At 40.9% G+C, this 144,179-nt stretch overlaps 3 protein-coding genes across 9 annotated transcripts; 2 read left to right on the forward strand and 1 right to left on the reverse strand.

Moving 5' to 3' along the window:
- The first annotated feature begins 40,523 nt into the window (after window positions 1–40,523).
- On the forward strand, window positions 40,524–61,754 carry DEK (DEK proto-oncogene). Of its 3 annotated transcripts, XM_080339933.1 has the most exons (12): window positions 40,524–40,818; window positions 41,860–41,910; window positions 42,654–42,800; window positions 44,517–44,618; window positions 45,103–45,212; window positions 47,939–48,033; window positions 50,715–50,835; window positions 51,987–52,169; window positions 55,225–55,357; window positions 57,672–57,820; window positions 59,080–59,148; window positions 60,150–61,754. In XM_080339933.1, the coding sequence occupies exons 3-12, from the start codon at window positions 42,665–42,667 to the stop codon at window positions 60,159–60,161; spliced, it is 1,110 nt and encodes a 369-aa protein (XP_080196059.1). In that variant the 5' UTR covers window positions 40,524–40,818; window positions 41,860–41,910; window positions 42,654–42,664; the 3' UTR covers window positions 60,162–61,754. The 3 variants fall into 3 exon arrangements, with proteins under 3 accessions (XP_080196059.1, XP_080196058.1, XP_080196060.1); XM_080339932.1 differs by lacking the exon at window positions 41,860–41,910 and having other exon boundaries at window positions 40,525–40,818; XM_080339934.1 differs by lacking the exons at window positions 40,524–40,818; window positions 41,860–41,910 and adding an exon at window positions 41,161–41,250.
- Window positions 61,755–65,716: 3,962 nt separating this feature from the next.
- On the reverse strand, window positions 65,717–94,801 carry KDM1B (lysine demethylase 1B). 3 transcript variants are annotated; one of them, XM_080338780.1, is made up of 22 exons: window positions 94,744–94,801; window positions 94,519–94,585; window positions 91,513–91,615; window positions 90,560–90,684; window positions 88,632–88,721; window positions 87,726–87,837; window positions 86,885–87,001; window positions 85,874–85,912; window positions 84,579–84,783; window positions 83,282–83,466; window positions 82,521–82,697; window positions 81,756–81,830; window positions 80,013–80,150; window positions 78,231–78,402; window positions 77,311–77,438; window positions 75,954–76,085; window positions 75,285–75,359; window positions 74,271–74,387; window positions 73,279–73,404; window positions 71,670–71,792; window positions 69,545–69,697; window positions 65,717–68,865 (listed from the first exon to the last, which is right to left on the reverse strand). In XM_080338780.1, exons 3-22 carry the CDS (start codon window positions 91,600–91,602, stop codon window positions 68,782–68,784), a joined length of 2,463 nt encoding a protein of 820 aa, XP_080194906.1. In that variant the 5' UTR covers window positions 91,603–91,615; window positions 94,519–94,585; window positions 94,744–94,801; the 3' UTR covers window positions 65,717–68,781. The 3 variants fall into 3 exon arrangements, with proteins under 3 accessions (XP_080194906.1, XP_080194908.1, XP_080194907.1); XM_080338782.1 differs by lacking the exon at window positions 71,670–71,792; XM_080338781.1 differs by lacking the exons at window positions 94,519–94,585; window positions 94,744–94,801 and adding an exon at window positions 92,490–93,055.
- Window positions 94,802–94,843: 42 nt separating this feature from the next.
- TPMT (thiopurine S-methyltransferase) lies at window positions 94,844–106,868 on the forward strand. 3 transcript variants are annotated; one of them, XM_080338783.1, is made up of 9 exons: window positions 94,844–94,897; window positions 95,423–95,584; window positions 96,616–96,708; window positions 97,760–97,892; window positions 98,388–98,440; window positions 103,344–103,418; window positions 104,168–104,250; window positions 105,835–105,879; window positions 106,668–106,868. In XM_080338783.1, exons 2-9 carry the CDS (start codon window positions 95,547–95,549, stop codon window positions 106,736–106,738), a joined length of 591 nt encoding a protein of 196 aa, XP_080194909.1. In that variant the 5' UTR covers window positions 94,844–94,897; window positions 95,423–95,546; the 3' UTR covers window positions 106,739–106,868. The 3 variants fall into 3 exon arrangements, with proteins under 3 accessions (XP_080194909.1, XP_080194910.1, XP_080194911.1); XM_080338784.1 differs by lacking the exon at window positions 103,344–103,418; XM_080338785.1 differs by lacking the exon at window positions 96,616–96,708.
- Window positions 106,869–144,179: the final 37,311 nt, after the last annotated feature.

The raw sequence follows: 144,179 nt of genomic DNA on the forward strand, positions 1-144,179 counted from the left end.
ATTATCTGAAGTTGCAAGTATGATGTTCCTGATGTCATGGGCTAAGAATAGTTTTCTTCAATGGGAACTATTTTAAAGGGGGACTACACCATCAAGAGATATTTGTTAGTACGTTCATAAACCTCATGTTTTAAAGAAGCAATATCGATTCAATATATGTATTTATATCATCACACAATGTTAGAAACAAGATGTCAGTGCAAAAAATACAGAGCTATGTAATATTTTGCATGCAGACAAGATCTACTCAGAATAGCTACAAGAAAATGTGGATCACATTTTTTCCTGTTTAAATAACCCTATTGTTCTACAATTCTGACTTGGTATGCAAGTCACTCACTGACAACCAGGCATGAAATCTTCTTTATTCCTGTTAGCTAAAACATAGTAAAACTTTATTATAAGGTTTTTTGTATTGGAGTAAAATAAATCAAGGTTTTGTTTTGTTTTGTTTTGTTTTGTTTTTTTAAGAATAGTAGGTACAAATCTAAAGAGCTTTTTATTTTATAGTAAAAAAGTGAGTGGGATAGCACACTGTCTACTGAAAATTTATAATCATTATGATCTCAAAACATGGATTTTTCTCAGACACAAAGAAAAGTGGTAGGTGACTTACACTAATCCTGCCCCATGAACAAGGCAAAAGAGAGGTGATTCTGCCTCTCTGCTCTGCTCTGGTGAGACACCACCTGGAGTCCTGCATCCAGTTCTGGTGTCCTCAGGACAGGAAAGACCTGGACATGTTGGAGAGTGTCCAGAGGAGGGCCACCAAAATGATCAGAGGGGTAGAACCCCTCTGCTATGAGGACAGGCTGAGAGAGTTGGGGTTGTTTAGCCTGGGGAAGAGAAGACTCCGGGAAGACCTTATTGTAGCCTTTCAGCACTTAAAAGGGGCCTGTTGGAAAGATGGGGACAGACTTTTTAGCAGGTCCTGTTGTGATAGGACAAGGGGTAATGGTTTTAAATTAAAGGATGGGAGATTCAGCCTAGACATGAGGAAGAAATGTTCTACAATGAGGGTGGTGAAACAATGGCACAGGTGGCCCAGAGAGGTGGGAGATGCCCCATCCCTGAAGACATTCAAGGCCAGGCTGGATGAGGCTCTGAGCAACCTGATGTAATTGAAGATGTCCCTGCTCATGGAAAGGGGTTGGACTAGATGACCTTTGAAGGTCCCTTCCAACCCAAACTATTGTCTGACCCTATGATTCTAAGAGGCAGGTTACTGTTACCCTTCTGCTTGACCTTCTCCTCTGACATGAGATATGCCAGTCATCAGATCCCAAAGCAGTCGTGTCCCTCCCCACACACACAGGGACCATGGATACAAACCCTACAGATGACCAGAAGAGCTACCACATTCAATGATGTGATGGCACAACTTCTAGTTACACAGCAGGAGAGGATGCAGGACACCTCTTGGGCTTAGAGGCCACCCTGTACAAGCAGGTCCAGTCCCCCAGCTGGACAGCACACATGGCTTCCCTCAAACCAGCGCTACCTCATGAACTGCTAGGGGAAAGAAAAAAAAACAAAACCACAAAGACCCAAAACAGTAAAACAACAAAAAACTTGCTGTGCTCTTCCGTTCATATGTAACATATACAGATATGGAGCTGTGCAGGTAGCGAGTGAGAATTTCTAGCTGCGAAAAGGTTGATTCATTAAGTAGCATCAAGGGGATCATACTACATAAATACAAAAGAGGAAACACTGAAGTCGTTCTCTTGTCCTGCCCTCTCTTAAAGGAAGCAGCTATTTTAACAAGAGTATAGAAAGATTGCATGGGAGAAACTTAAGGCTTGGTTAAATTAATTTATCTTCTATTAACAATGCTCACAGCTAGCTTCAGAACACAGTACAGATTTTCAATTATGCTGTTGGTTTTTCCTCCTTTTGACCATGTGCCCAAAGTGACACAATCTGTTGACTTTTAACCAAGTGCTTTGGTAATATACCTAGAATTGCAATGATTCCAGATGTCAGAATCACCATCAGTTTAAAAACCAAGAGGGCAAAACCATCCTGGCAGCCAACACAGGAAGATTCCTCTGGAACAGAGGAGGTCACCAACCTGTCCTCATCATAAGAAAAAAATGTGCATGCTGTTTTCACTTCTCCATTTCTACAGCTTCTTCAGTCTTGCCTCAAGATCTTAACTGCCCTTTTTTGGAAATATTAAGAGGCAGCTTTAGTCCTTCCAACCCAAGCCAGTCTCCTAGGTGACAGCTTTGTTTTAGCCTGGTGAGGCTCTATCTATGAGCTAAAAAAGATTACTAGAATGGCAGAGGGGGCTTAAATAACACATTTCAGCCCAGATCTTATTGTTTTAAGTATATCTTCTGGAGGCAGGGATGAGCAGGTCAGAGATATGAAAGAGCTGAGGCACCTACTTCTGTGGCTATTAAAGCCAATGACAGGGCTTCCACAGACATTCAACAGGCAGGACCAAGGTGAGGAGCTAAAGCATACCTTTGTTGTATACCTTTTCTCTAGCATTTAGGTATGACACAGACTTACTTTTTGATAATTTGAGAAAGGGTTTCCAAGTTGAGAGGGGTTACTCCAATGGCCTGCTTATGCATGGAAATGCTGGAGCTGAAACACACCCATAGAGGAAAACCAATAACTTCTCCCTGTCTCCCAGCATCCCCCACCTTACTTGACTTCCAGGGAGGGCCCCTGATGCCGTTTCCCTCATCTTTTATACTCTCCTTTCTCTACCCTAGTTTACTTCTCACCCCTTTATGGTGAGACCACATGTGAAAAGGTTTGTTCAGATCCACTCTTCTCTCTATGGAATTTAATCATGTGGTTAGATAATCTCAACTAATCAAGTTTCTAAGTATTTCAGCCTCTCAGTACACCACAATAGGGCTTTTGGAGTAAGCCTGTCTCCTCTCTGTTGTGTGGGTCTAGCCACCTTTGCAACAGTAGCATCCAACAAGGACACGGTACCACTTCCCAGATGAGAAGCAAGAACTTGTTAAAAAGCATGCAATTGTTTCCTAGCAGTCATCTTATTGTATCACAACCGTAGTAACAAAATCCAGGATTGCTCCACACTGGGGTCCCTTGTTCAGGTAGAAATAAAACTTTTTTCTCCTTTACTGCTTAGAACAGAGAACGCGATTACAATAATCTCCTTGAAAAGACATCTTTAAGACGCACCACCTAGCAAATGGTTGTTAAATTCAACAGTCCCAAAATTAGCATATTGGGAACTCAAAATCCAGCAGATTGCTTGCTTGCTGCATGTGACATAAGGATCTATTTAGTTGCACTGAAATAATTTGGGGGATTTTAACTTCATGTTGTTTCTTTTTGTGTCTCTTACATTCAGGTGCCAGGTAAGCTTATTAAAAATATGTGCTTTTTACAGAGTAATTTTTAAAAAGTCTCTCATAAAACAACATGCATCCATTTGGGCAGAGAAAATCTGTAGGAAAAGAAATATGAGTTTTACAAGTCTGAGCAGGGGCAGAAGGGCAAGAGGCATACCACAATCTGTGCTTTTCCAAACACTGCTAAAATCCAAGTAAACAGTGTTTTCTGCTTCATTACTATCTGCGGTCATTGAAGAAATGACAAGCGAACTCATCTTTTTTTTAAGCATTACTTCCTCTGTGAAAATCCCCTGGCTCTGCTTGACTCCCCTATACTTCTCATGAAGAAATTTAAATAGATTTTTATACATACATATGTATGACAAAACAAACTAGTCAGGGGCAAAACTTACCAATAAATCCATTCTCACAGAGAATCACTTTGCATTGTATGATATAAACAAAACTTTGAAGTGTGAACTCTGAATCTGTATGGATTCTATGAGTTCTATCTGTGATCAAGTATACAAACTCCAGGTGAAGAAAATGTGTTCAGTGAACTCTGTATACTAGTAAATAACTAAATTATCCTTAGGACAACTGCCTACATGATCGCAATTTGCAAATCTGGGCAAAATAAAATTTCCCAATTCACAGGGAGTGGAGATGCTGCATTGTGGAAGAAGAGGCTTTAGACAGGAGTAGAAACAACTGCACTACTTGCACAGAAAAAGACCTGACACCTCTCTCACTTCCCATATGGCGAAGTTAGTGAGGTCAGCTCCCACCTGCAGGATGCAGACAGTAAGAAATTTCCAGGATCTTGAAGTCTATATGAGAGAACATGAAGAGGGCCCAAACGCAGGGAAACTGTTTGACTCTCTTGAATATGAAATGAGCAGCATGAAGAGACTGAGCATAACACCCTCCTTTCTCTCTACTTGCTTTTAGTTCATGCATAGGTATATTTGCTGAAAAAAATAGTGAAAGGGAGGAAAAATCATACACACTGAGAGAACATTACTAACATCACTTGAAAAACATACAAAAAAAAAACCCCACATCTATTTCAATTTAACGTACTTTGCTATTTTTTTCCCAAGACCAGCTCTTAAAATAACCTCTTGGCCTTGTATAACTTCATGGTGTTTTGAGCAACATAAGCAAAAAGCTGACAAACAGCACTTCCCAGCAGTCTTGCTGAGAGAAACTCAGTGACGTATTCCAGACATGCGGTATCTCCAGCACCCCTGTCGGGGATCATATATGTCTCAGAGTGTCTCAGGGAGCAAGCTGCCGCAGGCTTCAGCTGTGGAGGCAGCAGGAAACACCTTTCTGAGCAAACCTCAGAGAAATTATGCAGCACAACTTGATGAGAACCAAGAAGTTCCCAGTCTCCCACAGCATCCTCACAGCTAAATTGAGGGAGTGCGGTCTGGACGATCAGATAGTGAGGTGGACTGCGAACTGACTGAAGGGAAGAAGCCAGAGAGTTGTGGTCAATGGGGCAGAGACTAGTTGGAGGCCTGTATCTAGTGGAGTGCCTCAAGGGTCAGTACTGGGGCCTATATTATTTAATATATTCATCAATTATTTGGATGAGGGAATAGAGTGTATTATCAGCAAGTTTGCTGATGACACGAAGCTGGGAGGAGTGGCTGACACGCCATAAGGCTGTGCTGCCATCCAGCAAGATCTGGACAGGCTGGAGAGTTGGGCAGGGAAAAATTTAATGAAATATAACAAGGGAAAGTGTAGAGTCTTACATCTGGGTAGGAACAACCCCAGGTTCCAGTATAAGTTGGGGAATGACCTATTAGAGAGCAGTGTAGGAGAACAGGACCTGGGGGTCCTGGAACGGGACTTGGGGGTCCTGGTGGACAGGAGGATGATCATGAGCCAGCACTGTGCCCTTGTGGCCAGGAAAGCCGATGGCATCCTGGGGTGTATTAGAAGCGGGGTTGTTAGTAGGTCAAGAGAGGTTCTCCTTCCCCTCTATTCTGCCCTGGTGAGACCACATCTGGAATATTGTGTCCAGTTCTGGGCCCTTCAGTTCAAGAAGGACAGGGAACTGCTGGAGAGAGTCCAACGTAGGGCAACAAAGATGATTAAGGGAGTGGAGCATCTCCATTATGAGGAAAGGCTGAGGGAGCTTGGTCTCTTTAGCTTGGAGGAGACTGAGAGGTGACCTCATTAATGTTTACAGATATATAAAGAGTGAGTGTCACGAGGATGGAGCCAGGCTCTTGTCGGTGACAACCAATGATAGGACAAGGGGTAATGGGTACAAACTGGAACACAAAAGGTTCCAATTAAATTTGAGAAGAAACTTCTTCTCAGTGATGGTGACAGAGCACTGGAACAGGCTGCCCAGGGAGGTTGTGAAGTCTCCTACTCTGGAGACATTCAAAACCTGCCTGGACACCTTCCTGTGTAACCTCATCTAGGTGTTCCTGCTCTGGCAGGGGATTGGACTGGATGATCTTTCGAGGTCCCTTCCAATCCCTAACATTCTGTGATTCTGTGAAGTTCCAACCAAAATCCTTTCGAAATGTGGTGATCATCAGAATATGCCACAGAAACAGGGCTTACAGTAACAACTTCTTGTCCTTGGGTTAAAAATGTACTGGATATTGATGTGATATGTAGCACCCAAACTTTGTATATGAAAACAAAATATGGACAGCAGGAGAAGACAATTTATTTCCACTATGGTTATATTCCTGATCATCTTGGTTTAAGGATTTGAAAAATTTCTGGCAGTTCTGTTTAGATGTTTTTTTTTTTTTAGGAATAGTCATTTCTCTTCCCCTAAGCAAAATGTCAGGAAGTATGAATCAAGAGTGTTTAAAAAATAAAATAACTTCCTTTGTCCTTATTGATAATATTTTTGGTTTTGTGACCTGAGTGGATATTTGTGTGTTGATTGTGGGAAATCTTTTTCTGGTGACTCCCTATTTTGACGCAATATTTTACATAAAGCTAACAGTTGATCTTGTGTCATTTCCTCTGTTGTCAATGTGATTAGGAGGGAGAGAAGGGAACTGAAAAACAAGCAAGAAGAATAAATGAAATTAATGTTTTACAGGAAATGAGAAAGATGTTCTGCTGCAGTTCATTTCCACTAAACACAGCAGAATATGGCATGAATGGAGAAAGTGATGGTGACGGCAAAATTCCAAGAATCAACTTTACCTCTTTGATTTTCTGTCCAGGAAACAAAGAAGTTACTTCAGCTTCCTTGAACTGGCAACAAGTGCACAATAAATCTTTTGTCAGTTAGTGATAACACCATTGTGCAACACTCCACATACCATGACGATTTAAGTTTGGATACTACCTGGGCCAAGAGACCAATACATCACTCTTCTCCAGTTACTGGCATTGTATCGAGGTTTAAGATTCCCTCATGTCAGAGCATCCTCAAACTGATGACCAAGATCTTTGCTGTCTCTGTACCATCAATCGCCAAACAATTTTATTTTTTCAACTGAAAATTCTATGGGATGATCACAAAATGCTGACGAATTTAAAATAATTAGGGGTTTGATTTGTTACACAAGTGTTTTCAGAAATGTCACTGAAAAAAAAAAGTCAATGAGAAAGCTACTTTCCTCATTCAGAAGGTATTGTAAACTTTGGTTTTCCTCAGGAATAAAGATTAGGTAGACTATATGCTACAAACTTGCATGTGAAGCAATGGGTAAGCAGCAAAGCTCATGAAGCCCGGTTTCTAAGGATTTGTGTGCCTTAACACTACTAAAACAATAACCCCCAGCTCCCTGATATGGCTTACAATGTGACCCTGGACAAGGGGAAATGCAATTTATGACTTGTGTTGACCCACATGCATGCTGATTAGTAAGCCTCATTTACAGTGCTGGTTTTCTGACTGAATGCTACCAGAAAATGCACAACAGTGGAGTGTTGCATGTCTTTTCACATTGATGACTGAAAAAGTTGTCAAGCGTACCAGCAGACAAATAATGACAAGAGCTACATGAGCTCTATTGCCCAAAGAAATGAGGTTAAGCAGAAAACTTAGCTCAGACCTTTAAGGATTAGATTGATGATTTCAGAGAAAAGTACCAAGAGTCAGTGCACTCTAGAGGGTATTCTGCAGGCTTATGATTATGTACAATGTCTATGTTTTGTAGTTACTTTTCTGTTTCATTATGCACAGTAAGAAGCAAAGAGGAAAAGCTTTTATTTGACTATCTGGTTTTGGCCAAGGGAAACCAATTTCAGGACTTCTGTAACAGGTTTTCCACCTCCTTAACAAAAAAATACCTGCAGCACAGATACAAGATTTAGATTTTTATTCTAGTCTTTGCCAGAAATATCCTCTGACCTTGGAAAAGCCACCTAATCTCAACATGCACTCATTTTATCGTCTGTAATAACACACAAAAAAAACCCAAAAACTTATTTGTGCCCCAGGTGTCTCATGTACTTTGCTACAGACTGTAAAGTAGCCTGCATTTCCAGGCTAGATGTATTCAAGTGCAAAGCAAAGAAACATAAATGTTCAACAGAGAAATCTCAAATGAATTAATGAAATGAAAAGCCAGTCACAACAAAAGGAGTTTTTTTACTGAATGTCAGTGATTTGATGAACTGGATTATATTTGTTTGGAAGATGATACAAATGATGTTTCAAACAATAAAAAGTGTCTACATGTGGCATATTTCAATCAATCTTGCCTTATCTAAGATAGAAGAGATAAATGCCATACACACTCTAACTGCTTGAATACTAGATAGTAATACAAAATGAATACTAAATGCCAGCATGAGATCACAGGGGGCCACTGATACCTCTAATTTCTGAATCTCTCCCTGAGTTTGTCCTTCCAACTTCCCAGCATCTGCCCTTTGACTCTCAATGTATGTCGCGTATGTCTTGTGAATTCAGCCTCACAAAGAACTTGGCAGGCAATTCCTAAAACATCCCAACTAGTCACCCCTGCGCTACCTGTCTGAAATCTGCCTAAATCTACTCTAAAATTCTAAATTGTTTCACCTTTTCTTCAGAATAGTTATTTCATTCAGTCGGCAAAAGCCCAAATATCCCACAGTGAATATGGCAGTACATTATGATTTTTTGTATCTGTAGAAATACATGACATGCCCCAGTGTGTTTGATGTTGCTTTTGCCTTTAAGACTTTCTTTGTAAAATGTGTTGAACCAACACTTTTCCTGTTAGTATATCCACCTGAGTTCCTGATTTACTGGAAATGTAATATACATGACCATCATGCTTTTATACTTGTCATTAATGTGTCCATAGGATTACTAGAAGGTAACTCCTTTAAGTAACACCTATTTGACAATTTATAACAGCCAACATATCCATTATTAAAATGCAAGTAATGACAAGAGGCTGTACATTGTGATATTAAAAGCTAAATTAATTAAGTAGCCTGGTATCATTAAAATTTATCTTAAGGATTTTCTGAACTCTAATCTAAACTGTGGTTCCCCTGCAAGGCATCATCCAAACAGGCAAGAAGCTGCACTATCAGAAAGAACTCATAGCCTGAGTTGCAATCAGAGGCAACAAGGAAGAGTTGTGAAACAACAGGACAAGAAAAGTGAGGCAGGAAAAGTGTGACTGGAAGATGAAACAAGCTACCTTTGTATACAATGAAATGATTCAGAACATTTGACATTTCTTCTTCAGCCTCCTTTCCTCCTCATCAAGAAAATAAATAACTGCAATTCTTGACCAATATTAACTAGTCATCACTGTTGGCTAGCTACAGGTAGAAGTCATAGAGGAAGTGAGGAAGCTGAAAGAGGAGGTTTCCCTTATGAATAATAAAGCAAGGTGCTTTTTTTTACAGAAGAGGCCGCATAAAAGATCATAACAACATGAGCAAGGCTGACATTGTTCACAAAAGGGAGCAGCAATGAGTTGTGGACGACCTGAAAAGTTGAGAGGAGAAGCAACAATCCTCCCAGCTCGAGGGCTATGGCAGAGAGGGCACTGGATATGTGCTGTGGGTAAGGGCAGGAGCTGAACAGCCACAGCTGCCACCACAGGATGGTTGATGGCAACACATAATGCCTGACAAACACTAACAACCAAACCCACACATTTCCTTTCACACATTTCTGTTTCCAGAACAGCTCATTTTTTCACATAAACAAACAAACAAACAAACAAACAACCTTTTCAAGTACATTTTATGAATTGGGCAGTTATTTATGAATTTAGTTATTTTATGAATTGCAGTTATTTATTTTCTTGATGAGGAGGAAAGGAGGCTGAAGAAGAAATGTCAAATGTTCTGAATCATTTCATTGTGGCCCAAGAGCCACAGGAAACACTTCAACAGCAGTTGATCTCAAACATTTTTCAGTTACCTGATTTCACCACAAAGCTGATGTCTGATGGCACTAACTGAAATGTAGTTATTTGGAGATTTTTTTTTCCCCCTTTTCACCTTTTCTTAGTTCAGTTACCAACCCTTTCGCCACTTGCTCTCTCCCCTCAAAAATCCTCCCTGTTTTAGACAGGTCTGTGAAGAACCTGTTTTAGTAATCAGGAGGGTACTCTGACTGCTTAATCATGACACAGATATTGCCAACACCTCACCGCGGAGGTGTTCCTGGCAGGGTTCATATTTTGTCTTGTAGCCTTCATCCACAAGATGAGCCAACTTAATAAAATTAGCCATTTTACCGACACTTATAACTGAGAGGAACTTTCCCTGGCATCTGTAAGTAGAGTTTCAGTGACTGATTGTCCTGAAAAACTGCATGACAAAACTATTCTAGGAGGGATTAGATTGTGTTTAGGAGCTAGAAGCAAAGCACAGTGTTCAAATGCCATTAAATCAAGCAGTGCTTCACAGATCAGTCTGGAAAAACAGCTCTGTGTGGATCCACTTCCTGAAATACAGACACAGAAGGAAGCAGAGACCTGCCTCTAGAAAGTTTCTGTCTGTCACTGGGGCTGGCAGGGGCCAGAGAGATGGGTTACTGATCCCTTAACTCAGCCTCCTTGCAGAGTCACACAAAGATCCATCTTTCCTCAGATACAAAGCCCCAAACCCTGCTAACACAATCAGCAAAAGATCAACTACCCCAGTCTTTGGCTAGACAAGTTTCTCCTTTTCAAAGACCATTTGAGCCATTTAATTATCATGAACACTGCCTTTACCATGCCTGCCTTCAGTCAAGTGGCAGATTCTCAGTGCTACCTGGCAGAGGAACGTAAATCCAACGTGAGCAGAAGGGTACTCTGCTCCCCAGTAGCTCAGATCTCCTCTATAGCATTGCCTTGCCATGATTTTTGACTCTCAGGAAGCTTTTGGTTTTTGAGAAGTGTCATGTGCTCCAGAGTTCTTCCTCTATTTCCAACTCCTCTTTCCAAATGAGAACAATTTATCTTCTTCCCAGCCAGCCTCAACTGTACAAGCTCCTCTATTTTTTTTTTTTTTAATTTTTATTTTTTCAGTCCCTTCCCACTCTACTGACACTCTCTACAAGAACACTGGGTTTGTGCTTCCTGCAGCTCTTTGGCTTTTCTGGGCTGTGCTGCATTTGTAGCCTTCTCCACAGGAAAACTGCTCCACATTGGACAAAACTACAGTAAAACTAGCGATAGCTGACAGCAGGGTCTAGCCTGAAAGTCTAAAGGCTCACACAGCACTTTATCAGCATTTGGAGTGTTAGGCAACCTTCAGCCAAGTACATCTGCTATGTAATGTGATCATACAATTGCATTATTTGTCTTAATACCACGTGTAAAACAAATCTGGCAGTTGCTAATAATCTTTTCAACTTCTGTAAAGGTAAAATCACTAATGCAAACTACCACTGTCTGGGAAGTTCCAACAAGCTTTCCAAGGCGGGGCGGGGGGGGGGGGGGGGTGCGGAAATTATTAAGAGCCCTTCATAAAGCTGCGGAGCAAAGTGCTAAATTAACATGCTAAGGTCACTTGAAAACTCACTCTGACTATTTATTAAGTGGCTCTTCAGGAGTTAAATAATTATTGAATACTTTAAAACACTCTTTATATTTAATATTTACCATAACTTTAAAGAATAGTCAATAAAATAGGAGACTACATAGTAAAAATCATCACTATAAAGAAGCAGAAAACATTAGAGTGCAAATTAAGAGCTGTTGTGATAAGTGGATAGTGTCTGGCACCAGGAGAGTGAAGAAAAACACATTGCTGTGTGGAAGGAGTATAATGCCTCAAATGGTGTGCAATTAGGACCAGCTATCATAGGATTTAATACATTACCTCTTCAGACCCCACCAAACAGGTTAATGAGGATCTTTGTTAACTGAAATCAGATGGACAGTGCTGGAGGAGGAAGTTACTGGTGATCCCAATGGTGCACTTGTGGGATAAATGCCTTTGAGATCCAGAGCACTGCACACCAAACTATAGTTGACCTTTTTTTGTGTGCCAGACCGATTGTAGCTAGCTCGTTAAGCCTCATTCAGCCCTCCTTCTTTCTTTTCTTTTGCTCTTCTCTTCCTCTTTATTACAATGTGCAGCATAATTTTGTTACACAACTATATCTGTGAACATTAAAGTATCTGGAATTCATGTTGTGGGAACCAGCAGAGGAGTTGCATACAAGGATCAAAGGTGATTCTCTTCAACCCCTCTGAAACGGTGGCTCTTCACAGTTGATTTTGAAATTCCGTTTTGATGCAGCTACCTACTATTCTTGATTTTAAAGTTCCCTTTTACTAAAACTACTGCCTGTGCTTTCTTTTAAACTATTGTGAAGAAATATGAACACAAAAAGCTATAATTTTATATCAATATTGTAGAGGCACATAAAAAAGAATCTAGCTCTGCCTTCATGATTTATATTGTCAATAGAAAGCTTTAACCAAGTTACAGCAATATTATTCAGTTGAATTTAGTTTGTTGCATAGCAAACATATGTGAGCTATATCTCTCAAGAAACAAAAAAATCTCTTTAGCTGTAGGCACTTTTATATCACCAGTGGGCTTAGGTATGCTTTCAACATTTTGTGTATTCAATGCTAATGCCAATGGATTAGGCAGATTAGATATGCCTGTCAGCACAGCTCCCCAATATATTACAGGCTTTCTATCCACAGCAGGCCCTCAATAATTCAGTTTTCTGTGGAAATGAAAATGTATCTTTAGGAAAAAACAAAACACTCAGTCATGGAAGTTTCATTACTATCTTAGGAATACAACCATATGTAGAAGCATGCCTACCATTCTGTAAGTTTCCCTGGGAGCAGCAGGACTAGTGAAGCCTGGTTTCCCACAGACTTAAGTCCTACATTTAGCACCCATGGTGTAACACAGTCCTGGAATCCTCCAGTGCAACACAGCTACTATTCCAGTGTATCCCCCCAGGCTCTCTCATGGCAGTAATTACTAACACAATACCTGAACTTCTCCATCACACACAAAGTTCTCTCCTTCCAAGTGTCCTCCACCACCTCCTCTCCATGTCTTACCCCTTCCTAGAGTCACCACCCTCCTCCTCCCTCTTCCTGCCAGCCTAGTGCTACATCTGCACTGATGGGTGACCAGCAGCAGCTGAACAGAACGAATTAGACATGAGTTCTGCTTCCTCCAGTCTGGCAGGAACCACTCTAAGTTAGGCAGTGAGAGACAACAACATCAGAGGGAAGATGGATGGATAAAGGAATAGACAGAGTGGTTGCACACACTGTGTTTTCTTCGGAAGTTAAAAATCTAGTCTCTTCCAAAAGCTATTGAGATGCTGCTTGGTGTTCCTTTTCAAGAAACACATTAGCATGACAGAGTTCTCAGAAAATTAATCTTTCAAAAATGTCCCGGTATAATTATTTTTCATTGTGCAACTTCCACTTTTGGAAGCTTATTTATACAATCAACTCGAGACAGAGAAAACAGCCACTAAGTGTGTTGCTGAGTTTTATGCATTTTATGGAAGCCTTTAAGAGCCACTTAAAACCACTAGTGCTGCTGCCTCAGACTGAGGTTCTCAGCCCTCTAGTTTCCTCTTGCTGTGAGAGATCAGGGTGATATCAGTGAGAGATTTCATGTGGTTTTGGATGCTGTGTTTTGAGAGAGATCTCAATACCAGTCAAATACTTCTTGCATTTGTATTTTTAAACTGTGTGATGGAGCCTAAAGCAAAATTTGCTCTGTATGGACTTTCAGCAAAACCAATGTTGTTACTTGGGGGCAAGCCTACAGGATCCAGCCTGTCTTTGGGAATCTTTGGACAGGCTGTCCCTTGAAGATTAAATAAAAGGCAGGAGCAGAAAAATGGGGACACAGTCATGGACATACTGGGTTTAGAGACTATGCCTGTATGCTTTGCATTGGACTAAAGGTTATTCTTCTACCACTACCCACATAAAATTTCCCACTTTCAGCTGAAAACTGGGAGCCATCAACTTCAGATAATGAACAAAGAGAAATGTATCTATCTATCTATCTATCATAGAAGAGTATTTAGTTGTGATTATAGCAGCCAACACCCACCTTCCTAGATTATCAATAAACTGCATTTCTATTAAAAGGGATTAGCACTAATTACTGCTGTTCATATGGCTTAGTAGGTATCTGTGGATTTCACAAACTTAATCAAAACCACAAAGCCACAGATCTCTTCAGCATTTCCACCCCTATTGGTATACAAGTTAACGGGAACTGGTTTTGGACCATTACCACCAGTTTCTACTGGCAGAAGTTAGGGCCTAACAGAGCGTTTTCTTCCCTTCCTTTTCTTTCATCCCCTGTCTGCAACCTGGGAACACACTAGCTCTTCCCCTAGAAAAAGTCATGCCTTTGAAAAACAATATTAAAATAACTTGTTCTAAATGAAAAAAGGGATTAAAGCAAATAATAGAAATTAAAGAGGACTCCTCACATTTGTTAAGATCCCCAATTGAATTTCTTTGACAAAGCTCTGAATGTGCTTTTAATTTTTAGTTTGTTGCTGATTATTAAGTTGGGCATAATTCTTTTTTTTTTTATTTACAAAATGACAAAATGATACATTTAATTATTTTTTTCAAAATGTTTTAACAGAAATGTTTTTCAATGTTCCTTGTCTACAACCACTTTCTGTTTCAGAATTTGTGTAATTCAGAATCACAATACTCTCCTTCAAGAACTCCTGTATCAATCTTAATGATAACTAATGGCAACAGTTTATAATTTATTCTCAGACAAGTTAGCATTTTAGAATTACTTGACTCTTTTAAACACAAGCCTTTCTCTTCTAATAATGTGAAATATGTTAACCTTTTCTGACTTTATTTGGCATGATTTAGCTTCCTCCTGAAGTGTTGCAATCCTCAACAATTATCTGAATCTTGCTCTGAGACTTGGAATTGCAAAAGCTAAAAATATTGAAATACACTATTTCAAGTATGAAGTATATATATCAATTCACACTAGCAAGAAATGAGTAGACTTAACAAACAAGCTCAAGCTTTCCAAAAATCACAATATTTTGTATTCAAACAAAGTCTAGTCAAATAGAACTAACCATGACACAGAAGACTGAAATAATTTGTAAATATATTATGTTCTCACTGAGCATTCAGCTTAGTGCCAGCACAGGCTCTCCTTAAATCCTAGTCTACATTCCCAGGATAAACTGCTGATTATATCAAAGGAACCTTCTCCTTGCCAAAGTACTTGATACCTGGCTGGCATTTTCACTAGCCAAGTGTGTTTTGGAAGCTTTATGAACTGTGCTGCAGCCTTATGCTATTTTGGTTCTATGATAGCTAGAAGTAGCAGCTGAGACAGATCCAAGCCTGTCATTTTCTGAATTAAGTCACCACATGTATCGTGCTTCATCAGTGATGAAAAGGAGAAATATAGCAGCCGGACATGTCTTAGGCTGAAGAGTGTCTATGGCCATATAGTGACCAGAAGACATTATAAAGAAGTCTACTGTCCACAGCTCTAATTTGTTTTGTGTGCAGCAATCCGAACTACACATACACACTCAATGTAGACTGTGCATGCATTCTCGAAGAAACTTATATTACTTTGATTCTGGTAATTGTCAGGTAAAACATCAGCAGTGTTCAGGGAAAGAGATCCATGCTATCCTCCATGGAATCACTTCAAGGCTCCCCCGCTAGACAGGCAAAACTAAATGTTACTGCCCTCAGGATAAGAAGAAATTAAGTTATTTTGTCCTCATCCCTAGGCCAGTAATATCCAGTTGGGGAAGAGCAGCAGAGTGGGGGTATAGGCAGGGCAGAGGAGCTAGGATGGACATTATGGTAGGTGGTGAAGTTATTTGGACTGTAGGGGAGTAAGGGTGAGGACCTGAAAGAGGTCTGGAAGGACTCCCAAATATCCCAAGGGAGTGGGTACCAGCAAGGAGTTACAATGTTCTGAGTAGGGTAGACGGTTTAGGAGCCATGTAACAACAATTCAGGCCCATAGCAGGTTTTCTTCTCTTCCCCCACTTAATCTCCCAGCCTCCTCCTCCCAGTCTGACCTTAGTACAGCAGACAATTCTGCCTACTGCTTCTCAACACTTTATCCTCTTTCCCCATCTCCCTCCCTGGCACAGCACCCTAATTCCCCTCCCATTGCCTCTAGATAGCTTTCTCCATACATTCCTTTTCATTCATTTTGCCCGGGAGCTTCTGGAGTGTAAGAACAATAACGTGAGCTTGATGTGACTTCGAGGAGAAAGTAGTATAAAGTGGACCAAAAATGCTCTTTCCCTGCTCTCTTTGCAGGCTGGTCTGGTCTGTTAAAACTTCACTCACCATCAGTCAGAATTTTCCCTGATCAGTTTAATTCTTCCTTGTAAATTCATAGTCTTATTTTGGATAATAGATATTTTGAGACTACCAAGTCTCAGGAATCTGAAAGAAAAGCCAAATGGAAATATCTCTCTCCAATCTTGAAACAGCTCAAATAGATCTCTACTCTTGCACACACTACACCATTGCATTTCTCTACTTGAGAAAGAAATTTTGCCACCTACTGCACCACACTGAGCCACCAGTGTGTCATCTCCTGCAGCTTTTTCAGCCTCTGGGCTGATATGGCACTTTCTCCAGGAAAACATCCAAAAGGGAAGCTCAGATATTGCCAGCTGTGGTTCTTTGCTTCCCAAGGAGGCAGGCAGCCATTTTGAAAGGCACCGGAGGGACACCACCAGCCTCATGTGCAAAGCCCATTCACACAGTCTGTCCATAGCTCAGCCGGCCAGTGGAGAGCTGGATCTATGGGTTGTGACTGTGTGGAGCTGGGCTCCAGCAGGCTACCTATGTGTGAAAGCCTCATTAACACACCTCTCAGGCTCCATCATTCCTGCTTTGATGCCATCCAATGGAGGAAACCATGAAGTTCATGGTCAGCTCTCTTGAATTTAGACTGCAGGAAAACATTGTTCAAGAGAAGCAGGCTTCCTGCCTTCTCCAAAAGATGCACTCATTGTCCACAGCATCTTCCGGAGGTCATGGCATCCGTGAAACAGAAAAAGCTGTATCCCATGGCACGTTTCCACGGCCCCCATACTCCACTCCAGCCAAATCTCTGAATTAAGAGATAGCCCGGCATCAATCAACCATGTGTGAAGAACTGCAGGTAACACAACGCCAGGCTGAGCGTTTTGAGTTTCTCTGCAGTTTGGAAACATCAGAGTAGCTCAATGTTCCTGAAGGCATGAGCAGATCCCAGGGTGACTATGAGCCATAGGTCTGACACAGGCAGTTGCCTTCCTGTGTGTCATGTAGGATAGCTCTGTTGGAAAGACAAGCATTGTGCAAAGCCCTGCTGAGAACTCAGCTGTACTGCCAGAGACCTCTCTCATTCCTCAGGTTCAAGACAGACCAGTCCTGTCTGTGATGAAGGCACACAGAGCCTAAGCAGTTGATTAGGGCCATGGAGGGCATATAGAAGAGGATGACTAGCAGGAGCAAGCCAAAGGCTGAGAGGGCTGCCATTGCTTTCAAGAAAGATATCCAGGATGAAGGCCAAAGAAGGAAAAGAGCTCCTGAAGTGCAAGGAAAAAGATGGTCAAGAACACAAAGCAATTCAGGACTTCTTTCTGACAGAACAACCTCCCCATAAGCAGGCTAGTACCAGATGTCCCTTGGTGCGCTGGTGAGGAATGAGGAGGAAATCCTACGTGCTCTCCACGACTCTGCAAAGCTTATACAGAGGGCACCAAAGCCTCTTCTTTCACCTCTGGCAAGCCCACAGCCAAAGGAATGGCTGGGGTAGAAATGCGCTTCTTTACACAGTTAAAATGCACAGATCAATTTACAGGGAGGCCCAGCAACTGTACCCAGAGCCTGGCCACCCAGGGTCCCAGCCAGAGCAGCCACTGGTTTCCTGGCAGGTATGGGGAGGATTCTTGCACCCCAGGCTGATCAGGCTGTGGGCATTTGGCCCCTCTCAGAAGCGCCTGAGGTGGCTTCAGGTTGAGGGAGAGTAGGGCTTGGACATCTCCTGGGAGGCGTGACCAGCCTGTGCATGGGATGAGGAGGCAGGTGTGGCTCATGTGCTTAGGGAATAGCCGATCGCCAGCACTGGGGTCAGGAAGGAATTTTCCCCTGGGGAAATGGGCACTGGTCCCCAGGGGGTTTTTTGCCTTCCTCTGCAGCACTGAGCATGACCCCTTGTCAGGGCTCCTCTGCTCCCTTTGCACTCAGTTGCTGCCTGCTGCTCATGCACCACGAAGATGACCTCTCGTGCCCTGCAGCTGGGGCGGGGAAGGCTTTTTTCCCCCATGGTGACCTAGAAGTGTTCCCAGGAGGTTTTTGCCTTCCTCTGCACCACGGAGCAGGGCCCCTTGCCATGGCTCCTTAGGGTCATTGTGGCCAGGGGCCTGCTGCTCCTACTCCATGAAGGTGGGCTTTGTGCTCCACATCTTGGGGGAGGAAGCTTTCTAGGCTCCCCAGGAACACCTCTGCTCTGAAGACTGGCTGAGACACTGGGGCTTGTCAGCCTGGAGAAGAGATAAGTTTCCAGGGAGACCTTGGGGCCTTTCAGTATTTCCAAGGGGCCTATCAAAAAGATGGGGACAGACGTTTTAGCAGGGCCTGCTGCAAGAGGACAGGGGTAATGGTTTTAAACTAAAGGAGGGGAGATGCTGGACAGACCTGAGGAAGAAATGTTTTACAATAAGGGTGGTGAAATACTGGAACAGGTTGCCCAGAGAGCTGATAGATGCCCCAATCCTGGAAACATTCCAGGCCAGGCTGGACAGGGCTCTGAGCAACCTGATCTGGTTGAAAATGTCCCTGCTCATGGCAGGGGGGGCTGGACTAGATGACCTTAAAAGGTCCCTTCCAACCCAACCCATTCCACCTATTCTATGATTCTTCTTCCAGAAATTCCACTTGGAGGCTGAATGTTTTGAACAGAACAACCACACCAAGGGCTAAAAATAAGTTGCATATACCTGTGACTGGAAAGAGCACACAGTGCCATGAAAACCCAAGAAAATGGGGAGTGTTTGACAGCCAAAGAAAGTCTCTCAAGTAAAATTACTCTGTTGCTGCCAATGTTATTTAAGACAAGAAAAATCTCCACTGGTTTCTAGGACATTGGTCCCAGGAACCAACTACCTATCAACCTGTCTTTCAGGTCTCATTTGCTTCTTCAATGATTGACTTGCCATAGAGAAAAAATGCCCTTCATTTTTCTAAACAAGCAACCTACGCATTGTCCTCCACAAACTCTCCTTGAAATGCGTGTGTACATAAAAGCTTTAAATTTCAAAGCACAGTCATATTAATTTTGGTGTATAATTTCAGGCTTCCCTCTGACATTATAAAATTATGTGGCCTAGAGTGATGTAAATTGGGTACCATAATAATTAATTCAATTTGTAATGTCTCTCCCTTTCTCTAATATCAATTATCTTCTACACTACCACAGTATCATTGAAAAATACTAGAACAAATTATGCACAAGAACCACTTTACAAGGAAAAATCAAGAGGATGTATGAACAAAATTTATTTGATTACAAAGACTGTGTAAACCAAGACAATGAGATCTCTGTTCCCCTACAACTTACAGAGTGGTCCATTTTATGTTTTTTCCCATCAACACAGAGCAGGTTTTGGAGCTCTCCTCCTCCACACCCCCGTAAATGGTATCAGTTAACACTGGAATAAACACAGTATGTCCAAATTTCAGTGAGTATAACATGACAAAACCTTTCGAGGCTGCACTAGAAACTCACACCAGCTAAGAACCATTCTTGACATCAATGAAATGTATAATGGTTGACCCTTTTTCAAAAAGCATGCATAAAGCGATTGAAACACACTTCCAACCAAGCACAGCTACATTTCACATTCACCTCTGTTTACAGTGATCATGTATAGTACAATGCAATGCGGATTTGGGCTTCATAATACAAGGGATATTATAAATTACTGTGTAAGGAAAGAAATTTAAAGGTGGGCAGGCAAGCAGAAAGAAATATAAGCCATGTAGTTGTCTTAAAATTAATGACTTCTAATGGGAACATGAAAAAGCTCTTGACTGCTAATCAGAAAAATGGGTAACAATTTAAACCAGTTAGATGACTACATATAAAGGCCCCACTTCTCAAAATTTCAAATAGTTGCTACATAACAACAGGCTATACTTCTTTCAAAGACACTGAATTATTTTTTCCTTGAAAAGGAAAGCATTACACTATTCTAATGAAAATAGTGGTTTTGATTATTTAACTCAAGATAACAAAATGCCTCAGACTCGTCCTCAATTACAAACATGACATTGTATTATTTGCATTAGTCTAAAGAGCCCTCTAGTGTTCACCTACTGCAGACACGATAAATTATCTCAAATGAATATGGAAATTCCTTGCAAATCTCTACCTATTAGCTCTACCAAACACCTCTAGCTAGTAGAAAGAAAGCAAATTTTAGGCACTGGATGATACATCTGCATTAAGAAAATAATTTCAATTCCATAGGTAAAACTGTTTATCAGGAGAATATGTCTATATTACTTTCTGTATAATTTTAAAGGACTTGTGGATTTAAACAACATTTCAGCCAACTGTAGATAATATTCATTTATTCATACATTTATTTATATATAGAAAAAGAGCCTGCTCCTTTCATAATTCATAGTAGCTCTTTATATCCACTGCACAGTTGCAATTGAAAAAAAGAACAAGACATGTAACCCTGCAGTGAAATAAAAGCAAATATATTAAATACTTGTGCAAATAATATTAGATTTCTATAGCTTCCTGATTTTCAGCAAGCCTGTGCAAAAGTTTTGAGAACAAAGTTTGATATCAAAGACACCCCCCCGACAAGACTGATAGTGACCCCCAAGATATGCAAGACTGTCATTCCAGAGTCCCTTCAGATTTGCTGTAGTCTAATGATTTATCATGCACAATCAGAAACACTGCTAAAATAACGGGATCAGGAAGTATAACATCAGTCTTTGTTTGAGCTCTATTAAGCAGGTTAGACATATGAAAAGCCATTTAGTAACTACTTACTCACTCTTCCATTGGGAAGAATATAGAATACGTGGCACTGTCTTAAGTCCCATATGTTTATTTACAGGATTTTTACTCCAGGGATTTGAAAGGATATTTTCATATTGCAGTTACTGTAAGGACAAAAAGAGTGAATAATGTTAAATATGGAATGAAAATGTCAATTCACTGACCTCAGTTATAGAGCGTTTGTACTTTAGAACTGTTTATAACTTCCTAGCATTAGCACAAGTTTGGTTATCTAAACATAAATGAAATCTATGTTTCCCATCAATATCAATACAATTATCAAGGGATAAAAATCAAAAGGAAAATACATTAAATCCTTTTGTGATTTTAAATCTACAAAATGATTCTATTGAGGTCATTAACCACAAGGTCAAAGCGCATATGACTTTATGAAGAACAACAGTACCAAGGAAGAAAAACTTGTTTTCCCAAAGGAAATTCACTGCTACTTTACTATTATTATATTTTTCCATGTAAATTAGAGTTACATTCTCAGTGTCCTGTTATGATTTCCCTCTGCTTGTAACCTCTATCAGAAAGTGAAAAAGCAGCGTGAAAGAAAGCAGACTAACATTAGAACAAATTAATTATGATGCTCTGACATAGGAGACTGGGTTATTTTATTATATTAATGATAATATAAATTTTAAAGAACCCTACTGGTCCGATTTCATAGAGACTATAGATGACAGAAGAATATTTTGTTAAAACAAGCAATAATTTCCAAGGTCAGGAATGAACTGAACATGTCATTATTTGACAGGAAAATTTTCAAATACTTCCCATGATTTGCTGCTATTCAAGTCAACTGTCACAAACATGAGTTTTCACTTTCACTCTGGCATAGCCCAAAACTATCAACTAGTCTATCCCCTGATAAAGACACAATATTATATACCAAATTTGTCCAATATTCTTTCATCCTTAAAAAAAAAAAAAAAGTCAAGGTAAGGAAAAATACATGCACTACAGATCCCTATTGAGAGGTGACTCTGCAGAGGGCAACTCAAGTAAGTAAGTGCATTTTCTTCATCTGAAAACCATAACAAGAATATTCTGCAAATGTTTTAAAGAGAAATGTAATTCTGTAGTTACAAAGGTTACAGGTACTTCTGCCTTTATCTTTTAAAACTACATTGAGCAGAAATTATTTCATAGAATCATAGAATGGTTTGGCTTGGAAGGGACCTTAAAGATTATGTAGTTCCAACCCCCTGCCATAGGCAGGGACACCTTTCACTAGGCCAGGTGTGCAAGATGCAACTTCATACTTTCTATTTCATACACCAATCTTTGATTGAGAACTTTTTTTTTCTTTTCCACTTATCAAGAGAGATTTCAGAAAGTAACACATTTTCCTTCTGCAATCAAAAAGGGTTATGGATCTCTTAAGATTTACACTGATCTCTTCGAATGTCCCTGCACCTTACATGCCAAAAGAGGAGGAGATTTAAATACATGCCCAAGAGTCTTGCAACCCATTTCAGGTGAAATAAAAGTCAGATATTAAAAATTTCATTACTGTTTCACATAAAGTCTTTTTATAAGAGCAGGTGTGAATTGAACTCCCAGTTGAAACTGAAGCTACTTCAAATTCCATGCAACCCAGATGAAAGCAGGGAGCTCTGCTACTGCTGTCATCCTGCCTGGCAAAAACAGTTTGTAGCCCTGGTACACAATATTCACTTCTGGCTGTAGAGGCCTCAAAGATAGTGGCCACTAGTCCTTCAGAGACCACATCCAGGAAACTGCTGAGATGATATGGAATTAGAGTGGTGTGACATGAAAAATTCACCACTTCAGAGCAGATAATAATAGTAAACCATGAGAAAAAATGGCAGCCAGAATCTTGGACCTCCAGAAGCAGACAGAGTGCCCACCTCTAAGCACGGACTGCTCTCCTGGTCTGGTAGTGCTGTTCAGGGCACCTGGCAAGGGGCTACCTGCAGCTGTTCACGGACTTCAGACAAGTCCAGTTTTAATTCCTTGCATTTAGAGCCCTCATGGCAATATATGACATGATAAGCAATACTTGGCACAGAAATGTCTAATATTTACAAAACCTGGTTTTATTCAGTTATTAATCACAGTCTTGTCTGTCCTTCCTACAAAAAATACACTCCAACCTTTACGTTAATGCCTTTAAAGTATATATTTACCATCAATGACATAATAAAAAGAAAAAATGCACTAGAACTCAAAGCTCTATGTATTAAAACTGACAAGTTTTTGCTTTTAAAATAAATATAAATGGAAAAGCAATAGGATTTGGGAACTTCTAAAAGTGGTCTTTATAGCACTCATGAAATACATTTAACTATTTGCTCAAAATTTAATTAAAAAGCATGGAAAAAAAAACCTGGTCTTGAAATTGTCCAGTTCCACATTGCTTCACTGTGTACTTTGATATCTCTGGCTAACATGGCATGGAGTTTTCTTCCTTCTAGCATTTTCCTTTTCACTGTTACCCTGGCTAAGATGCCTCAGCTTCTGATAGCAACCATACACTGGGGAAAAACTAGTGCCTATTTTCACCTTCAGTACTACAGAAATGCCATACTAGAGAGAGGTACAAAAGAAAAGGATATTGGCTCTTTATATACTGATACCACTATATAGAATCAAAACCATTACCCCCTGTTCTGTCAGTACACTCCCTGATGGGAGTCCCTCCCCATCTTTCCTGTAGGCCCCCTTTAGGTACTGGAAGGCTGCTGTAAGGTCTCCCCAGAGCCTTCTCCAGGCTGAACAACCCCAACTCTCTCAACCTGTCCTCATACAGGAGGTGCCCCAGTTTTCTGATCACCTTAGTGGCCCTCTGGACCTGCTCAAGCAGCTTCTTATGCTGGGGGCCCCAGAGCTGGACACAGTGCTCCAGGTGGGGTCTCACGAGAGCAGGAGTAGAGGGGCAGAATCACCTCCCTTGACCTGCTGGCCACACTTCTTTTGATGCAGCCCAGGAAGTGACTGGCCTGGGCTGTGAGTGCTCATTGCTGGGTAATACTCAGTTTTTCATCCATCAGTAGCCCCAAGACCTTTTCTGCAGGGCTGCTCTCAATCGTCTCATTGTCTAGCCTCTACCCATGTTTGGGATTGCTCTGACCCAGGTGCAGGACCTTGCACTTGGCCTTATTGAACTTCATGAGGTTCCCACCTCTGTAGCCTGCCAAGGTCCCTCTGGACCGTTCCCTCTAGAGTACCAACCACACCACTCAGACTGGTGTCATGGGCAAACTTGCTAAGGGTGCACTCAAGTAGCAGTCTTAAACCCAAAATAATATTAGTGAACAAACAATTCACTGTTTCCTCAGTACACTTTTCGTTTTCCCTGGTTCTTAATGTTATCATGTTGTCTGAGCTGAGCTTGAACTAACAGCTTCATATCACAAGCTCTTTCTGTCAGAGGGCCAAGGGGAGAGAATGGATAATGAATCGGCAGAGAGATCACTGCCCCATGGCACTCACCCAGGAGATGGAGACAGAGAGGCAGCAGCTCAGTAAACCCACAAACACCAATATTCTGAATGAGGGGGGCTCTCAGGGGCCGTAAGTTCCCTCCTGCCATCCCAAGGGTATCACCACGTGTGCTCTCTCTATACATTGTACCAGCCCAGCTTCTCCCTATAACCTGTGCTTTAATTCATTCCTGCACACCTTCATACACTGGTGGGATCTCCTGAGCTGACAGAAGGCAAAAGCACCATGAAAGCTCCCTTAATTCCTAGGCAACAACGCAGAACAAAGTAGCACATGTGTGTGTCTTCTGAGGACAAGGAACCAGGACACAAACCAAATGAAGTGACTAACGGGTTATAACCATGTAATCAGTGCTGAAGGCCATGCTGCACAGTCTATGACTTTTTTTAATGTCTGCCTTTTACAACTTTTGCAACTTAACACACTCAGCAGGCCGGTGGGAATCTGAATCACCTACAACATAAAATAAATGCATTCAAATGTCAAAACAACCAAGAATATGTTCCAATTTTTAGGAGACATATTTTTAATAGCAACATAAAATAAATTAAAATTTTAGTAAGTCCACTTTTACTATGTCAAAATCTAATGTTTTATTCAATAAATAAAATGTGGAACTATTATTCATACTACTTTACATTTGGTTTTATGCCCACAAAGTCAGATAATCTCTGTGGATACTGCAAAACCCCATTATTAAGATTGACCATATAGACACACAAAAAAAGAGAAACATTTCACAACAGACCAAAAAAAAACCAGAAGTATTCATAAGAATGAAAAGAGTCAAACACAGTATTTTGGTTTGTTAACGACAAAGTATTTCTGATTCCTGCTATATTTTCCCTTCACATCAAAGAATATTTGTTGATTCAAAACTAATTAGAACTGTGAGGAAAGAAAGAAAAGCACTGCTGAACTGAAATTGTATTAATACTGTAATTTATTACTTTAAATATTTAGATGTGATGTCATATAATGTCTCCAGCATCTTCCAATCTGGTGCAAGTGCAGGCTTCCTCTGAAAGAAGAGCTCCTGTTTGCCTCCTCCCCCTTTGCCCTCCCTTCCTTATCTTCCTCTCCACCAGACCTAATAACTCTGCAGCCACAAAGTAAGACGCTCCAGCAAGCTCATCTGACAGAAAACTTAGTCAGTCTTCTGACAGCCTCCAAAAAAGAAAAGAGTTTTCCATCAAACCAGTTTACTGGATTTCTCTTGCCCCAGAAGCAGAGGAAATGTATGAATAGGTACAGAAATGCAACAGAAATCCAATTCTTTCTGCAGGAGCTGCAGTTGTACCAGACAGCATCACATCCAGCCACACGCTCAGGGCATAGTTCTAATTTTATATTGTGCCCCCCCCCAAAAAAAAAAAGAAAAAAGAAATGGTTCTGGTTTCTCACTTTTGCCAGAATAGCACCAGTGTAGGCAGATGACCTGTGAGGTCTGAGAGCTGATCAGAGCCTTAATCCTACATGGACAAATCGAGGAGGATGGTGATTCCCCCAAGGCCTCAGCAGAGAGAGAGAGAGAGGGAGAGAAGGAAGGGAAGGAAGGGAAGGAAGGGTAAGAAGGAAGGAAGGGTAAGAAGGAAGGAAGGAAGGGAGGAAGGGAGGAAGGGAGGAAGGGAGGGAGGGAGGGAGGGAGGGAGGGAGGGAGGAAGGGAGGAAGGAAGGGAGGAAGGAAGGGAGGAAGGAAGGGAGGAAAGGAGGAAGGAAGGAAGGAAGGGAGGAAGGGAGGAGAGGAGAGGAGCTCCACATCATGAGGCGACCAGGGAGAGACTCGTGCCCTCACTCTCTGTAAGCAGCGCCCACTGTGATGGAGGAACACCTAGGCAGATGTGACACTTTCCTGGGTTTTAGTGGGGTTTATGATTTCTGCATCCTTCCACTCCGCAGAGACCGTTTTGCATTATTCTTTTTCTTCTGACAGTTTAATTGATAATATAACCCAGTGGTCCTACTGGTACAGCACCACCTTTGTAGTAAAGAAATAGGAATTCTCTTCCTAGTCCTTTACTATCTCCTAAATAAACCCAAACATTTTATTTCTCTTTATCTGTTTTGTGGTTTGTTTGTGGATTTTTTCTAGTCGATTACTATTTACTAAATAAAACCAATCATTTTACTTTATCTATTTTTTTAATTCCCATCCTCATCTTACTGTACAGTGGAAGCATTTGGAAATCTATTGCCATTTGAATGTACAATAACTGTACATGCAACATTTGTCCCTTCGCCTCTCTCCTCATCAGCTATAAATAAACAACTTAACTCATTTTTAAAATAACCCACACATTTGCTTTTTAAAGTATCCTGAAACACTTGAGTTTTCCTGGACATTTTCAAATATATATGGAAATGCCAGTTGGCATAAACAAAGGCATACAAACGTAGATATTATACAGTATTTGCCAGAATAAAATACAACACGGAAGGGCAAAATCGACCAGTTCTCAGCTCTACCAAGGCAGAAGCAAAATGCAAGTAGGAGAAAAAATGCATTAACATATTTTTCTAAAGTTCCAATATACTGTAAAGATGAAACATTTCATTTATGAGCAAAAGACAAAATATAAATGTTTACAAGTCTATAAACAATACTTACAGTAGCCTTGACAGAAGAACCCAAGGCACAAAACCAGGTATCCCCAAAAGAAAGTAGAAACTAATACCTAGTAGCACTTTCCAGAAAAAGCTGTTGCCAACTGTTCTAAACTGTTTGAATTCATTTTCAAGACTTTTTCTGAGGTCAGAAGCAAAGCTCATGCCAAAGAATGTGATCTGTTTCATTAGTCAAAAGGGAGTATTTAGTTTGGGAAGAATCAGGAATATTTAAGGGGGCATATTTTGGGGCTTTTTGCAGGTTACCACCAGGAAAATTCCAGATTATTGCAACTAAATTACAGGAGAAGAAAGAAATGTTTAACTACTTAGAGGTTATAAAGGAGTTTAATATGCATTACTACACACTAAATTTGAAAAGTAGTCAGCATTCCTAGGCAGAAACACATAAATGAGAAAGACTTCATATGTTGATGCAAATCAGAGTGTATGGAATTTAATCACAATTCCAGAGAAGGAAGCGTCCCTTATCCCACCACTAACTGCATTCAGAATTTCCTCTTGCACAGAGTTGCTGCAGGATGGCCTCACTGGATGCGTATCTTTGGCATCAGGGATGTTCACAAGATGAGAAGCAGACTTTTGTACTGCTAGAAGACTGTGGAAAGATATTCAAGGATACATGAATGAAAACGGATGCATGAATGAAAAGAAGACTCTTACAGCTTATCTACACAAAGAAGCTACAATTGAGGGTATGAATTTAGAGCATAAATTCAAATGCTCAATAACTCCCTCCACATGCAATGAGTTGAACACTTCAGGATAATGAACTACTTTGCATTCAACAAGAATATTCAATAATACGCAAAACAAGAACCAGTGTAGAGCAACAGATGTTGTGCACATTCTGCTTTATTCCACTGCAACTTTTCCCGGGAGACACACTCTCAGTATCAGGAAAACAGAAACTTTAATAAAAATCTAAAGAGTTTAACTTAATGCCTTCACTTTTTGCAGATTTCCAGGAAAGAGCACACTCCCACTTTACAGTTCATAGACAGAAAGCTCATTTACCCAGAGATGCTCATGCTGCTGACGCAAGTCCTGCCAAATCCTGCGACTGAAGATGTGAGGGAACACTGAAGATGTTCCACCTTTTTGCTGCTGGCCTCACCTCCTGCACAGTAACCAATCTGTCCGGGGCTCAGGACTCCCTGGTTCACAGTCCAAGGTATTTGCTTTCTCTGAGCATAAATTTGCGCTACATGCCTTGTGTGAACTATCCCGGCTGCACAGAAAGGACACATGCTGTTCTGCTGCAATTTGTCCAGCAGCCTAAAGAGAGGAGCAGAACGGAGAACTAGACATCATAACCTCATCAATCACCCTACCAAAACTTAGCAGGGTTTATTAGCCAGAACTTTCAGGAAGATTCATTTGAATAAACTTTTTAAATGTATCAGTTAAACCACTGTTTCATTTACTTTGGAAGTCAGCTAAACAAACAAAAGCCACCTGCAAATAAAAGTATCCATAACAGATTTGAATGTGATTTAATTCATACACTTTTTAAGTTATCTGAAATTAATATTCCAGAATGTCCATGCAGTTAATTTGGACTATTTTTTTCTGAATTTTCCTATGCATGCAAGCTCAGAGACTGCTATTCATTTTTTCTGAGGCACAAAATGCAGTGAGGACAGAGGGCTGTGTTTAGCACTGGGCAGGAAGGTAGCTGTGGAGAAATGTGAAGTGAAAGCATTTCAAGCAAGTGTTTTAGTAAGGCACTTCCAAAAATTACAAAAATGGCTCTGTTGCTTAGCTCATTTTTCAACCAAATTACTTAACCAGATGGAAAGCCAAGATATGTGACCTTCTGTGCCAAGTAAGGTCACATATATATATATATTTTTTTTATTTTATTTTTTTTTTTTAACAGCGTTTAAAAGTATAAACTGCTCTGAGAAGACAAGCAGAACCCTTGGTGAAAACTCAAGGTGAATGCATTTTCTAAAGGACAATTGCATATGCAATTAGACACACAAAACAGATTTAATCTAACAGCATTCAGATTTCTGAGAAAAACACATGTATTATAGCACCTGTGTAGTACTGATCATTTTGACGGATACTGCAGATCAAATTCTTCCTTGGCAAGTCACCTCTTAAGTACACCAGAAAAAAGAAAATTACATACCTACACATTTTAAAGGTGAAAGAGCAATGACATAACTAAATTCCTACTCTGATGAGAGACATGGCATTTGGTTTTTGGTAAGTCTTAACTTCTATAGTCAATGCTAGATGCCACTTTGCTTTTCAGTATCTGTATTCTGTCTCAGCAAAGCCTGGAGAGGATTATATAGGGGCTTAAATTTACAAACTGAGCTGACATTAGCATGTCAGAAATGGCACATAAACGCTCTGCAACTGAATCACTCAACTTGTGTGCTCCCCCTGCTGGCTGCAATAGTGGGATGCATCAGGTTGCAATTTACTGTGGGCAAAAAGGCTTTTTCTCAGAGTAACTTCATTTGAGACTCTTTTAAAAACAGCTGAAGGACTTGAGCAGGCTTTGGGACATGACATATTTTATATCAAATCTTAGTCAAAATTAAGCAAATTTTTAATGTTTAATACATGTTCACATTTCAAGACCAAAACAGGAAGTTTTGTAAAACAAACAGATCTAATAATATGACATATTAAAATTTTCAATAAAGTTTTAAAACCTCTTTGTTACATTATTAAAGTCTACAATCCTCCATATAACAGTACAAACCTTTAGGTATGTGAATATTCCTTCTTTAATTGGGTAAGCAAATCGGATAACCTCTCTCACAGTTATTTATAGCATTGGGATTTCAGGACCTATTTCTGAGAGGTGAGAGGCAACTGCTTCTTCCAACTTAATAGAGTGTTCAGGTTACAGAGCTCATGTGTGATCAAGGATCTTGTAATCAATGCCGCAATCCACCACCAAAAAGTCTAATTCTCATCAATAATAAAAGCTGCTTTACATAGTGGGTATAACAGTTTCCCTCAAGGCCTCAATAAGCATCCAAGGAAGCCTTACCCCCACCAAAGGTAGCAGCAAGTGTAATATGTGTTAATTCACTCTCATTTACAGCAGTTTAAAAGTATAGCAGTACAAGCCTCTCCACACAGTAGCAACAAGAGTCCGAGTCTTTCAAAAACCAAATACCATAAAGCAACTAAGAATAAACTAGAAACAGGCATCAGATTTTTTAAAATGTTTGTTCAATCTTTTATTTCCAAAGTAATTAAACATTCAATGAAAAATGGCCAGGCTAAAGCTGTCAAACTATATCCTTATGCAGCGTCTTTCCCCACCGACATTTCAAGTGGGAAAAGTATATCACTTCTTTTTTTTTTTTTTTTTTTAAATCAAAACCAGGCAGAGGATTTTCCCAAAAGTTTTCCAGGAAAGTTAACCTCTGGACTAAAACCAAACATAAAAATGTTGGCAGGAAAGACAACTGTTTCATTAAGTTACAAGTATGCAAAGATAGCATAAAGTTGCAAGAAAATGCTGAAAACTCTTATGTAACTTTCAATTTAGCAGGCCGCTACAGAGTACCATCTATTATAACAAGAACATAACAATTTATATTTAAAAAACTGAACTGAATTCAAGGCATAGGCATCATATCGTGTCCTCTCTACTTCTGTCTGATTTTTATGTATTAATCTTGAGTACCAGGAACAAATGCTTTAAAGGCATGAGAATGTGTTCTATTCCACAAAGACACTTTTGTCCACACAACTATGTGTGGTTTGTTCCAAAAAAAAAGCAGTGGGTAATTTCACAGAATCACAGGATTTTTGCCAAAATGAGAGAGTTTCAGTTTATTTATTAAAAAAATTACTTGGAGTAGCTGGGATGCTTATTTTGCAATTTCACATGTTATCATCTTCTTGTAAGCTGAAGAAGTACAACAAATACCTGCAACAACGAAGGTTCTGTAACCAGAAAAAGAGTTTGAAGTGTCTTGCAAAATTATTTTTATAAAAGCTGGAAAGAATAATATCTGAAACACTCCAAAAACTTTTGTAGAATATGAACAAAACCAAGATCTTTTACCAGTTCTTAAATCCTTTAAGAATTATTGGGAGTAACACACCTTCTCTGTATACTAGACCATTCATAAGATTTAAATGAGACAATTGTTCAACACAGGCCTAAAAAAAGCATCATCTTAACCGACACATTGAAAAATTACCAGGTTGAAAGCTAATTTTGCATTTCAAGGTCTTCCTTAAAACCTGCTTACAAGGTATCTAAACATACGGACTTGAGGATACATGATACATCAGACCTGTGGATACTTTAACTCTCACTAACACCTCCGTGCCATGACAACAGGACATCAACAGTAACAGTTATTTGGTTGTTTTTTGCTGAAATCCTGAAAAGCACAAACAGTGCAAGGCACGCTCAGAAACTGAAGTAAATAATTTTGTCACATTTTTCATGCCAGCAAAACATATATGATAAAATGCAAACACAGAAGAGAATGCTTGGAAGTGAAAAGTCATCAGTGAGATAGCTTATACTGAATGCATATTTGTATAATGTATGTTTGGTTTTCTGTCCTACAGCTGGCTGCCACAGATCACAACCTGGTGTTTCAGCTTAACATGTCAAGGTATAAAGTGTAGCAAGACTGCTGTTCCATAGACAGCAAAACCACCAAAGGAGACAGAATGTTTATCAGAACCATTTCCAGATAAGCTATGCCTGGTAGCGACTAAAGGTCCTGTGAGAATACACAGTTTGAGCCATTTACTTTCCTTTTTTCTAGTGACTTGTAGAAAAGATGTTGTAAATTTCCATTTCTTTTCCACTGTCCAGACAGTATGGATGGGAATCAGCAGTCTTATAGCCTATTTCCAGTTCTGCCATTAAATGATATTCAAACTATATTATTCTTCATTTTACTAAGTCATAAAATGAAAAATTAAAAAAAATCCAACAACTGACTTGAATTGAGCATCTAGCCCAAATTTGGCATCTTGGACACTGTTTCACTTAGAGAAACTAACTGGTAAAGTTTAGTGTTCCACTAACAGAAATTTATTTATTTACAACATGTAAAGAAGAAGGGAGAGAGAAAAAGGTGAGACAAAGAAAAAAGTGTCCAATTAGTTTATGAGCTCTTTTGTCATGAAGTATTTACACTGTTAGATATGTAATAAAGAGTTGAATATTAACTAGTTAGCCTGTGAATTTCCCAGAAAAGCTCAACCAGCTACCCACAGATGCATGTGGGTAGTGATGTGATGTTATTCCTGGAGAGTCTATTTGTAATGTCCACATTTCAGAAGTGGTATCACTCATCCTCAGGCAACTGAATACTCAAATTCTGCCTCCTGTGACATCCCTGCAATAATTGTGACCTGTACTTGGATTGCCAAGACTGAAGTATTTTATGAAGTAATCTAATTTTTAGAATTAGATCAAGTAAAATAGTGTCTTGATACTGTCTGCAAAATAAATAGAATAACTAACGTACTGATTTGTATATAAGTGAATACTCTGGCATTTGGGTATTTTAACCAGGAAGGCTTAGCCCAACTTTAGAGGAATTACTTAAAAAACTACACACAATTCCAACAAACATTGTAAGAATGTGTACTGAATGCCCTTGAATTTCACTCCCGCTTTATGTGAGCAAAATCTTCCTCATGTTACAATATCAAGTGGACTTTCACCTACTGTAATTCCTGCAAGCCAGATTTCTTTATCTGGCAATTACCAGGGTGTAGTCTTTATTTCAGCCTCTCATAAGGAAGAAATTTGGATCACCATGGCCACAGCCACTAGTGAGGAATGGTTAGTTTCACAGCTTTCAGACCTTTCCACATCATTTGAATGTACTATGCAATGGCACATTTCAAAATGACGGGCTTCTGCAGCCAGCTACATTCACTGGAAGAAGCAGCGAGTGATTCAGTCCTCTCAGCCTAAATATACTCTACTTTTTATGCTTGTTCGTAATCATTACTGTATGTGGATACCTCTTGATATTGTGTAATGCATGCACATCAGTGCAAATCTATCATGCTACAAACTTGAAATGGGAGGAATCAATTAAAATTTATTTGGAAAAATGATAAAGGAAAAAGAAACATGAAGAAATGTAGTGACAGAATCCACTATTAAAGACTTCTTATGTTTGTGCAATGTTTAGATTAGGCTGCAGCTCAGCAGAGAATTCAGAATATTTACCTTAACTTTCCCCTTCATATGACAAACAGTTCTTTGAGTTTGCATTCAAAATTAGGTCTTAAACCATATGTTTTCTCCAAAGCAAGGATACCGCTATCAAAAGTGATATTTCAAATAAACATTCTCAAATTTATTTCCACTTAAAAGTATTGTGACAATATTTAAGTAAGTTTTTGCCAATCCATTTCTAGTTATTCATACTTCGATAACAAATTTCTGTATAGTAAAAAAGATGGGGCATTTTTCCTTTACGGACTTAAATTATTAAAAATATGTCTTCTAGGTTCTTACACTGCAAACAAACTTTACCTAAATGCCCCCTAAAGATGCATTAATATAGAACAGCATCAAAACAAGAATGTGACTTGGCAAACAGCCCTGTGCTAAACCCTGCAGATCTTTACAGGGCTCCTGTAACTTTCCTTGAGGTCCTAGACCATGGTGGTGCCCACCTCATGCTAAGGTGAAACTGGAGGCAGAAATCTGTGAAGCCTCAGGTCCAGACACCAGAGGGGAAAATACAAGCTTATGTTTAAGTTGTCTATTTCAGAATGTCATTACTGGAATTCTTTAAGATTTTTTTTTAAACTTTTTAAGTCCTTCTCATCTTGGCTTTGCAAGTGTACACATAAAACAATGTCATACCAGAATTTCCACTAAAAATGTCATCAGAAATGAAGGCTTATAGCTTTTAGCCACACAGCATTGTCATTTCTTGCCTCAACATGTCACATCTATGTGTCCAACTCTGCAAGTTCTATTGAAGAGGAGAATAAGTTAATTTGTTAAATTAACATACAAATCCTGTATTAAAAGCCTGGCTTGAGCTAACAAAAGTCACAAAGTATGACAAAAGCCATTGAACAAATTCAGTATCCAGCTAGAGGTAAATCCAGCATAACAGTTCTGAAACAAATAGAGTTACCATGAAGTAACCATGAAGCCTGAAGTAACTGGGAGCAGAACTTGGCTGCCTGGCACTTACTTCACTAAATGTAAAGACCTGGAAGGTTCAAACAGTAAATAACTACATATATTGTGAGAAGAAATGTCTAGAAACCCAGAATACAGAGGTGAAATGAAGATAAATGCTTTGCTTCCATGCTGAACTTTCTGAATTTTGTTAGTCTAAGCCAGGCCATGAATACTGCTTTAATATGCCCTGAATATTTTCAGTGCGAAATTCCATTCATTAAAAAATAAGACATGATTCATACAGAATTCACATGGCAGGCCCTGGAATTTTAAAGCAGCTTCAACATAACACGCAGATGTATAAATCTTTAAACAGATTTAACTGGGACTTATTTTTCTATATATTAAGTGCAATTGTTTCAAATATGGACTGTGAATACTTGAGAACTTTGTTTCTATATCTATTTTATGTGTTGCAGAACAAATATTAAAAGCTCAAATCTGAAAAACGAGGTTGTTCACAGCAGTAGTCACTTCAAGGATTAGAAGCTTTTGTCGGGTTGCATTTGCACTTCACACATAGCAAAGCATACCTAGATAAAAGGTATGTGGGATATACCTTAAAAGGCCTGTTAAAGTTACAGAGAGTATATGGTTAAATGAATGCTATCTAAAAAAAATTCAAACCTTAATTAGGCTTCATATTATTTTTAAGTATGTAAGATGAAACCCCCACTGAGTAACATTTCCACACTATGTTGGCCCTAGAGCAAACCGTCAAGCAAGCCTGCGTTCACAAGCTCGCAGAGTCACACAGAATCACACAAAAATTCCAAGGCTGAGAGAAGTTCAGTTCTTTTGCAGAAGATTTAACACACATGCCCCAAGCCAGCAATCACCGCCTGGTAACCTGAGGCGGGGTGAAGAAGCCCGCCTGCCTGCTTTCGGCCAAGGAAGGAAGCGAACTTAGCTCCCTCTCTCGCTTTTGCAGGTGCCTGTCAGTACCCAGGGACAGCCTCGGGCGTCCGGGGACACGGAGCGCGGCAATACGGAGCGCGGCATTACGGGGCGCGGCGGCTCCCGCTGTCGACGGCGCCCCCCGCTGTCGACGGCGCCCGGGCGGGCTTGGCGGCCGCGGGGGACGGGGAGTGCAGCGGAGGCAGCCTGCGCAGCCGCCGCACGCTAAGTTTAGGAGCCTGCCCGCGGTTCCCTACCTTTGCCCCTCGCCGCCCACGGCTGGGGCCGCGACGTGTTAATCCTAGCGGCGGTTTTCTCCTGGATGCGGCGCGGGTGGGACACCAGGGACGGTAACTCGCGGCCAGGCGGCCAGGGGAGCTGCTGTGAACCCCCGGTCCGCGCTCCTGTCCTCCTTCCCTCTGTGTTCTTCTCCCCCTCCCGCATCTGCCTGCTGGCCCAGGAGGCTGCCGGCGAGTGGGACTCTGGGACCGGTGCCCCTGCACACCCGCCCCGCCGCTGCGGGCGGAGATCTGAGGAAACGGTGGCCGCGGGCAGAGCCGGGGGGGGTGCCCCCGCCGCCGAGGCCGCTGTCGGCGGCGCGCCCGGGCGTGTAACTGCAGGCCGCCGCCTCACAAAGGGCAAATTCATGTTACCTTTGCCGAGCGCAGCGGTGGAAGGGCTAGGTGCCGGGTGAGTCCCACAGCTACTGGACGGCTGGGAGGGGAGGAATCTCACTCTGAAAAGCCTTGTCTTCTGGAAAATGTCAAATTATATCATGTCACGTCGACAAAATTATTACCAAGGTCACCTTAAAATTATTAGAAGGCTACAAAGTTTTCCTTTTTCTCATTTTCAGTTGTTTGGTTTGATTGTGTGTTTGTTTTTTTTTAAACGCAGGTTGCCATTAACTACACACAATGCATGTGGAAAACCACCAGTTTCATTTTGTAAACCAACTTGATGATGAGCTAAGTGCAAACTTGTCCTACTGCAAAGTAGTAATACCCCCTGGAAATGCTTTCCACTTACAATGAGTTTAGAAATGTGTAATGGTAAATTACCAACTGTACCAAAAGCTATAGACCTGTCAAGTCAAAATTTACAGACTCAAACCCTAAAGCTTAATAAATTGACAGTGTTTCTTTCTATGAAGTGTGAGTTACATCACATTTACATAGTCAACTGGCACGTATGCACACCGTTCATGACAAAACTGTCTCAAAAGTAGCAGGAGGCCAGTAACTGAGTGAGCATTCATCACAAGTCAGATTCTGTCCTTGCGATGCTTCCCGAGGGAAACCATCCTGCTAAGAGTTCTAGACGAGTGAGCAGCATGTGGGACCTCGAATGAAAGCCCTTTTACTGCCCCTGTCCCCACTGTCAGCAGGAAGATGCAGCAGAGGTTACAGGGCTGCTGCCTGCCAGACCTATGCATCAGTCGTTCCGAGTTTCCAGGCTGTACCTGTAGATCCAAATACTAGATCAAAATACTTCATAGAAAATATAACAGCCGTGCACTTTCACTGGACATACATAGAGTTGTGTATGTTATTAAACACACACAAAGCAGTATTTTTCAAAGCCTGCAGAGTAACATTTAACTTCATGGTAACTAGAAGGTCAACAGAAATTCCAACACAGAGCTCAGTCTGACAGAGTACAGAGTTGTCATTCACACAGATATAAAATGTGACTTTATGTGCTATCTTGATTCATTAGATCTCTCTGATGCTTACTACTTTACAATTTTGTTAAATTTTTGTATATATTTACCCTGAAACGTGGCCTGTATAGAGATTCCTAAAATGTAGTGAAACTACTTAGATCGATTCATATCAATTACACATTTCACATTTTGTATTTACAAGGACAACTCTTTAAGCTTCTTCAGGGTAAGAAACACATGACGAGTGTGGATGATGCAAATTTGCTAATCCTGAAACACTTAGATGGGGAATGAAAAGGGAAACACGGGATGTCAGAACTGAGCAAGACCACCTTAGGAAACACTTCACAAATCAGGTATTATTATCAGTCAACAAATGTAAAATATCTTGCAGTGAACACCTGGAGTTACTCAGCATTATGTTATTCACAGAATCACAGAATGTTAGGGCTTGGAAGGGACCTCGAAAGAGCATCTAGTCCAATCCCCCTGCTGGAGCAGGAACACCTAGATGAGGTTACACAGGAAGGAGTCCAGGCAGGTTTTGAATGTCTCCAGAGCAGGAGACTCCACAACCTCCCTGGGCAGCCTATTCCAGTGTTCTGTTACCCTTACTGAGAAGAAGTTTCTTCTCTAATTTAAGTGGAACCTTTTGTGTTCCAGTTTGTACCCATTACCCCTTGTCCTATCATTGGTTGTCAGCAAGAAGAGCCTAGCTCCATCCTCGTGACACTCACCCTTTATGTATCTGTAAACATTAATAAGGTCACCCCTCAGTCTCATCCAAGCTAAAGATCACACCATAGTTTAACTACATACTGCTCAAATAATTTTCATGTTTCTCTTGTGTTAATTAGTTAAACTATCTGTCCATATTCAGATTCCTGCCTTTAGTTGCAATTTTATAACACTTAGATTCAAAAGCCATATAACACTTCTAATGTTTATTATAAGGATTTACTTGGCATTTACACAGGACTTTTCTCAGCATTTCGTAGACAGGCCACTTTGACATTTCTAGGAAATATGTAGTCACATGACTGTTACAGAGAAACTGAAGCATGTATGTGTATTTATATGACTCATACAAGAACACAAAGCAACAGTACTTAAATTATTTAAAAAGTTGGATCCCATAAGTTGTTGCTGTGGTATTTTGCTCTGTGGATAAAATTCGTGATGAGAGTTGCTGAGTACTTTGATGCAGGACACTTTCTCTGCAATCTACAGGTGACATTTTCTGTAATTTTGCTTGCAGCAGATCAGATGGCAGGACACAGCAGTAACCAGTCACTTTGGAACAAAATAAATGCAGCCCTCGGGGACTTTGTATGCTCTGTGAAGCCTACACTTCTATTCCCAAAAGCTTCTCAAAAACTGCCACATGCTCTATACTGAAAGCCAAACAACATTGCTTGCTAATCCAAGCTGCTCTGAACTAACTGAAAAGAACTGTTTATATGAATCAACAGAGGCTGGTAACCATGTTTAAACTTGCCCTGCCCAGTGCACTCCAGCATACAAGATTGTAATTGATCTTCCAACAAGCCAGCTGCTTCTTTTTACAGCATCTTCAAACCATTTTTCACCATTTAATTCTATTGAGCTACTATGCCTAAGAAACATCCTGTTTGATACCTAAAAGTGAGCTCAAGGTACCTCTACGATAACTATGTTTTATGGAACTGGTGTTTCCAGATGAAGCTAGCCATAAAACTAAAAGAGTGTCCTTAATACTGGGACTATGGGAGTAAAAGAGCACCCTTTCCATGGTGGAATAGGAGCAGGCTATAGTAAGGAGCTTTTGCATTAACTCCAATAACCTCTTAGAATCATTTATTCCTCTTCAATTTAGGTTTTTAAGTTGCATTTAGTACCTTCACTATGCTGTGTAAATACCTTAGATAATGCTAGCATTTCACATCATTAAAATTTTCTCACATAGGTCTTTCAGCTCTCAGCTGAAACTGTATCATTAATTTCAGGTTGGGTGGAAAAAAGGCAGCAATATAGAAGTGTCAATACAGTGAAGTATCCCAAAGCAGCGTGTTGAGAATGAGCATTCTTACTCAAAATGAGAAGATAAACCAGTTTCAGTCTCTCTTCCTGAATTCAACAATTTCCCTTTAGTTCATATGTGAAATTTTCTTCTTCAGAATTTGCCCCCTTCTTCGCCCAAATTCTAGCTTTGCAGATTTTATCTAAAAGTCTTTTTAATCCACATTGTCTTGGTCTTGTCCTGGAGGTGCAACAACCAATTGTTAAAATGTTGGCAGCATACTGAAACTACTCCATCAATTTATAAATCAAGAGGATACTATGAAAGACAGAGGTGGTTTCGAAAAAAATGAATCAAGAAAAGTTAGTTTTCATAGCTGTCAAAGTTCTGCCAGAAGAAACCTGTGACAAAACGCAATTTACCTGCACTGAGTACATCAGTTCCTGAAACAGTGGTTTCACTCTGTAAGAGTCTGCCTGCTACTAAAGTGACAAATGTTCACTAAAAGGATCAATTATCTTCTATTTCTCCTTAAGATGCAGTTCTAATGTGGTATCTGTAGGACTTTAACATAGGTAATTAGGTAAGTCATCTCTGTTGGGTAAACATGCCCCTTTTTAGAAAATGACTGTCTACTTTATCATCATAACCCGAAGCATAGCTTTTGGATGTCTTCTGTCATGATTCTGAACTAATCCAAACCTACTTATCTTATACGAAGTAGTCTGTTGTCTTCAAACATCTGTTTGGTGCCATTTGTGTAGCCCATGGCTTAATGATGAGATATTTTTGTCTCCTTTTTTTAAGTTAACTTCAGGCTTGTTGGTAAATAATTTACATTTCCCCTTTTAAGACCACCACCATCTGTGACTGCATTAGCTTTAAAGGCTTCAAAGATATGAATCTGCATCTCTGTTGCCTAAATTGGGGGGGTGATTAATCTATATTGATTGGACTTTCCTTTTGTACACTATACATGAATTGTAGTATTTCCCAAGTATTTTCCTATTCCAGATTCTATTATTTTATAATATTTGTATTACACTTCCTAGTTTCATTACCATTTCTACATTACTATGCTTTACACCTGCCCAAGATTAACAGTTCACGCCAGTGTGACATTTCTCTCATCTCCTCTCTCTTCTTACCCTTTTACCTGGTCCCTCCCAAAGTAAGATCTGCTTACGTACAGCTACTCACACCAGCCAAAAAGCTAGTCAGTACAATGTGGCTTTGAGCCGGTCACTGGCTAGTTCGCGCTACTTTCTTCCCCAACATATTTTCTGAGCGCTCCTGACTCCTGCTGAATGCACGTTCATGTCCAGCCAGGCCTCCTCTTTGGTTTGCGGATTACGTCTTAAATTCTGTCAGGCAACAATCTGGGCAGGGGAACTGGGTTCGTGTTCTTTCGGGGGCCGCCTGTGACACCGACATTTTACAGAGCTGAGGAGACCTCTACTCTTCAGCCTCGACTCCCACTCCAACCGCCGTTTTCTTCCGTTGGCAGCACCGCGCCCGCCGCCCTACGCTTCTCCGGCACCCGCAGCCGCAGGGAGACGCGGCTTTTACAGTAAATAAGAGCCTCCAAGCCCCTTCCATCCGGCACGGGAACCAAGAGGCACGACTGCAACAGCGCACGGGAGGGAAAGGGCGCTTTGAACCAGTATCCGCGGCGGCGGTAACGGCAGCGGAGCGGTCGCTCACGCACCCCCACTCTCCTCTCCAACAGACATAACGGCCCCCACCGGAGGAACGCGCTGCCTCCCCGAGCCGCGAGCTGTCTGACGTCACCGCAGAGCGGGCGCACGTTCCCCACACCCGTCACAACAAGCCCTCCCTTAGCGCGCGCGCACCCTCCCCTCCCCTGCCGCCGCCTCACCGCGCCAGCTGTGCTGCGGGACGCTGATTGGACGCCGACTTCCCGCTTCCTTCTCCCCGTCCGAGAACCCGCCATTTTGAAAACCTTGTTGATTCCGGGAGACAAGAGCGAGTGTGACCGGCCGCGGAGCCCGCGCCTCGGGGGGGGTGTGTGTGTCGCTGTGCGCCGGGGCGCCCGGCCCCGCCCCGCCCCCTCCCCACACCCTCTCCCTCCTCCGGTAACTGTCGTCTCCCGCTGTCGCTGCTGCCGCAGGCGTATCCGAGGAAGGAGCCAGAAGCCGGGGCTCAAGCTGAGGTGGGTCTTGCCGCCATGGCCGTAACGGCGCCGGAGAGGGCGCTCCCGCCTTCCCCCGTCCCTCCTCGCCGTGGCCGGGCCGGCCCAGTGAGGCGCGGGGCGAGGGGAGAATGAAACGGGGCCGCTGCACCGCCGTGCTCCTCTCCCGCTGGGGAGGTCGCCGTGTGCCCGAGCCACTTGTCAGCGGCCCATGGGGGCCGCCTCCCTGCCAGGCCTCGGCGGGGCGGCGGGCTGTGTTTGCCGCCTGAGGTCGGTGTTCCCTGGGCGCGCTGTCCTGCCCTGCGGCGGGAGCGGTGCGGAACGGTCCCGCTGCCCGCCGGTTCGGGGAGGAGGTTGGCGCTCGCCACTGCCCCTGCTGCCCTGCTCCTTGGCGCTGCCCGTCAGCATCGCTCTCCCCGGCCGCCCGCTCGCAAGTCGAGAAGGGGACAGGTGGTGAGTCCGTGTCTGAGGACTGCTGGACGAGGGTGGGAGGGGCTGTTGCGCACAAGGATCCCTGCGACTTGCGAGATACCCTCTACCCTCCCAAAATAATCTCGACTTAAGTCTTCTGGAAGGTAGTTTCCGGTACCTTATGCCTTAAGCAAGTCGTCCTTACCGGCTTGTTTGCTAAAATGCAAAAAAATATTTTACTTTCCTATTTCCCTCCTGCTCTTATTGGAAGGTGAGGGAAAAACAACATATATTAACTTTATTGTTTTTACACTTGTGCAGACAAGTGAAATTCAGAGAGTAATGTTGTGAAAATGTCGGATTACTTTTTTGTGTCATATGTCATGTAATACCCTGACAGAGATGTTTTTTTTTTTTCCCAGTGACTTAGCAAAGAGTAGTAAAATTTATTTTTCCTCTGACTAAACTCATGTTTTCTGTCACTTTGAGTGCTTCTCTTCTCTGGCACCTGCTAATGTTGCATATAAGCAGTTGATTTCATTGTTGTTTATTGAATCTGACCTCTGGCAGATAATATTTGCTTTAATATCAATATCATGTGGTATTTTTTTCCATAAGGGCTTATACAACTGGTGCTGTATTTTGTTCCAGATCTGTAAAGAGTGAAAGATTTTGATAACCAGAATTTTTATAACTGAACAGGTATGGTTATCATCCTTTATTAGATAGACATTCTCTGTCAGCAGGGAAATGATACTCACTGAAGCAGTGTATTTTAATTTTAATGTTTAAGCCACTTCAAATGCTAAGAAAAGACTCCTCTTAGATACGCTAAGTATGAAGTGTTTATTCTTTTTGTAGTAGATCTACAGTTTAAAAACAAAAAGCATTCCCAAGCTCTAAGATGTCACAGCTATTGAATTCTGAAAGCAGTGCTAATTTTTCCCAAATTACTCATAACTTCTGTTTTTCCATTCCTATTTTCCACCTAAATATGTAGCTTGTCTAAGTTATTAGCAAACTTGTATGCATGATTACCTGTGATCAGAAATAACTATTTGGTTTATATTTAGTGCACTAAAATTGTCATATCTTAAAACGTCACAGTTTTTAATAGATAACAGCATCAGCTTTAAGTGGCTGTTTCTGAATGCTTCACAAAGTAAGCTTGAAGATTTGTATGTGGAAAGCATTGACAACCTTTTAAGCTGTTTTTTAAACAGGCTAGTTTTTAAACAGGCTAGGGATGGCAACTCCTCCTGAAAAAATGTATGTATTGTGTGTATGCAGAATACTTTAGTGTCTTAAAGAATATGAACAATTGCAATATGAGCACTATGACATTACTTTTTCCATACAAGATGATTTTTTTTTTTTTTTAAGATTCCTCTATTTTTCACATATAATGCTGTATTGATTATGGCTTCTCTGACTGCTTTTTACAGAACCATACACCATGTCTTCTGTTGTTTCATCAAAAGAAGATACAATGTCATCTGAAAAAGCAGATGAGAAACAACCTGAAACAGAAAACAAAGCTGGGGAAAGTGATGAGGATGAAGAAGAAGAGGAAGAGGAGGAGGAAGAAAAGGGTACATGTTTTTCCACCACATAAGTTGTCCTTTAAAACAAAAAAACAAACCAAAAAAAGACACAAAAAACCAACAAATTTACTGAATGCAGTCACCTGTTGTCTTGGCTAATTGTATAATTACTGTTTAGGAGATTCCATGGTACATCTATTTCAAGGGTCATAAATCAATTTCCAGTAGACTATAACAGGCAACACTGGAAACAGCAATACTGGTGTTCTTTAAAAAAGATTGAAGAAATTTCCAGCATCCTGGATTCCTACCCTAGGGTTTGTTTTTGTTGTATAAACTACTAGATGATTATAAGAGGGAGCATCCTTTATCAAATTATTTGTACAAAAATGCATATCAAAAGAAAAAAACCAAACCTTTTTGCCAATAACATTTTGAAGTGATCCATGTTTTCAAAAAAAGAGAAACCCAAAGTCTGTGCAGTAGCTTTGGAAACAATACAGATATCTTTGCTTAACTACTGTGAATTAATTTAGTGGGTACCAAAATTCAATTATATGAGGGTGGGGTATTTTGTTTGACTAATTTTTTCAATAAAAATCATGGTGATATAGGATGAGCAAGTAAGGTAGGTTTTTGTGTTGTGGCATGTGATTGAAGAGGGTAGTCAGGGAATTAAATATGTGATGAAGGAACTTCTATGCAAAAATGTTAATTTCCATTGTGAAATCCCTAGGCACTTGTTTTGCAATTGAAAGCATCCAGGGAAACAGAGCTGCAGTATGGCACAGTGAAAACTAAGTCACAGGTTGTCTTGGATCCTTAAGAGTTTGAAGTTTGTCTTTAGGAAAGGTAGAAAGAAAAGAGGTTATGCTCTTTGGGAAACTAGAATAATTAGGATTATATTTTTAGAAACAACTGTTTCCTGTGTACACACAAGTATGTTCTACTCTGTTTTCATCAGATACATGTCCAGTTTTGATTATGTTCATACAGATTTTGAAGCTGCTTTCAGATTTTAAAGCCAGTTTAGTGCTAAGAATAGTTTGATTTGAAGTCAAGTATTTTAGAATGAAATGTTTAGGTGAAGCTTTGAGTTTTTCTCCTGACATGGCATCATTAAATTAGTGATGTGCAATGTATACATAAACCAATCTAAATGTATTCATTACTAAGTAGTGCCAGAATTACTGGGAGTAGAATTTTTGTATTATTTGTGATACTTGTATTGTTCCCTGCAGCATGCTGAACTAAGTAGCCCTGTGAGATGTTGTACAGTCCCACTGTGCTTTTGCTTCTGCCTCTCCTGCTGATACATGTGTGTTCTCCATTGCAGCAGTGGGAAGTGTCTACAGCCATGCTGGACTCTCCTTTTACATATCTGGTAGAAGTATTAATATTCTTCCTGAGAGAGTTGAAGTAGAGCTGTGTGTATAGAGGCTGGAGCATCCCAGAAGGACGCTATGCAAACAGTGTCAGTTCTGTACCTCAGAAAGGCAGTGAGGAGAGAGAAGGGATGTGATTCTAAAAAGACATAGTGCTGCAATCTCCATCTTGGGGTCAAGTTCCCTTTATGAAATACCAAGTCTTGTCTTAAAGCTTGAGTTGGATGTTCCATAGAATCCCATTGAATAAAGGTTCGAATGTTTTGTAGTATGTAGTTATATCACTATCCATTCTTGGTTTGCCGTTTCAAAGATACGGTGGTGTATTGCCTGTCATTACAGTTGAATCTGCTCATGTAGTGGAATCTGTCTTTTGCAGAAAAGAGTCTCATTGTTGAAGGAAAAAGGGAGAAAAAGAAGGTAGACCGACTGACCATGCAAGTGTCCTCATTGCAAAAGGAACCTTTTACAATTACACCAGGTAAGCTTGTCCACATAAGAATTCTGTGTTGGGAATGATAATAAAATCTCTTAAAAGATCAGATTTGTTTGTTTTAGATGAGACCTAACTTAAGAGTCATGATCCATTTTAATATAGTAAAGCTATTATAATTATGTGAAAACCCTCTTTTTATTCTGTAACATCAGTTTAAAACAGAAAAGCTATATAATTTTAAGGATCTTCAGTACCTAACTGCCACGAACCAAGGCAGGTGCAGCTAGAAAAAAATAAATGCCAGGTCCTTGTATCCTGATCTATGTAGTATAAAGCAAGGAAGATAAAGAGACTGTCAGGATGCCTAATTGATAGGAAAAGGCCTGCTTAATGTTTGACCTGTTATAATGTCTGATGCTATTCTGAAATAACTTCTTTGCCTTCTTAAAAACCAGTAGATATTTGAAGTTATAAACACATAGGTAAACATGAATGTGGTGAATTGCATAATTGATTTTAACTGTTTCAGGAAAAGGACAAAAACTATGTGAAATTGAAAGGATACAGTTCTTTCTGAGTAAAAAGAAGACCGATGAACTTAGGAATCTGCATAAACTCCTCTACAACAGGCCAGGCACTGTAAGAACTTAAAATCAATCTTGTATATCTATTGGTTCTCATCCATAGTGAAAATGTTTGTAGTATAGGTTTTTACATTTGCACATATGGGTATACTTAAGTGTCATTTATTACAAACTAATTGGAAAACAAATATTGCAGGACCAGTTGAGCAAGCTTTTAGTTTTTCTAACTCCTGTAAACTACTCTTCTTATAAATAGCCTATGGAAATGTGTACTGAATTGTAAGTCTACTTGAACATAGATTTTTTTTTTTTTTTTCCCCCCCAAATTGATTTTTTTTTTTTTTTTTTTTTTTTTTTTTTAGTGCGTGGAGGGCTGGTTTACCTTATGAGAATGAGTTGGAAATAATCTATGGTTCACATGCCAAAAGCTGCTGACATGCAGATTACAGTCAAAATACTCCATGTAATTATTCAGCATAGCTTTTTCTTGGTACTTTCTTTCATGTTTGAAACCTGTTAGTGGGTTTTAACACATTGCTACTTATCTAGTCATTTTCTCGTATAGTTTGCACAAAGCAGTAGAAAGTAAAACTACATTATATATAAAATATTGATAGTGTATTTTGTCACATTTACCTAGGACAATTAAAATATTAGCTAAAACCTGTCATGTTTGCTTTTGTATTTAGCGATGAAACTTGGAGAAAACAAAATAGCAAATCTTTCTTGGAGCCTTTTACGTATCAGTGATCACCCTTTAAATTTCAGAGTAAATATGACCCATTTTCCTTGCTAAGAGAAATAAAATGGGTGTAGAGAAATTAAGGCAGATTAATTTTTACTATTTCAGTACGCTTACAATATTTATAGGAATTTGGCTTTGGTCTCTTTGTATTTTGGAAACTTGAACAGCAAGCGCAGAAACCAGGAACTGAATAGTACTGGTACAGATGCATGCTAGCTGTAATATCTCACACCACTGCTGCAAATGCAGTGCTTGTTTAAATGGCAGAGGAAGATCTGTTACCTCAAGTATTCAGAAGAAGAACAGTATATATTTGTTAAAACCCACTTCTGTAAATAATGCTATTTATTCAGTGTAGCAATAAACCAGACTAGATAATTTCTGACTTGGTGCAAACAGTTTTGCAAACTTTTGGATTATTCTGCAGTATAATGTAATTGTTTGATAGGGAAAATACCATGACAGAAATGTGTAGTTTTCTGATTTAACTAGCTTTACTGTGGAAGTCATCAAACTGCGTCGATTTATGCTTCATGAAACCAGTAACACTTTTCTACCATCTTTAGATGGAGGTACTGAGATACCATTATTTCAGACTCCATTTTTCCCATTTTAGATTGCAGATCTGAAACATAAATGATTTAAGAGACTGTATTGTGTATTGATTGTGTGACACACTACTAAGACACTTAACAACTGAATGATACTGATATTATTTAATATAAAGATAATTAATAAATAATCTAATCAACAAATAAACACATTGCTATTTGCAGTTGCATAATTAAGTACAAATGATACAACTGTAAGTTGATATTTAACACTCCTAAGTCATACTAATTAGACACAACTGTTATTGAAACACAGCTCTCACCCTTCCCTCCCACACTGCTTATTTGGTTGCAGTTCCACCCCACATTTACTCTGCTCTCCAATATTTAGCCTTTTGGACATAGACCTGTTGGAGAATCCAGCTAGGTTGCTGCAGCATTGCAGTGGTTTGAGTCCAAAGATAAGATATTTATTTGCTTCAAAATACATTCAGTTTAGAAATTTATCAGTATGGTTTCATCCAAAACTATATTGAATCAGAATTATTGAGAGCTCAGAATGGTGTTAAATACAGTCAAGATCAGATGTTGTCTTGTATGCACATTGTGTGTGTGCTTTGGATCTTAGTTAACATTTTTAATAAAACATACCAATACCATCTGCCAATTTTCTTTAGGTGCTGGACAAAGATAATTACCTTTGGAAAAGGAGCTTAGCTTTGGTAAAATTATAAACTGGTGGAGAAACACCAGGAACAAAATTTGTAGAACTATTGAAAGTTAGTTCAAATTATTCTTGATAGTATTAGAAAGATCTCAGAAGAATAAAAGATTTGGGGATATTTTTTAACCGTTGTTGTTGTTGTTGTTGTAAAAGGAGATGCAGTGAAAACAAACACTTTAATGTATTTGGGATCTTGATGGGATAATTTTCCCATTACAAGGGCTGTTGCAATGAAAGTTCAGCCTTTTCAGACTGCAGGTGTAACAGTAGGATTTGCAAATTGGATGGTATATAAATGCAAAAATTGGTCACACTAAAGAAAAAGTTGAGAAGTACAGTCATGGTCCTATGTAGAAAAGCAAACAAAGTAAGTCTGCTAAAGCAGATTATAGTAAAAATAAAATGTACCGTTCTATAACAAATTATATCATACAAAACATGCAACAAGCCTCATATGATCATAGTAGTGCAAAGCTGTAAATAACCATGCAGTATGTTCTAAGCAAGCTTGAAATGGCAGGTGATTTTACTTGGTAAGTTATTAAAAGTAGCAAGATCACAAGAACTTAATTGTTGTAGTTTGGCTGTCATGAGATAGACAAGGCATAATCCAGGCTGTAACTTAAAGGGTACATAACTTACTGTCAACAGAAAGCTAAGTGCTAGACTAGATTTTTCTTATATGAAAAGTTAACAAAGGTAATTGGATGAAATCTTTTAAACTACTTGCAGTGGAAAGTAATCTGTGCGTTCTGTCCTAGGTTGCTTCCCTAAAGAAGAATGTGGGTCAGTTCAGCGGATTCCCATTTGAAAAAGGAAGTGACCAATACAAAAAGAAGGAAGAAATGTTAAAAAAGTAATGATCTCTGTTGCTACTTAGCACAGATTGACTCATACTATACATTCCTTTTTATTTTCAAAATTTTACTTCAGATTAAATTTAAGCTTTTAAGATGAGTGACTGTTGCCTAGAGCTCTGTGGTCTGTTTCTGAGCTCATTTTGATCAAACATACTGATGTCCTTAAGACAACTTGAAATGTATTAAAAATAGTTAAATTGTGACTATTTTATTCACAATTCCTGCATTCCTGTCTTGAACTATTGCATGCTAACTAGCAGATTCTTCTGCTAAATGAAAGGAAAATGTTATTTCCCTGGGGCAAGCATAGTGTTGTGAATACATTGTGCTCTATTCATGGTGCAAACTTGCATCATTCTATGCCTCAAAACATTCCTTTTTCAGAATCAAAGCCATTTCTGCTTATTGTATATTAAACATACAGTCTTATTCCTACAATTGCTGGAGCAATTAGTCTAACAAATATTTTTTTTTCCTTTCTGTCTTTTTTTATTCCTTTTTTTACTGTCTCCCTACATAAGCAGCTTCTCTATTAACGGGAGAAGCTGCTGCAACTTGGTTTTGACTGAAAGGGTTTAAAGATACCCTTGCATATTTGTGCAGATAGTTGCAACAAATAAAAGAACTAATAACTTCCACACAAGTGATTATAAATACATTTTTTAGTATCAGTTTGTTGATAGTGGGAAGGCTTCCAGAATTTGGAATTTGCAAGTCTTCCTTCCTCAAATACGCAGTTTTCTAGGAATAGAGTTTGTCAAGTACATGTGACTGTACAAGACAAACTGTGTCAAGATGGGGATTTTGACTGTTTCCCACAGGTTTAATTGTATAATGTTTCTCCTTATCTGCAAAAGGTCACAAAATAAAGTATTTTTGCACTTTTTTTTTTTTCTTTCATGTTTACCATATGAAAGAACTGCTAGGTTAAGTTTTGTTACCCTTCAGTCTTCAGCAAATATTCTGAAAAGTGGTTGCAATGTTACTCTTGTATCAAGGAGCTGAGCCCTGTGTGTTTGTGTTACTGTGGTAAGTTCAGGTATTGTGGACAGCTATGGATGAAACACTGCTGATCTCTAATTTATTCTGACTACATGGTTGATTTCTGCCCACACTGTGCCCTTGCATGTCGTCATGTTTTAATAGCATTGAACAACATGAGCAAAGGACAAAATTTATTTTGCAGAATCATACTGTTCAGACTGTAAACTAAAAAGAAAGGGTTGAGGTTGCTGTGTGGATTAGATTCTTGGATTTTGCAAGTCAAAACTACTTGCTATCGAAGTTACCAACTCAAAACTTGTGTGCACTTGTTTATTCCACACTTGAATGGCAATTTAGTACTTAGTACATTATATTTGCTGTTACTTGCAGATATATCTCCAAAGCATTAAAAATACGAAAGGATTTGGGAGTTGATGTTTATTCTTTGTATGTATTAGTTCTAACTTAAGTTAAAATACAAGGACAAATGCCACGCGTAACACAAGTCATAGAGAATTTTAGTTAAAGCCGCAATAGAACCATAAAATTCTAAATTCAGTATACCAGCTCTTGAAGGTCTGAAACAGAAACTTGGAGGTTATGCAGTTTTAAAATCTGTTAACAAGTTAAGTGGTTTTAACTCTATAAAGTATTGTCTTTTCAAATGTGCCTTTTTTTTTTAACTGACTTTTGATTCTGCTAGAATACACTGAATACTTGTATCTCCAAAAGCTAAACAGGAAGGCTTTCTTCATGTTAAGATTGCACAAATTTTTTTTGTAACCTTGTTTAGAAAAGTAATTGAAAGATTTGACTTAATTGTTGCAAGAATGATGGATTAATTATGCTTTGAGGCAGAGAGGTGCACCAAACCAGTTAAGATTTCCTGTTCCCATGCCTTAAAACATGAGAGAACAAAGTTGTTCTGCCCACTTAAAAGTCTGAGAGTATAAAGGGACAGTCTGAAATTAAATGCTACTTTAGAGAAGTTGTAGGCTACCATGAAACAGTTGCACTGACTTTTTAAATAAACAATGAAAAGCAAGTTTCTTTTGATTACCAGAAGTAGCTATGATACTTGTGAAATGTGGCCAGACAATGAAATCCACTTTTCAGGCAGCATTGTACAAAATGAGTGAAGAAAGCATAAGCATTTGAAGGAAGGTGACACATTCTTGACACACTTTCCACTTTTTTTCAATACTGGTAGTATAAATGATAAAGAGGGACAATTGGTTCAAGATTCTTTTGCAGTAAAGGGGATGGATGTCAGAATTTCTCTTAATCTTCTGCCTTCATAAGAAGTGCTTCCATAAAAGGGTAAGGAAACAGAGAAAATAAAGGGAGAACCCCTGAGAGTTCGAGTCTTGTACCCGTTGGATTTGTTTTCCAAAACTGATTCTTTCTAGTGTGGTAGGAGAGATTCCAGGGAAGATTTTTTTCCCTAAGTCTCTGTAACTTTTAAAAATATATCTTACTTTACACACATGTGGATTTGGGAATTTTTTAAAAAATTTGCTTTATGTAATACGATGGTGGTTCTTAACTATAGTGAAGACTGGAAGCAAGCTAGTATATTCATGTCTATTGTCAGGTTGCAAACACAAACCAGTTAGCAGTTTCTAGCAGTCAAGTGTTGAACAACTGTTTAGGATATGATGCTGAATCTTTTTTTTTCTTTTTTTCTTTCTAGATTTAGAAATGCAATGTTGAAAAGTATCTGTGAAGTTCTCGACTTGGAAAGATCGGGAGTTAATAGTGAGCTGGTAACCAGGATCTTAAACTTCTTAATGCACCCAAAATCTTCAGGCAAGGTGAGAGGCAGGTTTTTATGCTTACTTTTATAGCTCTGTTCGATGAAAAATGCAGTTGTCTCTATTCTTTATTATTTGCTTGTTACCAGTGGTGATAAAATTACTGTTCTAACTTACTGAAGTAGCAATGGCTTCTTGAGAGTAGCTCTACTGCAGGCATCCATAATGAGGTAAGGATTTAGAAACTGTGTGCTTACATGTAAGTGCGCACGTTATACACTGTTAATGCACAAAAATGTGGTCAACACCTAAAACTAATTAGGGATAATCCATACCCAAATAATGTAAGTAGTTTCTATTTTGTGCATGAATGGAGGGGAATATGCATAATAAACAGGCAAGAAAAATAAAGTGTCAAAGCCAGGAAATAAAACATGAAAGTGTAGGAAAACAAGCTGTCACATGTTACCTGCATGTGCTACAAGTTGACAAGTGTATGTCATCCCATTTGGTCATCACAAAATTGAATTTGTTTCAAGGCTAGGAGAACTTGCTTCAACTGTATATGCTAGTGCACTAGATTCAGCTGCCAAGACTATGAAATTCTATTATTAATCTCCTTGCACCTTTAGTTTTTAATCTAAAAGCAGTACTTAAATAGTTAGACTGTTGCACAAGAAATTAAATATATTTCTAGCAAACATTGGTAAGTGATGTGAACAAGGAGTCTACATTCTGCCTTAGCGACATTGATACTGAGTGACAACAAAATGCAGTTTTGCATAAGACATGATGGAATTACTGCCTTTAGGCCTTCGGAAGAATAGTCAGCTAATTTCTTTCCAGAATAAAACTTGCTTTTATGTGTTGGGTGGGCACAGGTAGGTAAAATGTTCCTTCTAGATTGTCCTTTCTTGCTTCCCTTCCCTAATCTCCCACCTTTGAAGATTCGTTAGGTTAGGAAAGTGGAAGGGATGTTTAGCTTAGAACTGAACTTTCATTTTACTCAGTTCCATCTCTCTAATGAATTTCTGCTTACTGCCAAACGTTATGGCTTAAGTGTAGTACATAAAATAGTCCTGGGTTTTGTTATCAAGGCTTAGAGGCCTCTATATTTGTTTGTTGTTCTTTTATGTGATTTCAAGGAATTTATATTTTTTAAAATTCATTTTTGTATTCCTGCTTGGATGACACATACCCCTGTCTTTCAGCCATTGCCAAAGTCCAAAAAAACACCAAGCAAAGGTGGCAAAAAAGAACGCAGTAGCACTGGAACAACAAGAAAAGCAAAACGCACCAAGTGCCCAGAGATCTTGTCAGATGAATCCAGTAGTGAAGAAGATGAAAAGAAGGAAAAGGATGACTCTTCAGAAGAAAAAGAAAGTGAAGATGAGGTAATGAGATTTGTTTGTTTTCCAGCACAGGGCTAAAAACATTTGTCTACAATTTGTCCTTGTGTGGTTGTTATCAATTGGTAATTCTTGGAACATGCAGAGTTGGGGATAATACATGTTTAACTGAATGAATGGTTTCAAAGAAAAGGGTATGCATCTGCAATTTATACAAGATTTTCATAATTTCCTACTGTATTAGAGAATCAATAAGATAAAAGGCAAAGGTTCTGGTTTTTTTGTGTATGTGCACCTTAGAAAACCATTTGCTGTGTGTCATTTTGGGGCAGCCAGGATTTCAAACAGAATTGTTTGCATTTCTTGTATCAACTTGTGATTATTGTAATTTCATAAAAATTCCCAATATCTGTCTGTCATTTTTTTCTGTGTAGGGTTTGATTGGATGCCTAGGCTTTAACTTTGAATTTGGTAGAGATCCATCGCCTACCTGGTTGCATTGGTCTTGGATTTTGGTTCACTATTTCTCATGGGGTTTATGTCCTAATCTCTTTTTTAGGGTTCTGTGTCCTGAAATGCAAAGATAAAGTCAGCAAAATAGTAAGCAGCCTTACAAAGAAGCCTGCAATCTCCAAATTGTTCTCATCTCACTGTATTTTCTGCTCTTCTCTGTTTTCTTTGAAACTTCTTTTAGCCTTGCATAGTAGGAGAGAAATGAGGTGAACTTTGTATTTAAATGCAAAATACCTTTCTATGTGCATTCCCTTTCAGCCCTGTATTTATTCACAGAATAGACACAAAACATGGAGAGCCAGTGTGAGTGTACAACTTATTTGTGTACAAAGTGTACACTGATTTGTCCATATGCCTGAAGCCTGGGTGGGGGGGGGAATAAATAAATAAAAGGACCTACAGTCTGCATCCTGTCCTGTATTTTGATGAGACTGCCCTTTTAGCCTTCATCAGAGCTCTGCAACAAACAGCAATTAGTTGCTGTCCAGGGAAGTCCTTTATGTAAGCTATGGGACCTTTGGCTGTGATGTTAGACCATTATTTACTTGGGTTACAGTCTGTCTGCAGTGGAAGTGTGACAGGCTGTTAAGTAAATACTCTGAGCTGTAGAAAATAGTAACAAAAATCTTTTGTTGAAAGGCCAATTTATTTAACTTTAGAAGTTTATTTTGTCACTGTTATTTTAGATGTGTTAATTTTAATTTTAAAAGGTGGTTTAAGGAAATTCCCCATGCCTCCATGAAATAAACTTAATTCTTAGTTTGCCCTTTTATTTCCACACAAATGACAAATTGAAAGAGGGCTGAAATACTGAAAGTTAATTTTATATTTGTTCATCTTTTCAGCAAGACAGTCTTCCTACTGTGAGGAGAGGAATATCACTTTCAGAGGCAGGAGTTGTCTTTTAGAAAATTTTTCAAGAACTCAGTTATTAAAAAGCAAACAAACAAAACCCCCACAAACAAAGAAACAGCAACAAAAAAAGTAAACCCCATTGATTTATCCGGGTCTTCTTTGCCTTCTTTCAGAAGGTAGGAGTTGAGTATGACTGCCAGGCAATAGTGGAGTAGGCTGAAGTCTTTGGAAACTGAAATTGACTTGCATGGAGTAAAACCTTAATTATTACAAAAACATGAGGATGCCAAATTAGTTTGAATATAGGAAATAGTGAAATGGAAAATATCTGCATTTGTACAGCTTTAAGACTGCAGCATTAAAAAAGAAAAAGTTATGTTTATGACCCTTTAAGATATTGCAGGTGGAAGGATATAGACAGCATATCTGCTTTGCTGCCTCAGCTCCATTGGAATCTTGGACACAGAGTGGCTGGAATAGATTGTCCTCAGAGTTGCATGTCTCTTGGTTGCAACTTTTTCCTTAAACAGCACAGACAAACAAAAAAATCGTTATCTGGAAGCAAAAGATATCTGAAATATTTTTGTTTGCTGAGGGGGCATAATTTTATAAAGAAGCTGAAATGTGAGTGCTGGGTTTAACTTCTGACTTTTTAGCTGGTGGTTGAGCTTTAGCAGAAACTCAAAAGCTAAGAAGTTAGAAACTACAAACATGTAAATAGAAATTAGATGATCCCTGAGTGCATTTTCTGAATTTCAACAGTGAAAGTCTTTATCCTTCCTTTAACACTGCAGAGTGAGTGCAACTATAACAGAGCAATAAATAAACATAATCTGGTTTATTAAATCCTAGTTTCATGAGTTGCACCAGGTACTAATGGGAGAAGCAGTTAAGTTGTATGAACTAATTTTAATTGTTTACATGTGAGAGTTTGCTCAGTTGACTCCACTGCCATGTTAAAATATAAATTAGAATTATGAACTTAGTAACTGCTGTTAGTTACTCTGTTTTGTGATGTTCTTTCTCTGAAGTATGGTTTATTCCTGGTCAATGTTCCGTGTTTATTTCTGTGAGGAAAGCTTTCAGCCTTGTTGGAAGCACTATCTAAAGATTTTGTGTGTTAAGCAAGCATTTGATTTGTGCCAAAAATGCAGTGCACTGATATGTGTATACTGTATGTATTTGTTCCCAATTTCTTCTGTTGATGTTAATAATGCAATAATTTGGGGGGGTTAATAATGCAATAATTGCTGGGGTTTACTAGCCATGATCACTGGCCAAATAATGGATTAGCTAATGTAGTTCTCAGCTACTGCAAAAATAATTAGCTACTTGTAGTCTTAGAGAGCTATAGGATCTAGAAGTACCTGAATGCAACATACTATGTCCCTTTTTAAAGGAACATCTTTGACATGGTTTTATAAGCTACCTGTAAGTAGTTATGAATGGAAAGTTGTAGCACAACCAAACTACTAGTTCATCAGAAGGTTCTAGCTGTTTGAGCATAAGAGTCCATGTAGAAAGACAACGTGAAATTTAAAAGAATGTAGGAGTACTTGTTGTGGATGTAATACCCCTATGGTATAGGGGTAGAAATTGCTAGTAAAATATAGTAATTAGATTTGCAGATTTAGTTAGTATTGAAAGAAATTACAATTTCCATTGCAGAAAAGGGATATGGATTGTTTGAATTGAAACCATCATTTTAATCTGCTGTTTTTCTTCTTTATAGCCCCCTAGAAAAGCATCTAAAAGAGAAAAATCTAAAAAAACTACTTCCAAAACTAAGAAGGCTGTGAAGGGTGCAAATGTCAAGAAGGCAGACAGCAGCACTACTAAAAAAAATCAGAACAGTTCTAGAAAAGGTAAATGCTTTAAATGTTTCATCATAGATTGTATTCTAGCTTAGCTGGGATGTTTATTACAAAGCAAGTTTTGCACCTAATTGTGAAAGAAAATAGAATTTGGTGAACTGTTGGCTTGCTACTTGATGTTTCTTTCCTTGCAACAGAAATTTTTAAAAGTTATGGGTTTAGGTGTACTTTATGTAATTTCTGTTTTGTGTGTGTACACACAATATATACCTATGTATATTGTGTGTATATATATACTATTCATTTGCACATAAACTGAAAATATTAGCCTAGTTCTGCCTTCTGCTGGAACAATGTTAGTGAAGTTCTCTTGGTGCCTCTATAGTTACTTCACGTGAATCTTATAATTCATCCAGTTGTATATAGCCCACTGTATATGTCTTTTGTTCAGCAGCCTGACCTGATGTGGTTTTTTAATTAACATAGATACAGGTTTTACGTGTGTTCTCTTGCTATTGGTTTTCTCATATCTGACAATATGCATAAAAGGTATGCATACATTGAGTTACTTAGTAGCTGTGAAAAGATTGCAGCAGTGCAGCTGGGGACAGTAGATTCTTTTTTAACAGCTTTGCAGAAAAGCACCTGGGGGTAGAGGCAGATGGTTCTTGCAGACAGCAAGTGGAACCCAGTTCAGTAGTGTGCCCTTGTGATAAGGAGCACAGACAGCACACAGGGCTGTTGCAGAAAGCATGTAGCCAGCAGGTTGAGGGAAGGGATGATTATACCCCAGTCAGCACCTGTGAGCCCGCCTCAGGAGGACTGTGTCCAGCTTTGGGCTCCCTGGTGCCAAACAGGTGTGGACATAGCAGACTGAGTCCAGGGCAGGGCCACCAGGATGGCCAGGGGGCTGGAGCACAGGGTGTAGGAGAGGAGACAGAGGGAGCCGGGCTTATTCAGCTTCAATGGATAAAGGGGATGGTACTGCAGTCTGCAACTACCACATGGGAGAGCACAGGGAAGGCAGGGCCAGGCTCTACTTGGAGGGTGCACAGTGAGAGGGTGGAAGGCAACAGGCACAAGGTGCCACTAGGGAAATTGCAATTACACATTAGGGGAAGAAAAGCTTAGCTGTGACAGCAGTCTCAGAAATGGGACCTGGAACAGCTGTGGCATCCGTGTTGTTGGAGGTGTTCAGAACTCAGCTGGCAGGACCCCAAGCAACCTGCTCCATGTTGGCCCTGTTCCAACGGGCAGCTTAAACCAGATGATCTCCAGGTGTCCTTTCCCACCTTAAATTGTCTGGCACTCTATGAGAAAACAGCCATGTCTCTATCACAGTTCTAGTACGAGTTAGTAATGCCATGTATATCCATACTGCAAACATACTTCATTTAATGCCCGCGTGGGCATATGCGTGCTATAGCACAGATGTCAGTTCAGATCAGTTACCCTGCTTGTCAGTGTACTAAGAAAAGGAATGGTTAAATTCTTGGACATAGAATTATGCTCAACTTCTTTCATAGCCTTATTTCTCGGCAGAGTAAATGGCCTGTGCTGAACTCAGTGTATTTTCAGATTGGCTGCTGGCTTTCTAATGTAGCCGTGTGTGTGTACGGTTTGTTTTGTCATTTTAGATGTGTTTTGCATATATGTTATGTAATATATTCATAAGTTCTTTTTTACTCCTCTTGCATTTCTGTTTTGAGTGTATGTTCAAAGTACAAAAATAAAAATGTTAAATAGGTCTTTCTATAAGCTCATTGTCTAGGCTGTTTGGCATCTGCTCTCAGTTTTGTTCTGTTGGCATTAGAGGAACTCAGTGGATGTTGGAGTCATTCAGTCTAATTTTTTTGCTGTGGAAAACATCATTAAGTATCCTGTGCCTCTTCATTTCCTTTATGATTCTCTTCATTTGTTGCCATGGTGTTTCTGATAGCATGTTCAGTAATACAGCATTGTAAAATTACAAGATCCTACTGCCCAGTGCTGCTGGAGGAAAAAAAATCCAAACTCCTTTTTAAAGTAAATAAGTACTTTTTTTAGGGCCATACTACCTCAATTTAGAATTGTTGTAATAAACCTTGTTTTAGTCTGATAGATTAGTTTAATCTGTCCCATACTTTCTAGAGTACATGTTGATTTGTATGGTGATAGTTCATCAACAATGATGTGGATTAATAAATAAATGTAGTACCGATAACATTAGCTTTGTTTTTATATGGATGGTCTGCAAGATGTCTGTTTTAAGGGAGAACATCTATATCAGGTGTTTGGGGAAAGTTTTAATGGCTTCTATTTTGAGAGAAGAAATCAGAGAAATTGAAAATCTTTTATTACAATTCAAATTATTATTCATATTTAGAAAGTGAGTCTGAGGATAGTTCAGATGATGAACCTTTAATTAAAAAGCTGAAGAAACCACCCACAGATGAAGACCTTAAGGAAACTATCAAGAAATTGTTGGCCAATGCAAACTTGGAGGAGGTCACAATGAAACAAATTTGCAAGGAGGTAAGCAAATATGATGTTGCAATCTCTTTTTAGGCAATGGGTTGTCTGTGAACTGACTTATCATTGTTTGGGAATGAAGGCTTGTGCTCTGCACAGTTGTTCAGAAACAAAATAGTTTTGTATAGATTTATTTACTTGCTAGCAGCTATAACAGGGAGAGCTTTAATCTAAACTTATGCAACACTGATACCAAACATTAGAAGGGAAATCTCCAAAGAAAAATTAGTTATGTGTAGCCATGTATTAAAGTGAAAAAATTGAGATGTTGAGATGGTGCAGGAGCTTCTGTCCTTCTCTCTGTACATTTATCCTGCTCATCTTGCTCTCATTCTTCATATGTTCTCTTTATGAGTCTATTCAACTCTCATCTATCAGCAAAAAATAAACAGTTCTCAGCTGAGTTTGTGAGTTGAATCAGTTTAGCAAGGAATCCATTAATCATCAGGACAGGTGCCAGGAAGGGACCATGTGGCCAGAAAAGGGAAAGGTGGGGAAAAGTGACCAAAACACAGACGGTGTTGTTACCTTGACATTTTCTACAGTCAGATAACTGACATGCTTATTTTCCTGGTACTTCCAAGAAGTTGTCTGAGAAAATTAAACCAGAAGTTATTCTTATGAGAAAACTTTGATTATATTCTGTACAAATGTTATGTCATATTTATTGTAATTCTAGAAGTCTGAAATTTGATATACTGAAACAAAAAGTTCTGTATTGGTTGTCAGTGTTGGCATCTATTTTTTATTTGTTGGGTCTTCTCCCACTCAGTTAACCAAAGCATAGTTGTAGAATAGCACTCAAATATGTTGATTTTTATTAGTCATTTGAAAGAATTACAATTTTACTTGTTACCAAAAACTAGACAAGTGTTGGGATTTGTTATTTGTTTAATTTTCTGCACTAGTTCAGCGGTGTCTGACTACTTAGAGAGCATGTAAGACGAATTCTCCAGAATTTTTATTTGCCTGATGTAGCAAGTTAGGCTTTCCAGTTTGTTGATGTGAAAAAAATATAGTACCAGTTTAGTCAGTGACCAAACATAAAAAAAATACATGTATTTGTGTATCTATGGGGTAAAAGTAAGGATAGGAAAATAAATTTATCACTTTCCCTAATTAACAGGGGGCATTTTGGCAGTTGTAATACTAGAAGTACCACACCAATTTTTACCCTAATTTCATTTAAGCTACTTCTGTTCACACAATACATTCAATGAAAGTAATCTGAGGTTTATTTTGGTTTCTTTTTTTTTTTTTAGGTGTATGAAAAGTATCCTAGTTATGATTTATCTGACAGGAAAGACTTCATTAAAGGAACAGTCAAAGAGGTAAAGACTTTCATGTAGAAACCATTCTGGGTTCTTTTGTGTTTTGTTTCGCGGGGTTTTTTTGTGCGTGAGTGGGTTTTTTGGTTGTGATGTTTTGGTTCTTTGTTTCTTTTTTTTTCAACCTATTACAAAAAGTGGCATGGCATCCTGTTACACTAGTTTTAATAACCTCCTGTACAGTATTAGAAGTTTAGTGCTCTGATAAACCTGAGCTCTGACTCTTTTTTTCTTTCTTTGTATCCCTCTTTCAAAAATAACCACTTCAGACTATTTTCTTAGCATGCCACTGCTACTCTTAAGAATTTCTTTGGTAAGCAGAACTAAAATTAAAGCTATAATCATTTTTTATGACTTCTACTCTCTGAAAGCTATGCATTTGCTTTAAATTACAGCCTTGGCTGCAAAGTGCACAATAGTTCATGCACTGGCCGCATACATTTGTTGGTAACAATGTGTGCAGTTGCGTGCAGCTCTCCAGACCTGCAAGCTCTGGCAATGAGAAAAGGCAAAAGAGGATAAAGATATCCAGCTTTCCTCTGTATACGTCCTGGTAGCACAGTTATAATATTGCCTCTGAGTTTCCTGCACTGAAGATTAGGCCTGATCTAATGTACTCATGACGAAGGGTTTATTGTTCAGTCTGTGGTTGGTAATTTGTAAAAAAATTTTCAAGTTCATTGCTCTTGCTTGCCCCAAAACTTAAAATGGAACCAGAGAAGTAAGCTTCACTTAGTGGAGTTAATAAAGAAACTTTTCTTTCTCTTGTGGCTTCATTTGCAGATGTTGATATATAGTTATCTGGAAATAGTTATGTCTGTGTGCTCTGCAGACATGTCACTATCAGCAAAGGCATAAGAGCAATTTGTCTGCTGTGGGGATGTTCTTGGGTTTTTTCTGATAGCAAAAGTAGAATGTATTTTTCTGATAGTCTGATGCAAAAGGAGAGGTTGTAGGTACTTGGATTGAGAGAAAGGAGAATACTAATACAGGTCTCTTTTCAGTTGATTTCATGATCTGATTTGACTGTGGGAAATGAAGATTCCTGGTTTTATGTTCCCGTGGATTTGAAGATCTGATAGGCACCAGCAAAAGGAATGTGTCTTACCCGTGTGGTATTTAGTCAGAGCTGATTCTGCTGATTGAGAGTGTTGATGTAAATTGCTTTGTGTTTGTTTTTTTTTTTTAAAAAAAAAAACAAACAACAACAAACCCTGCATTTGATGCAGTTTTTAGTTGAACATACTTACGTTTCATGCATGGCAATAAATATTCCTTTTTATAGTTTTTGTACATTTTGAATTGCTTTGTATAACTAGATTCATTAGAACCATCATAGTTTTTTTTGTGTGTGTGGATTGCTAGCTTGCAGGATATTTTAAAATCAAGTAAGATGAAATCTGCTTATCTGCACACATACATGCAGAGACTGGAATATTGCAGTATTGGTTATAACTATATTTTTAATACATATCCATTCTTAAAATAACAAAAGTTACATCACATGTTAATGTCTTTTATATTCTGATACATTCTACAGATGCAGAATTATTCTAAATCTAGATTACTGTCTTGCATGTGTAGGCACTGAGAGAACTGTCAAAGCATGGTAACTAATTGGCATATAGATGTTATTTTTGTACTTTTAAAAGGCTTCCTGTTGTGTATATAAAGTTATTTCAAATTTCTTTTGTGCAAATCATTTTTAAAATCTTGTTATCTTAGAATTTATGACGTGAAATGTCAGTGTTCAGCAGTGAGGCTGTGAGGAAAAGTGGTATGCAGATTTTTCACGCAACTACAATGAGTTGAGCTTTTACCATTTTTGTCCCATCTTACCTTGTACAGAAACTAAACTGTAGTTTTATACTTAAGCTTTTCAGCGTTTAACTTTATACAAAAGTCTACAGATACGTTTGTTTCAATGGTTTGACATAGTAAATGAAATCACTCCAAAGACTACAGGGAAATTTCTAAAGTTCACTTTGCAAAAAATCTTTTACTTCAGCGTCTTAACTTGATGGCTTAGTATCTCAGAAGTAAGTGTCCAAGATGTGTAGCTGGGAGGCTCAATAGCTGTGAAAGTCCACAGCGGGGCTTCCAAATCGGGCAACGCTGCCGTGTGTGGTTAACCTCTCTTCTGTATGGAAAAGCTCTTCTGAACCTGACTCTTGGTGCCTCAACATGGACAATGGTACTTATAAGCCTGCAGTCTTGAACTTTGGCCCACAGCTTTTCAGATCAAAGTGAACTCTCTGCATAATTTCTTGTTTAGGGTTCTGTTCTCTATACGCCTTGTTGCTAGTATGAGAAGTCCTGCACTTAAAATCATCAAAGTAATAGTTGAAGTGTGGGCTACCATTAATGCCATGAGCACGGAATCCCTCTGACTAGTATTGCTGGAAAGACAAAACGTATTTTTTTGAAATTTATTATTGTACAGTGAGAAATAAAGGTTCATAAATGATCTGAATTCTGTAAATGTTCAGCCAGTTAGACTATTAATCTTCACAAACTTTTCAAATTTCTTTGTGTGTAATCATTTATAATAAGGCTGAATGTAATGGGGGTTTTTTGTATTCAATAAATGTCTTTCACAAAAATGTAAATCAATTTTGATCTAACATTTGCTTAAATGTATAGTAAAAAAAAAATTCTATACAGAAACAAGGTTGTTGTCTTTATCTCATATGGTAGAAACTATTCAATCCTGATTCAGCAGGCTACTTAGAAGAAACTATTGCTGAAATGTATATACTTGCACCAGGATATGATTTTCTGTCTTCTGTGGGGCTGTTTTGGGGTTTTGTGTTTGTTTGTTGGTTTGTGTTTGGTGTTTTGTGGGGTTTTTTTGCTTGGTTTTTTTTGGGGGGATGGGGGAGGTAGAGGGAGTTGGTTGGTTGTTTTTCTGGATTATTTTAGCATAAAGTACACTTTTTAATTTGCAATTAAAAACATAAAAAGCTTTCCAAGTCCTGCTTAAAAGTGGTAAATTACTTATGTTTTGTTGAGTTTTCAGATGGATTTTCTACAAATACTTGAACTGCCTTGTGAATGTTATGTAAACATACCAGTCAGTTTTAATTTTGTGGGTCAGGAAGTGTTTTTGAGATGAGTGACTCCCAAGTATAAACATTTCTTATACTGTAAATTCTAACAAAAACTTAAAGGACAGTGTATTTCTGTTTATTGTATGTATACTTTATTTGCCACTTTGGAATTGTGCAGATGGAATAGAAATTAACTTAGAATCTTTCAAACACCATGTTTAAATCTTGTGACTAGAACCCAACGTAGTCCTCAACAGAGAAGAAATGTCTGAGCTTTTCCCTGCTAATCCATCCCAGTCTGGGTGCAACTGATAGAAGATTCCAGCTCTTCCTACAACTGGGGGAAAGGCTTCAAGACAATACTAAAAGGTAAATAACATGTCCTGCTGATTCTGGTGCCACTAGGTTAAAAACATAGCTGATCAGGTCTCTAAAGTTGTTCATAAAAAAATAGAAACTGTCAAGCTGAATAAAAGGTAACAGAATGAAGTGTTCAGGCCTTATACCTTTCAGATGTTTAAGATTATGTCCTGACCGTTGTGTTCTAAAAAAATAGTCCTAACGATTTGATTGCTTACAGCAAAATTATTACAGTCCAATGTACAGGTTCCTCTGTTTTGTTTCCCTTTTAAAGCTTGTTATTCTTAGAATGAAGTTGATGTTTTTCAAGACTGGTGTGACATGTATTTCGGTTGGTGACCTGCAAGCCCACACAAATTAACCTGAATGACTTGCACATTTAAACCATTGTTCTTATGAGTGAGCTTGGCACTTGGGGTGACTGTATGGGCCCAGTAGGAGAAGGAAGATGGAGAGGGCTGAGTGGGCAAAGGGACAAGTAGACGTTTTAAGTGAAGAAAGGTTATGTGTTGCTAGGAAAAGAACTGATCTGAGTTGTGTGATAACCCACGGTACCATACTGGTCAGGTATGTCTAACCAAGACAAAATGAGGGAGAGGCAGCTTTAAGTGGCATCCCACATTTTCCAGAAGCTCTCAACTAATAGCTTTCTTGGACCCAAGAAGGCTGCTTACAGCATCTGTGTTCTTTCCACATTATGCTGTTACAAGGCACATGACAAAGCAAGAATCTATGAATGTCTGCGTTTAGATTAGCCACTGCTAGTCCAGTTTGGACTTAAAAATAACCCTTTTGGAGTGCAGCGCTTAATCTGGTCAAATAATGCCCCTGGCACTCAGCATGCTGATTCCAATAAGATTTATTAGCTCTGTTGCTGTTTTGGAGAGAGGGTAGCTCATGACCAGTTGGGTAGATACAATTATTCCTTTTTCCAAATCAGAAAGTTGATTATAATCAAGTAGCTTTGCCTAAGCTAAATGAGAGCATGCCTGAGATGACTTCTGGTAGCAGTTGTTATTTTAGTTTCTGGTTTTTTGTGAGAATGGTGGAAAATCTGTAAGGCACCAGGATACTTACTACCTGAAAACATGCAGTAATTTACTAAAATCAATGTTTCACTTGCAGAAAAAAAAAGTTAAGAAGCATCTTAAATGATGACAAGTGTGATATCTTCCTTTTTGAAAGAAATGTCTCTTCTGCCTTTGAATTTGAAAATATTCATTAAGGCAGGTATCTGAAAGTTGTAGGTCTAAAAGTTTATTCATGTGGACCTTGACTTGCAGGAGAAATGGGCTGACAGGAATGGTCTAAAGGTCTGCAAAAGCAAATGCTGCATCCGATTTCTGGGATGGAGTAACCCCATTCAACAGTGCAGGAGGGAACACTGGTTTCTTTTTAAGCAGCTTTGCAGAAAAGCACCTGGGGGTAGAGGCAGATGGTTCTTGCAGACAGCAAGTGGAACCCAGTTCAGTAGTGTGCCCTTGTGATAAGGAGCACAGACAGCACACAGGGCTGTTGCAGAAAGCATGTAGCCAGCAGGTTGAGGGAAGGGATGATTACACCCCAGTCAGCACTTGTGAGCCCGCCTCAGGAGGGCTGTGTCCAGCTTTGGGCTCCCTGGTGCCAAACAGGTGTGGACATAGCAGACTGAGTCCAGGGCAGGGCCACCAGGATGGCCAGGGGGCTGGAGCACAGGGTGTAGGAGAGGAGACAGAGGGAGCTGGGCTTATTCAGCTTCAATGGATAAAGGGGATGGTACTGCAGTCTGCAACTACCACATGGGAGAGCACAGGGAAGGCAGGGCCAGGCTCTACTTGGAGGGTGCACAGTGAGAGGGTGGAAGGCAACAGGCACAAGGTGCCACTAGGGAAATTGCAATTACACATTAGGGGAAGAAAAGCTTAGCTGTGACAGCGGTCTCAGAAATGGGACCTGGAACAGCTGTGGCATCCGTGTTGTTGGAGGTGTTCAGAACTCAGCTGGCAGGACCCCAAGCAACCTGCTCCATGTTGGCCCTGTTCCAAGGGGCAGCTTAAACCAGATGATCTCCAGAGACGAAGAGAATGGCAATATTATATAACTTGCCCTGCTTTTTCATCTGACCTTGTTTACTGGACTGCACTTGGTCACAGACTTGCCACTTCACTTTTATTTCTGATCTAAGTTTTAGACAGCTGGGCTAAAAGGAAAAAAAATATCCCCTACACCACCTATCTTTTTGAAGGATTGTCATTCATTGGGGGAGCATGACAAGTCCTACTGATTTGTAGTTTATTTTAAAAGCAGCTTTAGTATTTTGTTTCCCTTTTAAAGCTTGTTATTCTTAGAATGAAGCTGATGTTTTTCAAGACTGGTGTGACATGTAACAAAAAATAATTTCCAGCAGAGTTAGCATTAGGAGAAGAAATCATGTCCTGAGGATACAAATTTTGAACTTCTATTTGAGTATGACAGCGTTTGGGCAATGTAATGAATCTGCCACACAATAATATTTTCACTGTGTCAGACCTATGTGTGTTGCTGGTTGAAATAATAAACTTTCAAAGGGAGTAGGATTTTTTTTTTTTTTTTTTTTTTTAATTTGCCTGCACTCAAACTGGTGTGCTTTCACCTCTGCCAGCAACTAAGCACTTGCTCCTACCCCCCTCAGTGGCAGAGGGAGGAGAATTGGAAAAACAAACTCTGCAACACCATAAACCTCCTGGGTTAGGATGAAAACAGTTTAACAGGATTAGGGAAGAGATAAGCAACAATTAAAAAATAATACACAAAGCAAGGAAGGCACAATGCAACTGTTCCCCACCTGCTGATGCCCAGCCTGCTCCTAAACAGCAACCCCACCAGCCTGGCTGGGTCCTCCAGTTATACACTGAGTGTGACATCAGGTGGTAGTGAATATGCCTTTGTCTGGTCTTGGTCAGCTCTGTCCTGGTTGTGTCCCCTCCCAGCTTCCTGGGAAAATTAACTCTATCCCAGCTGAAACCAGGACATAGACTTACAGTAAATTAACATCCAACCCACCATTCAAGAAGAACAAGGTTGATAAGTATTCTTGGAATTTGTCATTGTTTATATTTGAAGTGTTATATGTATACCACCAGGTTTGCCCATTATTACAGTGACGGGCTAGCAGAAACCTTTCAGGACCATGATCCTAAGAAGTGTTCATACTACAATTATTCAGTAAAAAGCGTTAAGTGGGTCTCTGGTGATTTTTCTGGCTATTTTAAAACTATGGGCAGTGCTTCTAAACAATTATCATTTTATCTTAAGTTTCCTCTGGCTAAGGAAAATAAGCTGATAAAGCGCTTAAGAATTGCTTTGTAAACCTTTGAGGCAAAAGACACTGACTATTATGGTATTGTTCAAAAACCAGCAAAGTGAGTATGTAGAGCTGCACTACTGAGGAATTGTCTAGCTGTAGGAATATACTAAAATGAAATCTTAATATTGAAGGTAACAAAGAGAAGTAGGCTTAGCGACTAGTCAAATTTAAAGGGAAAAAAAAAAAAAAAGAAAAACAACAACAAAAAAACCCAACAAAAACAACCCACAGTCATCCTGTTGATACTTTCCAGTTTTATTCTGCTGCCATAAAATAGTCACACAGAAGAGCTGAAGTGGAACGGATCATGCTCTGCATTCAAATATTTTTGATAACATTTAAACAAATCTACTCCAAACAGTTCCCAGTTCTTTATTTGCAGGGAATAAATTAAACACAAAAGAAAAAACACATACATGCCTGAAATAAATTTTAGCATCGGTATTAAAAAAAAGTTGGGGAACATTAAAGAATGAAGTCTCAGAACCAGCCTGATGTTATACATTTCAAATGAATGTAAGTTAAAATGGAACATACTTTTTTTATTCACTCCTTGAACTTAAGTGTAGCACAACACAGTTTAAGTGCCTTGGCACCAAAATAATATACAAATAATTAACAGACAAGGCCATTGCTAAATTTATCATTTGTTATCCTTTTTTAATGCTATAAGAAGTGTGCAGCAGCTAAAGCCCAAAGTGACAGTATTTGTTCAGGTCCATCTCTGTTCTCTAGAATATGGCATTTATCTGCCAGCAAAGTTGTAGATAGACTTAAAACCCCAAGGACAAATTAACAGGATGGAAGCATATGTCTAAAATCAAGCATGTTCACACAACCTTTGGACTGCAGAAATCGATGCCGAGCGCAACTTCCCAGACAGTTCCTACCTAGAATGGGATGTGTTTACATACGTTGTCATTAAGCTGACTGGAGTTTTGACCAAGGTCAGCTGAAGCAGCCATTGAATATAATGTTTTGGGCTTGTAGTAATAAGCTTTTCTCCCCCACCTTCAGAAGCTCTTCTCCTAATAATTTTGTCATATATGATAAATTGGGAAAGAAACGTATGCAGCTCTCAATCTTTCATAGCTTTGCAATATATGAAATTAATGAAGTGCAAATGATTACCAAAAGCAAAATCTGATGTCTGATTATCTTTTATCATCAGAGGATTTTGTCTTGCTTCTTATAGCTTTTAAATTACAATTTAATACTTGGAAATACTTTAAAACTGTACATATTAGCCTTTATGTAGAAGAAAATTATGAACAGTTACACTTTTCCTATTAAGTCATATAATTCAGCTTTAAGAAGCAGAACAGAATATATATCTGAAAAACATCTAGTTATATAAAAATCTTCACCTTGTAAATTAGAGATTAAATAAAGGTATTTAACAATATCATAGCTACTCTAAAACCAAAATATTAGGTAGGATTTTTCGTAAGTTTGCTTGGTTTTTTTTTGTTTTTCCAAGGATATAGCTTTATGGAAATAAGAACTGTAACTAAAAAAGAAAAAGTTTACTGTGTCATTCTTAAATGAAGATATTAAAAAAAAAAGAAAAGGCTATGCATGAGAATGAGGGAGGAAAACAATAAGTACTTGCTTTCCTTCCAGATATCATGAGGTGTATGCAGTAAAGTTATAGGGAAGATGTAGGGGAAGAGATCTAAAAGCTGGTTTTTATTTTTTTTTTCATTAAGACTTCTAGTGGAACAGTACCACACCAGATATCTTGGTTGTGTCTGTCTTATTTCTACTGAAAAATATTTTATTCCCTGTCCCATGGAAAAGCCATTAGAGAGATGCTTAGCCCTTACTGAGTTACTCCCTCGAGTTCTTTTTAATAATATTTTAATAATAAAAGGAAAAAAAAGCCTCCAAGTGAAAGTGCAAGCTACCTTGTTTCAGCCCTTCATAAAAGTTAATATTTTTCCTCATTCATCTTCACTTATTTTTTAAATATAAAAGCTGAATGAGCTGTTAGGAACTTACAGTCCTTCACCCCCGCTGTGTGCTCATATCGGTAGATAGTTCCTCTACTCAGCCCACATGAATTTGGAAGTTTGTTTTCAAAATAATCATAGAAATATAGTATCAGAAGCACTAAGCAAATCTAAACTTAGCCTATTATTGTAACAAGAATTTTTCTGAATAAGTAGCAGAGAGAATATTTCAAAGTTTTTTAAAGTAATGTAAAAGTTAATTTTTCAAGTTTTTCTTAGCTACAATAACCTTTCTATGATTGCACTGTAAACTGTTCCAGCAGTCTGATTTAAAGGAACAAACTCGATATTCCAAAGCCCTCTTAGTGGAGGCTAAGAATATGAAAAATATTCTAGAAAAGGTTATTGATTGCAAGTGGAAAGAGTGATAGTTGAGTTCCTTCCTACAATAACTCTAGAATTTGTCTAGGCTATTCAGGCTTTTGGGAGCAAGTTTGAACTCCTATGAGCATAATCAACCTGAGAATCACAGTTAGTGGAAAATTCCCATCATCATTACTAACTGCCAGCATTTTTAATGCTGTATATTAACTTAGTTTTGTTTTAATTTGACCTCCTGAAATGAAGGTTTACAAGAGTATGACTTGAGCCATAAAGAAGAGGACTCTCAACACTAAATTCCACTAGTTAAGCTGTAGCCAGGGTCTCCAATGTCATTCTTACTAGTAACACCATAGCTGGAAAAAAAACCTCAACAATACGTGTCATCAGGGTTTAAAAGAAGGGTAGGGCAGAAAGAGGGAAAAGGAAGATGAAGATTTTATCTTCAGGTACCATATACTACTATTTAAGTACCACTTAGGAAAAAGGCAGCAAATAGGAAACATGAAGATAGTTTTACCCACAGAAAACAATTAAAAATATATCTATAAACACAAAATTTCAGAACTTAAAATGCTGCTATTTTGCTTGCTTCTCGAACTCCGCTCAAGTAAGCTCCTGTAACGGTCTGAGGAAAGTGCCTATTTGTGGCCTGTATTGGGGAAAAAAAAAAAAAGGTGAATTGTTTCTTAAACTATTAGAACAGATAGAAGTTCAGTTTATAAGATCAGTTTTGATTTCCTTCAGCATATACCAACATTTTTCAAAGCCATGGAAAACTTGGAAAGATATTAGGGGGAAATACTTACGATTTTTAGCAACTTCAAAATTTGTAAGCAAGTCAGCTAGCAAAATTAGTAGTCTGTTTTGCCATCTGTGCTTTAGTGGAGCAGGTAAGTTCCAGTATAGAATGCAGCTATACCATCAGCAGCATGCATTTGTTATGTTACCCACCAGTGGAGTCACAGAAAGATAATCTGACTAAAACCACAAGTGGATTGTATAGTCTTGTCATGTTCTGCACTTAATGGTTATGCAGTTCACTCCTGACCTGAAATATCTGGCAGACTTTCCATGCCCAATACTAATATGAATAAAGACGGTTCTGTGTCAGAATCAAGAAACATTAGCATATTTGTGGAAAAAAATATTTACATGCTACCTGTAGATTAGAATCATAGCATCATTTCAGTTGGAAGAGACCTTCAGCATCATTGAGTCCAACCATAACCTAACCCTAGCACTAAACCATGGTGTTGCTTAGCAAAGGACAATCTTTTAAACGAAATAGTTCCCCAATAATGTTAGTCAACAGTAACAAAGATACTTACCTCACCAGCAAAAAAAATTTTTCCTTGTATGTCTTCAGCTATAATGTCATAAGCTTCACCACTGCCCCCTGTTTTTACAAAACTGTATGCCATCTGGAGCCAAGGGTCTTTGCTCCATCGAGTAACAAAAAACTTCACTGGGTCGGGAACCTCCTGCATAATCAAAACAAAAGTTACGTGCTGCAAAGAAAAGCTCATATTTGCATAGCTTTTTCTCATAAAGAGTTTCGTGTAATCTTTATGTAGTATTGTTATGATACACATTAGATCACATTACAGAATTAAATTCCAATTTTCTTTATTGTACTACTAATGGCAAAGATGATTTTGTTGCTAGACTTGCCTGATGTCTGAAACATCACAGTTGCACTGTTTTGAATGCAACAAATCTGGCTATTGTAATATACCTAAAAATAGACATGAGAAAAAAAATTCTTCAAAATACATATTTACTCTTGCAAACAGGTAAAATACCATTATCAACATCATACAGCATGTTTGTATGTATGATGTAAGCACTTTCTGTCTTGGTAAGGCATGGTGCTTTGCTACTTCTGACTTGTTAAATCCCAAAATGTAATCTTCATTTTGGAGATAATTTTATTTCAAGAACATGGAGAAATAACATGACTTGTTTAAGACCAGAAAATGAGCTGCCTTGAAAACTAGGTTCAGGGACAAAACAAAAACAAGAATGTCAGAGCTGTCTGTAGGTAAGCCATGGCAGTAATACTGTGTATTCTCTGTCACATTGCAGCTTGCAAATCTCACACAATTCTACCAAAAAGAGTCTGGATAACAGTTGTATGAAGGTGTCAATTACAACTGTGTCTTACTCTTGAGGGGCTTGTGACAAGGAAACAGAAGCATCCCTGGTTGCCTCTTGCACAAAGCTGGTATCAACACATAGGCTGTTCCCTTCAGGTAGCACATAAGAGACTAAAGCTCAAGCAATGAAGACAATGGCCAGCCATGTATGGCAAGTTTCATGGACATCCCAGAAGAAGTTTTCATACATCCCTAGCAGTGATTTTGTCTTTGAAAATCCAGCTGCATTGTGGACAGGTGACTGAAATTCACAATTGCCATAAATCACGAAGACAGACATGAAAAATCACCCTCCTAGACTAGAGTGGCACCAAAACCAAAGACCCATTTGCTATTTCAATGTTCTCATGACATCAAGATAGCAGGTATGTGGACTTACATTGCATGTGATTCTGGTAACTGTAAAGCCATTATCAAAAGTATGTTCTCTAGGAAAAGTTGTACTTTCAGATGTCAAAGTTTTTCCAAAATCATTAATCCTAACATCTGAACCATCAGTAAAACCTGAGAATTCACCCAAGAACATTAACACAAGCATTCCTTGGGATCTAGCCACTCTAATTAATTTAACTAGGGCATTACTGTCTGTAGAGTGGGATGCAAATAACATTGCTAAGTGATTGCTGCTTGCTCCAGATTTCTCTGGTTTTCCTATTTTTATCCAAATGATGAACTGGGAGAAGAAAAAAAGGTAGAATTTTTTTTAAAGTTAAGATGTAAGGCCCTTGATAGATCATTTTGCTTATATCTCATCCTAGGACAGCTCAGGAAGGGTTGTTTCTTACTAGAAAAGTAAGGGATTTGTTTGGTTTGGTTTAGTGGTGGTGGTGTAATTTCAGTTGCTTTTTACATGGAGGGAGGGGGAATCACAATCAAATTCATCTAGCTTAAACCTTTTATGATGTATTGGAAGCAGTGATGACCCCATCACCCCCGCCCCCCCCAAAAAAAAAATTGGAAAAAGTGACAGCTAAATAAGAAGCATATTTGTGTTACCTATCTAAAGTACTGGCTTTAATTAATTTTCCTTTCTAAAAGCACTTAAAAAGATAATAGTTCATTTCTCTTTTTAAATTCATTACCGCTTTCCTTCAGACAAATCTAAGATACTTCAATTCACATTCTTCACACAAGAGACCAAATGTTTTTTATAGTATCTCAAAGGAAACATACTCCCTCAAACTGACACAAAAAGAGTTTAAAATGTCAAAGGTTTTCCTATACATCATGACGTAATACAGTCAAAAGCTTTTCCTCTGTTGGCAAGTTAATTAATCTCTTAAGAGTCTTCTCTTACCTGCTCCTTAAACAGCTCTCGAAGTACAGTCATACACTGTTGCACTACTTGTTTATCATCTAAATTCTTAATGGTTGTCACAGCATCTCCAGTGACCACTGACATTAAAATGCTTTCTTTGCTCTAAAAACAAGACATTAACATAGGCGATTACTTTGAAATTATTAGGTTATTAAATATTTTTGAAGAGTCCCTTTTAACTGGTATTGACAGATTTTCAGCTGCAAAGCCCTGTTTGTTCTAGAGGAAAGTGGGTTTGATTCCTTAGAATAAAGGGTGTATATTCTACAGCGTTTATGCTCAAGTTACTAACATACTCTGATATCTTGTTCACAGGGCAGTGTTATGGTCAGTCTCTTTTACAAGTTGCTGAATTAACTGCAAACTTCCTATCTATACCTATATATAAGGGCTACACCAAAACAACTGACAATTACAGTATTATTGTTCGTGACAGAATTCTTAAGCTCCAGTTTCGTAGCAAAATTCTACCAATTTTAAAAGGTGGTAACAAAGAGAAGCTATTAATATTTAAATACTAGTTAGATATGTTTTGCATTAGGCCAATACTAAATTCTTAGCAGCAGATTTTGGCCCAAGAAATGAATGCTCAGTTCTACTGATGTTTCTTTCCACTTCAAGAAATCTGCAACCATGCAGAAGTTTCAAAGATGAAGTGGTGACTACAGAATAGCACATGGGTTTTCAACTCCTTTAAAGAACTCTCCCTCTCGTTTATATAAAGCAATTCTTCTCTTATTAAACTTGATAGCTAGTTAAGAGTAGCTATCAAGCAAATTAAGAATTCTATCTAGTGTCTCTGGACAGCACCAGCACACTGAACCTCATGTAGAATGAGCTTAAGAGTACTGAAGAGAAAACTTCTTTACAGGAAGTCATATACAGGTCAAAACAGAGCATGATCTTCATGGGATGGTTTCCTTTTAGAGTAAGCCATACAGTTACAAAATAGCCTTTTAATTGCTGCCAAGTAGTAAGAAGGAGTTGTTGTAAAAGCATGAAAAGGTAAGATATAAATGTGTAATGTGTCTGCTTGGAACTGGCAGGGAAGAGAAATATGATGTCAAAGCACTGGTTTGAATTTGTTTTGAAATCCGTGAGTTTGAGACTGACCCTTATAGACCTCAGTTTCATACAAAATCTACTGTTTGTCTTTCCTTCTGCCACTCCACATAATGGCTTGCACTAGCCTGGGTAACTAAGTGTTAATAAGCCAGCAAGATCTTTTAAACAGCATTTTTAACTGATTCAAATAAAACAGAAGTCTCCTAAACTGGAAGGGACTAGTAAACATTTTCCCATATTAGTATATATAGAGTCAGGTATTAACTTGTTTTCAAGATCATTTGAGAATAAAAACATTAACTTGCTTGTATTTTTTTTTTTTTAATCCAAACACAGGAAAACATTCCCATTTATTGCAATGAAGTATCAATCAGATTTTTCTTGAAAAATAACACTGCTCCCATTTGTTTTAACAGTTGCAGGGGTGAACAGAAGACAACTTTCATAGTATAGTAATTATTGCACCTAGATTCCAAAGTGAATTTCTGAAAGGCTAACAGAAAATACAGCTAGCATATGATACCTCTGGATCCATGTCATAGAAAACACTAAAGAGTCCACGTTGGCTGGAACTGGGTGGAACATGACCAAAAAAATCAGCTCCTTGAATTTTACTGTCCCAAAATCTATTAGGAAACTGTAAAGCAATCTAGAGAGAGAGAGAGAGAGATAGAATTAAAACACTTCATACTACAAAACTCATAGCTGGATATGGTATATGATGTTGTTCTAATTCTTTTTCCCTTTTCCAGTCCATTAAAGACACACAGTTCTATTAATATGAGAGAGTCTCAATGAAGAATATATGGGCCTGTTTTCCAAGGGAGACAGGGAAGGAGAAAAAAAAACCACTAGTCTCACAAATTGCATATGCACAGACAATTTCAAATTCACAATGAAATTCACTGTGGAAAATGCTCAAGAAATTCAGCAGAATTTTTTACAAACCTAATGTAAAATTTAGTGATCACCATCCTGTGTGGGGCGTTTCTGAATTTTGCCTTTAAATTTAGACATTGTTGTAATCCTGTTTCTGTCATTTTTTCTGTTAATGTTTTGTTCTAAGCACACATCTTACTAGCGTTCTTTTCAGGAGAGGCTATCTTTTTGCACTGGGAAAGGGTAGGAGATTTTACACTGGTCAAATACACAACTTTCAATATGCTTCTGAAATAGTTTATATATTTATTAGGTTGAAAGGACCCAGAATAAGAACATTATTTGAATTTTGGAAGATCTAAGACCATCATGAAGGCTTGCTTAAAGTTAGACACAAAACGTTTAAGCTGTGAAGTGATTCTGCAAACAATACCTTTAAAAAACCCTTTAGGACAGGAAATGTAAGACACAGGTAAATATATGAGATCCGTGACAGCATTTTGCTCTTCTGGCCTACTGTATACAAGTAAAACCAAATGCATAATAAATCCTGATAAATACACAGCAAAAGCCACATGGACCAAGCATCCAGTGTTTCTATGAAAAGAAAATTAAGTATAACCAGAAATTACTTACCTTCTCAATGACTCCTGCTCCCAAACTATTAATGGCTTTAATTTTTTTTTCTGACAGTGGAGGATTAAACTGAATGGCATTTTTCTGAAGAAGGGCCAGTGGTACAGTCACTAATACCTGAAAGAAATAATTACAGTCACTACAGTAGCAAAAGCTGAATACTGCACTTAAGGCTTACAGCATCCTCTTAATTATCTTGGATTATTCTTGTAGTATGCAGCATAATACTCACCAGACATCTCTAGATTAGTGTCTGGTTTTACTCCCCATTAAAGGGAAACACATGCCTTACAGTTCACTAGTTTTAATTTGCAGTCTGTTGAATTGCTTGTATCAGCGTGGGTAACCATGCTACCAATTTACCTCCTGTAAATTATAGTCAATGGCACTCAGATTAACAAAACTTTTTGAAAGGAGAGAAGATGCTCGTTGTTTTGGTTTGTTTCTTGTTCCTTCACAAATCCCTTCTTTTTAAAATATGCTCAGTAACACTGTTGATGTCAATCCAATCTTGATCGAGTTTAGGTATAATTTTAAAAATTACTAAAAGCTAAATAACACAGCATGAAGCTGGTAGGGATACATGAAATAAGGGAGACTGAGAAATAAGGGTAGTCAAGTGCTGCACACCAAATTTTAACAGGGCAGATTCACATGAAAAATGGGGTAAAGTTGAGCAGGGAATGGAACAAGAAAACGTAACTGTCACTTCAAAGACCAAATAAAAATCTATTTGCTTCACAGTATTAATAGTGCCTTTATAGTACTTAATTCTTCAAATCAGATAGTACTCAAAACTCAAGCATGCTCAATGAAAAACAACCGAATATGGGTCATTAGAATATATGAGTTTTCATCTTTGGGTGGGGATAAATTAGACTAAATAGTCTTCTGAAGGAAAAAAATAAAACACACCAAACAAAAAAACACCACCAACAAAACCAAAAAGACATATACTGCAGTCAATATTTTCTTGTGTTCCCAAAATCCTTAATCTTGAAGCATATTAGGTACCTTTTGTGTTGTCCACACTGTTCCATCTGCAGTGGTGATCTGTACTTCCTCACCAGAATAGTCAATACTCTGTACCTATTGAAAGACAAGTTGAAGAAGATTATACTACAAAATCTACATATGCAATGCAAATTCAGACAAGAATAGATAACATAGCACCAGTCTGCAAACTGGAAATTGAAGAACACTCATTTTCCAGAGAAATATTGGGGAAAAAAAAAATAGCCTCCATGGAAGCTAAAAAGAAAAATTCTAACATACAAGCTCATCATTTCACAATATTTATCACAGTACCACATTATGTTTGGGATTGGAAGGGACCTCAAAAGATCATCCAGTCCAATTCCCCTGCTGGAGCAGGAACGCCTAGGTGAGGTCGCACAGGAACGTGTCCAGGCGGGTTTTGAATGTCTCCAGAGAAGGAGACTCCACAACCTCCCTGGGCAGCCTGGTCCAGTGCTCTGTCACCCATATTTATGTACTGATAGTCCTCAAAGAGGATTTCCAGAAATTCTGAAATTGTCCTCTCTTTTCTTAAAGACAAGTCGAAACAATCACAGGTACAGATTTGCCTGGTCCCAAAGGTATGATATACCTATACCCAAAGATATGATTGGGTGCTTCAAAGCAATCCAAGACAGGCACCACACCAACATTTTCCAGACTCACTGGGAAATTCAGCCGGATGTCCAGCCCTTCTGCCAATTTATCAATCACAGTAGAATATCCCACAGTTAGAAGAGTGTGATCTCCAGCAAACTGGGCAAAAAATTCATTGTGGTCCCATGAGCGTGCAGATACCTGTGAACAGAACACAACTAGCTGTCTCTACTGGTGAGGTGAAAGTCCCGCACTTTAGAAGAAGCCACCCTAATTCCCTTCACAACTGAAAAAAAATTGTGTCACCGGAACGTATGGCAACATGGACAAATGCAAACGGCTTATTTACCTAAGGCCACTATACAACATAGAAATTGCTGGATTAAGAAATGTCATAATATGGGTTGGTCACTAGCAGGTAATTTATAGTTCTGCTTGGTAGAGAAAACAAGGAAAGTAGTACAGAAATTCAGGTGGATTGCAGTGTGTTCATTTCAGTTTTCTGTCTCTAGCAAAGGAATCAGATTTTGCAGCCTTAAGATTTCAACTAAAAATGGAAATGTTTTATTTCCCAACATGAAGGGGAAAATAAGATACAAAAATACCTCAGTGGAACTTTGCTGTCACTTTGGAGGTTCTTCCATTATATTTTTCACTGACCTTCTCCCGCCACCCCTGCAAACCCATAGTTGGAACAATAGTGATATTTGCATTAAGCAGTCACCACTTAGCAGTGAAAAATCTGAGGCCATTCTCAAGCTGTCATGTTCTTATGTGCTTCTCAGTTCAGATGTGCATCTGCACATGTCACTCAGCTGTCCCACTGCCATAGTACAATTGACCTCAAACACCTTTAACCCAAGCAACAGGACTAAGTAAATAACGCACTGCAAACAACATCATACTTTGATATTTCCTGAACCTGCTTGGTTAAAATTGAAGTCGCGAGGAAAGCCAAGTATCACATAGTCAACAGAATACCTAGGAGTGGTGAAATGGGGCCACCGTCAGGGTGTTGGAACACTTCAGAAGTTAAATGCATTTATTCTCAAGATACCTAGCAAGGTAGAGAAATACCTCAGTTTTTAAACACAGAACTGAGAAGCAGAAGTCACACACAACATCTGGGGAAGAGGAACTCTCCTGTGAATCCTACTACCCAGCATCTCAGCAAAAAATGCCCTGCTCCACTCTACCATCTACTCTCAACTTCTGCGTTAAAGAGGATGTTGCTAGAAGCATGTCATGAACTCCCATCAGGTTACCTAAGGAAGTGCTATAGTCTGTCTACAGCACAGGTTAGCGATGTAGGAACAGTTTAGGGATGGCTGAGTCTTCCTTTGGGGCCATGGGATGGATCAGATGACTTCTCAATGTTACTTCCAACCCTGCTCAACCACTTCAGGACACAGCTGTCAAAACTCACCTGAGAGAGATTGCTGCCACAAGCATACTCCAAATTACTGAGATGGAACTGTAGTACTTTTTCTTCCAGCTCACTGAACTGGATACCAGACTCCTGAATAAAGGCTTTATAGATCTCTTGTATTTTTTCTGTGAAAGAACATGTTTAAAATAAGAATACATCACAATTCGTCAGAAGTCCTACTGTATTTCAATATGCGATTCTCTGCATCACAAAATTTTCAAGCTTATTGCTAAATTGCACCAAGATGTTTTTCTTCTTACCAAAAAAAAAAAAAAAAAAAAAAAAACCCACAAAACAAAACAAAAAGAAACAAACACAAAAAGCCTGAGAAATTTGATCCAGAGTTCACTGAAGACTAAAAAGTTGCTAATTCTGTCTTAGAGAATCCATGCTGAAAAGATCTGGGAGGCAGGCATTTCTGAGCTAGTTTATTTTTTGTTGTTGAATGTGTTTGCATGCTCTAAGTGTGGAGGGAGGTATTACCAATGGAGATGGAACTGTTCTTACCAACAGAAGGCTTTGATCAGGCTCTTTTTTTAGACAGATGAGTAAAAAAGTGTAAGAGTTATGGCCAGCTATGGCCTGCTTCAGCAAGAAGCAAGTCTTTTGAACTGCTAGTGACACTAGTTACACTGAATAAGCTACCTCATGAAAACAAGATACTACATCAGAAGTCATACAGTATTATAAAAGCCTTGAAATTAGGCATACTTAAAAGTTACAAGTGATATTTTGGTCTGTGTGTATACAGCAGTCAATCTTCCTTTGTCTTCCCCAGAGCCAGCTTATCACTGTTGGATGTAAGGTCAGATGTACAGCCAGAGACTTCCAAAAATGTCTGATGTAAAAGCCAATTTAATATAAAACTCTATGAACACAACCAACATCTTTACTTCGTGAATACCTCTCCCACTTACCACCAAGAGGAACATCTTGATGTTGGGTTTTATCTTTTCTCCACTCAGAGACGACATCTAGGATGGCATTGAAATGAAAGTCCATACGTTTATCAATAGTGGGATCTGTTATCCTTCCACCTTCCTGGATCAAGTCACATCTCTCCCCTAGTTTGTGCATTTTAATGCCAAGCTTAAGAAAAAGACATTTTATTGATTTTTAAGTATAGAAAAACTACGGTGCCTAGTCTGCTCAAAGTTATTGAAAGTAATGCCAATCCCTCAGATTTAAGTGATGCCACTTAAACATCCAGGACTTTAAATAATTGGTCAGATTAACTCAAACTTTCATCCTCCTAAAACTGGAATACCAACAACCCTTCTATCTGTTAATTGTCCACAAACTGTTGTTCCCCACTCTTCCTTCCTTTTTTCTATTGCAGATTCCCAGAAACCTCCAACTTTCCTGTCAGGTCAGGGACCAGTACAGAGATGTTGCATCTGGTAATCAAACACAATGAACCAGTCTCCTTCGTTTCTACCTCACCTTGTTCTCTAAATCACCTTTAGAATCAGTTCTTTTGTACAATTTTCTGGTACATGATGCCCAAACAGTTCCCTGCATTCAGGAACTGACAGGGTGTCGCTTGCAAGTTACCACCCAGATCATTAACCAACAAGCAAAGAAAGAAGTTACTTGGAATGAAACCTGGGGTCTTGCTCTGCCTCTCCAACTTTTATCAAACACACAACAGAGCTAAGTCAGAATAAAAACGTTTTTATGTTCTACAGAGTCAGTCTAGAGACCATAGCACAAATAAAGTGCTAAATTCTTCCTAGGGCATTGTCACTTAGGGTGCACTCCAGGGATTTTCACACATCATGACGTCCCTCTAGGCTGTTGGTCACTACTGCAGATCCCAAGATACAGTTGTACTTCAAACCAAAGTTGACATTAAATGACTAGAAATGTATAGGCACCCAGTGTGTGTTCAGAAGTCATTGCTCTTCACCTCACAACTAAAACACTATTTTAAAAACAAAAAAAAACCAAAAAACCCATGACACTATAGGTCAGGGGTGTCACTCATTTTCACTGGGGGCCATATCAGCCTGGCAGTTGCCTTCAAAGGGCCAAATGTAACTACTCCTACATTTGTACCGTCCTAAAATTACGCTAAGCAGTTAAAAGAGCATGCACTGGATTTGCATGCCTCTCTGAAAAAATCCATACTCAAGTTCCACTTAGAGAAATTCAGCTTCCTACCCAAAATAACCCAAGCCAATCTCAATCAACAAACACGAAAAAAAAACAGCCAACCAACCAACCAAAACTGAACTGCAGTGTGTTTGCATCTGTAGTTGTTATACATATTCATCTTAACTTCTCAACAACTGAACTAGAAATGTAGAGGCTGAGCAAAGGAAAGTCTGTCATAGAACTGCGTATTACAAAAACGCGACAATAGCCTTCCAGATTAAAGCCTTTCTCAGCTCTAAGGAAATCTGCTGAGAACCTTTTACATTACTATATGCAGAAAGGGGGGAAAAATTGGTTTCCTCTGGTACCAAAGCTGGAGCCACCTTGCTTTTCTTTACATAATGTGCCCAAAACCATTCTATGGCCCTCCTCTGTGCTCAGCTGTTATCCAAGATATAATAGCAACACAGAGTTTACTTCAACATAGAACAGTGTTTTAATTGTGCCATGAAGAGGACTCCCACCCACACCCAGTCACCCAACCCTGGCTTAAATGACAATTTCTCACTAGTGACAATGTATGACCACTGCAGAGAACCCACTTGCTCACACATTAGTGCCACTGGGTTGTTGACACATCCATTGACGATTTGTGCACCTCTCCCAACAGTGACTCCTTTGAATGTCTTATCATCCCACACGCGGCCACCAATTCTGTCTTTAGCTTCTAAGATAATGACCTGTGACACAATGCAGCTTAGTAAATTTTAAGATTTGATTATATTAAATGTATCTGTTAAGTTCAAGAGCAAAGGGGAAAACAAAACATAAAAAACCAAACAGTCCAGCAGTGCTAATGATCTTAGCACTTTATTTTTGTTTGTGGATATAGTTAATTTACGCATTTAAATTGTTTTTTAGAGTAACTCTTTGGAATATACACATATAAAATAATTGTTACTTTAACAAACAACTTCAACAAAAATAAGCCTTCTTTTTAAAAAAGCTACGGAAGATGTGCCAGGGGAGGTTCAGGTTGGACATGAGGAAAAGGTTCTTTACCCAGAGGGGGTGGAGCACTGGAACAGGCTCCCCAGGGAGGTGTCACGGCCCCAAGCCTGACAGTGTTCAAGAAGAGACTGGACAACACCCTCAGACACATGGTGTGAACTGTGGGGTTGTCCTGTGCAGGGACAGGAGTTGGACTCGATGATCCTTGTGGGTCCTTCCAACTCAGGACATTCTATGATTCCATTCAGGAAATCTCAAAATTGGAGTTTAAGGCACATTGCAGGCTATTAAACACAATGATCTGGGTTCAGTGTCCATCTGAGGAACTCCATACACCTTTTGGAGAAATGTATTCCTGAGGTATTCAAAGAAAAGCCCATTCTTATGTATTTCCACCATTCATACATACCTCTTTCAGCATCTACTACTTGTCACAGACAGACCTAGAATACTGGACCAGATGGATGTCTATGTTTACCCTTACTTATATTATCCTTTTATTTTTAGAGGAAGTCATTTTAGAGAAACTCCATCTCTCCTTAACAGTAGAAAGCAACGGAGTGTATATAAAAATATAATATAAAAATATAAATATAATATAATATAATATTTATAATATAAATATAAATATAAATATAAAAATATATTTTAAAAAAGGTCCTGCCAGTTGATATTTATGTATTTTAATGCAGGACAGCTTTCCACAGGACTTGATATACAAAGAGGCTACACTGCAATTTGCTATTTAGCAACCAAACAATGAGACAATGGGACTATAGGATTCAGGTTTTCTTATAAATAATACACATATGAATGTATAAACATGCAAAATTTTAGTGTCAGATGCTCGTTTATTTCCTTAAACACCAGCCCTGCAAACACTTCATGCGTAAAGAGTCCTATAGATTTTCATAAGAATATTCTGATGTGTAAAATTATGTCAACATGTAAATATTGTGAGATTACACTTTCAATCAGTGATAAATATGAGGGGAAACGGGAAATACATGTGGTTTGCTTGTTTTTAATAAGCAACAAGTCCAGTAAATGCAGAAAGGAAAGAAAATTTTACCTCATTTAAAAAAACGTCATCATCTACAGTCCCATTATTTGGACATGAACATCCATGTCCCCCCCCATCCTTCCTACCCAAGTCTACATAAAATATTCACTGGATGCTTTGTTGAATTTTAGATACAAATAAAACCCCAGATTTTACAAATTTATTAGGATGCCCTATACATAAACGTTTGTAACAATTATGTATTTTTTTTCATTTTCATGAAGAACACTTTCAAAGCAGAGGAAGTCTGACTTTAAGTGATGTTTTTTACCTTAATTCCAAAGTTGTGCAGTTGTCGAGCTGCTGCTAATCCTGCTGCACCAGCCCCAACAATAATGACAGATTTCTAAAAAATAATAAAATATTTAAATCAATAGTTAGAACTAAAATAGAAATTCTCATTGCACACTTAAAAGTTAAAAATATCAATAGCTTTCAGAAGACTACGGCTCTCTTGTTCTCTAAAGTAATCCATATAACTTTTAAAGATGATAGTGCATTTGCGCAAAAAGATGAGTTGTAGCTTTGAAAATAGTTACGATTTTTAAGCACTTTAAAAGCAGATGTTCCAATGTCTTGTAACAGAAAAAGATGAAGTTCAGTTTAAATTAGTGGTCATAACTATGTGTCCTTTAATCATAGTCCTTACAAACGAATATGGAATAGAAGTTTCCTGACCTATGGAAGCAGAGGTAAATTACAAGGCTGAGCCATGAGAAGAACCTAAGTATATTGTATATTTTCCATACAGTTCCCACCCCTCTGAAAAGCTGATAGGAAGCACAAATCTGTAGGATTCAACTCCATGGTTTCCAGCGTGAACAAAAACCTTGCTGGGAAGAGTTGCACATCTGGAGCTTCCATAACCATTGAAGGCAGATAATAATGTGAAAAACATGCAATATGTTCGCTTTTAGAAGTAACTTTTACATAAATGGTTGGAATGAAAGGTAATGAGCAAAAAAATCCAGAACAAAAAAAATATGCCATGTAGTTTTATAGCACTATTAACGCAGGGATTAGAACAGCAACTTACATTGTGGTATTCTTTAGGAAGAAGATACTGGTCCAGACTGACTGATAAGATCCCTGTATTAATCAGCCCTTTCCTTGTCATAAAATAAAGTATTCTTTCCATTTCTTGTACACAGCGAATACGCACAAGCCCCCGAACAATGATATGATGGATACATTTTTGAGGGGTGAGAGCCTCCTGCAAAAGGAGAAACAGAAGACAGAAAGTGTTGATTATCTAATATATTTTTTTTTAATGTGCTTACATGATATGTAAATTGTAAACCACATGGTAAAAATTAATAGTGAATCAGGTTTCTGAGAGCATTTTAAAAGCAGGTTTTGTGGTAGTTACTTAGTAGTCAGCTTGACACAGTAAGGCAACAAGTATTAAGCTAGACTGGCATGAAATAAAAGCATGAGTCTGGAAAATACTCTTGCAAACTCCATGATGTGCTCCATTAGTACAGGAATCGTATTGAAATGCATCCCTGAATGCCAAATTAATCTACCTGGTGGCAATGCTCACAATCCCATTCCAGTAAAATCCATTCCAAAAGAAACTCCTAGACTTTAAAACTAAGAAAAAAAAAAACAAACCCACACACCACAACCAACAACAAAAAAACCCATTCTTAGAATGGATTTTCAAAAGGACAGGAGCAATTTTTCTGGTACATAAGGAGACATCTAAGAAGAGTCCAATCCCTAAGAAGAGAGTCCACATCCCAAATAAGTAGCTCTTATTTGTGAACAAACAAATTAACTATTAGCATCTCTTACCTTGCAGTTTGTGTACCACAGAGCCAAAATGAGGTTTCTCAAAGCCAAGTACATGGTGGGGTCTCGTGAATATTCTGGGAACTCATAGAGCTCATCCAGTTCCATGACATCTGGCCTCACACAAAGTGCTTTCCCACATTCATTGGGTTGATAAAAAGGCTGGAAATACTTGTTCATGCCTGCAACTGAATAAAGACACACCAATAACTAGTCATATTCCATCGTACCTTCATTGCACATTGCATCCTCTTCCCTCTAAGATGATCCACTGACCTTACACAGATAAACAAGTAATGAAGCTTTCCAGCCTCTAATCACCTTCAAAACGGTTTCACTTATATTGCTATCCCCTCTCCTGCCCTCTAGGCTGTGCACTATTAATTACTGTCCTGCTACCTGCTGGGTACATCTTGGACCTACAAGAGCTTAAGTTTTGCCAGAGAAACAGTATGTGCCCTCAGATGCCATGATGAGTCCAACAAAGAACAGGATCTAAACTCAAGTCTAAGGTCTAGCATCACTGGACAGGCCCATGCAGGACTCCGAACCCCTTTCATCATCAGCTCCCAATACCGCCCTGAGTGGGTAGGAACTAAAGGTAATCATCTTCCACACGCAGTATTGGTAGCTCTGTGTAATGAAGTTTTCTGTTTGCTAAGCAGATAAATATCTGTTGAATAGATGGACAGATTTATTTTCAGCACCTAAGGAGAGCAAAGCCAGCTAAGATGACACAGCAGCTTAAGTTTCCTCAAAGTACACTCTCTGAGATCAATATGGGAATCCTGAACTACCTTTCTCTATATCTGACCTATTCTGCAGATCCGCACTCCCAGGCTGTCAGTCTGAGAGCTGTCATTAGCAAAAAATTAACCTAAAGAGAATCCTAATGCCTTAAGAAATCGAATCCTTTTCTCTAAAGCCCCAAAGATCCACAATATCAAAAGTAGCAGAAACATATTTTGTTTTGATAAATCTTTATTTCTTTAAAAATGCAAACAATCTTTAAGTACTCGCATGTTAATTTCCTATTTCTTTCAACAAATGACAGGTGGTAAACAAAAACCCTATGCAGTCTGTGCTTACTCCCTGAAGAAATGCCATACAAAATGTGTTACCTTTATCTTACAAAGGAGTAAGTTGCATTAAAGTACAGAGGCAGTCACACAGAGAGTGTGTATTAGTGCTGAGAACAGAACCAGTGTTTCTGAATCAGGAGCATTATGTGCCTTATAAACTCAGAAGACAAAACTTATTGCACCTATTTAAGCAACAGAGCCCTGCGGATGGCCCTTACCAGTCAAATTAGGCACGCTCTTTAAGTGCTCTAACTTCACAAGGTTGGATTCACCAGGTAACCGATTAGTGCTGGTACAGGATGGACTCATGCCCACGCAGTCTGGATAATATGCAGCTAGAAAGGGAGCTGCCACACTGTCTTTCAGCAAAGGAGGGAGTATGAGCATGGAGTACCACCAATGGTCTGAAACTTCAGCCACTCTCTGGCCAAGCGGAGAAGTGAAGGAAAGAGGGGAGAAGAGAACACGTCAGTACTTTGAAAACGTTGGAAAATGAACCAGTTCCCCCCCCCCCGGCTCCAAAACTGAGACCAAAAAGCACTAGAAGTACCAATCTCAGAATTGCAAGTCATAAAGACATTTTCTCTCCCTCTTTCCCCTTCCTCAGCCTGACACAGAAAACCTATAGCATTAATCTCTTCCTCAGAAATGGAGCTGAAACTTCACAAACTCCACACCCAAGCGGAAAGCAAACAGATGAGACATGCCTTGGCCACACATCTATGCCTTATCAGGCCCTGTATAAAACATTTGCAGTTGTTTATGCATCTAGAAATCTGAACTTAGAAAAGCCTACACTAACTGATCAATTTATTTCAGATTCTGCTATCCCCATCAAAGACCTCCTAAAACCCTAACAAACACTTATGATTCAGCCTTAGTTTACAAATAGAACATGCATTAAGGAAACAAAAATACAAAGCTTCTACAAGAGTCAACAGTAAGCTGAGCATGTTTCCTGGGCTAAAGGTACCTCAGGTACACTTGCCAACATTGGCTTATTGAACATCAGATCATACTAAATCTGAAATGCAGGGTTAGGTGATCATAAACCCACGAACATACATCATCTAGTTTAGTAGTCTGAGGGAAAGGCGAGAGAAAACATGTTTTGATGTTCTCTTGCAGTCTTCAAAAAGAGGAGACTACCTTGCCTAAAGAGAGAAACCACCTGAAAGACGGGGAAATTTTATGATGGGGTGAAAGGTGGCAACTGAATACTGTTTTCCCTGATCAAAAAAGAGAATTAGGAGTATACCTTGTATGACAGGCCACAGCTCAAAGACACCACAAACCACCTAAAAGCTAACTGGTATGGTAAGGGAAAAGTGGAAAAAGATGAGAAAGTAGAAGGCCCTAGGCTCTGTTGCAAATAGTGTCTGACAGTTTCCTGAGCATAATGCATAAATACAGCCATAATTGGCCAAAGGACCAAGAAAAGGAAAGAAACATGCCGTGCTTTAAGACTGCTTTCATATTCTAGGACAAATGAGGAGGAACAGCTACTACTCACCAAGTCCTCAGGCATGGAGCACTGGTCTGAGCCCTCAGTCTGAAAGAAAAGTGAATGGTATCAGAGCTGTACAACAAAAAGTAAATCTAAAACAAGGTAATTTGGCCATGGCATAGTTCCGTAAACTTATAAACCAAACAAAAATGTATTTGTGCTAGACTTCTGTAACAGAGATTATTATGTTAGTAAAAATAAATAATAGAGAAATGCATAGCTAAAAACATAAAAACACAACGCCAACCATAAAGCCAAAACACCCCAGAAAACGTTTCCCATTTGTTAAATTAAATAGTTTCTACTGGTCAGATATCAAAACATACATTTTATTCCACGAAATTTAGTGGAATGCTGAAGCAAACAAGTTAAGCAAAAAAAAGGCAGAGGGGAGGGAGGCATTTCATTAAAAAATTCTGGGAAGATTCCACATTTTTGAGAAAGACTTGCAGTCTAGACTATTAAAAAAGTTTCTAATTTATTTTAAGAGGATCTTTATCACAACATTTCAAGATGTTCTGGCTTTCATATTGTCAGTATTTTCATGTCATAACTATAAAGATACTACAGCAGTATAAGGACTCTCTCAAATTTCAAGAGTTCCCTTCGTGCCAAAGCTGAAAGTTTTCATGTAAAGCCCCATGACAAACTTACTAAAAATCAATAAAAGCCCACTGAGCTTTTCAAATGCTTTCCTCAATTAGGAAGCATGGCCAAATAAAACCAAAATAAACATTTTGGTGTATGTCTATTTTACACATGCTGATAATCTTTCTGTAGCTTCAGAATAACAGATTTTACAACTGACTGTGAGACAGAGTATTCCAGATGCTTTTTTCTTGACATTTCCACTCAGGAAACAAAAAGTCCAACAGCACGTGGGCAGCTCTCCAGGTCACCAGACAATAATTTTGACATTAGAAACATGAAGCAGCAAAGAAGAAGAAATTAATGTCTGCAAACAAGAAATATCAACTTGGTGTTACTTTCAATGTGAGCAAAAGTCTTCTATGTTACCTTAGTGGAACTGTTCAGTTTCATACCACATCTGTAGGTTTTTGCTATCTGTGGTGTCAGCTGGATTTCCTTTGTCAGCTGACGCCATTTACCACAGTCTGGCTTTGTGCACTGCACCTATTAGTCAAAAAACAAACATGTTTTTACTTGTTGCTGTCTGATTGCAGATAAGATTTATGAAGCATAACTAACCAATCAGAAAGAAGTGAGATGTGAGTAAGTTTTCATATATAATTGTTGAATTCATTCTCATGTAATCCTCAGGTCATAAGCAAGACATTAAGGATACAGAAACCTCATGCCCACCTCCTGTAAGACTGAATTTCTCCACAGAACCTCACTCCAAAATTAGTTCAACACCCAGTTACTACGGTCTTCGCTGGGTTCAGCAAGCATTACCACAAAAACACATTGTTTATTACTTCAGAAACAACAACAAAAACCCACCACCACCACCAAAGTTACTTCCATTCCAGTCTCTCTTCTTCTGCTCTCTTTACTAGGAAAACACAAAATCGGTTTTGGAAGTCTTTCACACTCATACTTTCCTACAGCTGGCACACTCTCTTCTCTGCCAAGTCTTATTCTACCTGAGCATCACCCATCCTAGCTGCTACTTCACTGAACAGCAACAGAAGGTTGTTCTTTGTGGGGTCTGGAGAAGGTCTCCAATAATGGAGGAGCTGATGAGAATTATATTGAGCTTCTCCACAGTCCTCTAATACTAGAAAACCCCCACAAAAGCTCAGCTAACCTGCTGCTTGAACATAAAATATCAGAAACTCACAGCAGAACATCACACTGATATACACCTTATTAAATAAATCACCCTCCATCTTACCCAGTACGGAAGCTGTTGATCAGCCATGAAGGCTTTTGGACTGGGCTCACTTTTACCATTACTTGTCCAAATCCTTTTCCAGGCAGTATATTTCTCATAACCATCTTTATGGCTAAGAAGAAAAGAGAAGACAGCAAGCAGTCAGAAAACTGAATACCTAGTTCATTTCAAGCAACAGCAGTTATTCTAAAATTAAACATTTCATAAAAGGACAGAGAAATAAGGCAGTAGAGAGTCCTATATTTTTCCTGTTAAAAAGTGAGAAAGTGATGGTTCCTAACGACGGCAACAAATTGCATCCTGACTGCTGAGTCGCCTTGATCATGAGCACACTTCCCAGTAATCTAAGGCCTGGACTGAGTCGCAGGTAGTGCTCAGCACAAAAGCACCCAGAAGTCTTAGTAGAGCTGGACTCAGCTCCCACTCCAACGGGAAGGAGCCTGGAGCTGAAAGCTCTCTATGAGCCTGACCAGAGTCCTCATGGTCACTGAACTGCAAGGGTTAAATCTTCTCACTGATTTGATGTTACAGAGAGGCAAGGTCCCCTGAACTCACACTGTAACATGAATTTGCTTTACGAAATGAAATAGATTTACTTAAAACTGCTCTCTTCATTTAAAATTCTGTGATGTTGTTTTAAAAAAAGACAAAAGCTTCAGGATAACTGTACACACAAACCAGCCTGCCTAAAGAAACCAGTTTTCTCCACGCCGCTATGTTTAAGTCGACGATTAGTCCATACAACACCTACAGGTTTAGCACCAATATTGAAGCCTCACTTTGAATAAAGCAAGCACAGAGGACAAGTCTTTGTATTATGTTTATGTACATGATGTTTCAACATTTTTAACGTCTGCCAAATTTTAATAAGCACTGAAAAGGCACAACTTTAATTGGTAAATCTACCTTCGGTAATAGTGGTCAAAACATTCATTGCAGAAGTGTTCCCCACAGGAAAGGTGATACCATCTAGACGTATACCCATTTTTAGCACATCTGTAATGCAGGAGACATAGAAATAGTTTTATGATACATTCAGGGAAAAAAAAAAAAAGCTTTCTGTTGACAGTGAACAAAATATTCAGGACAAGCCAGGGCTTTATGTTGCAATCATGAAGGCTGACTTGCACAAGGCACTACAGTCATACAAATAAGATTATTTCAATTGTCTCAAATGTTTCCAGTTTCCAAACTAAGCAACACCAGATGCAAAGGAGGCAAAATGTACACAATGTGCAGTTTTATAGTTGCTCTGGCTTCCAGCAACCTCCCGTTAACAATGGTCAACTGAGCCTGTCTTTTAGTACCACTTAAGCAGACGCTTCCTGAACACGAAATACCTTTGTCCTTACAATATGTGCTATGACACACTAAGTGTTTTGCAAATGTATAAGGCAAAGCCCCTCCCCACAGGAACTTACAGTTCCTCTACTTTGTTCCATTTTGTTCTGATATCAGTGCAGGGGTAGGAGGGATCATTTAAATCAGTATTTTTCTTGTATGTGTGATCAATTGATTTATAAATCATTACAACATCCCCCCCCCAAAACAACTGACAAAACTGTAAAGGCAAATCCGAACACAAAACAGATGTTGCCTATTTTTTTCACGTGATCAAGCTGGCTGCAATTTTAAGCCAATGAAAGAAAACCCTGAGGAAGCAGTTACACATTCTGGTCATTCATTCTTTTATTACTCTCAGAACAAAGTATCCATTAGCAAAGATTATATTAATCAGAAAAAGCAATTGCTCTTCACTTAGAAAACTCCCATTAAACACAATGAAATGGTTCAAGATAAAAGCACAAGGTAAAAAGCAGTGACCTAAGCTACTAACTGAAACAGCTAGCCATGAAATGATCTCATCTCAAATAAATAATGTTGAAAGTATGTACTTCGGGGGGTGGGAGGGGAGGAAATCAAAATATTAAAATAACAATTCAAAAAGATGACTAAGCAGTATCTATTGTTTCCTAAATTAAAAAAAAAAAAAAAACCACAAACCAAAATGTAATATCACTGATTCTGATCTCTCAGGTGCTTATTTCCCCTACAAATCTCTTATGCAACTGCCAAAACACTTGACTTTCCTATGACAACATCCAGAACCTCCTGCCACTAAAGAACAAGCCACATAGCTAACTAAGTGAAGCACTGAATTATTTTATATCATTGGAAAATAAATAGAACAAGGAAAGTTTGTCTCAATTAGCCAGGGAGGGAGGAATGCTATATAACTGCAGTCTGCCCACAGCATAGCAAGGTTGAATGCATTGCTTATTACAGATACACCTTTCCGGTCTCCTGAATTCCGTACTGCCAGGATCAGAATAGAAACAGACTCGTGCAACTGCATGGAAAGCCATGAACAACTCGAGAACAAAGAGTTCAAATAAGTACGACTGTCTCCCAACACCTAAAATTTCCAGGTCAGAATTCCACCTCAGACTGCAAAGCATTCCAGCACAAGAGGGATAAAAACTTCATGCAGTAAAATATGGTTTCATTTTCCATCTTGAGTTTAGCTTCCTCAGATTACACTAATGTGCTCTCAGTTCCCCAGAAGCAAGGCATGTTCCAGAAGATACCATTAATAACATAAACAAGCGTATTCTAAAGATATTTTGTATCTGAATTACCATCTTGCACAGAACAGTTATCCGCAACAGGAATAACTTGTGACACTTTCCTGGCTTCTAAAGATCCATATTAGAACTTTTGAATCTTCCTCTACATTTAGAAACTAAGGGATTTTTCAGAATATAGTTAGGATCTTAGACTTCATCTGCAAGTTTAGAAAAATCCATGGAAAATGCAAATAAAAAGAAACAAACCTTTCAGCTGCACTGGCAAAGCAAACAGGACATGTTGCAGTGCATCCAGCTTTTTCACACTTTCTGTATTTCTTCTCTGATGCTTCATCATCATCATCTGCTGCTTCAGCCGCTTTCTTCTTCACCTAATAAAGAACAGCTGAAATCTGACCAGAAATAACACAAATGCTTCTTCTACAAAATGGTATTCAGACTGCTTTGCAGCTCGTGGGTAGCACCAAATGGTTAAGAATGGCACTAATGAAAATTTTTGCATCCATTGTGAAATAGCTGCAGCATGAAACAGCTGTCAAAGTAGGTCAGATTTTCTCCCCAGAAAACTCCAAACAGTAAGGCTGGAAATATCATTTAACGCTAAATATGCCTTGCTTTATTCTAAGTGATGCCATTGAAGAAATTAGAAGCAAAGCTTCCAGTTTAAATCATATTTTAAGCTCCATCACATGCTAATGAGTCAATCCTCATGTGTTCATTCTATCTCTCCTTCAGAAAAAGAAAATACCTTCTTCACATACTTCTTGATATTAATAGTGGCAATCTTATCTGTGCCTCAAATAAAATATCAGGGTAGACTTGGGACTTTTTTTGGACTCCAGATACAAAGCTGTATACCAAATGTCTCATCTGGGCCTCAAAGGTACTGTGTGTCGTGTTGGTTTAGGCCTCCATCTAGGTGGGCAGACAGCTTTGTCTGGCTGCACAGAAATCTGTGATTGCATTTTTAACACATCAAGTATTTACAGGTTATATTGAGCATTTGTCTTTTCTGAATGTTGTTCACAAACAAAACACTTTGTCTACTTATTCACACAATTAATTAATTCCCCCTCTTTCTGGAAGAGTACTCTGAGTCCTAACTTATACACAACGAAACCTGTTTTCTTTATAAATGTCAAAAGAAAATTAAAAATAGCAGAGTACAAACCCACACGGTTTTAAATTATTATAAATACCTGTCTTCCAGAACTCCTCAGAGGAAGGTTGTCTGGAGACTGGTCTGAAGAACAGGCCTTTTTTTTTGTTCGTACCCTTCCAGTTGACATTGTATTATTAGATCTGCAAAAGAAGGTAGGCAGTATTTACGAAAAAAAATAAAATTGCTTGACTTTGCAGAGCTGTCTAATTGCCTGGGCAGTACAGCCACTCATAATGCTACTTTTATGACAGTTACCTAGGTAAGAATCTGTTTAGCTTCACTATTAATTCAGGAGGGAAATGAGAATGAAGCATTACGGTGAAGAAACAATATTACTATTTTAAACTAAATTCAGAGTTAATTTTAGATCCTTGAGTACATCTTGACAGACTGTTCCAGATCAGCATACCCTGGATTTCAGTAATCTGATTTGCATTACGTGAAGACCTGGACTGGAATGTGGGTTGGCAAAGCGACTAGACATCAGCTCATAATGCAAGCATTGAAATACCACTCCAAGTTAAAGCTAGTCCTGCTAACTACTCATTCATTGGTAGCAAAACATTTGCACTGTAAAGCACTTTTCCAAACAGCGTACTGAAAAGATGTTTAGTACCAGGTGAAAAACCAGTTCCAAGACTTGCACACCCTCCTAAGAAGTACAGCAGAATTTAAAGACTAAACTGCAGTTGCATTGCAATTGTAGGTGACTGGAATACTACAAGCTTTGTTGTTAAGGATACTATAGGAGAAAATAAAAGGTTTACCCCACAAGAGAGCTCTATAGCGTTCTTCGACTATATCAGTGGGAACATGGAAAAGATCACAGTTTATCATGTAAGCTGGAAACCATGGAATGTAAGAAAGCATGCCGCAGCAATATGAAAGCATATTTAAAGCGGCATTATCAAAGGAATTATTTTCACAGGGAGTAAAACACAAATAAAGAGAGCCTAGAGGAAGAATTAGATCTGAACGCACTCTACCGCATAGAGAAAGGAAGTAGAAATAAACCTCTTATACTACAGAACTGCATCATCAATGTTATCTTGTTGTAGTAGGGATCAGTTTGTATTTTTTTTTTTAATATATTTGAGACTTCTCAGTTCTCTCTGTTCCAGGCTGCATTTTCCTTGTTCAAACTGACAGTGATGGACATGGTAGCAGTAGCTTTGTTCGTGAATTCTGCTAAAAGTAAAGGAAGAGAGAATGGGCATTTTTACCAAGTTTCAAACGAAGCTGATGCAAACCAAGTAAATTAGTGCTTCATTCTCCTCTCAACATAGAAGAAATTGATTTGGATGAGGAAAGTAAATCACATGACCATATCCACATAAGTGAAAAATTAGTTCAGACAACCCAATACAAGAAATAACTTTCTTTTTTGTATGCACCCCCCCCCCCAATTATAACTAATTAGAGGGAGGGAAAAACAATTAAGTCAATCTTTATCATTTAATAAAAAAAAAAAAAAAGCATGACTCCACCATAACTAACCACTGTATGTGGGTGGATGAGGTTGGAGAGTAGAGAAAGGAAAACCAACCAGTTTCATTTACATGAGATTTCCCTAAACTACTGCACAACGCCCCAGGAAATGGCAGCATTTTTTCCCAGGAGCTTTCCTTCTGGATCAGTGGCACAACAACATGTCTTTCTATTACCTTAGTTTCTGACGCTACGTAATGGTTCTTACAGGCTGTGTTGCCTTTACGGTCAGAGGCTACAAACTACCTTAGTGCTGGGCAAAGCCACCAGACAACTCATTTTGGTGACTGCCAGGTGATCACAGTCTGCTGCTGTTATGAGGCCACTCAGCCATGAAGGTAAAAGGACACGGAGATGTTCTAGTGCATATACAGGGTTAGAAAAAGAAAGGGTGGCAGTTATAGTTCACTAGGAAGTTTAGAAAAAATATTTAAGATTCAGAGAGGCCTTCCATTTTGAAGGGCAGAGCCCAGTTGTATGGACTCACATATTTTTTCTATAGCCACTGTGGGAGGGGGAAGAGGGAGGTGGGGGAAAAAAAGAGAGCAGCTTATGCATATAACTGTAAGCAAGACCATTGCTTCCAGCTGTATGCCACTTTGTCCCCAGTTCCCCTCTCAAAATAAACAACACCCCAAAAAACCCCACAGCTTTCTGAAGAACAAGCAAACATCGCTAACTTTACTAAGCTTTATATGACTCTGCATCCTATGAACGTTATCATATAAGCTGAGGAAATAAGCCTTTTAAAAGGAGAAAGAGAGAGCTGCATGACACACTGCCACATTCTGTTAACATTTCAGCCGTCTGTAACGTGTGGCCTACATGGGAGAGCTTTGTGGGGTTTACCCATACAGTTCACAGCAAGTTTGTCTTGGGAGGGGGAGAGGAAAAAAGGAAAAACAGAAAAAAAGAGAAAAAGAGAACAGAAAAAAAAAGAAAAAGGAAAAAAAAAGGAAAAAGAAAAAGGAAAAAGGAAAAAGGAAAAAGGAAAAAGGAAAAAGGAAAAAGGAAAAAGGAAAAAGGAAAAAGGAAAAAAGCAAGGAAGAAAAAAGAAAAAAGGGAAAAAAGAAGAGGAAAAGGAAAGGGGAAAAGAAGGAAAACAGAAAAAAAAAATTAAAAAAGGAAAAACGAAAAAGAAAAAAAAAAAAGGGAAAAAAAAAAAGGAAAAGAAAAAAAAAATTAAAAAGAAACCACACAGACACTTGACACAGAGAGGAAACGACAGCAGCCGGATAAACGAGGGAAGGTGGGACCACGACGTGCGGACACCTTGAGAGTTCAGGCCGGGTCCGCCGCCGGCGGGTCTGACAGCCGCCCGCCCCCTCCCCGGGCCGCCCCGGCCGCAGCCGCCGTCCCCGGGCCAAGGCTCAGCAGCGCCCGGCGCCGCGGCCGTGACAGCTGGCGGCCGGGGGCGCCGGGAGCGGGGTCCCGAGGGGGAGTCCCCGGGGGAGGAGTGTCCCCCAGGGGATGTCACCGGAGGCGCCCCGGGGGTGCCGGCGGGCGGCGGGGGAGGCGCTTGCGGCCGGGGCGACTGAGCCTCCTGGCAACTCACCTCGGGGCCGGGTCACTCGGGGGCCGGAGACCACATTCACGCGTGTCCGCGTCGCCTCCTACTAGAGCTGCAGCGGGGGAGAAAAGGGAGGAGAAGGGGGAAGGAAGAGGGAAGCGGGGAGGTGAGGAGAGGAAGGGGCAGCGCTCGCACCTGCCCCACCGCCCGGGGAGGAGGGGCGGGCGGCCCCACGGCGGGCGCTGCAGCCGGGGGAAGGGGGTCACTCACCGCCGCCGCCATCCGCACTGCCATCCTCCTCCCCGGTGCCGTGCACCCTCAGCCCGCCTCCTCCTGCCGCCGCTTCCGCTCTCCACGGTGCGTAGCGAGGGGGAGGGCGGGGAGGCACCGCCCCATCCCCGTGGGACCCGCCGCCGCCGCGCAGGTACCACAGCCGCCGCCGGCAGCCGGGCGGGGGGCAGCCGGGGAGGGGTCATGGGGGAAGTGCTGAGCCCGGCTGGGTCCTTCCGGGTCCCCTTCTTCCCCCGAGCTGCTGCTCTTCCCCGCGGGGTTTGCATGGGAGGGAACTGTCGGCATCTACCGAGCGGCGGCGCCGGGCCTGGGCCTGCGGGTACCCCCGGGGCAACTGGGCAGCATCTGGGTGGCTTCCAGATGTGTGCGAAACGGGAGGTCACCGGCGTTTCCGTAATGCTGAACAGGGCGCGTTTGGGCAGGTTTCACTCCGGAAATAAAAACAACAAACAAACAACACCACCAAAAAACAAAAACAAACAAGCCAACACCAAAACCAAACAGTCCAGCCGAAGCCACGTTCAGTCAGCTACATTTAAATAGACGCCAAATAATAATCCTTCAAACTGCACTCATTTTATATTTGATCCTAGGAAGCGAGAGCCAGTTCCAAACTATTCATCAAGTGGGGATAATTTTTCTTTCTTTTTTTTCACAGCTACTAGCACACCCTAGGGACGATAGACCACTCAGCAGATGCGTGCAGGATCCCGGAAAGCACTGATATTGGGTCACAAAAAGACAGAGTGGTGACTGAGGAGGAATGGCTGCAGAAATGGGAGATGGGTAACATTGGGTTTCATAAGGAGCAAGGGCATCTGTACGTGACTTGATACTTCTGCCTAAGCTGTTTAAAGAAATGTTGTGAGAGGAGGGACTTGACTCATTCAAAAAACTCTTAACTGAAAATGGAGCATTTACAAAAAAAAAAAAAAAAGGAAAATTATTTTACACAGCTTGAAAGTAAAATAAATATTATTGTGGCCTGCTTTTGACAAAAAAAAAGAAAGGGGGGCAGAAAAGAGAAAGGATTGCATTGAATGTAGAACTTTTGAATCAGATTTTAAACTATAAAGCTTGAATAGAATCATAGAATAGTTTAAGTTGGAAGGAACCTTCAAAGCTCATCTAATCCAACCCCCCTGCCATGAGTAGGGGCATCTTCAACTAGATCAAGTTGCTCAGAGCCCCGTCCAGCCTGGCCTGGAATGTCTCCAGGGATGGGGCATCTACCACCTCTCTGGGCAATCTGTGCCAGTGTTTTACCACCCTCATTGTAAAACATTTCTTCCTCATGTGTAGCCTATGTCAACAGTTTGACTAAGAATCTTAAATTTTCTGATGCAGAAGCTCTGCATTGCCATTTTAAAGTAGTGAAACTGGGGCCTAAAACAATATGCAGAGAGCATTGGAGCAATTATTGTGCACTGAAAGACAGGTACCTAAGAGAGCAAACCTGTTACATAGTCTTGCAACCAATGACAGTCACATTTAAGACCTGTGTAAGTGATTTGATAGACACAGAAGTTTAATAATCATTATGTTTAAGTTGTCTGTTGTGACCTTCTTAGAGGTGGGTTGGTTTGTTGGTTTACTTGAAAAGACAAATATACAGAGAACAGAACAAAGAAAAATGTGTTCTTTTTTAACAGAAATTAAATTTACTTCCTAAGTAGATGGAAAGTAAACGTTTTTATTTTATGTTTTTATTTCTAATTATATGAGCAGGTTGAACTAAGAACCTGTACTCCATTGTGGAGTTTGCTGTTAGCCGGTGTAGTGTGTAGCATTTGGCTTTCAACATGTCAGCACAAATACAGCATTAAGTAAAACATGGCTGTTCTTCTGCAGGCTCTTATGGAAGTACCTGGATGTACTTGTAAGTGGCAGGAGTGGACTGAGGATATTTTTTCCACTTTGTGGTAAAGCAGTAGAGATGAAATGGTAAAGCCCGGATTATAAGACCAAAAATCTTACTTGATGTGGGGAGGGGGAAGGGGAATTCCCAGCCTTACCTTGGCCAATGGAAATGTGCCGCATCTCGGCTGGTAGGAAAGCAGCATTGCTGGAGGCTGGAGGGAGGAGGAAGTTTGGTTTCATTTGCTGGTGTTTTGTATAGTAGCATAAATGGGATGGAGAAGGACTAACCTGAAAGTCCTCCTGATTGTCCCAGGTTCAGCCTGGGGAATGCTGAATTTGTGACTGAAGCTATGCCTTTGCCACTGCTTCTTTTGATGGCGATGCCAGCTCAAATTGCCTGCAATGGGGCCACTTGTGCCAGAGCATGGGACCATGTGGCATGTCACACTGGGAACTTAAGTGGTTTGGGCTAAATATAACTTCCTCTTTTTTTAAACTGATTTTTTCACTTTTACCTTTTTTCACCTGGATTATATTTATAATTAGAAGCTGTGTAAGCTGTTGATTGTTTTCATGGAGGGAGGTTACACAGACTGAAAAACCTTCATTGAACTACAGCCCTCAAGGAATCAAATTAGTGCCAGCTCTGCGGTTTTATCACGACGACTGCTTGCCCGGCTGACGGTGAGCTCTGACGTGCATTGCTGTGGCGCGGAGCTGCAGCAGTGAAAAGGTTACTGCTCCCCCCTGCCAAAGCTGCAGAGGCAGCTGGGTGGGCAGCCGGCCTCAGCTGCTGTGCTTCAGAGCAGAACACGTTTCTGTAAGCTGAAATGGACAGTTTCTCCGTTTAATCGCCTTTTGTTTTCATCGAGTTCACAGAAATAAATTATTAATCTAAATAAAGCCTGTAAATCCTCATCAGCTGTATGCTGAAGGGCACTAATTTAAGCTCCAGTCGCAGGGGTGAGGTGTTCAATATAACGCAAACACTCCAGAGAGTCAGAGTTAGATATACGAGTGCATCCTAAAACCAGGGTTTCCCTAACAAATAGATGCTGCATGGGAGATACACCTTTGGTAACGGCCCAGCCTGTGAGTGTCACGTAAATTTGGGACCTCTCTGTCCTGTGTGCAGGCTGGCAGACATGGGACACACTGTTGTTGGTGTGGAAGTCAGCAAGCAAGCACTGAAGGAATTTTTTTCAGAACACAGCCTGCCTTATTGCGAGGAGCCAGTGCCAGAGATTTCAGGAGCAAAAAAGCTGCAGGTACATTTTGTGCGTTGTCAAACGGTGTGGTGTGGTTAACCATGCAATGCAGGCATAGCTGAGCAAACAAGTCATTCTGCTTTTATGTCTCTGTCTTACTGGTAGTCATTCCTCTCTCCTGAAGAGGTCCGAAAGGAAGCTCTGAGTTGTAATTTTGGACTGAGAAGTTCTTCTTTTGAGCTTGTGACTTCGGCCTTCTTATGACACTGAAGCACCTGAATGTAAAGTAAATGTATTTTAAGGTTGGACAGTTGCCTGCCTTGAGAGATCAGAACCTCTCTGGAAGGGGTCAGGAAAAGTACCTCAGTAAAGAAAATCTAAAAATGTTTCTCAGAGTTTTTCCCTATTACACCTAAGTGTATATTTTAAAATAGTGTATGTGAATTTTTTAGGATATAAAGTAGGATATAGGATATAAAGTAGGATATACACCTCTATGTTTATATTTAATGATAGTTTGCTGATAGCTATTGTTTCCTTTTCTTTTTATTGTAGAGTACCTCTGGGAACATTTCTCTGTACTGCTGCAGTATTTATGATTTGTCCAGGTAAGATTGCACCTTGTGATTTAGAATTCTGTATAATCAAACGTATAACACTGTCATATTATTTTGTTTGAATCAGCCATAAAGATTTGGAACAGGTACTCTCAAGAAAATTCTTATTAACTTGTATGAGAAATGCGAATAGCCAATCTCCAACAAAAAAAATCTGTTCTTGACCATTAGATAAAAATTCAAAGCAAATATTCTTAAATGGGCTTCTTGTTCTAAGCTGTCCTGTAAAATTAGATTGGATATTAGGAAAAAATTCTTCACGGAAAGAGTTGTCAGGCATTGGAACAGGCTGCCCAGGGAAGTGGTGGGGTCGCCATCCCTGGAGGGGTTTAAAAGGCATTTAGATCAGGTTCTTAGGGACATGGTTTAGTGCTAGAATGAGGTTATGGTTGGACTCGATCCTGAGGGTCTCTTCCAACCGAAATGATTCTATGATTCTATGAAAAGTTACACAAAACCATGTTTGCTTTTACAGTAAAAACAAATTATCTTTAATATTATTGATGAATTCTATGAAGCCAAACACTAGCACAATTCCTTACTCAGAGTAGCTTAGTAAAAGTAAAGAGAATATACCCAGAGGTGTATTCTTAGACAGCTTTTCCTTTATCTAAGTACTAAATGTATTTTTGCCAAAGTAATGATTAACGTATGCATAAGTAAGCTGTATCCGTTGATTGTATGTGTCCCCTGCTTAACATACTTTTCTTGATGGGCTTAAGCTACATTACATCTCTCCAGTATATGTGGCTACTTAATATATTGTCAAACACTGACTCTGCAAGTATCTTAACAATCATGTCGAGACTTACCAATGTCTTCTGAAGGATTTTGAGTGCTAAAATGTCTATATTTCTTAGTTAAAAGACACAATAGAAAATGCAAAATACTTCAACACAGTCCACACTACTGATTCATGAAAAATGTTTCAACCCCTTGTGGTCTGTCGCTCCAAGCATCACTTCTCCGATTTTTTGGTAGCTTTGCACCTGACCTTCTGCTCAAGTGTCAGCTGGTGGGGGAATTTTAAAAATTTTTGAGTTGTACAGAGACTGCAGGATGACTTAGGACTATCTACAGCCTCTAGCACAGAAGGCCTTGCCTTGGACGATAATGCATCTGGCTTATTTATTTGTCCTCAGAAGTGTCTTAGTGGTGTTGGCAACAGGCGTGTTTAAATCTGTCCTAAAATGTCCTCAGACCTAGACACGTGCTGGAGTAGTTGTAGATTGGACAGCACGCAAGAAAGTGGTGTTGTTTCTGGTTTTGTAATGTGTCGGTCTTACAGGAAGCTGAAGGTGCCCAGAGTCCTGCACTATAGTTCCCTCCTCTTGTAGTTCTTACTCAGACATGATTTTCACTAAATCATAAGGTTTTGGTGAAGTTTTGTGTGTTTGTTTGCTTTTCTTACAAACAACTCTTGTTTGTTTCATGGCTGTTCAATAAGAAGATGGTCAAGTCTTAAACTTTACCTGGATGGGCTTTTCAGAGCTAGTCCATATACAGGTCTAATAGGTAGTTTAGGACACCACAATATGGTGCTTGCTATATGGTTTTTTTTTTTTTAATCTCCATAAATAGGAAAAAAAGTGTTCATTACTAGCGTCCAAATTCTTTTAGACAATAGACCATTGCTAAGACTTCTGCTGGTGCAGCTGACTCCAGTTGGTTTGAAAAATATGTATATGTAACTAGCCCTGCAAAGCGAGTGGCTTGGAACAGATGGGCTGTATATGAACATGGTTTTGTAGATACTGCCTGGTTTCCTTCCCTTTCTTGCTCCTGCAGTGTAGCTACTTGCTGTGTAGATCCCTATAAATCCTTGCTGTGTGTTGACAAATTGCCCAGGAATTGCTTAAGCTTCTTGTCAGCAATTTTTGAAAAATTTAGATCCTACGTTTTGTAACAGGTAGCATGGTAAAATCTTTAGTTTCTATCACAGCATGATTCTAATAATACTATGAAATAAACTAAAAATAGGTAATTAATTACATTTTCCATGCATATTACTGGGTCCAGTACCTAGTTTGTCATCCACAAAATAAATTGGCAGATATGTGTTCTGGGTGTATGGTTCTATGCTGGGTGCAGTTATGGTGGAAGTATGAACTGCATTTCCTACAGCAGTCAGCAGATACCTGTGAGTAGTGAAATGCACACACTCTTCTAGTTTCTATGTACAGACAATTTGATTAATTACCCAGTAATTATGGAAATTAAATTAATTTCTCTCTTGCTGAGGCTGGCCTGCAAACAAATCCTTTTGATCTCCATTAGCCTAGCATTCATTAGAGGAGAACTTAAATGTGCTCCAGACCTTTGTCAGAATGAGACATTTCAAGGTCTCTTTCTAGTTAACGAGTAACAGGAATAACTGCTCTTTGTGGGAACTCTGGGACATATGTAAAACAGTTATATTACGCAACCATTGTACCTCCTCATACAATTACGGCTGCAAAACTTTAAGGAAAAAAATTAAAATCGCATTAACTGAAACTACTAAACATGTGCAGATAGAGAAATTCACAGCTTTACTGTGTCAGTCCAGTGGGATTTCTTCAGATGTGTGAATTTCTGCTTTACAAGTTAATTTTTATTAGTTGTACTAGTATCCAGACTGTAATCTCTCATGCCTCATGCCGTATAAACACATAGCAGGAGATAATGTGGGGCTAAAGTATTGGGTGGTGATACAGTGAAACGTATACCCAAGAGGAGCACTTTCTAACACCTTAGCCTCGTCCTGACTCTACATCAAGATGAAAGACAGCTGTGTACCCTTTTTGACCTTTTCCGCGTGGCTTGGTTCTCCTCAGAAGGAAGTTGGATGTGCAGATGGACAGGGAACACCCAGATGCTCAGCAGGTCCTGAGGTCTGAGCAAGCAGGAGACCAGGACTAGGGCAAGGCCACAGCATGAGGCTGCCTGCAGCACACGATGTCTGTAGGCCCTGATGAAACTGGTGGGGAGTAAAACACATGAAATGCCTACATGGAGCCGCCACCACCACCATTCCAGTTAGAGCTGATTAAAGTTAAGAAGAAAACCATGTACGGAAAACTTCAGGAGCTTGCCTAAGGTCATGCAGCGGACTCAGCTATGCGAAGAGGAGAACAGCTGCCAAGCCTCAGAAGATCAAGCTTGTCACCTGCCCCACTAGACTTTGCTTTGACCCCTTGTGCCCGTTGCATGTTTAACTGTCTCTTTAAAGATCTCCATTCATTTAAGAAGCTGGTTATTTAAAACAGATCCTTAGCCTTGGCAAACTTTAAAAGAAGTCAGGGCTTAAAAGTGTTATCAAGTCTCATCATAGTAGGGTGGGAAATAGAGGATCAGCTTCTGGATTAGATGCCAGAGACTTAGCAAGGCCATTGCAATGAAATTAGCATCGGGCAGGGAGAAGAAACTGTCGTGGTTTAACCGCAGCTGACAACTAAGCACCACACAGCTGCTTGCCCACACTATATCACCAGTGGGATGGTGGGGACAATCAGAAGGGTAAAAGTGAGAAAGAAATTTGTGGATTGAAACAGTTAAAGAATTAAAAGCAAATTTTTAAAAATTGTGAGAGGAAAAAAAAAAGGAGGAGAATAAAACCCAAGAAAAGTAAGTGATGCAAATGAAAACAGTTGCAGATCCCCAACTGACCGATGCCCAGATAGTCCCCAAGCAGCGGCCCCTCCACCAACTTCCCTCCCGGCTTTATATGCCGAGCATGACATCTTATGGTCTGGAATATCCCTTTGGTCACTTGCGGTCAGCTGTCCCAGCTGTGTCCTCTCCTAATTTTTTGTGGACCTCTAACCTACTTGCTGGTGGTGTGAGGAGCAGAAAAGGCCTTGACTCTGTGTAAGCCCTGCTCAGTGGTAGCTAAAACATCCTGTATTATCAACACTGTTTTCAGCACAAATCCAAAACACAGCCCCATACTCACTACTATGAAGAAATGTACTCTACCCCAGCCAAAACCAGTTCAAAAGTGAAGAAAGAAGTGGTCAGTTAGACTCTGACACTCCCCCAATAGGCAGAAAGGTATTGCACAATTCCATACAATAGTATTCTCACTAAGTAAACTTATTTCAGACTTTATTCAAAACTATGCATTTCACATTACGACTACCTTACTCTCTAAACTCCTGTTTTAATAATTACCAGAAACAAGGCTCTTTCTTCCCCCCTCAAATAACCTCATCTCTAGCATCACTGTGACTGCTCTTACCACCTGTCAATAAAGGCACTTCCCAATAGTCTTGACCACTTGCAGGTTTTTGGTGGTCACTGAAGCCATTTGCCAGGAATAAAAATAATATCTGTGGCAGTGGTAGCCTGAGGTGAGCAGCAGTGTAACTTAGCTTTTCTAACATTAAACAAATTGCAAGCTGAAACTAACTGTCCTGGGCATCTAGCTGGGAACTGAAGTCTGTAAAATTACTAAGTGTGCTGAGTTAGATGATGAAGCAATGAGGCACCTTCCTTAACCTGCATTTTAAATCACGTGTGGGTTTAGAAGGTGGCCAAGAACTGAATGCTTGGATGAAGGTTAGTGCTGCCTCAAGGGTCACGGCAGGGTACAATTGCCAAAAATCCCAGCCTGTAGCCTGAATGTGTTTTAGCTACTTTCCTCCATCCCTGCCTTGTCTCAGCACCAACTAATCATGGGGAAATGCTGAGCAATTCCAGCACCTCTTTGCTATTGCAGCAGGGCCATGTACCAGGGGGGTTTCTTAGTTTACAGTTCATATTGTTTTGGATCATGAGAATGCTGGACTCTAACAAAACAGTAGTGGGGGATCTGCACAGCTAGATGGAGAATACTTGTGATTTCACAGAAGTATCTGAATAAAACAAAGGTGCTTTTTCAGTATGTTTATGCCTTTTCCTCATCTCTCTGTAGCTCAATAGTTGGCAAGTTTGATGGGGTTTGGGACAGAGGAGCTCTAGTAGCTGTGAATCCATGCGACAGACAACGGTTAGTAAGTTTGCCTTGTTACTGTCTTGAATGTATGCAGTGACACGTTTTTCCTCCTGCCACTTGTCGATGAGTCCTCTTTCATTTAAAGAAGTAACCTATACAAGTTCTTCTCTACTGCAAGCACCAGCTGCAGTTGCAAAGTGCTGTACTGATGATTTGTGAACTTCCTTCAAGGAAGCCACCCTGCCTCTTGGTGGGAAAATATGTGGTTTGTTGCAACCCAGCAGAAGCAGAGCTGCAAGTCTCATCTGAATTTTATTATTTCCTTTTTACCCCATCTGCTTCTCCTCTCTTTTTTCTTTTGCCCCTTGCTTCTTTATTGCAATTTTTCATTCTTGCCCATAGCCAACCCAAATATATTTTGACCCTAATCCCAGGATTTTTTAATTAGATACATAATCTTGAATTCACACTAGTTTTAAAAGATCGGTACTGTATTTGGTACTGTATTTTAGACTGCGGCAAAGGAATACTACGTTTTGCCTGTTACTTTTGAGATGAATATGCAAAAAAAAGATAAATGCTTGTTTATGAGGTGCAAATAGTAACCTTTATTTGAGGTGTTTCATGTGTAGCCTGAAATTAATGCTCATGAAATTCAAACTAAACTTTGCTTAGTTTCTCTGCAGTTCAGTTCAAGTTGTCTCTGCATAGAAATACGTTACCTCTTTCACTGAATATTTTGAATGCTATGCTTGAAGGTTTTCACAGTTCCAAAATAATAAAGTGTAAATTTCTTCTTTTAGCTATGTCAGTTTGATGATCACCCTAATGGAAAAAAATTCTTATCTCCTTGTTACAGTTTCATATGATCCAAACAAACACAAAGGTGAGAACTTTGCACTGTTCATGTTTTGATTTTGCATGCTTTAGTATAAATGGTATATAGATGGGATAGATATGTATCTTCCCCAAGTTTTTTGTGAGCATAGCTTTGTCAGCTGAACACACCAATACAACTGTGTGTTAAAAATTTTAGATGTTGAGACTAAATTTGCTTTCTCTCTAGCATTCAGACATGTTAAGGATAAGTGGAGATGGTATATTATTGAAGAAATTAAACTGGAAGCGTGGCTATGACAATGAAACTAGAAGAGTGGATGTTCGGCATAACATCCTGTCTGGCCCAGGGAGCTTGAAGCACTCCCAAGAACCTTGGCTTCACTCTTATTACCTGATACTTGCAACCCAATGTGCTGCCCATCTTATGCTTCTCTCCCAGCCTCTACCATGGTCTGAATATGTTTGGAAGAGGTGAAATTCTGTAAAATCATAAATAATTTTTTCCTTTTATAACTTTTATTATATACCTAAGTCTGAGGTATTTTGAAATATTTCTTTTTAATTATGAACTCTCAAAAGGAAAATATTTCTTGCTGCTTTTAGGCTCTTCACCATAATTATCCCTGAAAAAATAGGTCTTGTTATCATAAGCAACAACAGCTTAGTTCATTGCTTTCCCTCTCACATTATGCAGCTTTTACCTTTAATTATGCCATTGTATTAATAGCATAAAGCAGTTGTGGGCTGGATTCATACAGCACACAGAGAGTGCTTGTATCCACAGCATGTTCATGACTTCTCACAATGTGGCTACCCTGGCTGCAGTCTGGAGGTGATGCAGCAGCAGCACCTGAAGCTGTCTGGTGGCCCACCAAGGTGCCACAAGCTCTTGGACGTGGTGTCTTCTGGTTCCTGCAGATGATGCTACACACTGGAGCCCGATTGTAGGCCAGGTGCTGTGAGCAATGGCGCTGGCTCTCCTGCTGCAGTGTGAATGTTTGTCTCTGTATCAAGAATAGCGTGGTCAGCAGGACAAGGGAAGTGATCCTTCCCCTGTACTCTGCATTGGTGAGGCCACACCTGGAGTATTGTGTTCAGTTCTGGGCCCCTCAGTTCAGGGAAGACAGTGAAGTGCTGGAGCGGGTCCAGAGAAGAGCAACAAGACTGGTGAAGGGACTTGAACATAAGACCTATGGGGAGAGGCTGAGAGAGCTGGGGTTGTTTAGTCTGGAGAAGAGGAGGCTTAGAGGTGACCTCATCACTCTCTATAACTACCTGAAGGGAAGTTATAGCCAGGTGAGGACTGGTCTCGTCTCCCAAGCAGTTAGCAATAGGACAAGGGGGCATGGGCTTAAACTCTCAGGGGAAATTTAGGCTAGATATTAGAAAGAAATTCTTTACAGAGAGAGTGGTCAGGCATTGGAATGGCTGCCCGGGGAGGTGGTGGACTCACCGTCCCTGGAGGTTTTTTAACTGAGATTGGACATGGCACTTAGTGCCATGATCTAGTAAATGGACTGGAGTTGGACCAAGGGTTGGACTTGATGATCTCTGAGGTCTTTTCCAACCCAGTCAATTCTGTCTCCTTCCTATGTCTTCTCTCTGATTAGCCTCACTCATTTTCTTTCAGGCCCACCGTTTTATGTTCCTGAATCTGAAATTAAAAGCTTGTTTCGTAAGTAATATTTCAGCTAACCCTTAGGGCTTTTTTCCCAAAACACATAAATGTGTTTGTATGCTTCTGCTTCTCCCTGTGACCACTGATAGTTATTTGCTTTTTAGATAAGAGGTACAGTCATGAAAAAATGACTGTAAAAATAAATACCACTTAGCCACAGGGATGTTGCTGTCAAGGAAAATTCTCAGTTTTTCAAAAAATATGAGGAAAAGCCAAGAGAAAGATACTGTATCTTTTCTCCCCTCGCTATCTTTTCATTCTCCCAGGATTCATGCTGCATTCAGTGATCCTGTAGCTGCCGTCTTAGTCCCGTTTGACCATTTTGTCTTTCTCTGCACCTCACCACCAACTACCCTGGTTTTAATGCAAGGCCTTTGTACACTACTTCTACAGTTTCTGCTGTACTTTTGTAGCCAGAGAAGAAAAGTGATGTGCCGTACAAAGGAAATACCAAATGTACAACCCAAATCCATCAAAATAATGAAAGTTGGAATTATGGTGGGAATTTAAAAGTTTCTACTGAAATGCTTTGATACTGCACTTACTTCTTCAAAATGTACATCTGTCTCAGACCCCTACAGTGTATGTGCCTGGTGAGTCACTGGCATGGACAGTTGCATCCCAGTGCAAGAGAGATGGATAAGTTTTTTCCCAGTGCATTTGTGTCCCTGTGTTTGGGATTGTGAGGGAATCTGTGGATAAGATTCTTTTTTTTTTTTCCCTGACAGTTTGCATTTTCCAGTGACTAATCATTCAGTAATATGTTACTCTTTCCTCATTTTCAGGTGACTGCTGTGAAATTAAGTGTCTTCAAAAAGTTGATGACTTCTCAGAGAAACACAGACAATGGGACTAGATTATTTTCTGGAGGTGCTATATATACTGAAGTTTGTAGCTTGATTTAAATGAATTAAAATAACTTAACTCTCATGTTGCTTTTATTTTTGTCTCACCTTCTAAAGTGAGACATGTTTTGGGGCACTCTTAAAGCACGCTTCAGCATACATAAAAATGCCTGTGCAAAATTTTTGTCCATTTTGCCTACCAAGCCAGCTCTCCTACATAACTGCCTTCACTCTCTTGAGACACACACAGCTTCTCTTCAACTCCATGCACAAACAAGAATGTTTAAAATTTATCTTTTTCTTCCATATAAATTAAAATCATCAGAGCTAGAAAAAAAAAAAATGTTCCTCTTCCTTTTTTGATGTTGCCAGTTGATGCTGAGTGCCCACTGCACTGCAGGTCAACCCTGGCAACTGGCAGCCCTGGGAGCAATGATGCCTGCCATACAAATACTGATTCCTGCGACACTGGCCTTGCACCAGACAAAGGAGCTGAGTGCAAGAGGCAGGAAGTTGGTGCAAGTTGGTTCTCTCCAACCCTGTTAATCATGATTACAGTCAGTTTTGGGCCCCTCACTACAAGAAAGACATTGAGGTACTGAGAGAGTTCAGAGAAGAGGAATGAAGCTGGTGAGGGGTCTGGAGCAGGAGTCTAATGAGGAGCAGCTGAGGGAACTGGGGCTGTTCAGCCTGGAGAAAAGGAGGCTGAAGGGAGACCTGATCACTGTCTACAACTACCTGAAAAGAGATTGTAGCATGAAGGGTGTCAGTCTCTTCTCCCAAGTGTCAAGTGATAGGACAAGAGGAAATGGCCTGAAGATGTGCCAGGGAAAGTTGAGATTGGATATTAGGAAACATTTCATGGAAAGGGTTGTCAGGCACTGGAACGGGTTCCCAGGGACATGGTTTACTGCCAGCTTTTCTGACAGATAAAGACAAAAGGATCTAGTGCAGCAACTTCTTTGCAGTCTCTCGCTCCTGAGCCCCCTTCTTCAACTCTTCTTTCTTCTGGAGACGGGAAGGCAAAGCGTGTCCTGTCCCTGGGAGCCCACACTGTACCCTGCTTGTCCATGGGAAGAGCCAGCACCTGCCATTCCTCTCCAAAGACATTTATGCACAGAGATGAGTGGAGCAGTGGATCATGGAAGCATAAGCTGCAGTGGACATGACTTAGAATCAGTTCTTTTCTTGTCCATGCCGACAAAATAAAACTAGCAATTCCTTACGTCATAGAAATTCTCCTAAAGTAGTAGCTGCTCCCAATATCTCTCAAGTTTTTAATATCACAGGAGAACAGGCGCAGCCAGGAGAACATTTCCTCTAATGACTGCTCTGAACTACACAGGCAGGCACAGGCAGCTCCCAGTGCCATTAAATACACACAGCACCCCTTGGTGGTGAAAGCAGAATCACCATTGACAGGAAGAAGAAGATTTAACACCAGTCCTCTTTCAGCTTTGGTTCAGTTTGGTTTTTTAACCCCTTGAACATGAACTCGGTCTGGTCTGTCCGTCCTCACTTGCCAAATACCATTCCGGTGCCTTCACTACAAGAAAGTGGAGCTACCGAGCAAAACAAGTCCAAGAGAGCTGAACCTCAAAGCCAGCAGAACCAACGGCTGCTGAGCACCACACAGATGCATCCACTTGGAGTAGCTTCCAGAATTCTACAGCATTTTATCACATGGTTTCTGGTGACACAGCCTGAAGATATGTTTAAACACATGATCCAGCTTAGTATCTGCCTGTACCCCAAAGAAGAGCAACATCAGCTCACAACTGGTGTTTTCTGCAGACCTGGGCCATAAACAAACACACCAGACACAGAAAAACCAAAGGCTTAGAGCAGCTGAAATACAACTAGTAGTTCTCCATTCCATCAACCAGTTAGGAAACTACCTATGGCTTGTGCACTTACAGAACAGACGACAATAACTAACAAAAAGAAAGTCTTTGATTCGGAAGAGATCAGTGTATCTTTACAAGAAGTCATGAGTTCAACACACAAAGTCAGTATTCTCATTAGCAACGCACCTTCCCTGAAGAGGAACTCCTCACCTTTGATCAAATGTCAGCTGCAAGAGTGTGTAAACAAAACAAAACAACCCACACCAAAACCCACCCACACCCCAAAAGCTCTAGTTACATTATACATCTATATAACATGTCTTCATAGATGATGGCTGTTGAATTCAGACTTCAGGTCCTTCTCCTCCAGGAACCAGCTATGAAAGATAAAAACATTTTCTGTTAGTGCCACACATTTGAGTTCTACAGACCCATATACGACAGTTCTTGTTTTGCAACATTTTAGCAGATGGAGACTTCAGGGTTGACCACAAAAGCGGTTTTTATATTCAAGATGATCTTCCTCTCCCAACAGATGAAGTCAGTTACTGCCAGACAAGCAGACAAAGAATGCTTAACAAAACAGAAATGAGCTCCTAGAGAACACACGTTTGGGCTTTTGTCTTTGTTATTCACTTCCAGGAAACAATTCTGTCTAGAAACGCTACAGTTCATTTCTAAAAGGACAAAGAACATGCTTCCTTTCATGAAGCATTTCTCCAGTCACTCATTCTTCCCCAGACTGGCACTAGACTGGAAAGGTGGTTTCTTCTATGCACAGTCCAACAAGTAATAGAGCCTGAACCCTTCTACAGGCAGCAGGGAGCCAGGCAGCATTGCACTTTCATGTGAAGAAAGTAAAGAACTGACCAACAGAAAAAGAAATACAAAAGGGAAAACACAGATAAGGGACAAAAAGGAGAGCCACTCCTTTCACTGACATCTTCTCAAAAAATAGCTGAACACTTCTAGAGACAAAGAGCTGAGCTGCCCTTGGGACTGACCTAAGAAAAAGACTAAAGCATGGGTTCCCATGTGGGAAAACGTGTCTCAAAAGACACAAGATCTAATAGAGAAACATGTTGATGTCTTGCTGAAAATTTGTACTCTCACGAAGCTTCTGCTTCAGGGACAGCACACCACCAGCTCCACTGGATGGGAGTCACTTTTCCCCATACAAGAAGCCACAACATGCACCATCCCTTACGGATGAAGAACAATAAGCAGAGCACAAAGAGGCTTCAACATTCAGTCAAGATGGCACTTGCTCAGACACACAGTGACGAGGTGCGAGGGACGAGGTGCGAGGTGGACAAGACAGCAAAATGGAGATTATTCCTTCCTCGTTCGCACACAACTGCCTTAGGCTCAAGTCAGTCTTACTCGTCCCACAACATTAGGAATGCCCTCATGCAGGAATCCCAGAGTTTGCAGCCATCTATGCAGACAAGCAAAAAACTACTGTGGGTCTGTTCTTCTGGTACTTAGGAAGTTGCAGAATTCAGATTAGGGATGGATAATCACAAGATTTAACTACTGGTTCAGAACTGATCTACGTACATCAGCACATGATAAACTAGATATTGGAAAGCTTCTGAATCTGTATAATCCAACAGACGTCCAGATTTTCTTTTTGGAGTATGTCAAGGTACAACTCTCCGGGCATCACATGCTGTCATAATTGCCAGATGACTTAATGAGCTCATAAACATCCAAACTCCTGCAAATACAACTCTATATATACGATAATGGATGAAATGCAAATGTATCCCATCCTACACCGTTATGCAGGCAAAGACTCATGAACTCTAGGAACCAGCCTACAGACTGGGCAACAAAGCCAGTGCTTCCCTTGCACACCTGAAGACCAGAAAAGCATCCACCAAAACAAAGTTAGGGCTATGCTCTCTTCATGGGTTTTTTGCTTGTTTTAACTGTAATGTGTACCAAGTAAGACAATAAGATCACTTTTCCAGCACCACTCACACATCGATATGCCCCAGAAGCTAACTGAAAATAGCTTATGGAACACGCCTGTCTGCAAAGCTCAGCTTGAAGTAGTTGAACTAAATTACCGATTGCTTTACAGGCAGAGAAAATAACTGCATGTAGCATTTGAGCAATGATGACTTACCATTGTTATGTTCTTTCCATTGAGCAAAATCTGGTCTAGATTTGTGATTATTCTTCTGCCCTCAGGTGGAATCTCACTGAAGTAGCATTAGAAAAAGGAAGTAAGAACAACCAACCAGGGACAATGCCTGCAGCCTCGATTACAGAACTGACATACATCTCTGTATTAAGATGATATTTGCTGGAACTAACAAATACATTAGCCACACTACAGTGTAATCTTGACAAATTTATTGACCTGGCAACCAAAAAGATCCATTGCACTCTTCTGCTCAGCACATCAAGATTTGCCCTCTAAGTCTCGGCAATTTCTTGAATATCACCAATAATCAAAACAGGTTTCAAATAGCAACATGGCATGACAAAATAGTACATATTTCTCTTGAAGTCCACTCATTTTTTTAATCTTTGCCTTGACCTTCAGGAAATGTCAAACCAGACTAACTACTGAGAAGTTCAACACACAACCCACGCAAAATAAAGGCTACCAATTAGGAACCCGATTACAAGTATCAATCGTGCAACTGCTACTCTATGGCACGGCTGCCCTGAACCGATCACCCCCTAGAGATGAAGTCCAAGGGAGAAACTACTCAGCTGGCAAATATTCCAAAAACACGTTTTGCTCACAGATCTTACAGCAAGTTATCCCTCAGCAAAAAAAAAGATTAAACGGCAACAACAAGCAGAAATAATACTCACTGAACCATCTTCTGCGGGATTTTCCCGTACCGGCCGACACCGCCGGACCCGGCGGGCACACCCGCTGCCCCCGCTCCAGCTGCCCGCCAAGCGGCGGCGCCGGCCGCGCCACCCACGCGTGCCCACAAGCGGCCTCGCCCTCCCCGCCCGCCCGCCGAGCACAAGACGGACCCCAGCGCAGCCCCGCCCGGGCACCGGGAGAGCGCGGAAGCGTCGCGGCGCCGGTTCCCGAGCGGCAGCAGCAGCGGCAGCAGCAGCTGAGAGGGGCTGGTGCTCGCCTTGGCCGCCATCCTGGACACACACCCGACCAATCGCTACCGCCTCCCGCAAAGACCGACCCAGCAGCCCCGACGGGCGGATGGCAGAGCTGTCGCTCCTCGGCCCCGCCCCGTGTGCCGGTAAACGCGGGAACGAGCGGGAGTCGCGCGGTTTGGCTGCTCCCGAGAGAGAGCTGGAGGAAAAACTCTTCCCGCCCCCTGTCCCTTCTTCTCCAGCCGGGCAGCCTCCTGCAGCTGCCGCCGCTCCAACCGCTGCCGACAGCCCGGTGGCCCCGATGTGCCACCCCACCCTTCCATCGGGCTTTTTCTTGTGCGTGGAGTGGCCGGTGGAGACTTTTCAGTGCTGTGTGTCACAGCTATTTTATGTGCTGATTTTCTTCCCACCCTATTTTCTCACTAACGCACAAGAAGGTTGTTGCAAGAAGGATTTCTGGAAACGCTTGAACATCCATAGAATTGGCTTGGAGCCATAAAAAGCACTGTCTCTTCAAACACGTTTTGCATTCTTAACACTCCAGCACTAAAGAAAATCGGTATTTCCACTTGTACAGCCATTGCACATTCTGTGGCGGGTCAGAGTCCAGAAGAACCGCGCCTTCAGAAGCTCTGTCCTCTGCCTTGGAGGGTGACACTCCCTCCAGAAGCGCCTCCACCTCTCAGAGGAGGGACAGCTGCTGCTGTCCCGGGGCTGCAGGCTGGGCTCTCAAACGAGCCAAGTTTCCCAGGTCACTCCGAACAACTCGGCTTTTGGCTCCTGGAGTGAAATTCAACCTTTGCAACCACCTGATCCCGCTGCCTTGCTGGGCTGGGCACAGGAGCCCTTCGCCTGTGACCAGGGCAGGGAGATGCAACGCTGGGCTTGAGTCGCTGCGGAGCTGCAGGGCTGGTGTGTCATCCTGCAGCAGAGGGGGATGAAGTGCCAGCTGGGGCAGTGACAGTGACTGTGCCAGTCAGCGCAGGCAGGTGACAGGAACAACCACGAAGCCACTAATGAAATGCAAAGAGTACAGCACGGGAAAGAGCACTGGATCAGCACCCGGTGGATTGTCCCTTAGTTTTCGGTTGACTATCACTGTTCTTTATTGAATTATTGATTTCTTTTTACTGATGTATGGTTGGTCATTTCAATACGTTTGGGGATTTTTTGGATATTAGTTTTCCTTTCTTTTAAAAGGGGAAAATGGTGTGGGACAAATTTTTATTCACACATGGTATAGGACTAACACTGTTTTTGCCAGTGCCTAACCAGACTCTATTGAATGGAGCTTGGGACTTGATAGAAGGCTTCATGCAAATTTGGAAGCAGAGGGACCAGGGGATGCGTCTCAAGCAATACTACAGGGTGTTTCAAAAACATGGTCCCAATTTCAAATGCAGTGATTTCCAATTGGGTGCATCTTTCCGAAACATCCTGTACTTGGGGAGAGTTGTGGAAACAAACTTGAGATGGGTCCTATGTTACCTCTGTTCCTGCTCCTTGTCCCATAGACATGTAAATATAGAAAATTAAATCGATAAATGTGTGCACACAGAAGCCCACAGGAGACCACCGGAGACTGCAGGAGACTGTCGGACACCGAAGGACACCGCTAGAAACCACAGGACACCATTGGCTCTGTGTCTTGGTTTAAAAAGGAAAAAGGTTTTCATATTTCAGCAAATAATTAAGACTTTTGTTTTCTCTCTCCTTCTCCCTATATATGTGTCTATGGACAATATAGTTTAGAAAAATATGTACATACAGACAATAACAACTAGAAATGCATCCACACAGAAGCCCGCTGGAGACCGCCGGAGATTGCAGGAGACCGTGGGAGACTGAAGAACACCGCTGGAAACCACAGGACGCCACTGGAGAACGTCGGAGACCAAAGGACACCATGGGACCTGCACCTTGCCGGAAAAAAGGAAAAGTTTATTAACATTTTACAAATACTTCAGACTTTTTCTTTCTCTCTCCCTCTGTAAATAATAGAAATGCAGTACGGGAGGAAGGGTGAAAAAGTCGTCTTTTGAACTTACAATCATTATGATGCGATCTGCTACAATAATAGATTTTAACATTAAAAGAAACACATGCTCCTAGTGATGCATCTAGTAAAAAACCAGGAAAGATTTGTATCAGTTCTAGTGTAACATTGTATCTGCTGAGACCGTGGCTTCCCTAGATGTCAGCTGGGGAACATAGAGGCTGCAGGAAAGTTTGTTGACAGAAAGTGGGAAACTTGGATTTTTTTTCCCAGTTAACTTTTTCTTTCCCCTTTCCTCTTCTTCCCATCCCTGTTTAGGCTCACGACCTTCCAAAAGCTATTGTGGCAGATCACACACAAGTCCCTGCCGTTTGCTCGAACTGTGTAACACCATCAGGCAGATACGTCATTGGAATATTGTCTTGCGTGCTGCTGGGCCAAGAAGTGACACGAACGCCATGTAAACATGGGCAGTGATGGCTCCTGGTCAGCAGTCACAGGTTGGCCTCAGTAACTGTTGTGAGACTAATCCCACACAGGAGCAACAGTATATGCTTCTGCCTTGTCAGCTTCATGAACAGGGCAAGTGGAGGGGAAAAATGCTCTTCTGTTAACTTAAAGTCATCATCTATGCTATCTGCAGCAATAATAGATTTTAACATTAAAAAAAACCTCCTCATCATGCATCTGTTAGTAAAACTGAGAAGAATTGTATCAGATCTAGTGTACAATTGTATCTGCCGAGACCGTGGCTTCAGTACAAGTAAGCCGGGAATCTAGAAGCTGCAGGAAAATTTGTTGACCAAAACTGGTAAACTTTGTTGTTTTTTTTTCCCCCCATTAACCCTTCTCCCCCACTTCCTCTTTGTCCCATCCCTGTTTAGGCTCATAACCTTGCAAAGGCTATTGCAGCAGCTCACACATTTCTTCTGAAGCATCCAGATGCTGAAATGAGGCAGAGAAATGTGGCCTACTGTCAGAGCAGACCTGAGGCTGAGGAGCAAATTAGAGACTTGGAAACAAAAGCTTACGAGGTATGTTTTTTATTCAGAGCCTGGTCTTTGGGAACCCTTCTATCACTCCTCTGATCTTGTTTGCTTACATGTCCTCTGCTCCTTTTCTCCTTCTCCTCTTGCTGTTTTCCTCCATCATCTCTGTTGTGTCTTCTTGTTGCATTCGGTAATTCTCATCTCTTGCATTTTGTTTTTCTTCCCAGGTTTGGTCAGGAATTTGTAACAGGGCTGTAGGAAGAAGTACTGGACTGGCAACAAATCCACACTGTGTTTTGGCAAAAAAGGGACACAGTTAGGTTGATTACTCCCCTGTCTTGTAGATGACAGGGACTGATTTGGGGCCAGCACCCCAAAGGCTTCCTCCCAAGGGTGCTGGGCGGAGTTGGGGTGGGCGGGGCTGCACACAAGTGGCTCTGTCTCTCCCGTGTCACAATGCCAGCACCCGGCAATGCAGCACTCACAATGCCCAGAGCAGGATCAAAAGGAGCAGCCGGGTCCTGTGTCCACTGCCAGAGCTGGCCTGGGGGCAGGCCCAACACATCCCGGAGGAAGCACTTGAGGAGCTGGTGGAATCACAGGGCAGGGGCTAAGGGAGGAAGAGCTTGCATGAGGCTGCTGGAGGTTCTCCACTGCAAGGTGATCTGCTGGCAGGGCCACCTTCCAAACTCAGCTCATGGATGGAAATCCTTTTCAGCTGGATAGCAGTGGAGAGACCAAGGGAATTTCTTCTGTGCTTGCAACACCCACTGGTGTCCCACCAGGCACAGGAAGGATTCTTGCCCCCAAGGTCCATCCGCTCAGAGGCATCTGGGCACTCTCGGAAGTCCGGGAGATGGCTCCAGCTCAATGGAGGATAGGATAGGATAGGATAGGATAGGATAGGATAGGATAGGATAGGATAGGATAGGACAGGATAGGGGTTGGGCAGGTCCTGGGAGGTGTGAGCAGCCTGTGGGACAAGGAGCCAGGTCTGTCTCACATGCTCAGGGAACAGCCGATCGCCAGCACTGGGGTCAGGAAGGAATTTTTTCCCCCAGGGCAGATTGGCACTGGTCCCCGGGGGTTTTTTGCCTTCCTCTGCAGCACTGAGCATGACCACTTTGCAGAGCTCCTCTGGGCCCTTTTGGCTCAGTTCCTGCCTGCTGCTCAAGCACCAGGAAGATGGCCTCTTGTGCCCTGCAGCTGGGGGGAGGAAGGCTTTTTTTCCCCTCAGGTCGGACAGCAAGCATCTCCAGGGGTTTTTTGCCTTCCTCAGCAGCGCTGAGCACGGCCCCTTGCCACGGCTTCTTTGGGCCATTTGGGCTGGGCGCCTGCTGCTCCACGAGTTGGCCTTAAACTTAGCTAGAACAGCCTACCCAAAGCAGCATAGAACAACTAACGTAAACCAACCTTAAAGTGCAACCAACTAACCAGCCTTCAAGAAGCTAAAATAAAATGAAAATAAACACTTGTATCCATTGTGTTTTGTGTCCTTGAAAGTGTTTGGGAGGGGGTAGAGAGAACTCTGCTTTGTTATGCCTGGAGTTCTGCCTGACAATCCCTGACAGAGCCCTGAGGGCTCCATACCTGAAAAATATTGCACTATTGCCTACTCCCCATCACATACCTATATTAATGGCTGCACGGGAAGGGCTGATTTGCAAACTGTACCTCAGCAAACAGGTTGCTGTGCAAGCCCCGCTCAGAGGACACAGGTAGGAAGGTCCCAGTGTTAAAACAGCCCAAGAAAGAAAATCCGCTGAGTCCCCTCTGATGTTACATCCTTTACTAATATCAGAGTCTCGAGTTCTTCAGGTTTCTTCAGTGAACACCTGTGTTTTATCTAGAGGAGACAGCACTGGAACAAAGTTATTGGTGTCACAGACTCAACGTCCAACTGAAGTCCAATCTGAAAAGGTGCAGGCCATGACTTTCCAGTCTGTGCGGGCAATTAGCCCACAGCAGGTTGTTAAACCCAGAGTGATACCAGCTGAAGGAGCTGCAGTAGCAGCATATGTATTGCTGGAAGGTGACAACCCCCATAGCTGTGTTACAGAATTGTGCTATGCTAAGAGATTTTAACATTAATGTTTCTTATTGTTGTTTCTCTGAGTAGGTAGTAGCTGCAAATGCTGCTTTGATTTTGAAGTCACGTGTTGCTTCAACACAGATGATGAACTAGCCAGCATGGAAGACAACATCTTGCATCTTTGGAACTAATGCCTGGCTGAAAGACTCGTTTAATTCCTTGACAAGATGAATGGGACACCTGATTATTGTAGAAATATGCTTTTTCCTTTTTCTGTATGTGTTTATTGTGTGCCCCTGTAAATTGCTCTGTGCTACACCTCACAAGCTCCAATGAACGACTCTGGCTTTGTCGGCCCCAGCAGAAGCAAGTCACGTGAGCAAGGGGGTGGAATGTATGGCCATATAGTGGAAGATTTGGCGAGGAGGTTAGTTAAATGTAAATACACTCAAGGGACTTGCACCAGTCTGTAGAAAAAGCACATACATCACACTAATTGTTTTACTGACCTTGTGTGCTTGATGAGTAGAACCTCTCTGATAGATAACATAGGCCTGTGAGAAACTCTAGGCACCTTATCACTATGTCTGAGATTCCTGCTTTGTTGTGACAAAGAGCGGGAGGCTGTGCCTGCCTGAAGCCTTGAAATACAGGTGAGCTCAGCAGGCCCAGTGATCTTCCAGCAGGGCTGAACTGACCAGTGCCTGCAACCCCGCTGGTGTCACCTCTGCCTGGGAGCTCAGGTGCAGCTTCGGAGAACCCCCAGTAGAGAGGTAACTAAAATAAAACTTGTTCTTTACAGTGCATTAATGGCCTCTGGCTCTTCATGCGACGTGCCTGTGTAGGTGTACACAGTCAGTTCTTTACTTTCTTCACAGGAAAGTGCAATGCTGCCTGGCTCCCTGCTGCCTGTAGAAGGATTCAGGCTCTATTACTTGTTGGACTGTGCATAGCACTAGAAGTTGACAAGAGGAAACCACCTTCCCAGTCTAGCGCCAGTCTAGGGAAGAATGAGTGACTGGAGAAATGCTTCATGAAAGGAAGCATGTTCTTTGTCCTTTTAGAAATGAACTGTAGCATTTCTAGACAGAATTGTTTCCTGGAAGTGAATAACAAAGACAAAAGCCAAAATGTGTATTCTCTGGGAGCTCATTTCTGTTTTGTTAAGCATTCTTTGTCTGCTTGTCTGGCAGTAACTGACTTCATCTGTTGGGAGAGTAAGATCATCTTGAATATAAAAACTGCTTTTGTGGTCAACCCTGAAGTCTCCATCTGCTAAAATGTTGCAAAACAAGAGCTGTCGCATATGGGTTTGTAGAACTCAACCAGAAAATGGTGTTTATCTTTCATAGCTGGTTCCTGAAGGAGAAGGACCTGAAGTATGAATTCACTCTAAAGACAGTTTCTGTGCATCCAAATGCTGTTAATCCTTGATAATATGATGATGCTTGTGTGATGACCACGGAAACACACAGGGGGGCAGCAATGAGGAAAGAAGAACCTTGAAAGTTTAGTGTTGCTCGCATCTTAAAGGAGGATGATCAGTTTTCCGTATCACTCCTTACAAATGCTTGTCTAATTTGTTCTTTAGAAGTTCCTTTAATATTCCTGCTGTTGCAAAGGTTGCTACATACCCTACGTTTTTCAGGTTTTTAACTTAAGCCTCATTATTCTGTGTCCTGTGTGCAGTGGATGTACACAAATGTTTTTCTTCATAGCTACCTTTTAGATGTCTAAACACACTTGTTTCTCTTCACTATTGCCCTATTGACTTTCTGTAGAATCCCAGAAGTTGTACTACACCCTTCTTGAAAGGCAAGACATCATCTGCAGGGTTCAACAACTAATATGTGCAAATACAATGCTGCTAAAATAATGTGTGGATGTACTAACCAAAGTGTCATGTGTGATGACGAATCACTGGGTGTTGTAATTAGTGAGAAATGGTACATAAAAACTAGGTGACAGAAAGAGGACATGAGGCTGGCCTACTGTTCTTCAAGCTTGCGGTGTGTTGCTTCTAGAAGGCAGTAGCGACCTGGTTCAGGAACAGCAGGGCGACCACCCCCAGGTCACTCGGTCCATCAGCTCGCAGACACCAATGTGGTGGACGGCAAATGGACTTTATTGGCAGGTAACACAGCATTATATACCTCGAGTTTACAGCGCCACTTCCATCTGCTTACATCACACACTTCTACCTATCTAGGGAGGGGCTACTACCTTTCCGTACAGCGCGAGATCTTCCGGCCGCCAGACCTTAACTACCTACATTTCCCCCCTCCCTATGCACAACTAAATTAGCTAAAATATAACAGTCTTAAAAAATTTTTGCTTCTACCTTAGTGCGCTACTTTGTGAATAACGTGAACAATAAGGCACAATAAACTGGCGAAAACTAGGGTGTGACAGTTAGTAATGGGGTGTAACTAGGGATAACTGGGGATAATACTGGGTAAATACCCTTTTAAAGTAGTTGCTGGCGTTCAATCATCATGATGTTAACTTGCTCTAGCCGGCTTTTAACAAATGACACAAGCTTATTTAGTATGCAGGGTCCGAAGATTAGTGTTAATATGACCATAATGATCAGCCCCGCCAAGGTAGATATCAGGGCGGTTAACCATGGTGAATGGCTAAACCATGACTCAAACCATCCCTGTAGGGCTTCTCTATCTCTTTTCCTTTTTTCTGGACCCTCCCTAAGTTTGGCCATTGTGTCTCTGACAATCCCTGTGTTGTCTGCATATACACAACATTCCTCTCCTAGCGCTGCACAAAGTCTGCCTCGTTGTAAAAACAAGAGATCTAGTCCTCTACGATTTTATAAAACAACTTTGGAAAATCACCTCAATGACTTTTCCAACACGGTGATCGATTGTTCAATTCAAACCAAATCTTCATCTACTGCTGCTCTGAGGGAATGAAACTTTTGATTTTGTTCCACTAGCGATGCTATTCCTGTTCCTGCCCCCTCGGCTCCTATGGCTAGTAGGGTAGCTATGGTCAGAACGGTAATGGGTTCTCACTTTTGTATGTGATCAAAAGTTGAAGGGGATTGATGATTATATATGTATTCTTCAGGATGGTACATGATTCTTGGAACAATCACTACTTGTATACAAAATTCACTGTTTTGATCAAACACACTAAGAGACACACATGGCATAACTCCAGTTTTTGAACATATCCATTTGGTACTGCTGGCAGGAACTAACCATTTAACTTTCGATTCCTTTTCTAGCATGAACTCATTTGCACATAACGCTTTTTTCTCAGGGGGTACTTTACCGACACATGTGCCTTGCCCTGATACATATTGCATTGTTATTCCTGGGTTGTTCGTGGAGTTCCACAGACATTGTGGTGGATTAGGCCCCCCTACCAGTTCTGGTTTAGAGGGTATACCTACTGCTTCATAAAAGGGGGGCCTTACGTCGTAGCAAAGCCAGCAGTTTACTGTCATATTTGGACTGGTAGAATTCAAGAGCTGGTATGTTGAGTTCAGCAAATTCCATAAGTGGGCGCATTTCAAGTTTCAAAGTACTAAATGTCTTGGTACTATCTACTAAGGGCCTGGATGCTTTTGGGCTAAGAACCGGGTTAGGCCCAAGTGCCTGGGGTGTTTGTAGCTTGACCTTGATGATTTGTATTAGTGTTCCTGAATCTTTAAAAGTGGTGCGAAGAAATACTGACCATATTTTCTCCACAACCCAACCCGCACTGGTCGGGTTTCGGATCTCTAAATTTAGATTGGCGCAATCACCTCTTCGATCCAGCATTGCATTGTACGCAAATATTGGAGGGGAACAGCCTCTTGAGGGGGCAGTGGGTTTGGGAGAACCTGGTTCGGAAGCACCGCGCTCCATGTGGGGTTGGCATAATTGGGTCGCCTCATATCCCAAGTGGGAGAGGGCTGCGTACAGCCCAATTGCCCTTTCCCCCACCTGTTTCCCTGGGTCTTCGATCTGCATTCCTTGGCGAAGTGCCCTCTCTTTCCACAGGCCCAGCACGGTCCTCTGGGTCGGTTTTGGTGTGGGGGGAGTGCTGTTGACGGATCCCCCAACTGAGGGCAATTTGCTGTGACGTGGCCTGCCTGGCCACATTTAAAACATACCATCATGTTAGCTATTGCGGTGCAAACAGCTGCCTGGATCGGGGCTAGGTGCTCTTCTCTCGCAACATGTTTAATCATGTCCGCGATGCTGGACCCCGCTGGCAGTGATTGCAAAATATCTTTGGTTGTCGAATTGCACTGCTGGCGTAGGCATTCTGCTACAACTGGGCCTTTTGCCTCCGAAGGCAGTGTCGAGGAGTCAACCGCTGCCTGAAGGCGATCTACAAATTGTGTGTAGCTCTCACTTTCACTTTGTCTTATTGTTGACCATGGCGATGGTTTGGCAATAACTCTAGAGGCTGTGTGAATAGCCTCTCTGGCTGCACGAGTAGTTGCCGCAACTTCTTGGGCCCGCATGCCCTGGGCCTGTGCCTGGGGAGTGATCATTGCTGGATCCAAACCCATTAGCCGCTGCAGGTTAGAACCATGTAGCGGGTGATCCATCCCAGTTACTTCGGCCAGTAGTCTCGTACAGTTGTCCTCCCATTCTTGTCTAAAAACGATCATCCCTGCCCCGTCAAAGATCAGCCTACAAGTTTGCTTAATATCAAACGGGAGCACGTCGTCTCCCCCGAAAACACCGTCTATGAGGGTGGAGACCACGGCAGAATTAAGCCCTTTATCCGCGATGGCTTTAACAATCGCTTGTATATCCTTAGGGTTTATTGGTGTGTGAACCCTTTGTCCCTCGTCCATCACCGGGACCGGGAACGCCAGTGCGGCCGATGGGGCCCAGTCGGCGCACGCTATCTTAATCTTCCTCCAATCCGTAAGAGGAATTTTTCCCCCTCGCGGTTCCGCTTTATTTCGGAAGGGGATATTTTTGCTCTTAATTCTGTTCGTCCCCATTTCCTCCTCCGAGTATGAATCGGTATCTGAAACGGAGTCGGAACTCGACTGACCAGTCATTTCCGTATCTGATCCGGAACCGGAACTTGACTGACAGGTTACTTCCGAGTTCCGGCCCCGCCCACAACCCTTGTGGGCGTGCCGTCCCCTCTCTCTTGGCTCGCTCCGCCTTCTGCTCGGGGAGGTGTCCATCCCGCAATGGCACCTCTCCAGATGGACGCCCTGATCGGCTCTCCGCCCCTTGTCCACGCCTCCACCGCCCCCAAAGCTCCGCTCTCTATTGTTCTCTTTCACCTGCTCGCGCGCGCCAGCCAGGTCCAACACTAACTCCCCGTTCCCGCCAGGCGCATCTTCGTCCCGCCCCGCGCCCCCGCGTTGGGGGCCATCTTGGGGCGCATATGGGGGGGGTGTCGTCCAGGCTCCCTCAGACCCTGGTTTCTCAGCGGCGCGCCTGGCTTCCTCGGCTAACCCGCCCCAAAAGGATTTAGCTCGCTCCTGCGCCTCCGGGAGCGGGTTCGGGGATTGAGGCGGGGGGTCGCCCTCTCGCAGATCTTTGGGCTCGGCAGGATCGTCACTATCTGGGGGGTGCAGGATCTGCGTAGCCGCCCCGACCCCCAGTTGTGGGGTGGCCAACAAACAAGCCTGTGCTGCCTTCCAGGTTTCCTGCGCTTGTATGGCCTTCTGCAGGGCCTGTACAACTTTCCCCCACGACTTAAGGTTTTTCCCACAACCCGAGGACATCGTCTCCTCGGCTAGCACTTTAGTGCACTTGTCCCACACCGCAGGGTGGAGAATATCCACGGGCTGGTCAATGACCCCGATTTGTAAAAGCCTCGCAACTGCGAGAGTAAAATCTTTGGGCTCACAGTCAATACCCCATTGCTTATATAACTGAGATACGACCTTCACGAGGGTTTCCATCCTCCCCAAGGGTCCGGGAGCGACCTCCCCGCGGGGCTGGTCCTGCCGCTCCGGTCGCTGTTCACCTGAATCCAAGAGATTTTCCCGGGTTTCGGCACTACTTGTTGCCTCTAGAAGGCAGTAGCGACCTAGTTCAGGAACAGCAGGGCGACCACCCCCAGGTCACTCGGTCCATCAGCTCGCAGACACCAATGTGGTGGACGGCAAATGGACTTTATTGGCAGGTAACACAGCATTATATACCTCGAGTTTACAGCGTCACTTCCGTCTGCTTACATCACACACTTCTACCTATCTAGGGAGGGGCTACTACCTTTCCGTACAGCGCGAGATCTTCCGGCCGCCAGACCTTAACTACCTACAGCAGTGCTGCTCTGTGGGCTTTGGATGACTAAAGGAAAGCAGGAGGCACAGGAGAGAACTGCTGCTGGGTCTTAATGAAAGATGGGAAATGATTTGGAGAGAGGTTTTCAAAGTCAGAAATGCAAGTCAGGAGCCCAGTTCCAAATTGCCTGTGAAATCACTGTGTACTTCCCTCGCTTGTGTAACTTTGTGTATTGTCCAGAAGTTTTCATTTCAAAGTTAAGAAAGTTACACTTGTATGATAGGTGATGTCATGATCTCATAATAATAGGTATAATAAAAACAGTGGAAAATGTCAGTATTCAAAACAGGGCCATGATAAATTATAAACGAACTTCTACAACTATCACTTACTGTGCCTTCCACATTACAGCTGTCATTAGTCATTGATGCTGTTTCCTCAGACTTTGAGCTGTAGTATCTGATTTTTGTTTCAAGGTGTACTCTGAAGTTGCTGATGGCGCTGCCTTAGTCCTTTGGCTAAAAAGTGTAGCAAATATTTTGTGGATTATCAGTATGAGCAGCAGTCAAACAGCATTCTTTTCAAATCAATAAGGAAGAAAGTTGCACCAGTTCATCTCAGTTGTCTAATACCAAAGGTCTTTTTCACATTTATTGATTGTAACAAGCAGTTCTGAGAAATGTTTGTTCATTAAAGCTCCTGGAGATGCTTGTTTGAGAAGTGTTTGTATGCTTACTTGCTTTGTCCTGCTTGATGTATTTACCTAACAAGGAGATGTTTGTTTGAGTTCTTACTTGCTTTGTTCTGCTTGATGTATTTACCTCATAAGTAACCAAAGTAAGGCGATCGAAACTGGCTACAAAGCAGTCAATGCCCACATGATACGAGCCTTCAACATGAGTGAAAAGTTACACCCGGAAGCTGTGGACCAGAGATGGGCTTTAAAACCCAGAGAACTGAATTAGCTGGTGCGCGTGCCGCAAGGGAGACTGAGGTCTCTAGGCCGCACCCAGCGCTGTCTTTGCTTATTACCGGATTCTAAATAAATTCTTGTTATTTACAAGATCAAGTCAAAATTTATTACATTGATCCTTTTGTATTTTGCTCCTTCTTTAAGGTCAGTTGATGCCTGGAGGGAATTGTCACATCTTTGAAAACTCCTTGTAACTATAGAAAAGAGATTTGTTGACTTCCTTGGGTGATAAGTAGACACTGCAGAAATGATATGCCGCTCATCTCTAAGTCTGAGATAGGAATTAGGAAGGAATGTGTTACTGGAAAATAAAATAGAACTGGGCCCCTTGAGACAGAAATGTGTTGATGAAATCGTGTAGTGTTATTAATCAAGACATAGTGACTCTTTGGCCAGGAAACAAACAGATCTTATGCTAAACTAGTGTTTGTTCCAGGTAATTCTCATCAGTCTCTCCAAGCAATGGATCTACTTTGCAAATGAGAAAATGTAGACCTAAATATTGAAACTATAAGGGCTGTTTTTCTTCTCCCAGATCAAAACTGACACAGCAGAGCCCATATAGTTTTCAAATCAGCAGCAGCTCCTTCACTTACTTGCTGTCATACGGAGCAGAATCTGTACTTTCTCCTTCCGTACGACTCCTGAAAGAAACTTGGTTGCACTTGTTCACTTGTTGGAAAGAATGGGATGTTGATCAAGTGCAACTGCAGCAAATACTTTATTTGCTTAAACAATTAAGAAATTTCCTGTGTTGATTCTCATCAGAAAACAAACAAACAAACAAACAAAAAAAAACAAACCACCAAACTTGAATAAAAAAAATACTTTCAGGATTAAGCTATAAGATTGTTTAAGGGAAAAAAAAAAAAAAAGAAGAACATAGTTTTAAAGAAAGTAATTTTCTATTTTCATAGCACTTTGAAGTGAGGTAAAATAGCTGTCTGTAAGCACAATAGTGAAGCAAAAGATATGTAATCTCTGTTATTCTTTTTGTGGCCTTCTAAATGAAATGTCTGTGGGGCTCTTGTTATCTGTGTTCTAGAAAATTGATTTGTTTTGCAAGCTGAGATGATTCTGAGACAGAACAAAGCATGAGAGACATGTTCTTCTCATTATTGTATCGTTTAAGCACACTACGTAACAGCCAAATCCTTTTGTGATTTAAAAACTTCATTTAACTACATAAAGGATGAATGTGCTGCATGAATAGTTTCTTGTGTTCGGGCATATTGCCAGTGTTTTACTACTGAGAGAAATTCTAGTGATTGCAAACAACTAGATAATTCATCAGAGGCCAAACATATGTGTATCTAAAATAATTTTTGTATCACAGCCAGTCTAATGCATTAACTTTTTGTGTTAGGAGATTTTCTATAATAATCTATTTCTTGTTTTATGGGATAGACAATGACCAAGTTTCTTGAAATATCTGAAATGAAATGTTGGATGAGAATAGAGCAGCGACAGAATGCGTTTTTAAGTGCCTATGCGATATTATAGATTGTCTTCAAGTTTGCAGAGAAAAGAATACTTTGGTTATGATACCAAAATACTTCTCTTCCAAATTTGTAAGCTATACTAATTATTTCACACTTAGAAGCTTAAAAGATCCTGAGAAGTTTATTTCAACCTCTTAAGAAAGGCTTCTTGGCTAACATGGTATTTTTCGATTTGCGTGGTCTAGATTAACTCGTATCATTCTCAATGACAACTGTTGAGCTGAAAGTTTTATTTTCACGTATCCTGGGTATCAGAAATGATAGGAATAAGTAAATCGTCAGGGGTTTGAATTTACAAGTGTACTGAAGCTTTTAAGTGCCTGATTCAGGTTTAAGAGCAAAAGAAACCCTACTGAACTCAAGTGGGACCATGTTTTTGTGAAGCAGCAAATCTGGTTTCAGTACACTCAACACTCATTTAGAAATGCTGTAACTACATGGTGCAAAGCAGTGAAATCTTGTGAGGTTGCTCTTGTACCATTTTTTGTGAATAAATTTTGAGTGAGCAATTTCTCCTGGGAAACTCTCTGATGGATCATGTACTGTTTCCTCCCCCACAAAGCATAAGAACTGTCATAAAGATCAGATTGTAAATTCTGGCTCAATCAAAAGAAATTTGCTTAAACCTCATCAACAGGAAATTTCAACTTTTAGGTGATCCGAGTAGTGCACAGACCTGATAATAATAAAAATTGAACTACAGTTTCCACACTCCATTGGAGTGAAGCCAGAATGTACAGTACTTGCACATCCAGCTTAGCTGTAGCCAACTGGTTTTGCCATATTGTAAGTAATTATTTTTATCTTTTGTTGAGTTGCAAAGTTATCATGAATAGTAAGCTGTGTGTATACCATAATGCAGCAGGTTTAGTAAGTTGAAATGAATGTTTCCTAGCAGCACAAGAAGAAAATGACATCTAGCATAGCATTATAATTGAACCCCAAAATTGTGACATGAGAATTTTGCCAGGGAGTATTTGTAACAGAAATCCACGATACTGCCAAATCACCTGTTTTCGTCACAAGTGAAGATGCCGGTTTTAAGTAAGATGCGGCTAAATGAAACACGTAGCCAAGTAAGCATCTTTTATTGAACACAGAGGAATTAATATTAAACTGAAGTCAAGTTTTCACATAAAAATTCACCTACTTGTTCTTAAAGTTTTGGATTACATCAAAAGGAAAGGCATGTGTCACATTAAGTCAACAGGCTTTTTCTAAGGTGGATACTGAAAGAGCATGTGTTTCTTGCTCCAAGGTTAAATTAGCATCTCATGCAAACAACAGGGGCAGCTTTAAAAGTGAAATCCTTCAGTTTCATGCTCCAAGTCATCAATGCTGTTAAGCCTTCTAAATAGTTGAAATTTACACCAAATTTAAAGCTAATAGTTTCCTCTTGCGAAGGTTTAACTGTACCTTGGGGAAAAGTTGCTTCCCTTTGAGATTAAAAGGGAATTACTTCTATGGACAACAGCTCCATAAAATGTAAACTTCTCAGCCCCGTATGCTAGCTGCAGGACCCGTGCTAATCTACAGAAAAGCAAACAAATTCAGTGAGTTTTCCCGACAGACCAAAATGATGTGAAATTTTACTAATTTTACAAGAATGACATTTCTCAGCTACCCGTAACAACGTTTGTTGTCTCATGTTAAACATTTAGCTGAAAGTAAGCTGCCGTTCTCTGCCAAACTCTGGTTGTCCTCTTCACCAAGAGTGGGATGAGGGGTAAGAACTGTCTGGTCAGGAACCTTGGTCAGAGCTGTGGATGTGAAGCTCTTGGGGAAGAGCTGTTTTAGCTTAATCCATGATCCTCCTTAACAAACGAGAGACGGCACTTTACTTGCAACTGATTTTGGTGATGTTTCTTTTCCCCATCTTTCTCTTTACTTTTCTGACATGCTGGAGTCTCCCAGAGGATGGTATGGTGTCATGAGCGCTCAGGCAGAGCATACCCACTTTAGTTCAGATAACTGGCATGTGTTTCTTAGGCTGCTGCCTATAAAAAGCACTTGACTACGGCAATAGTCCCAAGTGACAAAGTGGATGTGTTTGTTGGTTTAATTAAACCTCTCTTGCACTGCTGATTTCCCCACCCTATCCCCCATCAAGCTTATATAAAAAATCAAGTAACAAGACAGTCTAGAAATGGAAATGTGAGTTTTAAAGCAAGGGGAACCGTCATTTAGTCTGCACTCCAGCAGGCCATGAAAGAGGTTTGTGCCAAGCAATTGCTAAATCAAACTTTGTGTGATTGTTATTTATTATGGTAATGATTAGGGATGAACCAAAATTACATGATGACTGTACAAGTGTAAAGAAGTAGCTGAATTTCTGTGGTCTATTCATTCTGGATTCACATTGTTTGATGCACGTGTATAGCTAATAGTCACATACTTAAGTAGCGAATTGTTCTAGCTTGTGTCTACAGACTGTCAAATGACTCAGTGCTGGATGTGGTGAATATTCTGAGAAATTAGTGCTGAAATTCTGAACTTGTGGAAGAGAGCTACCATCTTGAAGTATTTCTTCAAACAGAAGACATCCACTAATACTTCAAGTGTCGTTTAATCAGAATGTTACATTGTGGCAGTTTCTTTTGATATCATAGCGTAAGATTAGGATGGTGTTTCATTTTTTTCACAGATATTTCATAGCTCACAAAGAATGGGAAGCTCAGGAAGACAAAAGTACAAAAGCTTTATTTTGTAATATGAACATCTATAAGAAAGCAGTGGGAAAACATCCAGTGGGAAACATATCTTTGCAATATACCTTTCCTCCTCTTTGGTTATTTATCTCTCTTCTGTTAGTTCTGCAAAACCTTCCAGGCATTTTAATTGTCTACTCTGTGTGTATTGATTTGTGCATTCATTGTCTGAAGTTACATGTGCATAACACAGAGTTGTTTTGTGTTATTGGAGGCTCATGTAGCTAAATGTGTGAAGTAATATCTTGGGTCTAAGAGCTGCAACATAGACAGTTCACTTCATTAGCCAAGATTTCTTATTCAACCTATGCCACTGTGTTCTTAGGGATTATGAGTCTCTGATCTCATCAGTATAAGAGCATCTAGATAATAGCTCACAGCTCCTTGTGTTAGAGGAAGCAACAGTTCATTCTTAACATTTGAGATCACCATTGCTTCTGAAATCAATACAACTCTGTAAAATACAGTAATAGCACACATATAGATGAGATGTTGCCGGACAACAAATAGGAGAGTATATAAAACATAGTTTGCAACGTCCTGTTTTAGAATCTAGGAGTCAGACTGAAGTATCAGAAGATGCCTTTTGAAAAATCCTGTTAGTTATCTTATCCTGTTTGTTTGCAAAAGTGGTTAAAGACTTATATTTTTTTAAACACCCCGGAACTGCCCCAGGTTATTTTACATGTTTAAAAGTTACTTCTGCTGAGAAAGTAATAAGTGAGTCCTGCTGCCATCACAGTGAAGGTGTCTGGGCATGAGGGAAGTGAGAAATGGTTGTCTAGAGAGGGGAAGAGTGCCTTGAAGTGTGGCATGCATGCATGGAAAAGGACTCCTTAAGCTACCCAGATCTAAGAAAATATTGAGTCAAGATGGTTTTATCATTATGTCGTGGTTTAACCCAAGCTAGCAATACAACCACGATAGCCACTCATTCACCCCATCTTCCCGCCCCCTCCCCAATAGAGAATCAAAAGGAAAGGAAGAAACTTGTATTGAGATAAACACAGTGTAATAAAATAACAAAATACTAATATGCTACTAGTAAATATATATATACATAGAAATAAAAGGTGCTCAAGCCTATTCTTGCAAACTCTGTCCACACCGAGTAGCCGGTCCCAGGAAGGGGCACCTGGTCCCCACAGTTGATCCCAAAGAGATAACAAAGGAAAAAGGCAGAAAAGCCCAGAGGCCTCTGCAAAATGGCAAAGGGCCAAACAAACCATCCCGCACCAAAAACTCCCCCGGCTCTGACAAAAAAAAGAGCGAAGAAAAAAAACTATGCGCACAAGAGAAAGCGCCCAAGAGAGTGAGAGAGATCCCCTCCCTCCTTAAATAATTACCATGATGCTAATGGGATGAAATACTCATTGATCAGCTTGGATGTCAGTCCAGCTCTGTCCCATCTCTTCCCCCCTTCCTCGATATGTCACATCTGTGGGCAGAGCAGTCTCCTCTCCTTCTCCCTCTCCCTCTTCCTTCCCTCTCCCTCTTCCTTCCCTTCCCTTCCCTCTCCCTCTTCCTTCCCTTCCCTTCCCTTCCCTTCCCTTCCCTTCCCTTCCCTTCCCTTCCCTTCCTTCTTTCTTCTCTCTCTTTTCCCTAAAAACTGCATTAAGGAAACAAAACACAATGGATACAAGTGTTTCTAATTTTATTTTATTTTATTTTATTTTATTTTATTTTATTTTATTTTATTTTATTTTAATATTTTTATTATTTTTATTTTATTTTTATTTTATATTTTATTTTGTTGTTAATATATTAATTTACTTTGTTTTCTGTTATTTCATATTATGTTATTTCATGTCATATCATATTATTTCCATTTCTGGTTCTGTTTCAGAGCCAATGCTCACAATCCTTAACACAAGCCCATGTGTAGCCAGGAGCAGGCTGAGGCATTCTTCCGTTTAGCTTGAAAAAACAGCACTTGCAGGCTGGCAAAGGCAAGTCCCAGAGCTGCAGAGAGCAGCAGCAGGAATAGAGGCCAAGCTTTGCCTGGTTCCTGAAGAGGGAGAACCTTGAGAATGAGGTGCAGGACTGACCATGTACAAAAGAAGAAGAAGATGATGATGATGACGGGTGTGGTACCGTGGGATGTTTTCCAGAGCTACATGACACATAGCGATGACGAGCAGACTTTTTGCCTTGCACACCTTGTTTTGCTGCTGTGCTTCTTGGGCAGGGTGCACGAGAAGCACTCTGGTCCCTGCCAGGCACTGGTGTTGCCCGCAGGGAGAGCTGCTGAGTGGCAGCTGCGGATGGTGCAGCCTGACTGGAGCCCTTCCAAGCAGGGGCTGTTTTGGTGGAGGGAGGTTTTTGGTTTTGGTAGCTTGGTTGAGGTTGTTGAGGTGGTTGGAGGTGGTTTGTTTGTGGCAGGTTCTTCTTTGAGGGTGGTTGTGAGAGGCTGGTTGTGGAAGGCTGGTGGGTTTAGGTAGCTTGATGTAGGTGATTTTTGGTTGAAGTTGTTTTCTGTTGGTTGTTTTAGGTGAGGTATGTGAAGTTGTTTTTGTTGAGGTAGTTTTCAGTGGTTTGTTTGAGGTTGGTGCAGGTGGTTTGATTGAGGTTGTTTAGATGATTTGAGGTTGGATGGTTTAGGTTGGTTATTTGAGGTTGGTTTGATTTTCTTCTGGTTTTTTTTTTCACTAGGCACTTCAGATAGGTTGGTGGATGTTTGTGTTTTTAGGTAGGTTGGTCTAGGTACGTTTGGTTTCCATCGCTGAGGTCGCTTGACAGGTTTGTGTTGAGGTTGGTTCGGGTTGTTTGGTTGAGATTTGTTTAGTTGTTTTTAGGTAGTTTGGATGAGGTGATTTGATTTGGATAGGCTGTTGGAGGTTGTTGAGGTGTTTTCTGGTGGTTTAGGTTGAATAGGTGGTTTAGTTTGGGTTTTTTGCTAGGTTTGGTTTTGGTTGTTTGGCTTAGATTGGTTGAGGTTGTTTGGGGTTTGTTGTTTTCAGTTGTTTTGTGCTGTCTGTCTGAGGCTGGTTGTGTGTTGGTAGGTTGTCTGTTTCTCAGAGGCTTCATGTTGTTGAAGCTGGGTTCTTGGAGGTCATTGAAGTTTTTTTGTTTGACTTTGGTTTCGGTTGGTTGCTTGAGGTTGATTTAGGTTGGTTCAGGTAGTGTGTTGTAGATTGTTGATGGTTCTTTGTAGGTTGCTGATGGCTGGTTGTTTGAAGATTTTGAAGCTAGACTGGTTTAGGTTCTTGAAGGCTGGTTGATTAGTTGCAGTTGTTTAAGGTTGATTTAAGTGAGTTGTTCTATGCTGGTTTGGGTAAACTGTTCTAGCTAAGTTTAGGGTCAACTCATGGAGCAGCAGGCACCCAGCCCAAATGGCCCAAAGAAGCGGTGGCAAGGGGCCGTGCTCAACACTGCAGTGGAAGGCAAAAAACCCGCGGAGACGCTTGCTGTCCCACCTGAGGGGAAAAAAAAGCCTTCCTCCCCCCAGCTGCAGGGCACGAGAGGCCATCTTCCTGGTGCTTGAGCAGCAGGCAGGAACCGAGCCAAAAGGGCCCAGAGGAGCTCTGCAAAGTGGTCATGCTCCATGCTGCAGAGGAAGGCAAAAAACCCCTGGGGACCAGTGCCAATCTGCCTCGGGGGAAAAAATTCCTTCCTGACCCCAGTGCTGGTGATCGGCTGTTCCCTGAGCATGTGAGACAGACCTGGCTCCTTGTCCCACAGGCTGCTCACGCCTCCCAGGAGCTGCCCAAGCCCTAGCCTATCCTACCCTATCCTGTCCTGTCCTGTCCTCTCCTGTCCTATCCTGTCCTATGCTATCCTCCCTTGAGCTGGAGCCATCTCCCGGACTACCGAGAGTGCCCAAATGCCTCTGACCTGATGGATCTTGGGGGCAAGAATCCTTCCTGTGCCTGGTGGGACACCAGTGGGTGTTCCGAAGCACTACAATTCCTTGCAACCCCTCTACATCCTATTTCTTACGGCTCCTGAGACTGTTTCCGCAGGGGATAAGGATGGTGAGCTATGCAGTGCTCCTCCAGAAGAAATTTCCTTGGTCTTGCCACTGCTATCCAGCTGAAAAGGATTTCCATCCATGAGCTGAGCTTGGAAGGTGGCCCTGGCAGCAGATTGTCTTGCAGTGGAGAACCTCCAGCAGCCTCATGCAAGCTCTTCCTCCCTTAGCCCCTGCTCTGTGATTCCACCAGCTCCTCAAGTGCTTCCTCTGGGATGTGTTGGGGCTGCCCCCGGGCCAGCTCTGGCAGTGGACACGGGACTTGGCTGCTCCTTTTGATCCTGCTCGGGGCATTGTGAGCGCTGCGTTGCCGGGTGCTGGCATTGTGACATGGGGATGACAGAGCCACGGGGATGACAGAGCCACGCGTATGCAGCCCCGCCCGCAGCAGCCCCGCTTATCTTCCAAAAATCAAATAGCATTTGCATAGTCAGTGCTTTGCCCTATCTGCTGGTCTCTCTCTGTCCTCCTTCACAAGAATTGAAGTTATTGGTTTTTGCTGCAGTTTTGTCACCTGGTCGAGAGAAAGGGCATCCCGTTGCAGTTGGCATTTGTCCTCAGCAGGCAAATGTTTGTGCTCTCAGGCAGGGAACAGCCCTGGCAGCTGAACTTTGTCACCAGGAAAGCCAATGGCATCCTGGGGTGTATTAGAAAGGGGTGTTTAGCAGGTCGAGAGATGTTCTCCTTCCCTTCTACTCTGCCCTGGTGAGACCACATCTGGAATATTGTGTCCAGTTCTGGGCCCCTCAGTTCAGGAAGGACAGGAAACTGCTGGAGAGAGTCCAGTGCAGGGCAACAAAGATGATTAAGGGAGTGGAGCATGTCCCTTATGAGGAAAGGCTGAGGGAGCTGGGTCTCTTTATCTTGGAGGAGACTGAGGGGCGACCTCATTAATGTTTACAAATATACAGAGGGTGAGTGTCATGAGGATGGAGCCAGGCTTTTCTCGGTGACAACCAACGATAAGACAAGGGCAATGGCTACAACCAGGAACACAGGAGGTTCCACTTAAATATGAGAAGAAACTTCTTCTCAGTGTGGGTGACCGAGCACTGGAACAGGCTGCCCAGGGAGGTTGTGGAGTCTCCTTCTCTGGAGACATTCAAAACCCACCTGGACAACTTCCTGTGTAAACTCATCTAGGTGTTCCTGCTCCAGCAAGGGGATTGGACTAGATGATCTTTCAAAGTCCCATCCAATCCCTGACATTTTGTGATTCTGTGGAGGGAGGCAGATATCCCTCATGTTAACTGTGCCATGAACTCATGGAGCCTCATTTCCTGACAATTTGGGTCTTGAATTGACAAGCCAATGCCTGATAAGAAATAACTTAACACTGCAGTCTTTCCCACAGTGGTGACGAGTTCTGGTCACTTATTCTCACAAATCTTTTCACGAAACTTGCATTAGCTTTGCATCTTCGAGCACTTTACCATTTTACATTCAGACAAATCTGATAGGGAGCTAAAAATTATGAGGAAGTCAGTGACCTGATAAGCCTCATTTTCATTTAGGCTGAAATACAGTGACAGAAGATCATTTCAGGCAGAGCTAGAAACAGAACTCGACTCTCGTCTTGTGGCAGACTTCTATTTCATCTATTTTGCATTTCAGAAAAATAATTGCTCCTCGGTCCTTAACTCTGTGAGAACTGCTCCTGCTATTACATTGCCATCGTAACTGTAAGGCCGATGATTAACTGGTGATTTAGCTGGTGATTCACCAAAACTGAGTATTTGTCATGTACCTCCTGAAAATCTGAGATGGCCCAGCTCAGGAACAAATGGTATGTTTTTCTTCAGGCTGTGTGTGCAGGGCCTGTGTATTAGGTGTCCGTAGCTGTCTGAAGAGACTTTGTGGAAATGCTGTATTTAGACCTTGCTGGTAATGCTATGAGGAAAAAAAAAAAAGCATGCATAGGATCATACAATTAAAGATGGAATGACAATGCACGTGTGCAATTTAGTTTCGTGTTGGGCTGCAAGTTTAATTCTTGCATTTCTTAAGATGTTGTGCCTGTATTGCATAACTCTACAATGCTGCATCTCATTAATACTTTTACTCATTCAATTTAAAGTATTATATTTTTTACAATTATTGTTTACATGAAACAAACTGTCCTTTACCACACACCAAAACTTAGGAAAATGGGAGGTGGGATTGTTCTAAAAGAAAAGCTGATACATTTTATTTCCAGTTCCTTTTTGTGGTTATTTAAAGTTCTTCCTGATCAAGCGACATCCCCAGAGAGCAAGACATGTTCTCTCCCTGAGATGCTACTTTGTGCTGAAACTGTCTTCTCTGCAAGTAGAATCAAGAAGAAAATACAGGTAGAGACATGGAGACAAAATGAAATAATGGAACGGTTGCAGAGGGTTAAAAAGAACAGGCTGCGTGTGCCATTGTTTTCTTGCTTTCCAGTGCAGTAGTGGCACTGTTCTCATCCAGAAGAGGCAGACCGCCCTAGAAAAGGAAATTCCCATTCACAGTTTATTGCGTCAGTGTCGAGTTGCTTTGGGATCTCGCTGTAACAGCATCAGAGGAGAGCGGAGCAGCTGACGGCAGTCAGCTCTGAGGAACAGAACTGCTTGGGAAAGAGGCAGATTCTCTCCATACAAGCCTGGGACTACAGGCTGCAATTATCTGACTTCTGTTCTTGGTAGGGATGCAGCCAGTTACTTTTGTGTTGCTAGTCAGTACTGCTGAACCGTTACGTGAAGAAACAGGGACAATATGCTCAGGGAAGTGTATCTATGTTCTACGATCATTTTAAACATCTAAGGAAATGTCTATCACAGTTAGGAAGGTACTGAAGTGCCTTAACAACTTGCAGTGCCCTGGTGAAGTTTTACGGTATCTGTTTTACGGCTACGAGATTAAAGTCAGCTTTGGAAATCTCCAGCAGCTGAGAGCTGCATCCGGATTGTACAAGACCTGTGCAAGTGATGCTGTTATAGTTGGTGACTATATCTACAGTACTAAGCTCTGCAGTTACAAGCTATCAATATAGCATGGAACATGATAGTGTAATGTCTAATAAAACAGAGCAGTTGAGGTTGGAAGGTGTCTCTGGAGATCATCCAGCCCAAGCCCCCTGCGAAAGGCAGGGTCGGCTAGAGCAGAGCGCACAGTGCTGAGTCCACTGGATACCACCGTGCTGCCTCTCCGCCTGCGAGCAGATAACCCTCTTGCTGGTCCCAGGAGACAATGCTGAACAGCAAATAAGGACATTAAGAAAGAGCCAAAAGTGTTCCATTTACTCCCGCTCCCTTATGAAGAGGATGAAGGGCAGCGTGAATGTGTCTTTTCAAACGGTGCCGCGAGCTCCCTGGTACCAGTGGCGCTCACACACCGCAGCCGCCACCCGTGGGTTGGGACGGGGCTCTCCGGGGAGACGGCAGGAGGGCGCGCCGGCGTGGGGGTGCTCGGGGTGAGCCCTTCCCCTCCTGCCTCCCCACGCTTGTTGCGTGGGGCGGGGGAAGAAACACAACGTCCCGATGAGGCGGGGGGGGGCTCGGCTGCGCCAGGAGGGGGAGCTTTTCTTCCGTGCGGGGAGGTGGGGCCAGGGGAGCGGCGCTCGGGCCGTGCCCCGGGCCGCTGCCCGCGCAGAGGCGGGACCGGCGGGGCGCAGCGGGCGGCGCGGGGCGGCCATGGGCTCCGTGACCTCGGCCCTGGGCCGGCCGCGGCGCGCCCTGGTGCGGGTGGGCACCGAGCCGCCCCCCACCGCCCTCCCCCGGGCCCCGCCGCCGCTGTCCGCGGTGCTGAGGCCCCGCGGGGAGGAGGAGGAGGCGGAGGAAGAGGAGGAGAAGCAGGAGGAGGAGGAGGAGGAGGAAGCGGGCGGCCCCGCGGAGCCCCCGGCACCCACCCGCAGCCCTGGCGCCCATGAGTGTCAGCGCGGGGAGACGGGACCGCCGGGGCTCCCCGCAGCCGCCGCCGGCACCCGGCCGCCCCCGCCACTTCCTCGGCGCGGAGCTCGCCCAAGCGGCGACGGGCGGGGCAGCCCCGAGGGGAAGGGGAAGGGGAAGGGGAAGGGGAAGGGGAAGGGGAAGGGGAAGGGGAAGGGGAAGGGGAAGGGGAAGGGGAAGGAGGAGAAGGGGGGGCCCCGGGGTGTGGAGGGGAAGAGCCCACCCTCGGCCATCTTTCCCCCCGTCCAGCGAGGAAGCGGAGGGGGCTTGTTCAGAGGCAGAGCGCTGTTTGCTCCAATGGTGCGATGTGGGGAGGGGGCCGGTTTGTTGTGGGGGAAGGAGGTCGCTGGAAGTTACAGAGTGTTTCAAAAAGATGGGCCTAATATGTTACAATTACACAAAAAATTACAAGCGGTTTAACGGTTTATGAGGTTTTAGTAAGCTTTTTATAAATGCACTGTATTCCCTTCACCTGCCGTATGGACAACATCAAGAGGATAGTTGATAGTTTGTGGTTGCAGAGATGTAGTGACTTCAAAGTGGGTCCACCTTTTGGAAACGCCCTGTATATTAACTTCCCAGGTTTCTTATGCAGTCACCCGCGTAGAGTCTAGGGGGGGGAATGAGCTTGGTAAGTGTTAGGAGTTTCTTCCCGGGATGCCGGCAGTTTGAAATTGCTCCCTCTGTGTCGAAACATCCTCATCTAAGATTTCCATTCTTGCTGTGTGTGCCTGTGGAAAACTTTTCCCATTGCTGTCCTTCAGTTTCAAAACAGTGCATCAATTTTTTGGGTAATATAAAGTGATTGGTGTGTTTTATTCAGTCAGGAGTAATAAAAAGGTGTCTGGATGCTGCATTGGTTAAAAAATCTTGAATATCTTGTAAAGGAAGGCAGGGAAGTAAGCTCATATGAAAACAAAGTTACACAGTCAGGGAAGTGAATAACCTGCTTACTGTGCTGCTTAGCATCAGCTCTCTCCTGTACATGTACATACACATATACGTTACATTAGGTGGTAGGTGAGTGTGTTTGTTTCATGAGACTTGCTTTGTAGCTCTCTTTGGTTGTATCTGCTCTTTAGACCACACACACAATACCATTTGGAATCAATGATCTAACAAAGCTTAAGGGTACTGATCTAACTAAATGCAAAGTGTGGCTCTCACAGAAGGGTAGGCTGTCTCATGAGAAGGTTTGATGACCATGGTGACCTTTTCCTTTCATACTGTTCCAACTTTCTTCCTGTTTGATTACCTCCTATTTATGACATTATATGAGTTGGAGCAACTGTTTTTATGTCCCATTAATTTTTTATGTTACCAACTCATTGGTGTTTTCACTTCAAACCCTGAAGTCTTCAGTGCAATGCACTTGATGTCTGATCAGCCTTTTAATGCCAACATCACAAATTTGTCAAAAAAAACAGTAGAATATGATCAGATTCTGAAGTGTCATCGTCCCTTGAAACAGATGGAATGATAGTGATTGACACCAATGATTTGCCATTAGGATTTATCTAATTATGCCTTCTAACACTTCTAACTCTGTACAGGAGAAAAGAGAACATACAGCAGAATATGCAACCTATTTTTCTTCTTTATAGCAGGGTCAAGATGCCATTTACCTGGAATTTCAGTTGAAGGAATTAATTTGGCACTAAAATAGATTTTAGAGCATGCAGCACTTTGTTCTCCTCCTCTGAGTGGTTCATAGCTTGTAGACTTCAAATACTTTAAAATCTTGCTGAAGTGCATTACAAGTATTGCAGTCATTTCAGTTGAGGGTTATTACTGTGCTAAGCCTCGAGGCAGTGGTCTGCTGCTGATACTTCCAAATGAATATTTAAGTTCACAGAGAGTTTGGTGTTGCTTAGCCACACATTCAAGATCTAAAGATTTCTCAAGATGGTTATTCTGAGCAATGATGTTGCCCTTTCTTTTGTTACAGCCACTTGTAGTATTTTTTAAGGTATTATTGCTTATGCCAGGAACATACATATGTATTAGCTGAGCAGTGTCAGACGTAGTAGGCAAGAGATTTCCTCACTTACGTTGTAACTTGTGTAATTAAATTTAGGACTGATGCCTTGCACTGACAGCAAAATTAAACAATTAAACACAATAATGGGTTTTGAGATTGATCTGTGGAGTCTCCTACTCTGGAGGCATTCAAGACGTGCCTGGACACCTTCCTGTGTAACCTCATCTACGTGCTTCTGCTCCGGCAGAGGGTTTGGACTAGATGATCTTTTGAGGTCCCTTCCAATACCTGACATTCTGTGATTCTGTGATCCGTTTTCAGTGAAGGAGACCAGAAGACAGTCAGGAACTATTTGACTTGACTGGATTTTGCTTGCATCCAACTTAAGAGGCTCAGACTTAGTCCGGGCTTGAATCACCAGTGGGGCAGAGGTGCAGTGCTCTTGTGGGAGCTCTTGGAGACATCGTTCCTTAAAGGGCTCACCTGGCAGTTTCCTGAGCTCTGGGGAACATGAGTACAGGGACGGTGGGAAACGCAATCTGCTGTTTCGCTCAGCGCCCATCACGTATGTCCAAGAAAGGGCCGGACACCATTCGTCCTGAAATGCCACAGTACCAGCACGTGGCCTTTCCACTTTCAAACATTTTATATCACAGAATATGAAATGTTTGTAAAGTTGAAAAGCCACATGCTGGTACCCATGGCATTTCAGGATGAATTTTCACCCACTTAAGAGCAAAATGGATTCCAGTTGCAGTTTGCAAAGTGGCTTCCAATGGCTTTATCGATCTTAAGGCCTAGTCTTTAAGTCACAGCAGGATAACGCAACATTTGCGTATCATGTGACTGCATTATGATGCTCTGATTGCAGGGGGTCTATATCTGTTTAGAGTGTGGTATAGGAATGAGACTGAAGGCATAAATTGATAAAACCTTAATTTGTCTCGAATGATGTTTTGATCAAACGGCCTCAGACAGTAGAGGAAAAAGGTTTATAGAGCGCACCAGTCTGTCTGTATCATATGAGTTACCAGCCACTTCTGATCACATGAGAGAAGTGCAGGAAAACAGTCAAGCCCTCATTTATTAATTAGTGCTAAAAACTTCTGAATTAATTCTTTTATTCTTTCTCTTTTCAAGCACAGGGATTTTTTAACTGCAGAAACTGGCTCCAATCTCATTATCAGTGACCGCCTGGCCTCCAGCCTTTCCCCACTGCTTTCCCTGCTGTTTCTGTTAACCCAAACTCCGGTCACTGGTTTCTCTGATACCTTCAGAGCCCTTTCCCAGCGCTCAACCGGAGGACCTGGAAAGACCTCCCAAGGCAAGACTGCTCTTTTCCCTGGCCAGCATGCAAACAAACATCCCATGTTGTCTCCTGGCAACCCAACCATCCTTTGTAGAGCCCTCAGATGTTAAATTGCTCTCTCATGTCCAACCACCAATGTTACACCTCCCACCTTCTCCTTAAAATGATGAGAACCCGACATGTTATTTGCGATGAGGATGAAGGGTGAGAGGACTTGGTGAGCTGCTTCGTTTCTCTGCCCAGGTGCCAAACAGCCGCAGTCCTTCCAGTTGGAGAGCACAGTCGCTCATGACGTTCTGGTTAGTCTCCTGTTGTTTTGTGCAGCGTGGGACTGCATCAATGACAGAGCTTTCTGCCAGATTAATGAAACAGGCTATGTAGAAATGCTAGTGTTGCTAGTGGGGAGTCTGTTATCTGTGCTTAGTCTCTGGTTGAAATGTGATATATTCGTTTTGGATGCTTTTTCTAATATCTATTTTTTAATCCATAAAACATTTCATCTAATCTGTGGGACACATTATTAAGCTAGAGTTGTGCATACGTACATTAGAAAAATGGACATCAAAGTCCTTAAGGGCCTAAAGGCCAACTATAAGAAGGTAGGAAATAGTTTTAACACCATTTTCTAATCCACTGGGCTCTGTGACCCTATTTCTTAGCTGCATTATTATCTCTACCAGCCCAAGGAGTGATTGACATCCAATAACACAGAGAAAAGAGAGGGGAGAGGAGAGATGTGTTGGGGGTGGCAGGGTATTTTGACTTCTGGGGGATTTCAGCTGCAAGTGTAAGCATACAAAACAATTTCCTAAGATCATCAAAAATACCTGGAGGTTTTAATTTGACTTGTAGGGAAAGAGCATTCTTTGAGTTGAGGACTTTGAAGCCATTCCTCTGTTAACACAAAGCATTTTGCCATTCTTTACATGCTATGTTCTTTCCATGGATTTTATTTCTTGTTTTCTGTTTTTGTTTACTTCTCTGCCATCTTCACTCTTAACCAGTTTCTAAGACATTCAGGACTGTATCTTTTTATATAATGAACGCAAATCTACAGAAAGTGTCTAACTTCTGGCTACGTATACATACAAAAACAGTTAAAAAAATACATCTATATTAATTACATATGGTGCCTCAGGGCTCTAGTGCTGGCTCTTTATGGAAAAAAGGAATAATTTAGGAGGCCAAATTTGTGTTAAACAAATGAGATATATGTCTCTAAATTGAGCTCTTGGGGACTGTTTCAGGGTAAGAGCATGTAGTGCTGATAAAACTTGCTAATTACTGGCTAGTAATGTCATTACAGCTATGAAATAAGAAAGATCAGAATCCAGTCCATCTTAACTAGCTGAAAAAGAGTAAAGCCAGTATAATATTGATTTGATCTGAAGGTGGTTTTGCTTGTGGCTGAGGTATTGCTGTGAAAAGCTAAATGGCTGACATTATTTCAAGGTGGTGATATCTGGCTCTCAGAATAGCAGGGGCATTTTGCCAAAGTGCTAATAAGGGATCTTCAGAAAACATACCGTTTAGTCAATGACTGGTGTGCCCACAGCCTTCTGGTCCAAAGCTCAGACTCCCAATATTTCAGTTAATGGAATAATTAACACAGTAGTACAAGACTTTATTACCCTTTTGAGCATAGTGCACACTCTCAGTAGCTTGTTAGATTCATAATTTATGGATAACAACGTATTTGACAAGCTTATAGATGAGATAACAGTGCTTAGCAGGAAGCTTGCATTTTTTCTTGATGGTAGAAAAGGTTGTGGTTAGAATCATAGTTTGAGAAAGCACGTGGCCTAAAAGGCAGAATTTAAATAGATAAGTTTTGTGTTTAAATATGAAATTCTTCCAGTTCTTCCCAGTGTCTCATTTAAAAATCCCCTGATACTTATAATGCATGTTAATATATTTATTTTCCTAGTAATGAAGACTGGGGATAAAAAAAGAAACATTGAATACCTTCCAGTAGAGGAGATGGAAATCATATTCCAGGGATTTTCAGGTCTTCTAAAGACCTATGGGTTGGTCCTCATCCTTTGCAGACTTTTGGGACAGGCCTCATAATTTAGCAGTCGCAATACACAAACCACTCTAGGGCACAACTCTGAACACCACAGGCAGCCCAAGTACTGCCTCTAACAGCAACTAGACAAACCTGTGTGCCGTTGTTTCTCGTACCCCAGGTATGGGGATCGTACCTGTCCTGGTATTGTTCAGAATAACAGAGTGTTTGAGGTTAGAAGACACCTCTGGTGGTCATCCTGTCCAGTTCCCCTGCTCAAGCAGGGTCACCAAGAGCTGGGTGCCCAGGACCATGTCCAGATGGCTTTTGAATGTCTCTAAGGATGGAGACTCCACAGCCTCCTGGGGCAACCTGTGCCTGCACTTGGTCACCCTCACAGCGAAAAAGCGTTTCCTGATGTTCCAAGGGAACATCCTGTGTTTCAGTGTGTGCCCCTTGCCCTGCCCCTGGGCACCACTGAAAAGTGCCTGGCTCTGTCATCTTTGCACCCTCCATTCAGGTATTGGTATACACAAATGAGATCCTCCTGAGCCTTCTCTTGTCCAGGCTTCACAGTCCCAGGTCATCTGTTCTTTTTTTAAATAATGTTTTGGAAACTGCAGATCTCTAGCTTAGCACTAAGATCTGAAAACAGCTGCATTATGAATCCTATTAAAAGTCTTGGCATCACCTTGCTTGGATAGTTTGGAGCATGTGGATAAATATTGTTTAAGGGAAGTCTGCCTTTTGAGGCTTGAGCTGGCTCTGTGTGCAGTAACAACTCCAGAACCAAGCATGCTTGGTTAAATATCTCAGGCTGGACTGATTATGCTGGGTATTGTGCTACCCAAATACAGCTGTACCCGATCGGGTGCGGGCTGGCAATCAGAACAGGACGTGGTCTCACACCATGTGTGCTGCCTGGCTTAGGCCACGTGGCATAGATGTGTCTTCAGTGGGGATGACCAGATAATGCCAGAAGATATTGTTCCCAGGTGCCAACAGTACTTCAGGATGCTATTTCCATGTTTCATGGCATCTTTTTCTTTGTCTCCTATTCGCTAGACACAGTTCTCGGAAACTGCTTGCCGTGGGGGCAGGATGGGGTGGAGGGGAAGGTGATCTCCATCATAGCTCTATGCTGGGTGACACAACCTGGCACAGCAGGCTTACCTGCCTGCCACGCGGTCCTGTGCTGCAGTTAGTTGTGACCTTGCTTTGGTCCCAAGTAGTGTTTTAAGCAATGAAATTCCTTTTCCTGTGGTCTATATAAGAGCATATATGCTAGTTTTAAGCAATAACTAGATCTTGTAAGACTTCCCAAGGAAAGTAGAAGTCATTATGCCTGTTCAATGGATGAGGAGATCAAAGTATAGCACCCAGCTTAAAGGGCATGAGATACTGTGCCTCCATCTGCAGCTGGACTGTAGCAGATGTGCATGTCCTCAGCCCCAGGACTTAAGCAACTTGGCCAAGATTTGTGATAGACAGGCACAGAACTGAGTTCTCCCTTGTCTTATTAAAATGCTGCATAGGGCCTATTACAGAATTTGGGACATTATGGCAGATCTGCACACGGGTGACTTGGTGCTCCTGGCCTGCAGTGGAAATGCTCTTGAGGTTCTTGCTAAGCACTGAGCAGAAACAGGCAGTGATGGATGTCTATTGAATGTTCATGGACAGTAATTCCAATGCCTTATTTAATAAAATAAAATACTTTTTTTTTTTTTTAAATTGGTGGTGAATTCAAGCTTGCAGATGCTACACAGGCACTCCCAGTGACTATTTTCAGTGTATGGTGGTGTGGAACTAAGGTTGAGCTGTGAAGGTGGCAGATGCTTTAATCGCATATTTTGTGTATTATTTACCTTTTTCCTGAGTTTTGTTTAGTTGTTCTGTGCAATACCACAACGCTCACTCAGGTCTCCATTGGCAAGGTTTGCAGGCATTGAAGTATAATTACGTTTGAATTTATTTCTGTAATTTAAAGGACAGAATTCTGGAAATGTAAGCATTGCTAGTGCAAGATGAAAAGTAAATCTGATGTATGGCACTGCTTTGGTTTTCTATATTAGTGCTAGTCAGAGTTCTTCGATCTTGATCTGCAGGTGTGCAGTCTGTTATCACAACAGACTAAAATCTTCTGTTCTAATCTAATTTTATGGACTCTATTTGAAGTATGGTTTTAAAGTTGATGGCAAAAACTTCAGAACAAAATGCCTTTAGGGAACTGGAAAATAAAGTTAGATTTGCACTGAAAATTTCTCATGTCCATGAGCAGCTTTCCAAGAAGAGAATAAATTTTCCATTTTCTCAGTATTCCCAAAAGAAATACTGACAGAGATCAATCAGCACTTACAGGCTGAACTGCATTCTCTCTAGAGGAAGCTTGTGTGTATCAGGAGGTAACTTATAAATGTCCATTTCCCTGCAAAACCGATTTCCCTGATAATCCCTGCCCCTTCCTTTTCTGGGGCTGTTTTGTACAACATCTGCCAGTGGTGTCAGATTCTGTGGTAGGTTTATGGTGTCTGTCTGCAGTTATCTGTAGACTTTAACATTCAAACAAAGCCAAAGTGTGTCAACCATGATTTAGCTTGTTGGTTGTGGTTTGTTTTCTGTTGTTTGTTTGTTGTTGTTTTGGGGGGGTTTTTTGTTGTCTTGTTGTTGTTATTGTTGGGTTTGGGCTTTTTTTGCTTGTTTGTTTGTTTTTGTTGCCTTTTTTTTTTTCCCCAGAAGGCAAAAGGGCACTGGAGCTTCACTAAAGTCAGCAAGAGTGCTTTTATTTTGATCGGGCTGAATACAACCTCGAAGTAGTGTTTTTGTGCAGACCAGGGTTCCTGAAAAGAAAAAAAAAAAAAAAAAGGTAGAATTGATCTTATCGCATTGTCTTTTGTGGTGGTTTTTTTTTTTTCCCCTATCCTGCCCATTTT

The sequence above is a fragment of the Nesoenas mayeri genome (genome assembly GCF_963082525.1).
Source record: "Nesoenas mayeri genome assembly, chromosome: 2".
In the NCBI taxonomy this organism is placed as follows: Eukaryota; Metazoa; Chordata; class Aves; order Columbiformes; family Columbidae; genus Nesoenas; species Nesoenas mayeri.

Excerpts from the sequence above, each read along its gene's own strand:
- KDM1B (XM_080338780.1), bottom strand. The coding sequence starts at position 91,602 with ATGTCAACTGGAAGGGTACGAACAAAAAAAAAGGCCTGTTCTTCAGAC. Across the intron at positions 82,698-83,281 it reads TGTGGTACACAAACTGCAAG|GAGGCTCTCACCCCTCAAAA; the intron begins GTAAGAGATGCT and ends CTCCTTTTGCAG. Across the intron at positions 73,405-74,270 it reads GAGCAGGAGTCATTGAGAAG|ATTGCTTTACAGTTTCCTAA; the intron begins GTAAGTAATTTC and ends CTCTCTCTCTAG.
- TPMT (XM_080338783.1), top strand. The coding sequence starts at position 95,547 with ATGGGTAACATTGGGTTTCATAAGGAGCAAGGGCATCT. Across the intron at positions 95,585-96,615 it reads CATAAGGAGCAAGGGCATCT|GCTCTTATGGAAGTACCTGG; the intron begins GTACGTGACTTG and ends GTTCTTCTGCAG. Across the intron at positions 105,880-106,667 it reads TGAAATTAAAAGCTTGTTTC|GTGACTGCTGTGAAATTAAG; the intron begins GTAAGTAATATT and ends CCTCATTTTCAG.
- DEK (XM_080339933.1), top strand. The coding sequence starts at position 42,665 with ATGTCTTCTGTTGTTTCATCAAAAGAAGATACAATGTCATCTGAAAAA. Across the intron at positions 45,213-47,938 it reads TCTACAACAGGCCAGGCACT|GTTGCTTCCCTAAAGAAGAA; the intron begins GTAAGAACTTAA and ends GTTCTGTCCTAG. Across the intron at positions 48,034-50,714 it reads AAGGAAGAAATGTTAAAAAA|ATTTAGAAATGCAATGTTGA; the intron begins GTAATGATCTCT and ends TTTTCTTTCTAG.